Source organism: Sprattus sprattus (genome assembly GCF_963457725.1).
Source record: "Sprattus sprattus genome assembly, chromosome: 2".
Taxonomy (NCBI): Eukaryota; Metazoa; Chordata; class Actinopteri; order Clupeiformes; family Clupeidae; genus Sprattus; species Sprattus sprattus.
In genome coordinates this window covers 61,502,376-61,646,554 of record NC_137921.1, presented here as the reverse complement: position 1 = coordinate 61,646,554, position 144,179 = coordinate 61,502,376, and the positions used below count along the sequence as shown (strand labels likewise).

Below are 144,179 nucleotides of genomic sequence, written 5' to 3'. Positions count from 1 at the left end.
TCCACTGGTTGGGCAGTCTGTCTGCCTCATGGTAATTTGCATAGCATGCACACAAGATATGAGAGGGGAAAGTCTTAGCACAGGGGAGAAAGGAAGGAGCAGCTCCCAACCCAAGGGACAACAGATCCCTCCTAATTGCTTTGTTAGAGCCATTATTTGGACATGAAGTCCAACCAGGCGTTAAATCAGTTACAAATGAAAAGGTGACTGAGAGTGCACTGGCCTTCTGGGTCTGTAATCTCTGCTTGAAGAGAACAATTCTGATCGTTAACTGGCTCAGGGAATATGCAGCAGGTGATTCTGCAGTTGTGACAAAAATGGTTCCAGATTTCATAATTTAATTTGCCTTCTGATGCTCCTGCAGCTTTGTAAAGATGATGAAAAATGATTCCGAACAGAACGTATTCGTCTTTTACAAAGCATGCTCATCTTCTTTTTTTTTACAGAGGTGTCCATTTACCCACCTGATGTCAGACCAATCTGATGGGATCAGGAGGAATGGCAGAGGGGGCTCCTCGCAGACAAGTCAACATGAAACCGCAGAATGTCTCGTGATGATGACGGATGGACAGCCGTGTGTAGTGGCATCATCTCTCAGAAACGCAGACGGAAGGCCGTGGGGGGGAGGGCCGGGGTGGTGGCACCGTCCTTGGACACAGCCGGACACTCCATGTCTGTGGCTGCTGGGAAATGGAATCAAGACAAATGTTGTGGTGGCGGCGCCAGCACGTCACAGACAGGCCCGAGAGAGCGCCCGGGGAAGGAGAGCGAAGGCCTCGTCCGGCTCCCCGATGAAGATGGATGGAGACTGATGGAGACTGATTCGGGGGGGTCGCCAGTCGTCATCCTTCAAACGCCCACACAGAAGGGAGGACCACCAGGGTCTGAGGAACAGGTGTCCTTGGCTGAAGAGCTCAGTGGACAGGTGTGTGGGACTCTAGTGGGGGAAGACCTCCGCAGACTGATTAGGGACACAAAGACCAGGCGCACCGCCTGTATTTTTCATCTGCAGGTTCACGCCAGTGCCTTGATGGATCATCGCACCTGTAAATGTGAGGGATTTTGGTGGATCAATACGCCAGGACCTGAGAGCACTGGGGATACCAGAACCAGAGCCTTCTGGCTGCATGCTCCTCACGTCAGTGTGGGCACCTCAAAACCTAGGGATAGGCTAAAGAGGCTGGCGGCATAATCACACACAGTTCCAACCCTGAAATGGATCACCCATCTTGGGGTCAGGCTAGTAGAGGGAGAAAATACGAATGCTTTAGTAGTCACCCGTAGAAAATGACCACACTGCAGTACCTTTTTCACTACTGATTTTATCAGCGGATCGGCCTTCTCAGTCCTTTTTAATTCCCTTTCCCTCCACATCATTTAATAATGTAAGGTATACATTTGAGATGGCAGTAACAGCTGTTTTTAGCTGATGCTAATGTTTCAGTAGCTTCACTGTAACTTCCAGTGGTGGAGACACTTTTAAATGCATAGGTCCCAGCATGTTCTCAGAGATATGTATTATTAAACAGCCCAAATGTAACAACAGATTATTAAAAAAAGATTACCATAAACACTAGGCTCACAATGCAAATCATTTTACTAATGATGTTAGAAGAGAGTGCTGTTTCATCAGCGAAATTAAGATGCTAGAGAACAATTGAGGACTTCTCTTCACCAGCAGGCATCCCAATCCTCTCTGGACACAGGCAATTGGAAATGTGCTGAGTTGCATTATATAATGATAATGTCCGGAACTGCATGATCAATCAATATTTCAAATGAAATATAACGTGTCACATGTTCATTCGACAGCACGCTTGATATTGTAAGCTTGGTATTTAGACACGCCATAACACAGATTGATGCCAGTCATAAATGCGCTGAGGGACTTGATAGGCCTTGTCATTACTGCAGTGGCCATTATACAACACAGTGTGGAGGCACCGATGTGAAAATCTATATTTATAAATCTGTCTACTTTTGAATGTTCTACGGAAGGAGGCCCATCCTGTGTCAACAGCTGACAAATGTGACAAGAATAGTCATGTGCTATGCTATTAGTCATCTAAACACTGACGCTTCTTTCCAATAACACAGTCTAGTTAAAATGAACCAGTCTGACAGTTTGGATAAAAGAGATACCATGACAAAAAGCTTGATATGCATATGACATTTTTGTGAGCTGTATCCCTTGTTTCACCTTTCTTAAGGGAAGAAGCACACATTCACACATTCTTTTCATACATGTTATGAAAATGTTGCTATGGAATGTTTTGGAAAAAAATCGTAAAGTCTTTGGGATCACATATCAGGAATGAAACACAGAAATGTCACCTCACCCTCGCCTATTCACATCTGGAATAGTAAATAATTTATGCACATCCCAGTGTGTGGTCACACCTTCACGCAACTTTAATTCACTGCTGACCTGTTGGTCTTGCCTGTAAGACTAACTGTCCATTTGGTGGAATCCTTTAACCCAGGGGTTTTCAACTGGTTTTGTCCCAGGGACCACCATTCTGACTAGAAAGTAATTTGCGGCCCACTGATGTGCCTGCACACGCGTGAATGTTTGTCACCGCAGCTGCCACGCCCTCTCCACAGACATTCTGCCTATAACACTTAAATATGTGAAATTATCAGGGTACATCACTAGCCGCCGCCACGCCCCCTCCCCCCTGCACAGATATTCTGCCTATAACACGATATTTTCACGATATTCAAGAGTAATCTGGAAATGAGTTGAAATATCAAAGCAAATTTATAATAATAAAAAAATTCAATGGTGAACTGATCAACATAGGTTTATGTCGCGGACCCCCTGCAATGCCGCCACAGACCACCAGGGGGCCACGGACCCCCTGTTGAAAACCCCTGCTTTAACCAACTGGATTGAAGTGTTTTGTTCCCTGACATAGTCAACGTTACAGCTTTCTAGTGTAATTAGGTGTTTTGTGAGGTATTACAGTAAAGTAATTCATCATATCAATCTTCATATTTCCAGCAGTTCATTTAAAGCATCAGCATGCTGACTCCTCTGAAACAACTCTGAGTCACTCCTGTTGGAAGTGACGATGAAAACTGACCAAAATCACTATGCCAACCACTGGGTTAAAATGTTGAATACTAACATGATTAAACATGCTCATTATAGACATAATTAGAGACATCATTTATTAGATGCCACCTTCAGGCATGAATGCACTTATGTTGTGTTATGTAACTCTTTCTGCCTGAGATGGCAGTCACCATAGACACGGTTTGGTCGGCATTGTCACTTTAACCTGTCTTAATGTTATTGATGGGAATTTTAAGATAGAAATTAATTACAGGCTTCACTTGTTTCTGCATTGCGTGCTTTCTGGTACGTCATGTTCCACACTAGTGGTCCCGTCACTTGTCCCTCATGAGTTATTGACTCTTAACAATATTAGAGAGAAATACGACAGAGAAAATTGGTAGCGGGGAGACAGAGCGTGACAATCAAGATCCATTCCCTTTTACTGTGGCCTTGTTTACCAAGTAGCCTCTCTACAGTGCGGTGGGTCTCATGCCAGCGCGGTGAGAAATGGCACAAGAAGCCTTGTGAGGTCCATTGCTCTCCCTGCCCACATGCCCTGTAGAACAGAAGCATTGTTAAAGTGTCAAAAACTAAGCCTTGGCCTGGAGAGATTGTGTCTACATTCAGACCTTTTTTTTCCAGAGCTATGGAATCTCATATCACATAAATATGATTTAGGTGATAGTGTCCCAGATGCACTGGAAAAAAAAGACAGTTGAAATGGTCCGAGGAGGACTTTTTCCATGAAGACTGGAAAATACAGTATGCTTAAAATGCTACACAAGTGACATTTCCAGTAGGTATATAATCAAGGTAAAGGCCACATATGCTCCTCCACGACTACAGAGAGATTCCATCCACTCAGAACTAGATGAGCATCAGCTATTAGACTGAACTGAAGAGCTGGCTCTCTAAAAGATGCTAAGGAACATGCAGGCTTTCTATCTTTCTTTCTTTCTGATAAATTATGAGAATATGTACCATCCCTATACAATAATAAGTCCTGTCCACATAAGTATAGAACTGTAAGCTTTGTCTTTGCCTCAAAATTAATTAAACTGGACAATGTTTTGAGGCTATTTTTGAGAAAGGAAAAAAAAACCTGTCAAAAGGTAACCTGTACACTGAAGCTTGTGGCTTATAGTACCTGTACAATAGGAAGCTGCACTACAGTGTGATTATGGCAAGCATCTTTTATATCTTTCATTCAGTTGAATATTGAATATTTCCCATATTGTTAAAATAATTTTGCCACTCATTAAATGTGGATAGAATGTAAGATTTGAATGAGCTCAGAAGGAAAGGTCAGAGGAGACCTGAGCTGAGGCATGCTCTTCAAGTCAGAGCAAGACATGCTGGTAAAATACCACATGAGATTTCTTCACACGAGATTTGACGGCTGCAACAAACACTGTTTGACTCTGAGAGACCAATTCCATTGCCCACACTGAGAATGCTTGATATTTGCAATCCATACAAATAATATGATGGGTCAAAGATATCTTCGTTTTGATGGTTATGCCCCTCAAGGGTCAAGAGAATGACTGTATGATTTTTGTTGACAGAAGATAAATGTGTAGTTCACCAAAAAGAATACAAATGGCGAGTCAATAACGGAGGAAAGCAACAGATTAGTATTCTCTTTAACACTTAGCTAAGGTGCTAAGCCAGACACCAAACACTAATGGATTTCATTTTGTCACTCATTGGCAGTGGATGTGGCACAGTTAATTTCCAAATGGTAATTTTTATTAACGACTGAAAGGGGCAAGTTAATCTTTTGACACCAGACGCATTTAGCATTGCTGAAACGCATAGGTGTCCTTTGCATGGCAAACACAATTATTCTTCTGAAATTGAGAGAGAATACAGATGAATGAAAAATGATTAATACATCCAAAGCTTAAGGAGTATTTATTTTCAGTTCTGGTGCTCGGTTAGTTTTTGGTAATTACTTTCCTCTCTTTTGACAGCCAAAGTAGATGTCATTAACAATAGCATATATATAAGCATTGCATAAGTTAACTCGTTGTAGGATTGTAGCCATTTCTAGTTCCGTGCTAGTTGACCATCAGGTCAGTCATAATAACTGTTCCGCTTTGACGGTGTTCACAGAGATGTCTTAGATGAGGGATAGTCTGTGTTCTCAGGAGGATGACACAGGCTGGGTTCCATGTCCCTGTCTCCCTCAAGAACTCAACATACTGCCTCAAAGTTAGACACCTTGGTCCAGTCTTGTGGAGGGAGTGGGGTTGGACAAGTGTGCACTTAAGGCTGAGCTAATACTCTGCCTTTGCATATCACCAAAACATCACTTAACATTTCACCTCAACACTTCAACTCCTCAATGTTATTAGGGGTGACACATATTACCTACTAAAGTAAATGGGAGCAGGAAAATGGCCTGTAAATCTTGACAAGCACCTCTTTACGGAAACATGCTGATGAGCCTTAAACTAAGGCCCAAATAGTATGACTCACTCAAGAATCTGGATGGTAATCAACCAAAGTGCTTATAAATGTTGCTGATATTATCAACCATAAAATATTATGATAGGAAATCCATTCTTTCATGCTGATTGGCTTTGAAGTCTATCCAGGGTGTTCATGTTTGCTCTGACATTACGCGCTTATTATGAGCTGCGATACAATTTTCAGTCTTGATCAATCAAGCTAAAATGATAATTATAAACAGATGGTTGTGTTAGTACACTGTGTTGCACTGCCCTTCATTGCTCAGGGATTTTTTAAAGCGATCTTGTAACCACATGAGATATTGAGCATAAACTAAAAAATGGCAATTAGGTTTGGTGCTTTCCATTTCTTGTCCTGAGACCTATTCAAATCCCCCAATAACTATCCTGATTACAGAAACATTATGTGATATTAAGCCAATGCAAAAATAATCACATAAAATAGATTAAAAGTCTTTTATAGATAGTGATCCCTGAAATGTAAAATTATTGAACCCCTTCCAAGCGCTCAGAATATTGCACACTAAGGTGGCACTAGGATGTATTTGTTGGTCATCCTGCCCTGACAACCGTATTTAGTTTTTCTTTCATCATAATTAATTATAGTTCATAATTGAGACCCAGAGTTCGAGGGTTTTACTAGAAGTGCTGCCAAAGTATCATTATATATATAATTAGTATTCACAGAAAACACATAAAATCCAGAGACGAGGTCAGAATCTTAAACAGGCACGGTCAAAGGGCCTAGATCAAACACAGAATAACAGATGACCAGCTCTACTCATAAACAATACCTCACCATGAAGCAGACCCCACAGCTAATTGGCAAACAGTCTGAAGGTGTTAGTATTCAAGTGATGCTGGCCAGGACTGGACTGGACATCGCTGAGAGGTCTGGCCACGAATGGAGTGGACACCGCTGGTTGTGGGAGCATTGATTGTGTGTAACAAAAGGGCCCAGGAAATTAAGATGCTGGCTGTACTGATACGCAGGTCCATTTTAGGGTCTCAAGTCACATTTTCCAAATAAATATATATTTATAAATATATATAAATATAAAATATATGTTTTGCTTTAGGCCTATAAGTCCTCTGTCAGCACTGCTATACTGTACTGATTGAGGTCCACTGGTATGCACGTATGTCCACTAATCTCTATATCAAAGGTCACACTTATAAGGAGTGCTGTGCCAAATTAGAGGTATTGATTGAGCTTCATGGACCAGTTATTAAGATTACAGCACTGATAACCCCCATGCTGGGCTCCTCGTGGATACTATTTCAGAAAAGACAGGAGATACAGATTCCCGAATCCATTCAATCCCACAGATATTGGATTACTAACCAAATGTTTATGTTCAAATGTGTATCCTGTCCTTGTGATGGCACCACGATGCATGTTTACAACTAATCTTCCTAATGGGAAAAAAGGATAGATCTGTCTACATGTATATCTGTCTTGCCTTCTCATTATCAAAGTATCATGCCATATCAGATATACAAGTTCAATACAAAACAAAGAAAGTTGTTCTTTTTTTCCCAACGTGACTCCAAAGATCCTCAACGCACATTCTTCAAAACAATTGAAATTCTTGACATTTTTTGATGGCTTGACAACCAGCATTTCCAGAGCACCCCAAGATTCTGATGGGATTTCCCCCCACCTTTGTCTGAACTGTTTGGCATCCTGACAGAGATGCTCCCCGGGACCCTGCTGTCACTGTGATTCTCTGAAGCTTGTCCGCAGAGATTCTAGTACAAAGACAGCATGTGGTGCATCCATCTACTTATTCTAAAAAAAAAAAACAAGAAAAAACCCCACAACAGCCAGGGCTCTGTGCCTTACAAGAATAAGATACACACGCAGGTATTCCCACACCTCTATTTCAGAAGATAAGTGCACAATATCCCAGCAGAGTCACAAAATCGTCCAAGCTTTGCTCAGGAAGACTGCCCATTTGCCTTGCTGGAACTTTACTCTCTTCTCATCTTGAGTGTTAGATGCATACGTGTGTTTCAATTTCTGCGGCCATCACCAGCTCTGGCAGGCCGCTGGCAGGACCGGCTCGGGAGAGTTAGTGGGAGATTGTGTGAGGGCAGGATAGATATCTCCACCGGCACTGCGGCAGGCGGCCCTGATGTCAGCGCCGTTGATCTCCCCAGGTAATGCTGGAGTGTCAGAATTTAGACAGGAAAGAAAAATAAAGAGGCTGAATAAATGTGACCATGGAAAGCTGTCAGCGGTTCTGATTACACCAGGGAGGTGTACAAGGTTCACAACTAACATCAGTAATGGCAGTTTGTCATATTTACTTCACAATTTGGCTAAACTGCTACACTCTGTCAGCTTCATTATAAAAACTGTAGACAGGTAAAACATTTTACTTTGTACTCTGCCAGCTGCACAAAATTGCAGCAGTATACAGTTAAAGAACAGTACATGAACATCTGAAAATTAGTTTTAGAGACCAAAATTGCTATATATAGCCCTGTTGAGCAAAAGCTGTAGCACAAATACATTAGTTTATATCATGTGTTGTTGCACGTCTGAACAACAAAACAGAATACTAAATCAAGAGGATTACTCACACGTATTTTGAGGATACAGCCTTTAATGATTTAAGACTCACACAGTAGAGTTTGTCTTTGTCTCTGGATTGAGTCCTTTGAGGTCTGAGGGAGGAAGATTGAACAGCTGTGGGGAGCAGACAGCCACATGCTGAGAGAAAGATGAGGGAATCCAACATCTCAAAAGTGATCCAAGGCCACCTGAGTGAGCAAGGGGTCATCTATATCTGTAGATATTTATTTTTCTGCTTCCAAGTCTGACCAAGAGGTAGTGTCTCTGCATTCACAAACAGGGGTTGTGGGTGTCCTTATTCTTGAAGAACATGTTTCATTTGATATGCTCTTCTGACAAGTACAGTAGGTGATGAAAAGGATTGCATATGTTAAGAGGCATGGGACAAAACAGTACATACTTGTCCACTTCAGGCTTGTCTAATGGCAGATTAATAAGACTTGGGAGGCAGCATCTGGCTATGGGTGAAGACATACTGTAGCTAAGTGACGTCACCTGGGCCTCAGCTGGAGGTCAGACGACGGTTCCTAACACATCATTTAACAAAACACAATTCATTTGATGCACAAATGGCTTGTCCTTCTTCCATCTTGAACTCAAGATCAATGACACAAAAGTCATCTGCTTTATCAAGTACGCTAAACAACCATGGCTGTCTGTCTCCTGTCTGTGCTTCTGAGTACGTTTATGCCTCTGAGAGAGGGAATGAGATTGTATAGCATGGATCATCTTGTATTTGTTCAAAGCCATACATCTCTCTTTTGTTATTTAAAAATACATCACCTTGGGTCACCAATTGGATATTGGAGCATATTTGACATCGAAAATGGATGCTCTCATACCTTCATTTTAGTGGTTCAAGATGAAGATTTGCATGGATGCATGTATGTATGTGGTTCATGAATTATGTCTGTGTGGTTGTTTCTTCTGTGTGTATGTGTTTTTGAGCGTATATAGCTACACAGAAAAATCTGTGTAATCTACACTGCTCCCTCACACACAGTAATTGGCCCACTGTGTTTAGTAATTGGCCTTCTGTGGTGAATACGCTGAAGCAGGTCAGACAGACTGTTTCCACCTTGTAACCTGAATGTAAAGGCACTTCTCTGCACACAGCTCTCCGCACTGCGGTCAGCGATCCCCAGCAGGCCTGTGGAGGGGAGAGAGATGTGGTGGAAGTGACAAGAAATAAACCCAGAAGGTCACGCAGTCTCCCCCACAGGAGTGGCCCCTCCGCTGTCTGCCCGTCTGCGTGCTGTCTGATGTCCTCCGCTTGATACGCCGGTGCACAATTACAGCCACAAAGGAATTACTCGGCTCTCGAGGAGCACAGCCCACCCCCCCCCACCCCCCCCACCCCCACCCCCTCCACCAGACACCTGATCTGAATCCAATTATTCCAGATGTCTGTGGGTGCCTATGTCCTATTTGTGTGACTGTGTGTATATTGAGTGGTACGCTTGTGTGTGTGTGTGTGTGTGTGTGTAAGTTGGTGGGTAGTAGTACAGACCTCTGGCCTCCATTCTCAGTTCATCTCTGTCTTGTGGAGAACATGGCAAACTGTGCTCCATTCAGACATCTCAGACTTTTAAGCCTTGCACACCTGCAGTTCAAAGAGCAACTTTTTCACTTTGTCCAATGTCCATGTCACCCATATGTAAATATACACAGGTGTTGAAGAAATATATTAGTAAACCAGAAAACTGCTAACCAGTGCTCAATATCAGTTCTACAGACAGGACACCATCAACCCTGTGCCAGAAGATCGACTTTAGTCATGTTGTGCTTGTGTAGACCAGAAGTTAAAAGAACATGGTGCATCAGCAGCAAGAGGGGGTGTCTTGAAAACTCTGAATTGTAACAGCACAGAGGCAGATAAATCATATCATGACACTATTATATTCTTAAACTTGTGAATATGTCATGACATTTTAAACAAAACATTTTGTTTTGCTAAATGACATTTTTGCTGGGTGCGACAGTAAGGGAGTCCTTGTTTGGGCCTTGTGGTGTCTTACATGGAAAACACTACCCAGAAAACATCTTGCCTGACAGGATGAAAAATGAGGAGGAAAAAAGTCAAATGTTTATTTTAGTGATATAGGAGTTCCATTCATTTCACTCAGTCCTTTGGAGAACTTGATGTATGTATTACCATCATAACTCTTTCTGACAGCAAATACTAGTGTCTTACAACACCCGCCTCATATTTCTGCATTTTATGCTGAAATTCATCCAGGAAAAATGGCCAGCACCATAGACGTTCCATTAGAACCTTTGCATGCTGTGCTAGTGGACTTCATAAAGAAGGAAATAGAATAAATTTCCCCTTTTCATAGCGGGGGGAGGGGCATTGAATAATACTCATCAGAAAATCCACCACCTCTGCTTTCTGTAGTGCGTGATCATAAACATATCTCTGCGAAGATACATTTTTCACCCGGCCCTCATCACCAAGATTTATTTGATGCTGGTAAAATGAAGAGGAGATGCCTGATCATTTGTACATTACGGCAACCACGTCCCAGTGCACAGAACAAATGGAAGTGGCAGCAGGTAAATGTATTCACAGCTGGCCTTCTTGCTGGCTCATATTGGAACCTGCGTAAGGGAAGAAAAAAAAGGCCTTTTCTATTTCTCCTCGGCTAGGAAGTGCACTAAGTGATAGATTGCTTCCCATCTCAATGCAAGGTGGCATACATTACCATTCATCCTGTCTTTAAAAACATCTTTTGTTATTTCCATGAATGTAATCAAACAAGGAACCAGCCAATTGGGTTTCTTTCTACACTTGCCATATCTCTGCCCCCGTAGCCTAGGGCCCTGGTTAGGCATCAACCCCACAGACCTCATCGGTGACCTTTATGGAGGCTCCACAACCATATGTTTGTCTTTCACACCATCTGGTGACAAACAGCACTGAACCATCAGTGAGGAGAGAATGACGATGGAGGAAAATGAAATGACACTGTTCACTTGTCACTAGCACCTCTTCTGTGATGGCATCAGTTTGAGTTGGGTCTGGGAAACATCTTATTTGCTTAGGAGCATACGTCAGACTGCAGTTGATGTCGGCTGAGAGGATAAACACGCTCACTAATGTTTTACAAATGTGTCGATCAACAACAGAGGTACATTTTCGAACTGTTCATGTTTGAAAAGAGAGAATTCATTTTCCATCCTGCAAGCCATCCAGGTGACAGGTGCACTGCCTCAGGTGTTGGTCCTGATGAAACACTTGTCAGATGTTCATGTTGACAGAAATGAGATTCCTGTAAATAGGGGAGTCATGTTCTATCACAGCATCACATGTCTGCCCCCCTACTTCCTCCATCTGTTAACATGTTCTTCCCTTCACTTGCATAAGGTGCCTCTTCTGGGGTCATGATATCGTCAAACTCCTGCCTGTCCGGAGGGAGGGGGAGGGCAAGGAGGACTCTGTGTGTCTCACAGGAGAAAGAGCTGCTGAAGCCATTTCTAATGTTCCTCTGTGAATCTGGGTCTCACAGGGGAAAGAGCTGCTGAAGCCATTTCTAATGTTCCTCTGTGAATCTGGGTCTCACAGGGGAAAGAGCTGCTGAGGCCATTTCTTCTTCTTCTGGTCTTTAAGCCTTGATGACATTTTCAAATGGACTGACATTTCAAATATTTGCAGTGCTCAGCAAGGCCCCAGCTGGTGGAGGTGAACCGTGGGGTTTCCCCTCGCCGAAGCCAGGCAAGTCATGTATGTCCATTTAATCAGCAGCAGAGAAATGAGATCAAGCGCTCACCGCTCCTGGACCTTTAGAGTATATGCACTACTAAGTGTCCACAAGAGCACACATACGCCTCCACATTTCACGGCAAAGAGGATACTTCTTCAAGAGCTGGGAGCTCAAGAAAGAGAGAAAGAGAGAAAGAGTGGGTGGGACAGACACACAAAATGGAAATCAAGAATTTCAGAGGATTGGAGCTAGTCTTCCGAGGTGTGCCTCACAGACCTTTCCACTGAGACGCCTTTCCATATTAGTTAAATTGAGGTCATTCAGGGACCAGGTAGTGAAACTATATAAAAGTTTGTATGAAAAAAGGCAGCCATATTTTTCCACAATGTGGTTTCAATGTGTCACCTGTCCACAGATGAACAAAAAATGCTGAATTAAATATAGCATTTTAAAGTCACAAAGCACTTGACACACAGGTCTTACTTAAAAACTGAAACTAGGGCAACATACAGTCCACCTGTCACATTCGATCTCTCACTTTAAAACACCTTATTATTTGTTATATCTATATTTTTCTTCTGCAAGCCCTTCTCATCTTTTTCCAGCCTTGACATCTCAGACAGCTTAGTTTTGCTTTCATTCCAGTTAATGACAGGAAAGACCATTAAAGCCTGCCACTCATCTGCACATATCATTCAGCTGAAGGACAAGCCTGCGTTACCTTATTTCCTTTACATGATTTACAGTTCTATAGCCAGATCTTTTAGAGTGAATTTGTGCAAAAGTGAAGTGATTCCAGACTGATGTCTCGGGGATGGGAGTTTACTCTTAGATGAGAATGACAGATAATGGACGTAGAGAAGACTAACATGCTAATGGCTTGGCTTTTAGTAATGCTTGATATTGAAATCAGCACACCAGGCTGTGTTTAATAATGAGGAAAAGAAGCACTGAAACTGACTTTTTGAGGGTTTCAGTGACAGAACCTTCTCAAGACTCATTTAGAATGTCACCCCATCATTTCTCAACACATTGATAAAAGCTTATTGTGATCAAAATATAAGTTAACTAACAAATGCTTCTCACAACTATGGAATAACATATATACATAGACATATGTACTATAGTTACATACCTTACTAAACATTACATTGTGTCTATATCTCTGTAAAGTGCTAACATGAAAAACAGGCAGCCCCATCAAGCGAGATGAAACTGAACAAAGAAATGTACTGAATGTCCCTGAAGGAGGTCAGGTCAGTTGATGCAGAAGGGTCCAATCAAAATGAAATGAATGGTGGACATATCAGAGCTGACTCTTCTGTCTCTACCTTTCTGAAGCCTTCAGGTCTCATTAAACATACCACAGATTAATTCTGGCCACCGTTTCCCTGGAGACAGTTCCCTTGGTAGAGTATTAATCAATTCAGCCAATGAGTAGTCAGGGATCCTGTGCTTTCTCTAGAGTATGTATGTATGACACTCTAAGTTGGACAGAGGGGTGGTCCAGGGAACACTGTGGGAGTGTTATGGCTAGAATAAGTGGTCTTTCTGCCATACCCGTGTGAATGGGTTGAAAATGTTTCAAGATGAACACTTCATCTTGTTGTAGAGTTTGGTAAAGCCAGCCCCATATGCCTAATGAAGTGACAGTCTTCAATGATCATAGACAATGGAGCCTCAGTACTTGGTTTAGTCAATGTTTCAAGTGTATTTCACAGGGCTCTTTTCAAGCCACAATTCAGATGTCAAAAAATTTAGAATATATAAATAAACAAACTAAACTGAAGGACAGTGGACAGAAGTGGCAGTGGAATCTAATCAGATCAGAGGCAGTGGACAACTTAAAGAGAGAAAAAGCAAGACACTCTGAAGAGTTGGACACCCATTACACCAGTAGCGTAGCCTACAATATAAATAGGCTTCAAAAGCAAGAGAATGAGATGCATCCACTGCAAGGAAGGAGGCAGTCAGGCATCTCATTATGCAGATAACTGAGAGAATATTCTATACTAAGGTGGATAGCATAGGAACATGATTCAAAGCCACCCACAAACACGTACGCACACACACACACACACACACACACACACACACACACACACACACACACACACACACACACACACACACACACACACACACACACACACACACACACACACACACACACACACAAATTACTTTCCCTTTCTGTCTCCCATGCACTGTAGTTCGAACAGCAGTATACCAATAAAACTATGTAATTTCTTTGCGTGCTTTTCAAAACTAACGCAGAAATTGGCACCTTGTTATGAGCAGAGACACGCTGGAATTATGGATGCAGATGGATCAGATGATGGAAATGAGTCTTAGCAGCAGGCAGCCACAGCAGGGCACACCTGGTCAAGGGGAAGAGTGCAGTTAAACACATGCCTCCATCGGAGCTGGCCCTGCTCGCAATATTTAAATGGCCTTAATGGGAAGGTTTAAAGAGTGTGACAGCATTAGCTCCTCTTTCAGGAGCTCTGAACCACACACACACACACACACACACCTACACACACACACACACACACACACACACACACACACACACACACACACACACACACACACACACACACACACACACACACACACACACACACACACACACACACACAAACCCCTACAGCTCCACATAGGAACATAGGATTTTGATTAAAATATATACTGTAAATAAATGTAATGAAAGAAAAATCAAAGTCCTCAGGCTGTGCTTTGGCGTGACACACAGTTATAATATTTCGAGGCTCTCTGCGCAGTTTATTTAGCTACCAAATGAGGCATAGACAGCACCACCTGATTACAATGGAAAAGGACACGAGGCGTGATGGTGTGGTGTCTGGGCACACCAGCCCTCCAGCATCTGATTCTTTCACATGTTAATTAAATACTGGCCATAAAGAATGGCAGCATGCAAAAGATCACTTAAAAAGCCCAGGACACAAAAATCAGCTTTTCCTCCATGCGATACTATGGGGAAGGTATGAGTCTGTCGTCCATTAGTAGAGACATTATATTCTGAGGACATTTTTCCCTGGTGAAAGCGAATTGGGTGGCCAGACAGCTGGAGAAACAGCCAGCCCAAGGGGCCGTATAGAATGGCAACTTCCTTGTGTTTTAAAAAGAGATTAAATGTATATTAAACAACAACAACCTGAACCGCTTTATCCATAATGATCACACACATCTGTTCTTGATATCGTCAGGGGCGGACCGGACGAACGGGCAAACCGGGCAGTTGCCCAGGGCCTCGGCCACCAGGGGGGCCTCGTCGTATTTCTGATTTTTTTTTTTTTTTGCTAATTAAAATAAATCACTTGTCATTGCAAAATAATGACAATTCATAATAAGCATGAAAAACGATTATTTTCTTTTCAGCATCAGCTTAAAATGTAGCTTAATTCCATCATTATTCCAGGTCACGTGACTTTTCTGTCACTGACAATTTTTCGTGTGGTGACGTGTGTGGTTGCATGTAGCGCTTTTTAAGTGGCAGCGAGAAAAGAAACAGGAGAGGGCAGGATGAGAAGTTCAGGGAGAAATTACCTAAGGTAACACACAATTTCCAATCAAGGAATTAGTCCGTTGAAGTGGAAGAAATATCTGATAATGTGTCGAGTTCATCTGATAAGTGCGGCTAAGCCAAGTTAAGCGATTGCTAGCAGCAGCAGCAGACAAACAGCTTGTAGTGACACCAACTACTAGCTCTGCTTCTACAAACGGTGAGCCATCATGTACCACAGCTGCCTATATCAGAGACACTGTCACACCCCCACTGACGACACGCATGATACTGCCATGGTCATGAACACAGCTCAAGCACAGCTGGCTGATAACGACAGCAGTGATGTCAACAATGTGAGTAACATCAATGGTGGTGATACAGTGATTAGTGAAGACCCCTATGGCGTGACAAATTAACAGATAGAGAGAGAATTGAAATGGTTAAAGCAGGACACATTTGGAAGTTTCAGTTGAAAACATTCAGAAACAGAACTATAAAGCATTAATCAAATATAACAAGTAACATTGTTTTGATTAAGTAATACAAAAGTTACACGTCTAAAACACTGCACTGAAAACCTCATAATTCAAATAATTTACAACTGTTTAATTGTTAAAGTCATATACTCACAATAAATGTCAGTTCCACATAACATTAAAACGATTTTTTGGGGGGGGGGGGGCTCAACATTGTTCTTTGCCCAGGGCCTCCAATTTGCTAGAACCGCCCCTGGATATCGTAGTTTATAATTGATTCTTTGTCACCTCCTTGAAAACCAAATGAACACAGTAATGCATCATCATGCTCTTGTGGGTGTGAACTAATTCTGTGTCCAGTGAAATTACTCCTCCATCTTATTTTCTGCAATGTTCTTCTTGGCACCAGCTCAGCTGGCAACTACCACGGCAGCTCAAGCATGCAGCCTCACTGCAAGACTAAATAATTGTTTGTCACCCCCTTCCCAGTGAAGTATGGTAAATCCTCAGTTACCTAGGTTGTTGTTGACATGGAGGCATGATATGGATTATATGATGGACTAGCATACCCATTAAATGATTCCAAGCTCATCCAAGCCGATCACCTTTCCTGTACATGTGAAATGATAGATCTCTATAATAAGTCAGAGGGAGACTTAATATTTATTTTCTATAATATGCATTTCCCATTGTTATTCATCAGATAGATATGATCAATATCTAATATCAATATCTCAATGACAAATTGATATACCACTTGAAATATATCCGATTGCATTTATTTACTAAAGTGTTGTCCGGCAGCGAGTGGTGTACCATCCAAACTCTCCATTTTGAAAAAGCCTGTTGTGAAGACGTTAGTATAGGTTTCTTACAGTGCCTCCTTGTCTGGTCACAGTATGTTCAAAACATGTGTTTGGTGTTTAATATTGACAACTCTGTGGGTCACTATGTGTGGATGGCCAGCAAAGAGTGGTCTCTCCAGCAATCAGATCGCTTTAGGCTGACTGCTGGAGAAACCATTGCTGAATGACCAAGACCTCTGATTTTGTGTGAGAAGAGAGAATCAAAAGCAAGCTGATAAATTCAGTTATCTCCCTCTGGAACGAAATACCGTTTTCTGATTGGCTAATGGGGTGTACAATAAGTTCGTATAGATGGACACCTTGGACGTAGTCCCAGTAGAAAAGTTAAATCGCCGTTCCATATCAATGCTCTTGAATGGTTACCATTGACAACCAACGTAACGTTTATTTTTTGACAGCTAGGATAATTCGGACAAAGATGGCGGCGTGTTGGGAGAAGTTAGTGGGAAATGTTTTATGTGAATTAAGCTATCTACACGACTTTTTATAAGTCTAAATTGACTTGGTTAGTTGTTTATGTGCTCCACGAATGTTGCAGAGTATTGTAAGTCTTAACTGAAAGTCTCGAATATTATTTGTAGGCGGCTGCTAACGTGTAGACGAAAAACCCATTCAAACAGATAGTAGCTCACATGGCTAACTCGCCGGCTCGATTGTGAGCTTTCGACCAAAATTACCAAACTTGACCTCCCTGTTGCTCTGTCCAACTTCACCATCAACGGAAACGTGGAGTTCAACTTTAAATAGTAAAACCTTATGAACAACACCTTTGTCCGTATGTCCGTTTACAGAGGAGAGCTCATGAGTGTCACTTTGCAGCAATGCCCGGGGAAACTAAAGGTCATATGATAAGACCAGTTCCACGCACTACTTTCTCTAACGGGAGCACTAGGCTTCAAATCAAGAATTCATCAGGTTATTATGCATATTAAGTTTCCTAAAGATAAAGGAAATTCTAAATAATAATAATAATAATAATAAAAAAAAATGTGGATGTTGTAAAAGGGAGATAAGCGGGATAACGGCCTCCGAGCTGTACAGTTCTACAAAGATAATGGACTTCGCGGAGCAACACCCCTCCGCTACGCGTCGTGGAGTTCTTTGCCCCGCAGCGTCCATTATCTTTGTAGAACTGTACAGCTCGTCGGCTGTTATCCCTTACATATGCACCAGGATCAAACATATTAGCATACTGCACATGCGCAAATATACACCCAGGCATGCATGAAAGACTTACAGGGGATAAACACGGAGAGCGCCAGCATTCAAAGTATTGGTTGTACAACCGTTTAGGGGGTACACAGTGTCCTCATAATGTCACTATTATAAGAGGTAACAGAACGAAGAAGCTAAAAAATTATGGCATTAGTTTATATTATGGGTGAATAGGCTGGCAATACAATATGCATATACGTAGTTGATTCTTCAAAATGATCTTTCTCTTGGATGACTGTCACAGCCAACTGTTAAAATAATCTGTTACCCTTAGCTAGAACAACTACCTAGTGGTTTAGTGCTGTAAATATGCAAAACCAGAAACTCATCCTGAAAACTGCCACAATGTGTTTACATGATTTGCATTCCAAACCTGTGTATGCAGTTAGCTTGGAGACCACAAAGAGAGGTCTGCTTACCTTCAGGCTATTTTACTCTCCTTAGTCTCATTGGTGTCCCTATAGTTGTTGCTCAGTTGTTGTTATTAAGAGACCTGGAAGCTTGTGCTAGACGAGGTTGCTCTAGCGGCTAGCCAAAGGTTTGAAATCAAATCTCTCTGCTCCCTCTGGCTACTCTGCCCAGCCCAGCCATGCGCCTACAGAGAAGAATAGAAAGATGAAAACCCACAGATTGCAGCTTTAAAAGAATGGTGAAGCCCAGACCAAAATGGCTCATTCCTATATTGCCCATTCTTTTTATTTTAGAATTCATGACAACAAATAAACTGATCCAAAGGCTTATGATGATTCTAAGAGGCTGATCTAGAGAGGTGAAGGCAAGGGAAGGCAAGAGAGATGGAAGACACACAAAGAGGCTCATGAAAGTCAGATGCACAGCTCCAGCCCTGTCCATTTGTCTGCTGACTCAGCTGCAGTCTGCAGAGCAGCGACGTGCGATTGGACGGATATTTGCCCCTCCGTGTGATTGGGCTGATATGTGCCCCTCCGCGTGATTGAGAGACCACAGGCGAGGGGCTGCTGAGGAGAGGGGCAGTGTCAGTGACATGGATCATCACCCCCCCTGCTGCACTCATCCCCGTCACACCAAAATGATGGTTTGCATTTTTCACAGATTTCAAAGATGTTTGAGACACGGCTTCTGCAAATGTGCTTATCTGAACGCACAGACAATTAAATCAGCCCAATCAATGATTCTTCTACATGGGGATGTGGCTCATTATTAAATGTTGTTTGTTGTTAAATGTTGGGAGTGATACTGCACTTGTAGATCATTACAACAAAAGGAACAAGATGTTCTTTGATGTTGTTCCTTAAAAAGTAGCAATGATAATTTTCATCTAAATAAAGACCTTACCGACAGATTACTCACAGATATGTGAAATGCATTAGGACTAGAAGCATTGAAATCCCAAACATTATGCAGACACTGCATATGTTTCTCTACTTACTGTCAACCAAGTTTTAACTAAGGTTGTTGATTGAGTCGTTGAAAGATTACAGTCAACACTGGAAACAGAAGGTGCCTCCATAGCAGAACTGTGGCGTGGACAGGTGTAAAATGTACTCGCTAAATCAGCAGTGTTGAGAGACACTGATGCATAATGCATGAATAATGGAGGATTGCATTAATTCAGATCTGTTGGGGCAAATTACACCCTTTGTACATGCTGATCAAAACTGACAGATATTGTCTTAGGAACGGAGCAGTGGCGTTCTCATTGATGCATGCTATATTTCTCTGAGTGATAAAGCAGGCAGATCACACATCACCAATGCAACAGAACGGATGTGAACAGGTTGCTTTTGGGGCCATGGTCACTTCCGTTCTTCACTATCAGTCTGGACAGCCTGGACTTACCAATTATTACTTCTGCCATAGTGAGCCTTTTACAGGCACTTTTGAGTGGGCTATTATTTCACAGTTTTACAATTGGTCAGTTACTGACTATTACCTGTCTGTTTTCTGTAATTGGAGACATTCCACTACCACTCTACTCATCCAGTAAGGCCTTGGAGCTGGGATAATCGTCAGAGGTGAGTACACTGTGTCTTTGCAGTGCTAAAGAGAGTGTACCTGTTCCTTTTTTTCAAGTATGTTTCATCCTGTGACCTGTCTGGCAGTCTGAGGCAAGGGTTAGCGTGACAGAAAAATGAATTGTGTTCAAGACAGAGGAGGTCAGCAGCACCTCAGCGTTTGGTGTCAGCTCAGATGTGGGAAGACTCTCCTTTTTGGGTAATGCCAACAGAATCCAGACAGATTAAGGCTGCTTAGTGTCATAGCCAAGCTTTCCGTGAGGAAGAACAGACAAACACGTAATTATAGGTCTCCTAAATCCCTAAAAGCCCTTCCACCAGCTGATCCAAGCCGTAGAAACTGATCACACCAGAGGTGCTTGGTCATTAGATGTGGATTGGGACAGCGTGACATTAACAGCGAGGCAATCCCAGGCCACTGTTTTCCTTTACGGTGGCGTTTATGCGGAGGGGCATTTATTTTGAGGCCTGATGTGGTGGAGAACGATCCATCACAGGCTGCAGTTAATAAAATTACAACTCACACCGACTCACACTTCTGTCTGATTCATCACCTGCCGGTAGCACATTCCCCTCTCATGTCATCAGTCTTACCCACAGAGCAGCAAAAAAAAAGAAAAAAAAAAAATACGCCAGTCTGGAGACACAGACTTTGGGGAAATCAACGGGAAATGGGTCATGGGATTTTGATTAGCAAACAGTTTGCGGTCAGCTGGGAAGCACCCAACCCCTCTGGTGACAGTGGGTGACAGTTGGAGATGTATGTCTGTCTCTCCGCCACGTGTACTGTGCTCCTGGTGGCTGAGACTGGGGTGGAGGCTTGGGGGTGCAGCTCGGTCCTCTGGTGTAGCTGCGTCCGGGGGCCAGCCTGTGGGCGTGGCAGGCCCCGACAGCTGCAGCAGCCTGGGGGTGACCTCCAGGAGGGAGCAGCACATCTGTAACGTCTGACAGGCCAATAAGAGGCTGAAGGACCATTATCATCAGCAGCAGCAGCGGGGGTGGGGGAGGGGGAGGGGGAGCCAGGCAGGACCCAGCAGGACTCCCACCCGCAGTCACTCCTCAGGTAAATTGAAGTCTATCTCGCCAAAATTGCCTGCGCCGCCACTCTCCACTTCTGCCCAACTTCAAACAGAGGAGCTTCTGCAATTGATGTTAATGACTTTAATGACATTTAATGATGCCGTTCTCTAAATCCCTAGTGATTCTCATAGCAAACCAGCTCTGCTCAGCTTTAAAAGGGATACATTTAAAATAATTAAGAGAGAGGATTGCTTTATGGATTTGTGTGGAGGTATTACAGAGTGTAACAATTATGGGTGTATTTTAGTCTTGTCAGAGGTAAAGGAATACAGAGAGTGGCTTTCAGAAACATTTTGGAGGAAACATTTCAGTCTTTTTCAGAGTTTAAACATGAAGGTGCTCTCTTCAAACTCTAAATACATCTGTATGGAAGCCGGTAAAGCCATGGATATTTTTTCTCTGTTAAGAACTGTTTATGGTTCAAAGGAGATATGTCCAAAGAAGCACATTCTTTACTATTACTACTGTGCACACCTTTAAGTACCTGAATGAATGACCTGTCCCAGAGTAAAGACTTGTACAATTCAGTTGCATCTTTTCGAGTAGCACCAAGGTGTGAAGGACCAGTGCACTTGAGAAAGCACTAGCAAAAGCATAGCCTTGCCTTCTCACAGATTGGCCAGCCATATATCAAGCTCGTATCTGAGAAACTCCAAACGACTATTTTAACAAAAAGTGAAACAAGACATAATCATAAAGGGTAAAATGCACATTTTGACATACCATCTGGCTATTTTCACAAGTACATTTTTTTTTCGGGTTGGTCAAAAGTTTACAGAAGCATTGTTGTAGTGTAGTATCTTCATGTGGACTAAAAATAATATAAATATAGCATTCATGAAAATAATAAACCCATTCTTGAGGTGTTACAACAACAGCCATGAGATCTTTTGAAACATTATTTTTAGATTCGGATGCAGTTCTAAAAATGCAGACTTAAGCTAATGTGACAGATGGAGAATTTCACAAAATGAGACCTCACTCTAATATTTTCCTTGTTACAGTGACTGTTGAGCTTTTTATGGCTGGCTGTCTGCAGTTCTATAATAACAGACAACTGAGAGACAGCTTGCGCCTTTTCCTTTGCAGTGGAGTGTCTTTGTGTTCTGGATGTTGGCATCATACCCTGCTGACAGCGGGCAGGCTCTTGCATGGATCTGTCAGAGGCTGCACTGGGGACCCATATCATCCCAGCACTCTCCCATCCAGCTGCAATTCACAAACAGCTGCTGCTAGGAGCTCAGATGAGAGCCATCCTGTGCCTTAAAGCCACCAATCACACATCACTGGCATATTTAAACTCGACTGACTGATCCAAAAAAAGAAAATTTAAACAAAATACAATGAATGAGAATGATTTAACCTTCTTGAAAGACGACTGTACATTTCCAGAATACCAAGCTGCACACAACTCCCGACACCAGATACACCAACACACGCTCATGATTCCAGTTCTCTCAATTTCAGCTGCAAACAGTTGAAAATCATTGGGGATTGGAGCAATTCTGTCATTTCTGAGCATTGACCACCCCACAGCTGCTTGCAGTGGCCATGCTCAGTCGAACATGGACTCATACTGCAGTGAGAAACACATTTAGCTGAATGTTCTTCAAATGCCTGGGAGGCTTTAATGTGTTTATCAAATGTATCAGCCCGCAGTTAAGAGTGTGTCATCTCCCCGTGCTCTAGACCCAGGAGAAAAGTGCTCACCTACTGTCATTATGGGGAGACATTAGCAATGGAATGGATATAAGTGGAGGAAGTGGAGAGGAGAGACGCAGCCGGCGCCGCCTGCCTGCTCTACTTACAGATTCATTACTGGGAGAGTCTTTCGTTTTCTGATGGCAAGGAAGGATTGATTGTGCTTCGTGCATTTTCGCATTAACACATTTTCCAAAACATAGATTTGATTCTCTCTGAGAGTTCGAGTGCAGCTATCCCAAGATATTAGCACATTATAGAAGCACATCATCCAGTCCAATTGTTTCACAATCTGTGCAGAATTGGATTCACACAAAGTGTATTTACAGTCTTGGGGTGGGATGGGTGGAACAGCAGTGTCCTGCTGAATGTGTTTGAATGGAGAGTAATCCCACACCCCAGAGGGAGGGTGGCTGGATGAGATGCAGACACAGCCAATCAATATGAAAAAGGTGAATAAATAGATTTCCGATATAAACATTCCCACTGTAGCTCTGCTATTGACCTGGCCTGTGTAATTTAAGGTGTTGAACACAGAAATGCACTCTGCCAGGTAGCGGAGGCATCATTTAATCATATTCCAGATGCTCCTCCATCCTCCCGGCGTTCTTCAGAAACACTGTAATCTCAGGATTGGGGGGGAAGTGTTGTCATCTTCCTTCACCGAAGATTTGTTTTGTCATTCACCATGGGTGAGACGGTTTTAAGCACTGTTTGTAGTTAGCAGGGCTCTCCACAATACGCCAGCATCAGCACTGCACTGCAGTGATACTATTCCTACTTGTTTTTACACACTGAATTTGTGAGTCTGAACACACATACGTCCTGTATTTCTCTGTGAATTGTAGCTTGACAATCCTAGAAATGAGACAGCAGTGTGGTAGTGTGCATCAATGGCAAAGCTATTAGGTCTGAAGCTCATTGTGGAGCGCCTTGCAGTAGATGGTGGAGATGAGGGGATTGTTTGAATTTTAATTCAGATAAATTGGTTCCAGTGGTGCTCACAAGTGAGCAGCCTTGATTTGAGTGCCATGAGGGTATGAAATATTCACAATGCAAGGAAATGCTCGACGGTGCCCAGCTAATCCAGGCTAATAATTGTTGCTAGGAAATCATGTTTATCCTGCAGAGAATAGTCTACCCCGCATTACAAGCAGAATTGTAATTCTCCTTGAATTAAATTAAGTCAAAACCTCATTTTAGGCTTTTAAGCATTCCCATTGTGAACACAAGCATGAAAAATCAATTTTATCATTACAGTCAGACAGAGCTTTGATGTAAACAAATAAAGCTGACGCAAATGTTTTACAGCAGCACGGCTCCAATGGCAATTACTTAGCAAGGAGTGAAAAAAGAATATAATTGGGGGATTGTTGTCTATGCCTCAGTCAAAACAATGCTTATAACAGAGTCATACAGGTGTTATAAACATATGATCCAACCTGTGTCTTTTGTATGTAATAAAGGACTGAGAATGACAATAAACCGGTTCCATCAATATAGTATTAAGCACTGGTCACCAATACAATCAGGCCTAAATAAACAACATTTTCACCTCCCACAGGCGGTCTTGTGGTACATGGCGGGATGGTTGTTTACCAGCGACGAGGGGATGGGAGGACAGCCGAGGGGAGGGCCCTGGGGTGGGGTGGGGGCAGTGATTTACTCCTGTGGGGGTGCAAGGGTGGCAAGGACTGTAATTAGAGGGGGGAGACATTTATCTGGTGTCTGGAGAGGCTGTCCCTGCAAGGGCTGGAGGCGGACAGGGCTGGAGGTGCTCTTCCCCTCTGAACGGCGGATGATTTAGAGAGCAACACTTTGGCCATGGACAGGACAGAATGCTACAGAAGACCTGTGTGGTGTGGGTGTACTGAAACATGTCATTCTTACCTAGTGTACCCCCAAATGAGACCAGTGCCACTTGGACAACAATAAACACGCCAACAACCAAAACTTAGTCACCTTTTCTGATTTTATAGCACTCTATCTGACATTCATAATGCTTTATGTCCGAAAACAGTTACAGGTTTTGATCTTCACTTAGACTGTCTGACAGTGATGGCTTAGTGACTGGTTTTGATGGCATTTCTCTAAAAGAACGTGATCATTGCTCACCAAAATGCAGTTGGGTGTGTATTATTAGATTGGCATACGGAACCATAGGCACATTTATTTCTTCGGTTCCGCTCAGGCTTGTCTCCTGTTGGGCTATTTGTAATTTGATTTAGATGTGTTCAGGGCCACTTGTCTATACGGCAGAGAAGCAGTCTGGCAGTGCGTTTGAGCCGAGTGCCTGAAATGCCTCATCAGAGGGGGACGAGAGAAATGAAGGGAAGCATTCAGTGCGACGGCCGGACTCTCAGGGCCATTTGCCCGGTGATGGACACACATGCTGGGGTAACCTTGACCTTTCCTGTGACATGTTCTAATTTTGTCTGAGAGGTAATTGGGGGGATGATGGATGCCCTGCTCTTTTATTATGTTGATTCATCCACTGAATCTGAAACGGTCTGCCAGGGAATCTTTTTATAATGCTCCATCACCAGCTTTGAATAGAAACTATCCTCTTAAATGGCTTTAATTGATGCTTAGCGTGGACATAAATTATGGACTCACAACGTCAATTTGTTGGAGGTCTCCCCACTGGATATAACATGGAAAGTTCTACCTCCAATCCAAAGTGTTGATGTGACTCCTGTCCACCTTCACAAAAGTTCAAGTTCAGTTTAGCCATTTTGAACGAAGCCTGTAGTGCTGTGGGCAGATCAATGCGCCCTTTCTCGTTCACATTACGGCGTTGGTGCACTATTTTAAGGTGACTCATGCGCAGGGGCTGGAACATGAAGGCTGTCCTGCACGACTATGAGCTCCAGACCGGTGATTAGCTTTGCAGCCACTGTGACAGATACTGCTGAGAGAAGAGAATCTTAGTGGGTTTGAATGTGAGATTATTCTGGGCTCCAGAGAAGTGACAGCTGTCTGGGGGCCTGGAGGCTTGGGGCTGGTCTTGTCAAATGTCACAGCGACACATTGGTCCTGCCATGACCTGGGCCTCTGGCATCTGGCTCAGTGGTCAGGTGGCCGTGCATCTCCTCAAGGCCTGACTTTATGAAAAACAGCTGAATCCACTTATTTTTGCATATATTCTCCCCATCTCTCTCTCTATCTCTGTCATTGTGTGTGTGTGTGTTTGTGTGTCTTGGATTGATTCACTGTATTCAGGACAGACAGGCTGGTGACCCTCTGCATGAACTGTCAGAGGTAGAGAGAAAACACTGCCAACATAGGTCAGAGGGCGGCTTCATCTCGTGTCAGAGAGCTCTGCACTGTGGGGGCGGCAGGGGTTCAAATCAGCCCATTATTTTATGCACCACCATGCCTACGGACTCACCCAGGCGAGAGAGGGCTTCTCCTCAGCCAGACCTCTCCCTCTGCTGAGGCTGCTGAGGTGGCTGAGTAATGGGCCCTATGGAGGAGTGGTGTGTCTGCATGGCCACACTGAAGGACTCCCACACCCGTACTTAGCGCTGCGCATGTACACGGAAGGGAGTGCTGGGCTCCCAGATGTAATTGTGCGAAGAGAATACCCCATCATTAGCGGAAACGCGGCTGAACGCATTTCTACATGTCAGCATGGTAGGGGGAAAACAGACAGCTGACTGTCAGAGGGAGAGCTGAGATGCTTTGTCATGTCTGCATTATAATAAGCTAGAGAACTCCCCGGAGAGAACCCAGTCACCACCACGCACGTGGCAAACTTGTGTCGTCCCCTCACAGAGCCGTGCTGTGTGGCTGTCATCATGCAGAAATGCAACTTGCTTCCACAGTTTCAATGATTCTCACTGTTGAGTAAGATTCAAAGGAGCTTCAAATCTTGCTTCTCAACTTGCATCCTTTCCCCAGATATCTAATTACAGCAGTTTTGGTCGACATATGGCATTTTCTGAAATTCCCCCTCTTTCATTAATTAGCCATGGTTACCACAGCAACCTTCTTGCCTCATCCGTATGCAGATTTGTTGAGCTGCAGAAGAGCTTGGCTGTCACAGAGGATGAACAACATCTTGCTGGGGTTGTTTTGAGAAAACTTAGTCGAGGAAGTTTGACAATTACCATCTCCTGCTTTGCCTGCCCTTGGGGCTAAGGCAGACAATTGTAGCAGAGACTGTTTTGCAAAGTTTTCAGTTAATGTCTCAGTCAGTGTCTGTCTAGGATTTTGTCATCCCTCTAAATTATTCTGTTTTATTGAAGCTTCAAAGACCAGTTAAGCTCCTCAACAGACAACTAAACCTGCAAGGCATGCCATCACTCAGAAAGGGTTGCTATACTATTCTTGATCCATTTCCTCGCATACGATGATGAATACTGTATATAAAAGGTAGCTTATGTAAGTAGACAAGTTTAGTCTGATGTGATGTCCTCAGAGATGTCCAAAGTTTATATCTTATGTGACCTTGGAGTTTCGAGGGCACATGCCAGGTGATTTAGCTAGTGTCTGTGCACATAAGACAAGGAGAAATATCGGTCTTCTTCAGTCAGAAATATTTCATGCGCCTAGAATCATACAAGGACACGAAACAAAGAAGTACTATATCTGATTTTTTTTCCCCCCTTTCCTTGGGCTCCAAAGACGAATGAGTCTCTTTGATGTATCTTTTAAATTCAGATTCTGCATCACCTTTGATCATTTGATGAAGGTTGCAATGGGCCCACATTGTGCTGTCTGCTGTGCTCACTAAGTAATGGGTGTTGGTGTAATTCTGTGGGGAAGATTAAACTGGTGTTAGCATCTGAGCCCTTTAGGTTTTTTGACAAGAGTATTTTCTGGAAAATGTGGAGAGTTACCGAATCATTGCGTGTTTCAGAGGGTAATACTTCTTTTGATATTAAAAATGATTCAGTTCTCAGGCAATCATTTCAGCAAAAAAAATTGTAGTTCTCTTTACACTGACTTTCCATAGGCACATTTTTATCGTTTTTAGAGCTGACCCTTACATTTCAGAAAGATTGTACACTGGAGTTGATATCTGCTCTGTCAAATGATATATTAAAAGTGTGCTTTATGACGTCTGATGGAATTAGGTTGGAGCAAGAGCGGTTGCCCAGGCTGGCATTTTTTTGGAGCACATAAAAAGTTTTCACTGCTTTTACATTACAGTATGAATAATTGAAGTCAGCACACTTCATGGAGCTCGTTAGTCTGTGCCAAATAGACCATCAACGGGCCCTGCTCCAACGTCCCGAACATCTCACTTCCTCGTGATTCCACATGCCTCCTATCATAAATATTACACACCTCAGCTGCCAGGCTGTCGAAAGAGCACTTTTACTTTCAACTCTGAGGCCATGAGATCAGCACTGCCCACAGGCCTGTGCAACTCCCCCCTGGCAAACTTGGTTTTATAATGAAGAGTTTATGGAAGTCTCTCAAGCCAAAGGCCTGGTCGGTCACTGTGGGGATCCTTGGTAGGAGAGTCTGTGTGTCTGTGGTTTGGAATCTCTGATGACTGTTTCAAAGGCAACACCTTTTACAGCATCAACGTCCTTTCCAGCTAGGCTAAGGGTCAGCATCAAGATGCCGGTCAACTCCAGCTAGTGGCACTTAGAGTTGATGGTGTGAGGCTGGCTGCCTAGGCAATCCCATCCCTAAGGCAATCAACTTTGCACCAGATGGACTGCAGTAAATGCTGCCTCTTTCATCACTTTAATCAGACACGGAATGCTTCATGGCCAGGTTGTTTGCGCGCGCGTGCACACACACACACACACACACACACACATACACACACACACACACACACACACACACTCTCTTACCAAAAGCTAGTGTAGTTCTCCTATCTTTAATCCTAGGCACAGATAACCAAGCCCTCAGAGTGTTTACAAGTATAATGAGTTTTGGCATGAGTTACTTGCTATTTCAGTCTTGCCAGTGCCATTTATGTTGTTCATCATTTCAGTGATCACCAATATGTTGATACTGTCCCTGTCACACTGAAACAGTAATTCTTCGAGTGATGAACACTGAATCAACAAATTACATTGATTAAGCAAGCACACACTACATCGCGGATGAATGTGAACCGTGAACAGTGAAATCTCTGTATGTGATTAACAGACAAATTGTTACGCATTTTCAGTTTTACTCAAAACACTATGTGTTATAATACTAGATTTTTCAGTTATAGGTGGTAACATGAAAACTTTCCCCCACCCTTTCTTAAATCTGGATTTATAGAAACGGGCTGTCTTGGCCAGACTGCCTTTCTGCACAGCTAAACATTACAGCAAATGCAACTTTAAATGCTGAGGCTAAAATGGCTTTTATCCCATCCACATCTCACACTCTGTAATGAATCATGGTCTGAAAGAGTGTGCTTATTGTTCGCATCCTTTGAAATATTTCCATTGGGGTCCGCAACTCTTATTTATTCCTGTAGCATTGTCAGTGTTGAATGGTGGTTGTAGAGAAAAAAGGCTCCTTCAAGCAGAACAAAGACCCACATTAATCATTCAGAAAGGGCCCCAGCTGTCCCCAGGGACTCAACTGGACTCAATGCAAAACCTCTTCGAGAAATATTGCATAGAAAGTTTACCAAAGGTCATGGCGAGAAATGAATGTGATGGAAGAAATCTACGTTCTCAAAGAAGAGTTGAGACTGATTTCTCTGCCGTCCTTTGTGATGCACACTGCAAAATAAAGGTATTGAGAGACGGGCCCAGAACCCATTCACCATGACCCCTTGAAAACTATTTTGGCCACCAGATCCCAATGCTGACTGATGGAATGCCCTCCTCCTCAGAGGTGCAAACGTTAGTGGGAGGTCTCCAGATTGAAGGCCATTGCTGAGCTGAGAGATGGCTCTCATAAGCACCCATTAAAGACCCTTCACTTGAGGGCTCCTGGAGAGGGTTTTGATGCTGGCAATCAAAGCTCTCACTCATAATGGGCCTCTTGACGGCTAAGTAGCTCACTGTGCTGTAATTAAGGAATCAGAAGAAATTATGTGCTAGAGTCAAACATTTCCAAAGGTCATAATTATAAAAAACCTTCATCACTTTTGGTAATGTAATGTCGCCTAAGACTTCTTACATGTGTATGTTTATATATATTATTAAGTAAAGTGCATCATTTGATGGGGCAGTAAGGTGTTTTGGGCTAAACTACTGTGCTAACTAGCTAACAAACATCCAAACACCAACAATAGGCCAGCTGTCATTGATAAATACTTGCTATGTTACTAAGTGGCGTTTTGCGGTTATATCGGGTGTTCAGAGCTGTTCAGACATTTTTGTGAGAGTTTGTGCCTGAACCACAGAACAACAGAGTGAATAGCCTGGTCAGCTAGTGGGACGGACAGGAAGGCTATGTTTTTCTCCCTTCAACATGACTGTGACATCAAACTGAATTTAAGTGTGTTGTAAAATCTACAAACATACCCAGTAAAAAATATATATTGTTGCTTTTATTGTCTATGTTATCAGAATATTCCTCTTCATGGACGACCTTTACATTTAAAAAGAGAGACTATTCCACAGTTTCAAATAGCACACAGATATGTTTTAGTACATTTGAATATGAAAGGGGCACTCTTCTTCTGTTTACGCTGAGTCTGATTATGCTGAGGGGTAAAATAACGCATGCAGAATATTTATTTGAGAAGCTTTCTGTGAACATTCTGGGGTGACAGAGGTTTGACAACTTCATTTGATGTGGATGATTACATTGTTAAAAACCACATTAAAAAACTGCCAATTTATGACAGTGAGATTAGTTTTCAAAGAAACCCATGGAAACTTTTTTCTGAGTGACTCTCTGAAGTCAGTGCTATGCCTCTCTAGAAAATGTCAGTGCACCTTCTGAAATGGTTTGCTTACAGACAGAGAGTGCTAGGCATATTCTCTGTTTGCGCTCTGTGTATTTGACATTAACTGTAATTTATTGTATTTTATTAGATTTCACAAATACACTTTATAATATCTTTAATATGATACCAATAGTATGATTATTTATTTGCTTTTTATGTTTTTTGGTAGTGCTGGTTTGTCTTTTTAGTTTGTGTGTGTTAGTGTGTGTGTTAGTGTGTGTGTGTGTGTGGTGTGTGTGTGTGTGTGTGTGTGTGTGTGTGTGTGTGTCTCTGTGTGTGTGTGTGTGTGTGTGTGTGTGTGTGTGTGTCTCTGTGTTTCTGTGTGTGTGTGTGTGTGTGTGTGTGCATGTGTGTGCATGAATGTACGCCTGTTTGTATTTGCATCTCTGTGTTTCTGTGTGCGTATGTTTGTCTGTCTGTGTGGATGACAGTAAGACAAACATCATTAAAGACGTCCGAGCCATTGCCTTTTGCTAAAAAATATGTCAGTCTGGGCTCTTTTCATTCTCCTTCCTCTGTCGGTTAACATTGCTGGAGTGGAGAACTCTAATGGAATTGGTATTTAACGATGTTCCATGTTTTTATTGCGGTAATTAATTAGACTGCTGTGATGTCCAGAGTTCCCCCCATGGTACCACCCACTCCCTGAATGTCTCACGCAGGCTGAGCACAGAGCACAGGGGCCGTGGTGTTGGTGCCCCCTTCAGATCCTCAGCAGCACTCCGAAGGTTGCTCTGACAATTAGACCAGTGTACCATTTCCCATAAACGAAGGACGATGAGTCGGCACTCCATCCAATCCACTCCTTCCATTCCAAGAGCACATTTGCATATTTCACTGCTAATTCTCTAGGACGATTAAATAAACACTGTGCTGTCCTGTTGGCTCATTCCTAGAGGTCTCTCAGACACCCATGACCAAATCTTCAGCTCAAGTTGCCACTACATTTCATACAGCTCTACCCTTGACTCCAGTCTCTATAAACTTGATCTGTTTTATGAGTGTGAGGAGTGTGTTGTTTGATTCATGCATGCCCAAGGAGTTTACCAGACTATGTGGTCCTGAATACTCATTAGAAAGACCAAATGTGAGACTGTCAGATGTATAATTCTTTGAAGTGATGATGAACATAATTGTGTCTTTTCTCTCTCTTTTGAACTGACCAAATAAAACAAACGTTATCTTGTATTGTATACAAATATGTATCTGATGGCCCTTGGCACAGTCTGGTGTGTTATTCCATGAACTGTTGAGCTACATATACTGCATATTGATGTGGTAGCTCTCTGTTGTTCTGAATTTACATGTGCAACACAGCAGCGAGAGGAGATGGTCACCTCTGAAAGCACAAGCATCCATCCTTTGTAAATAATTGACACTGTATGCGCTGCGCCAAGGCAACTGGAAATAAACATGGCAAACGAGTGGTTCTCATGGTGAAAACGACCTTGCTTTATGGCTTAAGTGCTTCCTGCTCTTCTCGTCTGATCTGCCAATCCTATCGATCATTCTAATGGTGTGGCACAAAGCCAGCCCAATCAAGCCCAATTATTTTCACTCTCATTAGTGAGTGACAGCATTACAGCTACATCTCTGATTGGACAAGGTCAAGTCACATGTCAGGGAACTTTGAGCAACTCAAATGAGACACTGTGTGGTTGTGCAGCATGTGTGGGTGGATCTGATCTTTGATTGACACCATGTACTATGTTTTTGAGATTTGTATGAACACTTCCCTTCTGTATGCTGCCGGGTGAGCCTCGAGTATAATTCACACTATTTGTACTCTTGCCTCTGGTTACTTTGCATTTTATTACAGCAGCTCAACATTAAAACAATCTCACAGAAGTAGGGCAGGAAAAAGCACCCATTACCCATATTTACATAAAAAACAACAAGATGCTACACCCTTTCTTTTAATTGCGTTTATTTTCCATATCAAGTCAAATGTTGATTCAGCGTATCTTCCAATTGACTTTGAAAACTTCTCCATTCTAAGTTGGAAGAACCAATTAAAGAGAATCATTCACTGCGGTTACATGTATCCAAATTTCTGGCTTTATCCGATTTAAATCGAAGATCCATTTCATGTAACCACGGATATTCACATTTTTGAGCTCTGACTTAACTCCGATTTACGCCCCAAGATAAGTCGATCGGAGTTGGTTGTTTATCGGAGACCGCGCGCATGTAACTACTGAAATCAGAGACTCAACGTCTTTGCACATGCTTGAGATCCCGTCCATAGACATACATGCATCATTTATGTCTATGATATGATAATCGCTGCTAGACGCTCACTGTTCTTGTGCTCGCACATCTCATTCACTTTGAAATACCGAAACGAAATCTAAATGATCAAGACCATGCACCATTTGCTCTGCCCCCATGTGCTGCATATCAGAAATGGCTACAGAAAAGTTTTTTCTCAACCAGAGACATGTATATGTCTATGGTCTCAACTGTTCATACTAATGGCACGTTTTTTTTATGAATATCCTGCATACTGTCTCACAAGCTTATTCTTGTTGATTATGAACAAACATAACACAAGAGGCCCAAATAGATATGAGCACCTTTACAACCCCTCCTTAAACACGAATTAGGACGTTCAGATGGCCGCAAATTCATGAAGAGAATACTATCCCATTTTCATAGGAAACTTCACCTGCATACAGCAATCAGGGCATATGTATCAAACGCGATAAAAGATATTGCTCAGGGGCCGTATTCACAAAGCCTTTTATCTTACCACTAGGAGTGCTCCTAACTCGCGCTAAAACCTTTTACGTAGGAGTAATTTCTTAAAAGTGATTCACAACGGCTCTGAGACCTACTCATACTAAGGATAATACCAACTCCTAAGCTTAAGATAAAACCACCGTTGCTATGGATGACGTCGACTCTCATGCACAAGTTTAGAAGGGGTGAGGACGGTGATTGGTTGTTGACAGGCTCTCTCATTAAAAACTCATTCGTGACGTCCCTCTAACAATCCCACTATATCAACTGAAAATAAGAGAATAACCTAGGCTTCACATTAAGTCATATTAAATAGTTATGGACAGTGCAGTTAGCAGAATGCACACGCATGATGACAAGTTTGTGCATCCAACGGGAATGACACTTTGCACGTTAAGAGAAATAAAAAACGATCAATATAAAATATGGCAATTGCATGTAATCAAGGCAGTAATAACTAAAGCACCCAGCAAACTGTAAGGCTATTATATTTCCAGCCCTTGACCACTTCAAATATCAGCACACACGGCCCTTCAAGCGAAACGAACGTGAAACGTATAGCGAAAGCCTACTGGTCCCAGGACCAATAGCCACCGTCACCCCAGCGGCATCCAGCTGGTAAGTTCTTAAAAAACTGCTGCAGACCGCTCTCCGTTGAAATGCACGAGTCGAAAACGTCCTCATCTTTTGATGGGGCAATTATTGTAATGTGTGGACATTCCTGCGATCGCCATGGAATTTACTTTGATCTTGTGTAATTGGCGATTGTCCAAAGGGCAAAGGCAACTGGATAAACTGTTGGATGATGTGGGGTCTACAGTGCGTTGATAGTTTGATGAATTAAACGGCTGACTGATTCCCAGTGTCGTCATTTGCGTTTTCCGCGAAGCCAAATAGGCTATATCTATGTTTCCAAACATTTCACTTCGGGACACATCGTTGTTTAAAGGCGTCATTGCATCCCGCGCTAATTCTACGACAATATTAATACCTTCACGGTTTAAGCAATGTCTTTTATCAATTCCAAGTCGGCTGCAGCCATCTTACGATTTTTTGTGAATAGGTCTTAGTGACTTAGGAGTCCTCATGAGGAGTTTTAAGCTGTCCTAGACTTAAGTGCTACTTTTAGGGATAAAATATTTTGTGAATTGCTCTTAGTAAAAAAAATTAGGAGTCCTACATTTAAGACTGACACGCCCATTATTTTTAGGAGTTTCTCCTAAATTCGCCACTTATGACCTACTTTTAGCCCTAAGATTCTTTGTGAATACGGCCCCTGATCTATTTCCATTCCATACTGAATATTCTGGTTAGGTCAAAGGTTTGTTTCGACATACTGTGATATTTCAGGTGATAGTTATGTGGTAGCCTATACCAATGTGTTGACATTAGAAAAACGTTGGCTGCGACTGTTTTGGACAGAACGCGCTAATTCACTAAACAAATATTTTCATATTACTTTTCCACCACTTGTTAGTCATGTCATTCATATCGATGTGAATCAATCAATCAATACTAATACAACTTTAACTGTGATGTGTTTTTGTTTCATTTTGCAACTTATTTACTGTGTAATCAACGGTGCCCGCTTGTAAACATTCCACATTTGATTTGAACAGATGCTGCCAATGATTCGAATTTTTCACTGCCATGTACTTTGCGATAATAGCAGTTGCCCCCCCATGGATAGCAAACTCCGACACGTAAACGTACTGACTGAGACAAGAGGCAGCCTCACACCCAGCACGCAGAGGTGACACACCCTCACATGAGAAGGGGGGGGGGGGGGGCACGCCTGTGATGAAGGTGACTGCCGTCAATCCTCAGACAGAAGAAGAGAGCATAAATTCCTGAAAAGGCAGAGACCATTCAGTCACAGGTCAATGCCTGCAGACACAGAGAGACAACTGTCTGCTTGAATGACTGCCAGCCAATCCCTCTTTTTAACTCCTGGACACGTGCGATGAATCACTGCACTTTCTTCAGACTTGTTGGTATAGCTATAGCCTCACTATTTTTATAATACAAATAATGATTACATGATGGTACATTTCAGTCATGATTCAAGTCAGTAGAACACAATTTAATGGGAAGGAAAATGTATAATGATCAACTGATGAATCATCAGAGATGATTAGTGTTACATTTTTGATGAGGATGGAAAGATAAATACAACAGTACCTTCTTCAACACTGCTGCCGTAACTATAGTAACCGTGAGGTTTTGTCCCCAAGTATTTGGACATGGAAAATATGTCATAGTTCCTCCCCCTCGGTCTCACCATTCTCTTCTTTACTGGTAGGGGTAGAGATTACACTAAATATTTGATAGCCAATATGCATTTTAAATTCAAAGCAATCCTTTACATGGTCAGTGGCTGCTGTATGAAGATAAATGAAACAAATACCTTGTGAAGAAGGATTTTGTGCATTAGCATTCTGGTAACAGCAATTTCATATAGCGTGTAAATGTGCATCAGTGTTTGTGTGTGTGTGGTGTGTGTGTGTGTGTGTGTGTGTGTGTGTGTGTGTGTGTGTGTGCGTGTGTTTGTGTGTGTGTGTGTGTGTGTGTGTGTGTGTGTGTGTGTGTTTCCCACTGCTTCAGCATCAGCATTTCTTGCACTATAATCAAGCTTTCAGCAACTACAGGAATGGAGGAGAGTGTTGGAACATTTCAACTGCTGAAGGAACAAGAGGAATGAACTTCATTAAAACCCTGAGTTGTTCCGCGGGTGGATTACTGGGTAAGTGCTCAGCGGTGCCTGCAGTGGCTTGCGAGGAGGCCGGGCAGCAGATTGGGATTGTGTCAACGGCCTTAATTACCTCGGGGTCCCAGTCCAAAAACTTGGCTCTCTGTGTCCTCTCTTCTCCCTTTTAAAGGCTCATTTGTGGTCGAAAATCAATGCTTGCTATTGTAATACTATGAAGGCAAACTGTGGTGCAACAGAGTTTGACAAAGTTTATCTTTTTTTTCAAACCATTAAGCTTCCAATTAAAAATGTGGAAAGAATTCTTGTGAAATATCGGTGTTATTGATACGGGTGTAATGATTTAAAAACTCTTGCCCGAGTTTTGTTCCATTCAGAAGCACAATATATCTTTTTGGGTGAAACTGGCTGCGTTGGCCTCCTTCGCTTGGGCCTGATTGTCACTGTGCTCACCCCTGGAGATTACAGTATCATTGCCCACTCCTGCTAAGTAATACTGGCCAAAGCAAAACAGATGTGCGTGTCAAGGCACTATCTCCTCGCAGCAAGCATGTGACGGGGACTCTTGTCTCTTGGGGAGGAAACAGCCGCAATTTTGAGAAAGTCAAATGATTCATCTCGGCCCCCCTGTGCTATTTGTCTGTGTCACCGTTTTTGCGATGCACCCCAAACACTTTGCCTAGCCCCCCAACTTCCCTGTCGCCTGGCTTATAAAGCCAAATCAATCAAGCTTCCCCATGCAGGAAAGTGCAGAAATAAAGAGACAATGAAGTGGAATGAGGGAAAGCAGGATTGATGGCATTAGAGGGATTTGGGACAGGCTATGAGGAATATCATGTGCAGTGAATGTGCGAACAAACTCCACTGAATACCGAACATGCAGAGCTGTTGGGTGAGCTCACGTTTGTGAACAAGCATTCAATAGTATTGTAGCATTGGGTAAGTGTATTTCGAACCATTAGCTTTTTCATTTCCCTCCCCCAACACATCATGCACGGCAATCTCAGCGCTGTCATACGGGCTCAGTATCTCTGGGAGCCTTGAGTGAAATGAAACACTAAATCCTGTTTGGTGTCCATACATGTATTTTTCACCATTGAGGAACTTCTCTGTTTTTGTTTTTCTGTCTGAATGTAAGCACGTTAAACTGACATTATCAAGCATCCATGACAGGAGAAAGCAGCATAAAACTGAATGAATGCCTTGAGCCTGCACAAAATAAATGGCAACTTTCTTTCAATTCCACTTAAAACCCTTGAGAAATGCTTTCATGTTGATGAACACTTCAGGAAATAGTATGTCATACAAAGTGAGCAAAAAACGTTCTTTTAACCCATTTTTCTGTGCCAAGATATTAATTTCGGAAACGGATGGTATGTAGGTAATCTACGAAGTGACAGGACCTTCAAGCAGCATCTGTTCTACAGTCTTTTACTGTGCTGCGTTGAGCCCATTCACCACAAATGAAAATGAAAGGGCATCCAACTTCAAGGGCATTATCCCTTTTTTCAGAAGCGGAACAGCATATCACTGATCAGAATATGCAAGTGCTTTCTTGGCCAGCTTTGTCAACGATCACAGCAGTCCTTGAACATCATTTGATAGACTTGGACATCTGTGACATTGTCACAAGAATGGCTGGCAAGGAACATTTTTTATTGTCCAAAGGGTGGAAGGGGATGTTTTTTGGCTTTTGTACAGATTTCTCATTTGTAAAGGAAACACTTACTGTTGATCAACATCTGTTGTTAAGTTCATTTTCTAAATGGCTTGAAGCTGATCACAAGTTTATGGACTCATGCATTTCATTGTCATCTCCTCCAAGTGTGAGGAGACTTGAGGAAAAAGGATTCTTTTCAACCCCGGATGCTCTGCTCTGATGTTCAAGATCAAACTTCTCTCTCGCCTCAGGTTATTTCATTTAGCTCTGGAACGAAGCACAGAAATTACTTTCAGTGGTTGCTTTCATCATTTTGTGGGTTTTCGCTCCATCATACTAACATACTAACCGTAAAGTGAGCAAAGAAGACGTTTTTGTTTAACCACACTGTGTAGTTCATGCAAATTCTTGTGCATCTTAGCGGCAGAGGTAGCAGTGAATCAATTGCAGAGTCCATTTAAAATGGATCGACCCTGACTAATCCCAGTTCAATTCAGACAGGGGCTGACTTCATTAGACTGGGCTAACGAACCTTTGCCAGCAGGTCTCCGTCAATTTGGCATCGGTCTGAGGGTTCAGACCTTACAGAGAGGGCAATCCACACTTTGAAATTAGGCAACTGTCTAATCTAGTCTCCTTTATTTCCACTGGATTTGGAAGGAGGTCTTCAGAAAGGTGTGTTGGAGGACCTGAAGCCATGGCTTGGTGCCCACCTTAACCTACTTCACAGTTTAGCCATAAAGGAAATCATCTACACACCAAAATATAGTGGATATCTTATTTTACCACCCATAACTTTATGAAACATTTCCTGATGGGGTGTCTGTTAAACTCTTGCATATGAAGGATCTCCTCCAAAGGTAATCCCTAGCTGGATAGGAAGTGTATACTGTAACTTTTTCCTGGTAAGCACATAAGCTCACTATCCGTACCCAATTTGAAAAGTATTGTAAGTACAGTTATACTCTCTGACGAAAAGACTGAAGACCAATTTACTTCAAAAGAGCTAATCAGCATTCATTGTTGGTTGTCTTGGGTCAGACGTATTCTATTCTTTGCAGTTATTTGTGAAGGCTTTCAACGGCATGAAACAAACACATTCAATTCTCAGTGTCTTTGAAAGATAAAAGAATTGTGGAGCAAGGAAAAGATCCTCCTGGGTCTGGTCAGTTTGTACTTCCAGGTGTGGATTCAGTGGAGTACTTTAATTAAAGTCAGTGAATGGCACTACACAGGTTCAGCCTTTGGGGACTAATTGTTTCACCAATAAAATTACAGACACACAACATCTTAAAATGGTAAAAGTAGGTTCTTAAAGGCACCCAGTGCAACTTTATGTAAACATTCAATGAAACATAAACATTCAATTTCTAGTCTTTTTTACACGTAGTTAGTTTCAATAACTCCATACCATTACATATCGTCATTCAAGGAGCAAAGATGAGACGTCATTGTGTGGTGAGAACTGATAGAAAATCGTAAACAACAACAATCGCCGGGGGGGAGAGGCCATTTTTCCATTGACTGGAAGCCTGCTGTATGTATTGTAGGTTACAAAAATTAAAGAAAATGGCGGCGATTGTTGTTGTTATCGATTTTCTATCAGTTCTCACCACACAACGACGTCTCATCTTTGCTCCTTGAATGTCGATATGGAATGGTATGGAGTTATTGAAACTTACTACGTTTAAAAAAGACTAGAAATTGAATGTTTATTTTTAAGCCTCGAAAGTTGCACTGGGTGCCTTTAAAATGGTAAAAGTAGGTTCTTAAGGTCTTAGTAGGTTTCATACAGAATTGATTATTAATTGATGATTTGGTGGATATCTGAATGTTAGAGAGACAAAGTGATAAAGAAAAAGATGGGAGAGGAGGAAAGCTAAAAGAGCAGAGGAACAGAATGAAAAAGAAAAACCAGAGATTACAGAAGTGAAGGCAGCACTGAAATACATCCACTCTATTAGCAGACAGCCCACTATTGTTCAATTATTTATAGTTTATATAATCAACTGATGTGTATGCTTTAAATAGCATTCAAATTTGTATGGCTTGCACATCGCTTAGCTGCAGCCAGCAAAAAACACTGAGCTGTTAACTTTCTATTCATCAGCATCTCTCATCTCAAAGTCAGCGTGTCAGAGTGTACAAAGTCGACTTCTAAAAACATAATATTGGAGGGAGCCTAAGTCAAGTCTGCTCATCTTAAAATAGGTCAGTCCAACTCATGGCTTTTAGGCAGAGCGACTCCTCTCCCACGCCCACCTGCTGTATGAGGCAGGATTCAGAACAGAGGCTTCGTCTCCATCCGCACGCTTTGATCCTACTGGAGCACCTCCCAGGGGGGCGGGGGTGGGGGGGTTTGGGGGGTGGGGGGTGTATGATGCAGCTCCAGATGCTCATATTATCGCCTCCTCGGCTGATGCAGTGGGAGCTGAGGTGTTGGCCCTCTCTCACCTTTGTCTCTGGTGAGAACCACACACACACAGGGCCGGAAATGCCACACTCACCGGCTGCGAGGGTGGGGATGGATCGTCGAGCGTGGGGTTTGAAAGTTTGGCATAGGACTAATCTCAGTGTTGCTACATCAGTCCAATGACACCCTAGCATCTTCATCCTCTAGCGCCCCCCCCACCCCAACATCTTCCCAGCCAAACACCCTCATTACCTGCTTGATGAAGACGTGGGGCTGAGTCCAGCTGGAGAGCGCAGGATGCTGGGAAGCGGCCATCCGTCTCCGGGAGGACTCTCGGCGGGCGCCCCCCCTCCGAGGGCCATTAGGGCTGGGGGGATCGATGTGACCGGCTGGGGTGGAGTCCATCCGTCATGTCAGGCTTGCAGCCCCGTGTCTCTCTCTCCTGGAGGCCGGCCCCTAACCCCAGACTGACCCCTCCCTGGTCATATCATTCCACCTTCCCCCTGGCCCAGATTCACACACTCATTAAGGCAGACTAGGTGTGCTGCAACTCTAACTAGCTACAAGTACGTGGCCACCTGCCAGCTAACAGCACTTTTGTCTTGTCGGTGTTACTGTATATGGAGAGAGAAAAGGGCTACTGAGATGCCTTGAGAATGATCTTGGTATCAGATTAGATATCGATCGGCGATTCTCCTACAAAAGAGAATTAGCAGACACATCTGTGACATTTCTGATAGTGATTGGAGTCATGACACAGAATATAAAGTGTGATTGGGAAAGGAAATACTTGAAGTGCACCGACAGTCAATTTGCCTTCACCAGTTCAGTCTGTGTTAATTGGCCAGTCCAGACGGAAGAGGCCGCTGACCGGCATGAGTGGAAGGACAAGCTCTTTGTTGTCCAGTCTTTTCAGCATAAAATGACAGGCCTATTTTCTCAACCCTGGTTAAAGGCCACTTCGAGTTTTCAGGAAGAAAGTCAGATTGTTTCTTTTCTCTCTGGGCACTTGCGTCAGATTCATAGTGACATTTGCAGATAAGCCTCTTAGTGATTGACTGACAGCAGGAAAATGGCCAGAGTGGGATTTACGGAAGGAATCAATCAGTAAATGAACCACCTGGAACTGCCAAACAAATCATCTCCGACTAACACTTGGCACCAAAGAAGTTTGCCATTGACCTTCATTGCAGCTTGCATGTTTCCACATGTCACCGAATTACAAAGAGTGTTACTCTCAGTAGAGCTTCTGAATGAGCAGAGGCTGTGCAGGAACACACATGCTCTCATAAGGAGGTCCACACACCCTTTCAGTTCAGCTCATATCAGACCCCCGCCAGGGAGCGCCTTTTCAAATGCAAATCATAAACAGCAGCAAAAGATTTACGATAACAATTACAATTTCCATTTTTACACCATGAAAGGGGATTTTCACTTCAATACCATTTTATTGTCTTTAAAATAGATTTCTAGAGATGTGGAGGCGTGGTGATGCTGACGTTGGAAATGCGACTCCTGCAGCTGAATGAAAGGCAGTATTGAACGCTGCGCCAAATGCGGTCTCTCCGTGGCGCCGTTGTGTAATTCTGTCACAGTCAATCACAGACACCAACACAGGGACGCACATGCGAGGCAGCTCAGAGCTTGTCCCTGAGAATAACAGTCTTAACTCTGCAGACAGAAATATGCTTGGGATGAGAAGGAGAGAGAGAAAGAGACAGAGAGAGAGAGAGATAAATTGCGACAAATCACTCTAACAGCTCATCCTGGCTGAATCCTCCCTCTCTACACAGAAGCGAATCATTTCAATATTTCTCACTCTCGCGCTTTCCCTCTTTGAAGTGTAATCACGCCTTGTCTGTGTGTAATTTATGACTGCAGTTGAATCTGCCAGACCACTGTCGGCCTGCAAGGGAAAACACACACTGCCATCATACACTCTTTTAGCAAACTTGGTGAAATTTATAGTTTAAGGGTAAGAGGCAGCAGGTATTCTCTCTGGTGAGGATCTGAGCACGCATTTCCCAAGATGCAGAGGGAAAAGTAGAATGACAGGTCATTATACAATACCAGCAGTAATGCTTAAATATGTTTTTCCATCCTAAACATGGAAACTTAGAAGCCCTTTAAAGCAAACCTAATGTGAACTCTAACCAGGTTTTGTTGATGTTTGCTCCTATACAGATGCTCTCTGATGCAATGCCATCACAGTCTTGAGATCCCTAGACTGTTTCTAGAAAATTCATTCAGGTGGGAGATGGACATCTAGGTACCCTCCACTGAGTCAAGCCAAACCACTACAGAAATAAGCATGTATGGTTTCAGTCTGATGAAGTGAGCATCAACACACATGTCCATCAGCACACCACCACCACTACCACCCGCTACTTCTGACCCACCGGATCAGAAATGTTGTGACACCAAACATTTCGGCTGAGTGGAAGAAAAGTTATTTTAAATATTCACTTGAGGCGATTAATAATACATTATAAACTCAGCTAAACTCTCGGGCCTCCACCAGGGCCAATGAACAGGGCTGTGGGAGACGGCAGGGTGGCAGGTTGGGAATAACAGAGGCAGAAGCTGGGGGAAATTCACATGTGAGCTGAGGTGTCTCCTGAGGAGCCCATTACCCAAGTTCCCAGCCCACAGGGCTAGAGGCACATAATGCATTTAAAGCCCATTCCTCATCACTCAACAGCCATGTCCTGGCAGACGAGGCCACTCAGACACGTTGTACGCTGCTGAGGGACGTCTCCGGCGCTCAAAGGCAAGAGTGCGCAAGCTTTCGCAGTTAGCCGCCATGGAACATCCAGTGAAGAGCAGCCCTGCCCTCCACAGAGATTAGTTACAGAGAAAATAATATAGAATGAATTCTTCTTCTGTGCATCACTGTTGTCTCTTCTTTTCGAACTGCCTTATAATTGAAGTATATGTGCCACAAGATATATGATGAAATTAAACAAAAAGCGTTAGCAATACTGAAATCGTTCTTGCCATTTAGCAGCTTCACTCACAACCATGCATGACGAGGGGAATAAGAGTACAGGTCATTTTTTACTCCTAGTTTACCAGCGCCATCATGTGGTATCTACAGAGTATTACATCTCCAGTTACACAATAGGAGCCTCAGTCAATATGAAGTGAATAGAAGTGAATTTAAACAGAAAAAACACAAATAATTTTTACACAAATAATTGTATTAATATAGTTTATTTTTAATAGACATATTTTGAATTGAAAAAAAAACACATTATCATTTAAAAGGACAAAGTTTCATGGAGCAACTAAAACACAGGTCACAAAAGATGCTACAGTTAGTCAATTATGTGTCGCCATACAAATAAATTACAAGTAACCCATGCAATTATATCTACATATTTTTTAGATGTTGTGAAACTGTATGTAGAGCTTGTTCAATGTACACAGTCAGGCATATCCTTTTAAAATCAGTATTTCATTGAAAAGTAAATCAACTCAAAATCACTGAACTGTGTACCTACGAGAGGATAAAAAGAGCATGAAAAGAAAAAAAAACTAGGTTTGTTATGTACATGGTCTTGTTAAATATAAATTGTCAAACCATGTTGTTATGATTAACTTTAAACTGCACAGTTTATCTTATGTAATAAAGCCTTTGCTTGTCACTGACTGGCTCTTGAGTAGACAGTATGTGAATTAACTCGTCATACAAATGTACATAATGGCTCCTGTCTGTTTTTCTGAAAATAGATTTGAAGGGTTTAAAGAAATAAGGCTGTTCCAAAGAGTTGGTAGTATCTGACAAAGGCAACAACAACTCTTTTTGATGAGTCATGATATGTTTGTCCTTATGCGTCACCAATTACGCACAATATGCTGCACAGGTTTATCAGGTTAGGCAGCAATCGTACCATTTAACCACTAAATGACCCTAAAGAATGTGTTATAGCCACTTACCTAGCCTAAAGAAGGTCATAGACAAAGACAATGTGCTTCTTAATACAAATGGCATATAGTACTGTACACTGGCAGAGCTATAAAAAAGTGCTTTCAGTTGAAAAACAATAACTATTTCGAGATTGTTTCTTCTCTCAATACCTCCTGACACGACACTACAACAGATGCTTCTAGGCCATCAACGCCATTTTGTGTCGTGGTCCAAAAGGGTGTTTTTTTCCATTGAAGCAATCATTCATTCTAATAACATATTACTTCATATTACTATTTCATCATAGTGTTTTTTCTCTTTCTCCTTGGTATCCCAATCTAAACATCTCACTGAAAATGGTCACATTTGGCTTCTTCAAGTGTCACAAAACTATAAGAAAAGACTGCAGGAGTATTAGAAGCCCTTTCTAGTATTTGTTGGCGTCGTCATATGCCGTCATGTCTAAGTCAAAGAAGTCTTCTAGCTTCCACTGAAGGGTCTCAAAGGTGGGCCTCTCAGCAGGGAGGTCCTTCCAGCACTCTTCCATGATCTCATACATGACTTTAGGGCAGTGTGGTGGGCAGGACATGCGGTAGCCCGTCGGCAGTTTCTGAACCACCTGGTAGTTGGTCATTGCTGAAAGACAGAACAGGTAGATTATTAACATGCCTTTACAGACCTTTACAGATCTTCCCTGGGACTTTTCCAGAGATTCAGGAAAACACCATCGGAACATCAATGGAATGTTTCAACATAATTCACTGCTTACTTACAATAGTATGTTAAGGAGAAACCACTGAGTGATTGAGCTATTTTAACATGATACATATAAAGGCTGTGGAAGAAGCCACTTACATGATTCAGAATCGTATGTCGACTGTGCTTCCAGACAAAGAGAGGTAACCAGGCAATAATGGTTGTTTAACACTTAGGTGTTTACTCAGAGCTTGTGAACATAGTCACCCAAAGGATAAAACAGTTAACAGTTCAAAAGAAGACAGTAAATCAGGAGTCTTACTTGGATATGGCATTTGACCAAAGGTCATAATTTCATACAGCAAGATGCCAAAGGACCACACGTCAGACTTGATAGTGAACTTGTTGTCATTGATGGCTTCAGGTGCGGTCCATTTCACAGGGAACTTAGTGCCCTCCTTGGCTTCATATACATTCTCATCCTGAAAGAAAAGAAGTTCAAGAAAATCAGTCTCATCGTGTACCTAGATGTAAATAATAATAATATATATGACTGGAGACAACCATGATAAAATGTGAGCTGACAGTGTCTAAGAACGAGTACAGGATGAATAGAAGTTTACATTTCTGAATCAACCCATGTTTAGAAAGGCTTGATTCCTAGAGGTTTTAGAGGAAAATTCTTATGCTTGGTTCAGACTAGACAATTCCAGCCTGATTTTGATACTATTTAGATATAGCTGACAGATTCCCAGCAACGGGCCCGAAGGTTGGGAAAGACGCAGTGCCGAACGCGTCTTGTAGTGTGACATAATCGAAGAACAGCAATTTGGTGTCTGGGACGTCCCATGGCGAAAAAGTCTGGCATTTGAGAATTGCTTCAGAATGTCCTTCGACATGTTATGAAGTTAACCGACAGGCAGAGTGCCTTCTGCAAACATGGCAGCAAAGAGACCAAGCTGTTGGTGCTGGATGAACGACATGGGGTCCACAATCGTTTCTTCTTTTCTAAAAAGAACACTACTAGCATATCACATACCGCCTCTGACGCTGTGAATGAAACATTTTTGACCTGCCTCTGATGACACGTGACGAAAATGATGATTGGTCGAGGTCAAATTTGTAGTGTTTCCAGCATCTCGATCAAGACGCAGCAAGAATTCCTGGCACTATGATAGCCTAATCTGCCATGGTGAACTGTAAACATCATCATGAATGACTATGAGTCTGAACCTGGCATAAGAGGACGACAACAAAACTGGAGTAAACGCTCACCATGAAGACTCGCGCCAGGCCAAAGTCAGCCACTTTGCAAATGTTATTCTCCCCAACTAGAACGTTTCTGGCAGCCAGATCTCTGTGGATGTAGTTCTGGAGTTCAAGGTAGGCCATTCCAGCAGCCACTTGAGCCGCCATCTCAATCTGATCAGAAATCCGCAGTTTTTTACCACCATCCTCTGTGAGAAAAAGGTGATGGGAGTAAAAAAGGTCAATAAAATACACCAGGAAGAATGGGATTGTGTAAACAATAAATGCTTTAGACACTGTGCCAAAGATGGTGGATATTAATGGGAATGATTTTAGGGCCATAAAAAAGGAATTTCCTAAGAGCACAGAAAATGGTGACCATTAGTCTGACCAACAATGACACAGTATATATCCTATACACTTTACCATGATTTTAAAAGAATAAGGCACGGGCATTCTTAACAAATACACACACACAGAAAAAAGAGAGTTATTTAGAATTTAAATACATATATTTAAAAGGCAAATCTTTCATTACTCTATGTAAGCAGAATGATTACTAGACTCATGTTTAATCAACACTATTCCATCCATGTGAGAATGGTGCACCCGTATACCTCATAACAACAAACTTTGAACATGAACTTCCACCCACACAACCCTCAACATAAATATTAAAAGGTTCCATTACAACCTTGGGATGATCTGCCATCCAGGCGGCATCGTTTAATATCCATGGACGTAATCAAGTCTTCCCTTCACTGCCCTCCCATGTCATAAAGACAGATAGTGCTATCCGGTATCTACACAACCCTGCATGACGGTCTTTAGACAAACGTTCTAATTCAGTTTGCTTCTGTTAGACCTTGATCCCTTTGCTCTTTTCCTCTCCATAGCAATGAGCGAAGGTGAACTTCCTCATGTTCTTCACACAGAGTTCTATGACAAGAAAACACAAGTGCTAATGAGAATGGAGGTTTTGACTTTAGTGATGGGAAAATATGAGTGATTTCACAACCAGTGGAAGTATTAGATTATCGAAAAACCACTAATTCATCCGTCCATCCATTCATTTGCTCATCATCTTTAACATTCTTGCCATGGGGAATCGAATTGGACATTAATCAATGATGAAGCTATGAGTTACAGCTTTTTTGTTCCTGAATGGCCTATTATGTAAGAATTTGTAAAGATTCTCATGTAATTTGATTCCATTTTTTTTCATGATTTTGGGTGAAATGAAATTCGCCCCAGACCTCTCTCATAGAATCTCATGTTAAAGGCACAATATGCAACAATTATGCTTCAGGATTAGGGTTAGGATAAGCAGTTTAACCTTAAAATAACAGCTTAAAAAAAATGTGGGCGCTACAATGACTTTTAATATGGAGAATTGCGTCCGTGCCAATTGCATAGCAGGGTTGATAGGCATATAACTGCCTTCTGTAGTTTTGCCTGCCGATGCCCGCCGACCTGACTTTGATTACCTTCTGCTGATCTAGTAAGTAGCTTATTTGCCGTCTTGCTTAGTCTTGTGTTGCGCATGATTGATGTTTGACTGTGTAAGGACAGTCGTGGAGTAATTAGTTTGTCATAATGTCAAAGTCAGCACATTTCAAGAGATTTCGTTAGTTTTAGCTGCTAGCATACCTTTAGCGAATAGCTATTAATCCTTAATGCACCTTTAAATCATTTTTTTTTCACAAAACAGGGCTCAGTCTCAATGCATTCTTAATGGCTTTCGGGAGGGCTCGCCCCACTGTGCTTTCATCATACGTAACTGCATGTAAGGACGTCTTACGGCTTTGATCAAGTCACATTCTGTCAAGATGGCTAACTTTCAGTGCAGCAACTCGATTTGCTCTTCAAACGAACCTCCTTTTAGTCGGCATACTAATGAAGATTAATTGACAACAAAACAATTTGGACGTATTAAGGAATTCCTACATCTGAGGATTTTCCAAGAATTGGTACGAAAGAAAATCATGGCTAGCAGTCTGTATTTCTATACCACTGTCACTTTTCATAGGTTTCACAGTGTGAATGTTAGCTACTTGCACTAACACAGAGGTTTTTTTTATATGTGGTGACTTATTTTGCTTTTGTAAGCCAATCCTTTCAAGATCAGTCAATACATATTGTTGGCAATGACTAATATGTTGCCCCCTTATTTTTGTTTTTACTGGACATATCATGTGTCCAGATAAGATATTTTACATCAAACAATATTTGAGTAATGTGAATAATAAATAAGTGGGATAATTCATTGTGGAGCCACATCATTTTAGCTTATCTCCTGGATGCAACTTTCTTAAAGGATTTCAACCTGCATAGACATCTATATGTATATGTCTGTAACTATAGCTTCTGTACTCTATGTAGCTAGAGGGGACATCTTTCTGTTGTGTGCTGCCATCTAGTGGACAAAAAGATATTGTTGTATGAGTTAATAAGCTAACACCAAATTGATACAGTTGTCTTGCTTAAGGTACCTACTGAATGGGTCGTCTTAATGATAATCAAAAGAATTGCCCAGAATTGCCGCCACTGTTATGGACACAACACAGATCACAAACTGGACTAGAGTGTAGAGTCTAAATCCTAACTTGAAAAATGATGTATAGTGAGAGTATAAAATACTGACACAAAGCAGTGTGTTAATGAGTATATTCTAAATTATAAAGGGCATCACCTTTCACCTAGGATAAAGGCCAGTCAAGGTAGCCATCTTAGCATCAAACGCCCTCAGAACCATGTCTTGTATGTGCACCTTGACAATTGTATTAATAAGACTAATTTGATACGTCTGTTTAATTTGAAATGAAATGTAATGTGTGTTCTAAAAACAAATCCAGTTTCTCTTATACTTATTTAATTCTTTAAAAAAAAAAATCTATTGGGCGATATTTATCCTTCCAACTCCTGCACTCAGGCGGTGGCCTGTGACTGTATGATGGGTGTGGCCCATACGATGTGGCCTTACTCTGCAGGTATTCCAACAGGCTCCCGTTCTTCATCAGCTCAGTGATGATGTAGATGGGCTCCTCCATAGTGCAAACCGCATACAGCTGGATCAGCTTGGGGTGCCGCAGCTTCTTCATGATCTGGGCCTCGCCCAGGAAATCCTTAGGCTCCATGGTACCTGTAGGAATGGCCGTGAATTGAATGCCGGTTTGTCTTGCACAACTACCTGAGGTACACTTTGCTCAACACACCAGTTTCACCGGAGTTTACCCTGTTTAAGAGTCTTGACGGCAACTGGTGTGGTGTCATTCCAGACTCCCTCGTGCACTTCCCCAAACTGCCCGGCGCCCAGTTTGCGTAGGAGCTGCACTGAGGAGCGGTCAATCTCCCAATGGTCCGCAGTGTTGTAGGACAGGCCGTGTGTCTGGGGAGCCTCCAGCTAAGCAGGAGCAACACATCAGGGTATTAGAATGAAGTAAGGTTCATCCTCCAGGAAGGCCTTATACTGTATGGAGTGTTGGATGGCCTAGTGGATAATCATCAAGGCTTTTGCAATTTTATCTTCACAATAACTTTCACTTTGGCTTCAAATTCATCATAGGCATCAACATGGATAAAGTGGAATCTTCAAACAAGGCAATAAAATAAGAGGCTATCACTGCCGTCTCACCTTTTTACATGATTGTATGAGACGCACACACAGGCCATCTTCTTGCTTTGCGTAGTGCTCCACCAGCTGCTTCAGAGTGCCAAAGTTACGGTTTCGAGACACAAAGTAGTCTCCAGCGTCTGTTGTTCGAATTTTGTAGTGCTTCACTTTTCCTTTATCCAGGACTGTGGAGGGTGGGATTATAAAGATGGCTCAATTTCATTACATTAAACATATTTTGCATCCAAGCTTTTGTGGTTTGCCTTGTTGATTCGTTTAGTTCATTGCAAATTAAAAAACAGACAGAAAGAATACACACAACCCCTGTGCTCAACTGACCATATGTGCCAAAGAAGGCATGTGTCATAGAACTTGCAAATTACACAGCAGAAAACCTGGTTGCTTTTTATAGTTAGAAAAGTTTCATAATTCAAATGCAATGCAAATGTGTTTCCTGATTCACAATATGTCATGCGGTTCAAAAATGTAAAAAAATATATATATATTATTTTTATTTACAGACTAACGAATGTTCATTCACAAACTGCTCTCCATTTGCAAACATCCCTGCATCTATTTGTGGATTTTTGAGACTTGATAGATTTATTTCCAAAAGGACATTTTTCTGCAGCCTATCAGATGTATCTTACAATTTAAGTCAATAACATGAACATACATTGATTGGTATGAGTGAATATGAGCACAATGTGTTACATCTGGGCAGTGTCAAGTGATGCGAAATACTACACCATAATGGACATTTTTCAAAGTGACATGTAAGTCCAAATCAATCGCAGAGATTCCCAAAGATGGACATTTAATCATCTAACCACTTTTGTCTTATGTAAATAGTCATTGATGCCAGCTATTTAGTGTTTGATTTAAAGGTGGTCTAGTTACACCAAAATCAGATGGAACAGGGGATCCCCCTCATGATGGAATGGAATATTGCTTTTTAAAACCAGGCTGTTCTGTTGTAAAATAAAAATGTTTAAAAGTCTTTATGTCTAACTTGTTTTATTTGACTGTGTAAACTACCTGTAATTTAACTAATTAGCATGTAAATTGAGCTGGTTGGAGAAGGTGTGAATTTCAACATAACTCAATAGTTTTACAGGGGTGTGTGGTTCCAAATAAGCCTATGTCAGAGATGACAACATTTACCCTGAAGATAAACTTGCTCAGGCATTATCAGCTGTTTTATCTGAGAACATGAGCTTAGCTTTATAACCCCACACCTTTGAGCTCTACAGAGCATATTGCATTAGTACAGTTCTGGAACGAGGAAGCAGGGATTTTGCACCCAAGTGAGCAGTTCCCCTAGGTCACAAGGAAGTTAAACTGTAATTCCAAATGAATTTAGTCAGTGAGTTGAAATCAGCTAAAAATTGATCCTGAAATAGTAATAAGCTACATTCTGCACACAAAATGCAAATGTGTCCTTATGTATTACCAACAGAAGGCTAAAAATGTGTTTCCTCACCTGAAAGAGAATACTCTCCGCTCTGGCTCTCACAGTGCCTGATAAGGAAGGCTCCATGTTCATTGCCTTCTGCCTGCAGCAATTTCTCTGCATCCACCCTTTTTGTGTCTGCAAAGAACCATCTGCAAATTCACAAGGAATATCGTGAGAATCTTGTGTAACGGACTGGAGTTCATGAATACACATCCCATTTTTGTCTTATAGGTGAAATTACACTGAACAATATTGAGAAATACTTTACTGTCCATCCGTAACAGTTCCTGCATTGTCGAATGTGAGAGTTTACAAAAGTGCCTCAGAAGTTGTGTTGATGTTTTTTTGGTTTGTCTACCTCTAGTATGAGCAAGGTGATGTTCTTGTTTAATTTCAGGAAATTTGCTTGAGGAAATATTTGAAAAGAAGAAGATAACGTATACAGAACTGGTAGTGGAAGCAAGGCAGCAAAGTTGTCAAGGAACAAGGTTGCTAAGCATACACAAGATATGCATTTGAGGCTTTGTTGCTAAATCACCCACAAGGTTGGTAAGCACACACAAGATAAGCATTTGAAGCTTTGTAGCTTAATCACCCACAACTTCTGTTGGATTTTGGTTTTCAAGGATGGTCAGTCAAGCAGTTGCCTGAGGCTGCTGAAAAAGAGTGCCAGTGATTATGGCTAAGGCCCTCTCAGACTAATGAAGTAACCCGAACTAAAACTGAGCTCCATGACATCTTGTCGATGTCTGTGTTGAGGTGAATCTGTTGTTGTCTCTGGTAGTGGCATGTGTTCTAACTCGTGGTATGGGGTGGTTCTGGGATGCTAGACACCACTGCTGAACCTTCCGGAGGTGTTGAGGACCTAATTGAATGAATGACTGATAAAGGGAGGTGCCTGAAAACTCCAGTGAAGTGCTCACAGACAGCTTTGCTGTTGTATCCTGCTGCTCAGGTTCTATGGTTTGGCAGACATGTTGTTGTGAAGGAGGGCTTTTACAGATCCTGGGTGCAACATGTGGCAGGTGTTGTGGCGGTGACAAGCCAGTTTTGCGTTGCTGTTGCATCCTGTTGCTCAGGATCTATGGTTGGGCAGTTGTTATATTGGTTAGGTCCGGTTGGTGCGTATAAGTCCTTCCCTGTGACAGTGAGAGGACTGGCCGAAGTATAAAGTCCCCAACCAATAGCACAAGGTTTTTAACATATTTTTCTGTGTATTACTAAAATTACAGTTGATTAAGCCGGATACAATGAGCAACCCCCTACCTTCTCATGGGTAAGATGAATAGCATTAAACACCAAAAGTAGTGACTGTGAAAAGTACATATTTGAGTTTAGGATCCTGCAAAATGCATAAATAACACTTCAGGGCAAGGTACATACACAAAGGGGAGCTCAAACAGGAATAACTGGAGAAGTCATGATGAATGAGTAAGGGTGGTTTGACTGGGTCAGACATCTACTGTACTTCAGTGTCCGTCTGAGGAAAACCACCCGTGATTCACCCAGCTGTATGTGGGAATGATCTGAGGCTTCATTTAGTTTCAGCATTCTAAACAAGTTGCCACTTAGCAAGCAGGTGAACGTAGGATGAGCATGAGGGTTAGAAACAGGAAACTCAACATTTCCGGATCGTTTTCCAGACTATTTTGTTTGTAGTAAACACATTTGGATCATTTATATCCGCAACGTCTGTACTGTTGCTCTTTCAATGATAGTTATGGTATGGCCACTGAAGTTTTTTTTGGAACAGTGTTGAGATATTTCCTGACGACAGTCTGAAATTATACAGACTACATATGATTAATGCACTTGCCAGTTACCAGCTTATTAGGCATGTTATGTAGGCTTCAGAACCTGGGACCGAGTAGTCATTGTCCTGACAAACACTCCTTAGAACTTCTCTTTCAACTATGGTATAAAGTTGTGCATTATGGACATTCACAAAGCGCTTTGAAACAAACTGGTTGTCTGGTTGCATACCACCTGTAAATGTGTATTCTCAAAGACGTGGCTTCAACTAAGCACCCTTCCCATATTTATTGCACTGAGTAATTCAAGCTAATGATTAACAAGAGAAAAGCATTTCCTTCTTGGTGGGAATGATTAACTGTGGTTTGACCCGGTGTTAAAACATCTATAAAGCACTTGTTCTTTTGCAGTATCGTAGAACCTCACCACAAGATATGATAAGCGGAACCGTGACACTGTAAAGAACTGCACATACACCACTCACACTTTATCAGAAGGAAATTCTTCAACATACGTATATGTTTCAACATTTGAGGTTATGCTTCAATACAAAGACCCAGTCTTTGTGGACACATTCTATTTATGCCCAAGTCGTTTACCCAAGTCAAGAACAACATTCAGGAATTCCGTCTGAAATTTGCTTACTTTGTTACACACAAAACACATAATGTGTTGCCTATCTCTGCATATTTGATGTAGCTTAGCCTGTGGCTTAGAATGTATTTATTTTTGGACTATAATTTCATACTCCAAGGTAGTCCACCACAATGCCTGAAGGTTAGGTTAACAGGTGTCAAACCAGGTGTGGGCTATGAGGGGAATGGCCATATCACATTAAGGCTGCAGTAGTTTTTGTTTTCAAAACATAAAAATACTTTTGGACTTGTGAACTATGATTTATCTCTGAAGGAATGATTAATAAGAAGTTCTCCCCAACATTAATATATGATTTGCACACTCTATTCTCTATTAGTCTTTTGTATGCATGTCCAGACCCTTATTCAAATTAATCAGCATACAAAGGAAACAGGAACAATTGTCAACTAGCTATTATGCCTCAGTTATGTAATTATTGTGGCTAAAGCCATTTCAGTTTTCAAACTCTAACAAATTACTTCACATGGAAAGGAAACTACGTGAAAATACATTTAAGACTACAGATAATAAAAAGGCCGATCGTTCTTACGGTTCTGCGTCAAGACTTTCAACTGCAGCCACATAGTTTGCAGGAATGTAACCCTTCTTGTTTGCCGAGACACCGGTAAGAGCCCTCGCATACCACCATTCGCCAGCGCTTTTATCCAATGCTTCCAGTTTATCCCCAGCATTAAAACTTAGGTCGTCCTCGGTTCGGGCAGTGTAGTCGTAGAGAGCAATATAGACATATCCTGGCTTTTCTTGAGGAATGGGTGGCTGTTGGCGTAGGGAAATGTCCACAACCCCCGGATTTGAAATTACCACATCTTTATCAGCATTTTCCTTCCCATGTCCATGGCTCTTGGACAACCGGCCCTTTAGACATGGTCCGAACACAGTTTGAAAACATTCCATGCATCGTTCTTTCGCGGTCATGGCGAAAATCGTCCAACAGTTTAGTTTAAAGAACAGAATAAAACTGACTAAGATACAAGCGGCTATACCACTGCGTTAATCAGCTTGCTCTTCTCACATATTCGTAAGTTAAATTCCAGGTAAGAGATCCAGGATACACGAAATGCTAGTCCATTCAGAAAACACTTGGTGGGACATCCTACAGACCGGCATGCCTAAAACTGAAATACACCCGGACGATGTTTATAGTTATCGGAAGCGCACCATTTCACTGACACTGAGTTTCCTGGTTTTTTTCTTTTTCACCTTCGATCCTCGACGTCGGGGAATTTAAGAGCATACGTTCAACCCACGGAAATAGCGTACACCAGATTCACCTGTTGCAGTATTGCAGCGCCACTGCCAGACCAGATTTTTTTGGGCTATGTGTGGAGCATAGAGGCCTTTAACCCTGAAGTTGCCAAAGTTGTGGTTACGTTAGTTTAGGCGTCTACTGTAAAATAATTACATTTCCATTACGCATTTTGTAGCCTTTGATTTTGACTTGGCTGTTTGGATCGGCTATGATTAGACATTGACCACTATTCACAATGAAATGGTTTTGTTATAAAATGTATCTGCACCTTCCTCCAATAACAATGTAGGCGATTTCCACAGTGGAGTCTTCTGTAGCGGTAGGACTAGGAGTCTTTGTGACAGGTGCTATTTGTGTTCAGGCTCTGTTTTTATGGAACAGATTTCGTGCCACCTTAAATTGCAAACACAATTTTGGGATTAGAGGAAGAATAATCGCCACAGTGTATTGTTTTACGAACCCCAGTACAATGAACTTTTATTGTTATTGTTTTTCCACTGTGTGATGTGAAGAGAACGTGCTACAATGAAAAGCAAAACATTTATTTCATTGATCTAGTACTGTTCGACTACCATCTCTAAAAGCCATGAGAAGGGGTTACTTTACACAAACTTTAATGATGAAAGAGTACCATATCACTCCAAAATGGAAAAGGCTTCTTTGCTTTTCTTATTACTGCTCATTAAAAAAAAAAATATGATATATGTTGATCCACCCCAAAACCTAAAATAGTGAAATTTGGATTCTACAACCGGGCCAGCATCTGTCTTATAACATGTCTCTGGGAATAATGATCAGAAAGTCACCATATTTGGACTGCATTTCCACAGGCAGTTGATGCATACAATAGTCAGATTATTATAATAGTCTGATCATTTTGAAACTACACACCCTTAAACATACATTGAATATAGATGGAAATGGAAAAGTTCATTAAAAATATAAAATATATCCTTGTGCCGGTGTTTATGAAAACAAATAAGAAAAGAATAGCCCCTAAAAGAAACCCTGTGCCACCAGCACTGCATAGTGCGACATGGAATAGGCCCTACTGTTCATGTGTTCATAGATGGGCCCCTACTGTTCATGTATTCAGAGATGGGGCCCTACTGTACACCTGTTCAGAGATGGGGCCCTACTGTACACGTGTTCAGCGATGGGGCCCTACTGTACATGTGTTCAGCGATGGGGCCCTACTGTACATGTGTTCAGAGATGGGGCCCTACTGTACACGTGTTAAGAGATGGGGCCCTACTGTGTTCAGAGATGGGGCCCTACTGTACATGTGTTCAGAGATGGGGCCCTACTGTGTTCAGAGATGGGGCCCTACTGTTCATGTGTTCAGAGATGGGGCCCTACTGTACATGTGTTCAGAGATGGGGCCCTACTGTACATGTGTTCAGAGATGGGGCCCTACTGTGTTCAGAGATGGGGCCCTACTGTACACGTGTTCAGAGATGGAAACATATCTTAACTCAAAAACTATATACATTTAATTAATCATGTTGCACAAACATGTGTGGTGAAATAAAAACACTTTAGAAATAGCAACCAGAAATATACAAATTCCCTCAAAAGGGTGGGTTTATTGCCTGGCAGTCTCTTGGTTGGAGCTTCAACTGTGTGGCAATTGATCAAGCACTGGTGCAAACAATTAACTTTGAGGGCAAAAGTAAAGGGCGGAGTTGTTGGTCTCATACCAAAGAAAGGAGCTCTCACAAAATGGCTGATGACCAGGCATGTGAAACAGAATATGTGGATGCAATGAAAAGACTTTGCAGCAGAGAACTGAGTTTCTGAAATCAGAGAGGAGAAAGTGTGCAGTTACTTTTGCATGAAAACACCTGTGTCAAAATACAAGTCCGAACAAAATCAGATGGACTCGAAGGCCAGGGGGTTTCTAGCTATTGTAAAGATTCAAGTCCGCTTGGGACTTTTTTTTTTTAAAGAGAGATTTGCATTGGTAAATTGAGGAAGTATGTCTTCCTAGATATTAAGATGACATGCATGACATTATCCCTATATAGTCCATATGTATGTGATTTCTTCAGGTTTGGTTTGGGAATACTATTTCTTGTTCATATCAAGAAAGCAATGATTTACCTCGAGTTTTCTTAAATAGCCAAATAGCTTGGGTTAAATAGCCAAATGGTTTTTTTTTTTTTTTTTTACATCTGGAGCTTTTCATCTGGATGCAAAAGTCAACTTTGTGCACTTGATTACAAGCCACTCTTTCGGATGCTGCAGGTCAAGTTCCATCCAGTTACATGGTCTGTATGTTGTTTTGCTATAAACATCTCAGTTTAGTCTTGTCTGTTGTTTTGCTATAAACACATCAGTTTCCAGGGGATAACAATCAGAGCTAGAATTAAAATATTTGGAGATCTAGCCCAGAGTGATTGGACCTAACAACGCCCCCACTTGGAAGTACTTTTTAGGAGACTTCTAGCAGTTTGAAGCCAAATAATTGATCCATGGAGAATGTGGTGTCTTACCAGTTGGCTGCTGTGCCACCTGCATTGTTCTATGATGATGGCAGGATGAGAAAAACCTCCAAAGTTGTCCTAAAAACTGGAGCCACAAATGAACACCCTTTACCTAATGTAACAGGACCATTAGCATTCGTTATAGATAGTATGGCAGTACTTCAGAGCCTGAATGAACATGGATTTCAAACTTTCTACTGGTTCTGAAAAAAATTCTTCCCTGCTATGGAGAAGGTTAATTGTGTTCCCATGTTTTTTATCGGTATACGACTGTCCAGACAAGAGAGACAAAGATGTGAAGCAACCAGGGATGGACTGCCACAACAACATCTAGGAACTACAAAGTGCCAAACTATAGGAGATTTCTGTCAAGTAGTGGTAACAAAGCTATGCTTTTTGTATTTGTTTGCAATTACATCACAATCTCAGGACCATAGACTCAATGAATACCAGAAAGTTGTCTTGGCTGAAGGTTCTGAAAAAGCTGAAGAGACAAAAAGTATTCACAAAGACAAAGGGAAGGCAAGGCAACTTTATTTATACAGTGGGGAAAATAAGTATTTGAACCCCTGCCGACTTCGCAAGTTTGGCCACTTGCAATGGAATGTGTGATCTAGAATTGTAATGGTAGGTGTATTTTAACAGTGAGAAACAGAATATCAACCAAAAAATCCAGAAAAATGCATTTTATAACATTTATTTGCATTTGATGCAAAAAATAAGTATTTGAACCCCCAAGCAAACAGCAAGAATTCTGGCTCCCAATGGCCAGTTATGTGCCCAAAAAGCACACAGATTAGTCCTCATTAGGTCTAACAAGGTACACCTGATCTCAACTGGTGACCTGTATAAAAGAAACCTGTCCAAAGAATTATACTTCACACCTTCAACCTCACCACCATGGGCAAGACCAAAGAGCTGTCCAAGGACGTCAGAGATAAGATTGTAGACCTGCACAAGGCTGGAATGGGCTACAAAACCACCGGCAAGCAGCTTGGTGAGAAGCAGATAACTATTGGTGCGATTATTCATAAATGGAAGCAACACCAAACAACTGTCACCCGCTCTAGGTCTGGGGCTCCATGCAAGATATCCACTCGTGCGGAATCAGTGATCATTCGAAAGGTGCAGAATAACCCCAGAACTACACAGGGGGAGCTTGTGAATGATCTCAAGGCAGCTGGGACCAGAGTCACCAAGAAAACCATTGGCAACACACCACGCCGTCATTTTTTGAAGTACTGCAGCACTCGCATGGTCCCCCTGCTCAAGGAAGCGCATGTACAGGGCCATCTGAAGTTTACCATTGCACACTTGAATGATTCTAGGGAGGATTGGGAGACAGAATGTGGTCAGATGATACCAAAATCAAGCTCTTTGGCATCAACTCGACTTGCCGTGTTTGACAGGGGGGGGAATGCTGAATATGACCCCAAGAGTACATCATACCCACCATCAAGCATGGAGGTAGAAACATTATGCTTTGGGGCTGTTTCTCTGCCAAGGGTACAGGACGACTCCACCGCATCAAGGGGACTATGGATGGGGCCATGTAACGTGAAATATTGGGCTTGAAGCTCATTCGATCATTCCCTCCCATTGAAAACACAACCTTAAAGATTTGGAGAGGATCTGGAAAGAGGAGTGGACCAAAATCCCTCCTGAGATGTTTGTAAACCTGGTGACCAACTACAAGAAACATCTGACGTCTGTGCTTGCCAATAAGGGTTATTCCACCAAGTACTAAGTCATTTTTGTCAGTCAGTTTTGGGGGTTCAAATACTTATTTTTTGCTTCAAATGCAAATAAAGTCATAAATGTTATAAAATGCATTTTTCTGGATTTTTTTGTTGATATTCTGTTTCTCACTGTTAATATACACCTACCATTACAATTATAGATCACACATTTCTTTGCAAGTGGCCAAACTTGTGAAATCGCAAGGGGTTCAAATACTTATTTTCCCCACTGTATATAGCACATTTCATGCACATGTGCAACTCAATGTGCTTGACATATACAATAACAGAAACTTTTTTAGAAAGTGGAAAGCTTACCTGATCTGAGCAGCATATCATGAGAGTAGTGCTAAATAGGAATAGAAATTTTAAGAACAGAAAAAAACAACTGCTGTCACAAAACTTGAGAGGCATTTGAGAGTTGACTGGCTTAAGACACTTTGGTTTGAGTGGAAACCTAGAGGATTTATTGCCTGTGGCCAGATGGTACATTCTAATTCTGCATGGCCAAAAGAAAAACAAGAAAAGCAAACAGTGTTCCATTCTAGACGAGTATATACTAGCTTCCACTTCTGACATGCCTGCCCCTCATCTACCCCTGACAAAAGATGCAGCACTTACGGAGAGTGTACCAAACACAGGTGCCACAGCCACCATCATCATCAAAAGAAATTGCTTTGGAGTCGTGTGGGAAGGGCTGCAGGTTGGCACAAGGAATGATGGAGCCTTTTGGACACACTTGTAATGCAAGGACAAACAGTGTAGTCAGAGACACGGGTATCCTTGCATTGCAGCTGGCTTGCCATGGATTGAGTTCTCTGCTTGTGACCCATAGACCCATTCCAGATGAAGACACACTTGCATCCTAAATCGTTGGCAAATACCTTTCTGTCAAAACAGATCTGTCTGTGGCCAGTATTTACATACATACAGTAATGAAAGTATGTCTTGTGTCTTTCTCTAATCCAAGTATAGGGCCCTACTGTACTTGTCTCCTCTTATCACGTGTAAAGGGCCCTACTGTATTTGTGTCCTCTTATGACAAGTTTAGGGCCCTACGTAAACTGTATTAGTGTCCTTCTCTTATGACATATATAGGGCCCTGCTGTATTTGTGTCCTTCTCTTATGACATGTATAGGGCCCTATTGCACTTGTGTCCTTCTCTTATCCAAGTATAGGGCCCCATTGTACTTGTGTCCTTCTCCTATCACGTGTATAGTGCCCTATTACACTTTTCACTGTGGGTTCTGGTGTCACTGGATGTCTATTAGGGGCTAGTGACACCAAGGGGTTACTTAATAATAATACGATTTGCTTTTATGAGAAGAAAACAGTCTTTAGTACTTGCAAATTACATTTTGTGGTGATCGTTGTCCTTTTGCTTTATTACAGGAATATACATAGATAGTTTTTTTTATTTGTAATCGTCTATTGAATATCTGCTTATATTTGATGTATGTTTAAGGGCATGTGTTTTTTTTTTATTATATATATTCCGAGATATTGGTCTTGATTCACTGGATGCATGTGTAGCAGGGTTGAGTACTTCCCTGAATCTCCCCGCTGCTGGGTCACGTCTTTCTTTTTGAGTTTCTATATTTATTTTTGTATTCCCCCCCTCCCCTGGTTTTGTAGGGAGCCGGAGGTGTGGCGTGGGTTTCAGGACCTTAAAAATTGACTTTTTAGCCCTCCCTCTGTATCTTTTTAACAGATTAGCGAGGGAGCATCCATGTTTATAGCAATATACTAGTTACATCGTTAAATTGCTCCACACACATAACACAGAGAGAGAGAGAAAGAGAGAGAGAGAGAGAGAGAGAGAGAGAGAGAGAGAAAGGGAGAGCAAAAACTCAAAATCAACACTCTGTGGACATGTCCAAATGTACCGGATTTCTAATCATTATTCCCAGAGATGCAACTTTTAACTGTTTAATCTAAATACCATAACCATATTTTCTTGTCAATCTTAGCAAATTGTCACGGTCCTCTAACAGTCCATTCAATGTTTGGAGGTAAAAAAAACTCCGGTGTTTGTACATTCCTGACTGGTAAACAAACAGAGTGGGTCGGACCTATAGCTATAAACAACCCCATCTATTCAACGTGGAAAGGCGGGCTCTCATTTGATTGGCTGTTGAGCTCAAATAGCAACAACCTTTCGTACAATTGCATTGTTTTTAAGTCTATCCTTCCGCCTCGCAAAATCAGAAATCAAATCTCAACATCACCTCTATACCATTTCTTACGGTATTATTACCCGGAAGTTTGGGACAAAAAGTAGCTTAATGATTGTCATTGATGAGTATTTTGCTATTCACGTTTGTCTGATTTCATTGTTAGAATTGGTTTGAGTCACCTTGTAGACAATAAATACGTTTTTTTTGGTATTTTGTTGTTCCCTACCAACACCCAGTGTTTTGTAACATAAGGCTGCCCCACGTGTTGCCTAAGTGACACATGCAGTGGAGGCTTCCCCGTCCATCAGCTAACGTTAGCTACCATAACTAGCGGTGCAGTTTTTGGTCATCAGTGACACTAGTCGCCACACAAAAGCGCACAAAGCGCACAACTTCGGGGTAGGCTAGTCTTAGCTTCCCGTCTCCCGTCATTATGAGCGAATATTTCTCTCTTTCAGACTGTGATGTGATTGGTTTCGATTTGGACCATACTCTATGTCGGTACCATTTGAAGGAGACCTCCAGGGTGAGTTTAAACATGAATAGCAAAGGATACTCTTCTGGGAGACGCATGATTCTCTATTTGAACGGGAACGAGTTACTCCCTATTTAACGTGCAGTTAGAATAACTCCATATTTTAGCTTTATTCGTAGAGACGTGCGCGGCCAAATTAGTTCAGTGCAAGCATTCTGTGTACATCCTTATTTTGTCAAATAAGCATTTGCATAGGCATTACAGATTCAGCTACCTGCATACATAGCCTATTGGGTCACTGGTCGCTGCAATAGCAAAGGTTGCCGTAGCTTAGGTTTTCGGATACTTTCTTAGGTGATGCTATGTGACATGGTTCAGACGCGCAGCAGCTTAGTTTATTTTGTTATATGACTGCATGACTTTCATAGTATCCTCACCTCATTTTGCCGCAATATGAATCAGATGTATTGCGCTACATTGTAAACCCGATAGATACATAGCATTGATTGTATGACTTGACACAGCATGATGCTTTATGTAACTGAATGACGCTCAATGACCGTTTATCCTTGATGGCGTTGAACGTAGCCCATGCCATAGGCTACGTGAACGTTTCATTAAGCATACTGATCGGTTATTATCTGTCAACCTACATATTTTTATCCTGTTGCAGCTGATCTATGAAAGCTTTGCCAGGTATTTGGTGGAGCATAAAGGATATGACAAAGATCTTTTGACCCTCAGTCCTGCAACCTGGGATTTTTGGTGAGTAGGCTTTGACCCCCATATGATCTCAAATACCGAATAGCCTATATGAGAGCATGGGTAATGCTAAACATGTATTGACTAAGACGACGATGCACAGAGACAGCGTCACCAGTCAGGAATTTAAAATGAGTCTGTCGTGACTTCGCAGAACCTGAAGTCGTGGTTAAGATCAGGTGGATCAGAAAATGTCTTTGGCATCATCTTGAAATAATTACCCATCATTACCCAATCAGTTTATATCCCCTAAAGATGCCCACCCCCTTTTAGACAGTTATTTCTTTCCCAAACCAGTTCATTTTGTGATGATTATTTTCACAGTTTCAAGGGTTTAGTGTTGGACCTCGAAGATGGAAACCTTGTCAAATTGGCTGATGATGGAACTGTTTTAAGGTATGTTTGTTCTAATGAGGCTGAACATACTTACCTGTGATTGTTTGGGAGATGCGGACTGATTACTTTTCTGTCAGTTTGTAATTGTTTTGCTGTCATCATTGTTGACATTTGGCACTGTTATTTGGTACTTTACTTCTCAGGTCACTTCTGAGAAAACACTACTTACATAACACCATAAAAAAAAAAACAGAGATGTTGTATTTTGTCAAAAATAATTAAAACATCCCCAGTTGAGTACCAATGGCCAATGAGATGTATTTGAATACATTTCTCTGATTAGACAGAGATAACCTGACATCAGACAGGTCAGTGAGGCTGAGCTAATCCAGCATGGCAGCTTGTTTTTGAATTAGTGTTCAGTATTCATTTGATGAGAGGACCTTTGACTTTTTCAATGTTTTTTTTCTCCAAGTTTTCAAAATGTTCACCACTTTCACGAGTGTTGTTAAAAGGAATGCTTAGAATGTGGGAGAATAACACTTGAATAGGTGATATTTAGAAATATACAGCTGTAGTTGATATTATATGCAAAATATGAGAGACAGATATGTTTTCTTTGCATTAGAGATGGAATGTGGTTCCTTTATTTGATTCTCTTTTCTTTCTTTTTTTTTACAATGAAGGGCAACCCATGGGTCACATGACCTTAGTGCCGAAGAGCTACTGAAGCACTATGGTCCAAAGAGGGAATGGAAGCATTTTAATAGCCTTAATACCTCGTACACACGATCTGGTACAGTATACTCGTTTTTGTAGTGTGCTTGATACAGTTATGGACCATTTAGAAGAGGCTGACAAAATATGTTTTTTTTAGGGTTAAAATAGTTTAAAAAAAAGTACTTTCCCCTCTTTCTCCAGCAAAATACTATTTCTATGACAACTACTTCGACCTCCCTGGAGCACTTCTCTGTGCAAGAGTTGTGGATATGTTGCACAAGGTAAAATTCAAGAATGTAACCATACCAACACATATTTACTCTTTAAAAAGGCAATTTTTTAATACAATTTGTCAGATTTTGTATTATTTATTGGCATTCAATGAATTATGGAAACTTCTCATCGTTTGCAGCGTGGTAATGAGGTGACCTCTGACTTTTGGAAAGACATGATCGCCTCTATTGATCACAACTACAACACATCAGCATTTAGAGGTGAGTTAGCACGTTTTATATTTCCAGTGAAAAGTTGATTTTGGGTGCCCGGTTCTGTGAGGGAGAGCATCAGAACATGGTGCATACAGATGCCTGAGGGGACATGAAAGGACCATGCTTAGCCACGGTAACTATGGTATCAATAGGTTGGTGAGTGGATCAGGGTTGTCTAGGTGATGGACATTAGAAGTGTCTATGAAGTCATGTGATGATTTATGGTGAGAAGAAGGAGACAGTGATCAGTTTGGGAACTAAAACACTTTTTTATTTCGGTCAGTATGATGTACATAATGTGATCTTTGAGATACAAAACAAATGTTGCATTAACAGACCTGTGCTTGGTTTTGACTTATTTCTTCATTTTGTCATGTTACATGTCTAGTTACAAGTTTACAAAATTTCTGCCATTTAGAAGTGATCTTTTCTATTGTACATGTCAAGATTGGTGTGTCTCACACTAAAGCCAGAAAACTGCAATGAACAGGATTTAAACACATTTTAAACAATATATATAGATGGAAAATCTTTGCATTATCTTAAAAGCGTACTTAACATAGCTACTTTTTTCGAAAGGGTCTTATGGAATTTTATGTTTCTTAGTTTCTTCAGCAAACCATATAATATGATGTAAGGGGTTTCAATGGGTAAAACAGTACACCCTTCAAAAGTACTCATTATTATGCAAAATAACCTGCACTTAGTGATGGTGAATGCAATTTTTTTTTTGAGAAACTGCTCTTTGATGTTAAAGTTTGAGGTTTTGTTCAGTGTCTGTATCACGTTGCGGCAACCAAGAAACCAGAGAATGAGCAGTGAACATTGTCGGCAGCAAAGACGCCATTGGATTCCTCATCAGGAACCTGCATGTAGACCGTGTCGTGAGGGTGCAACTCAAGGACAGCACTTCCAGACATTTGATCCAGGAAACCCTTATTATACTCATCATAAGTGAAAACCACTGGCTGACCATTTTTGTAAAGTGCAACCAAGAGATTTGCCCCATTGACATGCATGTGGTAAGCAAAGTAATAGAGTCCAGGGACTTGGCAAGTAAAGATTCCAGAGCCAGGATCATAATGTTGCTCACCATTGTACAAAACGGTCTCAAAGGGAATGGGGGCACCTGCTTGTGGATAAGCCCTTGTCAGAACAGCCGAAAAGGCAGACATGGGAGCCTTCACCAACTCATGAGCATGAGGAATCATCTCATGGGATTTGATTGGCATGCTCTTCTCATGATGGTAAACGAGCTCACCTGGTTTACCAGGGGCTCCTGGGGGCCCAGCTGGACCTGGGAGACCATCATGACCTCTGGAACCAGGTTGGCCGGGTGGCCCTTGAGGGCCAGACATTCCTTTAGCCACAACACCTGCAGGGCCAGGAGCGCCTGGGGGACCTGGATGTCCTTTAAGGCCTGGAATACCGGATGGGCCTTGTGGCCCGACTGCTCCTTTTACCCCTGGGAAACCCCCTTCTCCCCTCTCTCCTCTAGCTCCAGGAAGCCCTGGATGCCCCTTCACTCCTGCTGGCCCCTTAATACCTCCGATACCGGGTGCACCAGTATAACCTTGCTCACCCTTTTGGCCCATATGTCCCATATGACCTGTTGGGCCTTGTGGTCCAGCATTACCTGGAATACCTGGCTTTCCTGTTAAACCTTGATGTCCCTGATCACCCTTATGGCCCTTTGGCCCTTGAGGTCCCAAGCCTCCAAAATCACCTTTAAGACCCTGAGCACCTGCCTCTCCCTGAAATCCCCTAGCACCCTGAGGACCAGCTTGACCCATAGGACCAATAGCTCCTGGGGCACCTGTGAATCCTGTTGGGCCTGGCTCACCTTTCTGTCCTGTAGTACCTGGGGAACCTGGTCCACCTCTTGCTCCTGGAATTCCTGATGCTCCTGGCTTGCCAACACCTGGCATACCTGGCTGTCCGGGCTGTCCGGCAGGTCCCTGTGGACCTGGTCCACCGGTAGGGCCATGCATACCTGGGTTACCATTAGCTCCAGATTTACCTGGAGCACCAATCCCAGGAGCGCCAGTGTGGCCTTTTAGACCTGGTAGACCAGGTGTTCCTGGAATACCATCTCTACCTGGACCACCTGACTTTCCAGGTTCGCCAGGAAATCCAGTTAAACCGGGTGCCCCCACTCCAGATTTTCCAGGTGGACCGACAGGACCCATGTGTCCCTTTGGACCTTGGGCACCTGGAAAACCTGGAATGCCCACGCCTTTCTCGCCCTTTGGACCTGGCATTCCTGGAATACCAGGTGCACCACCAGGCCCTGTATGTCCCTTTGGTCCCACTGGCCCTGTATGTCCTACAGGTCCTGGTTTTCCAACAGCAGAGAGTCCAGAGGGTCCAGGGGATCCGTTGCTACCTGGTGCCCCTCTTGGGCCCATAGGACCTACAGGACCAGTATGTCCCTTTGCCCCGGGAATACCATTGGCACCAGGTTTCCCAGGGGAGCCTGGGGTACCAGGCTTGCCAGCTGCAGAGTAGCCGGGAGCTCCAGGTTGTCCAGGTTGACCCTTTGGTCCAGGATGTCCAACACCGCTTTTTCCAGGTGGTCCAGAGGGTCCAGGTTCACCTTGTGGTCCAGGTTCTCCAGGGCTACCTGGAATTCCTGGCTCACCTGGAATAGCTGAAAAAATAAAGGTAAAGATTAGAATGTGAAGTAGTGCTGGCAGTATGGATACAAATTTGACAGTTTTATTGAGCTTTGAAAAATGAGCCAAATTACTTATGACCTACTTTTTATGTGATTTCGCAAACCATTTGTTATGACATTTGTGTTAAGTACGAGCAATGATCTGCTGCTCTCTATGCATAAAATATATGTTTGAACTGACTTAACCTTTTTTTTCATCAGTTATAGTGGAAATTCCCTTTGAGGTTAGATGGAAGAGTCTTCTATTTTTGTGTACTGGTATTGATGTCCATGACTTTCATGCATCAGTTGGTTGGATAAATTGATCATTCCATTGTCTGCTCTGCTAGTTACCAGTCATCTCTGAACTATGACCATAGTAAGTAATGGTACCTTTGTTGAATACTTTGCTAATTTTGATAAGTGTGTAAATCAGGGTTGCATTGATTACCTGTATATAATTTACATTTACTTGTCCGAGCACATTACATAACTAGCCCAGGGCAGACTTTTTTGAAAACCCGAATCCATGCAAATGTAAGTTGCAACAACAGATGCCCAAGCGGATTGCAAAAGAATATTGTGGGAAAGTCAAAGGATAAATCAGGATCACTGACTTAAGATTTCCTGTGGCATGAAGTCTAGTTGTCCTTCTCCTCTATGGCACTGTCTCTGCTCATTTCCATTCCTGGGTTAAGGTCATTACGTAACCTTGTGTGACCTCAACTGTGTTTTGGAGCATGTGAAGGCCAAGTATGACATATGGCACATCAGCTTGCTACTCAAATGTAAAACAGAGCTACTTCCCCAATATGCATTGTTAAAATGATACCAGAATGGAATTGTTCACTTTTAATTATGTTAGCAGTTAATCAAATTTGTGAATTGTTCCCTTGTTTTCCCCTCATATATCAATGCAAATTGATGCAACATATATTATGTTTGTTTTCTGCATTCTACCATAAAAGCACTCAACAGTTTGGAATAATGTGTAGCAATTGTGGAGTTTGGTACACCCAGCTATGTCCCTTTTGTTTTAGAATAGCAATTGCACAACCTGGCCTACTATTTGAGAGCTTAAATCAGCAGGTTGCTAAAACCCACCATAGCAGAGTTGGTTGCCAGCGGTGCTTCCCCAACTGTAGCTCATGGAACTGACCAGCAATGACATTGGCAATGTTTCAATTTTTTTGTATTTTGACATTGTGCTATCCTTGTTTATTTTTAAAGACGTAACAACAATGATTACAATGATCAAAACAATATTAACAATTTGAATATAATAATTAATAAAGTTTAAGTTATTAAGTAATAAAGTAATTTACTATACTTCCTGTAAAATATATTGAAAGTCATCCTGAAAATGTTTGCCTGAGCAAGTCTTGGCCTTAGGTTTTTTTGTAATTTACTTTAAGATTTTGTCTTAACTGTTGTGGCATAATTTAACACCACAAAAGTGTTTTGTTTTGGGTGTGCCCAGCATGACGTGGGAACATCTGGTTTGGAGAATTTTCAAGACAGAGCCTTAGCTGACCCTGGCAAAGACCTGTTTATGTGTTGGCATATGTCACCCGTGAAAACCACATGAGAGGACTTTCATGGAGAATAAAGTTAACTTCCAGCCTTTTTTTACATTAATTGCACCTTAGTTGACTAAATGTTTAGTTTCATGCTGTTTTCGGAGCCACAGCTGTTAAACAGAGACAAAATGTCCATTGATTACAGTGTGTGCAGCATACAGACAGAGAATCTGTGAAGGGTTATGGAAGTGTTATAAGTTTCTTTCCTGTACTCTCTCTGACCCATAGCTGAGAGGCTGTGGGAAAGGACCAGAGCAGAAAAGTGTACTCACAGGCCATCGTGAACTCAGTGAGTCCAGCATTAAATAGTCAAATTGTTGTCTCAGAATCGTCAGAAAAATCGGCATGACTCTTTAGAGTAGATTACGATGTTAAAAACATAATGTATACTTGTTTAAATATGTATAGATTGAAGTTCAAATGTATTGTATCAAATTGTGGCTGGTGGTATGATAGTGACATGGTTAGACTTTTGGTTGGGTTGGTTGAACCTGTTTTATTTCACCTGTGGAAATGTGCTTGTTCCCTTTCAAATAATGTCCAGAGCAATGACCAGTTTCATGTATGGGTTTTAAACACTTAATGTTAGGGATTTCAGAATGGTCATTTCCACCTGAAGTATTCATCTTACAAGTTATTTCTATGAATCTCTTTGTGAACTATTGAAATCTTGCTGGTTAATGTAAGGCCATAAGCAAGTTCACATTCGTAAGAAAGGAGATGATATGCTAAGTGCAACATTGCTCAGTCAACTTATCCAGTGTTGCGTTCTTAGTAAACCTCATCCGAGTTGAAACCATGAAATGATCTCTTTTGCCAACGTTCTTTTTCTGCTTCTTCTGTCACAACTGAATTTAATTTGAACTTCATTTTAAACAATAATTTTATTTGTTTTTATTTACTTAAATGATGATCTATCAAATAGCACAGACAAAATGTCAGGTAGTCTAATGTCAACTATATATTTGATCTAAATATCAACTGTACCTGACATTGCACACTCCCACACTCTTCTGCCTTTTTGGCTTTGAAGAAGTAAAGTAAAAATAAAAACATTCTAGAATGACTTATTGTCTCCACTGAAATAAGAAAGAGCGCAGTCCAATCCATTTGAATAGTAAAGCATGCAGACGTACTGTGGGTCTTGACTTGAGGTGCAGGGTGGTGCTTCTTCACTTGGTAGTGGTATCTTTCTGGTGTGGCCTCGGCCCAGGCTACCGCCAGAAGTAGAACGCATATCAGTCGGAGGTCCATCTTCTGAAGCTAAACCTGTAAGATAGAATACAGCCAGTTCAGACTGGTGAACATCTCGTAGTGCAACGGCATGATTGGGATTGTGAGCGGAGTTAGATTTTTCAGTCTAGAAAGACTTGATTTTCTCAGTTTAGTCAGCAGTCTCCTGCACTGATGAAAACACATCACAAAGCATAGGAACAGACACAGGATAACATCTTACTCCGTGTGACAATCAGCCAACATAGTAACGCTTCCAGCACTTCCACTAATGAACCCAAGTATGCATGCTTTTACAGACTTGATGGACAGAACTGATCTGTTTGAAGGCCAGACACACTCAACCAGCACAGAGACTCTTCCCAGCACAAACTGGCATATAGGTTCTCATGGCTAAGGTCACAAACAGATAGAAACATCATAGAAAAAGTGACACCTACCAGAAGGTTTGGGCTCCAAAAAGCGGAGGGGTAAGACTCGGGATGCTGCTGTCCCGGGCTGCACAATAAATCCTCAGGTGTTCACAGTCTGTCTGTGGAGCTGCTGCTACTGTTTTGGAGTGAAGTTAGGCGGGTATTTATATGGAATCGGCCTTCAGCATCACCCAGCATCTACCTAGTACCGAGGCACCGCCCTCCTGTGATGTCAGCTGTAATGAGGGGTATGTTGTCCCTCGTGGAGCCATGCTACATTGAGGATGGTTTGCCTGCTGTTATGATAATGAATAAAGGGAGTCCAAGGGGCAAAAACCCGAGAGAGAAGGAAAGTGAACTTAATCTGAATAATGCTGCAAAATGGTCGTTTTCAATGGTTTGAGACTTTCTTTGGAAAAAGTAAAAGTTCAGTTGTTAGTAGTTATTATCCAAGGCAAGAGCATGCGTCAGCAGAGGACAATTGCCGAAATATACGTGTGAAATGTGTTTGAAATAAGTTTCTAGAAATGTAACTTATTTAGAATTCTGTTTTATTACACAAAAAGTTTTTGGAGGTTTGTAGTCCATGTGAAGACACACATTTGCCAAATATCTAGATGTTTCACTTCAACCATTTAGAAGCTTGCAAACTTTTATATCAACATTTTCAATATTTTTTATTAATTGTATCTGGAAGATATTATGGTATGTACAAAACTCCCTATGTTATAAACTCTTGTATTAAAGTTGTTATTTAAGTCAAGTATGATGGTGAGACTATTTATGTGCAGTACTGCAAAAAGAACAGCAGGGGGAAGAGTGGAGGTCTTTTTTTTATTCTCGTGGGAACCAGTTTCCACGGTTGCTATTGTGGTCTTACTGTAAGTTATTTTCAGCATCTTAAAACCAGTACTTAGTGCCAGAACACTTTCAGTAGGTGGGATCAGTGAGCCTCTAGTTATTATCCAAAGCCACCTGAATCAAATGGGTCCTCTTCTGTGTTTGCCTTTGCTATACTGCTAGTAAATAATGTAATGCCATCGTTGAGCTGACATACTTATGTAAACGCCCAGATATATTATAAGAGTATAATATGAGGATGTAATGCTCTCTAAAATAGCAAACCAACAATTTTGCTCCATTAACCTTGTCCACTGCTTGTCGGATTTATTTGTTTTGGTGTTTGGTATCTGCGGGTGTTTGAGGGTTTTATGAGTAGTAGTTACAGACTGGTTGCCAGAAATACGTTTGTGGTTTCTCTGATGTTAATCCTACTACTTTGATATTTCTACAGGGAAGGGATGTATCGTTTTGCTCTTATCATGTCCCTTCCAAAGGCTGAGGTGTACTGAGTATTGCTACTCCTGAGTGGATTGCAGACATCAAGTCACCTCTTCATATATTACATTTGACACATGGATCATCAATTTTGTTAGGCTTGATTATTTTGTGTTGTGAAATAATTTATATTTCAGACGAGTGCTATTTACTCTTTCTGTTCCTTTTCAGCCAATCAGAAGAAGAGGAACAATTTCTGTCTCCAACTGTGCTTTTTGATTTTGCAGCATTAGTGATTTGGCATGTGTTGCTATGGTTCCGGTGAGCCTTAATCGGTATCCTGAACATATTATTTGAAAACCTCTCAGCTTTATAGCCAAAAGCCAAGAGAACCACGGCCATCCTGAGGGAACTCCTTTAAAGCCAAATGACAGAGTTACATGGCCTGAAGCAGACACTTAACAGCATTGTAGACGCCAATCAATGCATCTTATAGATATTCTCGCTTGCAGCGTATGTGACCACATGGTGGCAACTTGTTTACTGATTCCGCTGGATTTGCATCCTGTCACAGCAAATGCACTCCCATCTAAAAATAAGCTTCCTTTCTGTTTGTGAGTGTGCCTGGCGCTGCGTCCCAAGTGCTTGAGAGATTCTGTGGATTTGAGTTTGATTTAGGATGTCTCATGATTTTCTCATATCTGCCCCTTAGTTGTGTAGAGCAAATCAAGAGCTTGGTGCATTCATTGTTCATAACATGCAGGGACCACATGTTAAACACCTGACGCAAGCTTAATAAAACATAACTGTTCTGGTCAGCAGGCCGTCTTTTTATAGATACCATCAGTATTTTCATGCTTATGATTTTAGATTGGTTGTTGATTTATTTAGTTTGAGATGAGGTTTTTGGTAACTGTCTTTGCAGTTGTTGCAGTTGTTGCAAACTATTTTTATGAGCCATTTCTGCAATTTAATTGTCTCTTGTAATGTGTGTATTTGGAGTTGTGTTTGCTTTGAATTCAGGAAATAGAAAGAAATTTTATTTTTATGTCAACTTTTTCAGTTACTCTAGATATATTTTGAACATTAGGTGAACTTGTTTGGTAAACTGTCTTTCTCACCCCATATGTCATTTATACAAGCAATTATATTAATATACTTGACTGTGTTGTGTTCCTATGGTAGCCTATGGTATCTTTGTTAGTCAGCTCTGGAGAAAAGTGTAGTAGATTAGTGGTTAAAACAAGCGGGGCCTCTTTCATATACTGTACTGTAGACTGGGCTTGGTAGTGACATGACACAGTACTTGATAGATGTTCCAGACTCTCATTACTTCTGCTTCACTAATGCAGTCTCAGTAATACAGTAATATGTGCCTCTGTGCTCCATGGAAGTGTTGTAATGCAGAACCTGGTCATAATCAGAGGGTGCCAGAGCACCCTTCAGACGTGTTTAATTCAATTCAATTCAATTTTATTTGTATAGCGCCATAACAATACAATTGCCTCTCGGCGCTTAACAGAGCCCAGAGCCTGAACACCCTTGGTGCATGCACAACGGCAACAGGGGCAAGGAAAAACTCCCTGTTAGGCAGGAAGAAACCTTAAGCAGAACCACGGCACATATCTGCTTGAGGTCGGCCGGGTGGAGACAGGAAGGTGGGACGGGGGGAAGGGGGGAAGGGGAAGGGTTGTGTGGCAGAAGGGGAAAGGAAGCAACAGGGGCAATACACAGCCAGCATTTGGTCACTGGACATATGTATACATACATCTGGTGGTGAATACATGATACAGACAAGACCAGATTACTGTGCCAATAGGGTTACTGTTACAGGGGTAAGGGATGTAGGGACAGAGAAACATTTCGGTGGAGGCAATAATGTATATTGTATATAAATGCTAGCATAGGCTATTGGGTAGAGTAGGTGTACGGCAATGCAGTGGCGGTGGGTGCGGTTGGCCGAGGGTTTCTCTAGGTAGACCAGGTAGAGAGACTACGTGCAGAGTGGTGGGGGTGGGGAGCGATAGTTCCACTTCCATCAGCGATTGGAACACGCCTGGCTCCGGGGAGGCAGTGGACCTTGCAGGGGCCGCTTGTTGAAGGGGGGGTGTGGACATCTCGGACCATGGAGCTGCCGATGACCAGAGTGGTGGTCGTCACATCCAGCGGGAGAAGTCGTCGAGGGGATGATGACTGTGTTAAGGGCCCAGGATGGGGAGCAGGGCGGCGTGGGCGATGCTGGCGTTGCTCTGGAGCCGGTCTGCAGGGGCGTTTCGGGGCGGGCTGAGGAGGGGAGTGATCAGGCCCAGGAGGCTCCTCCTGATCCATCTAACAAACAGGAAATGACGAATCAGTCTGCAGGTCTGTCAGTCGGGAATCAGCACAAACAAACACACAGATGAATCATTTCACCAACCAGGGACATGTCACCTGTGTGTCGGTTTGCCTGTTGCATATTGCGGTACTTAGATATGTTTAGTTTTTCTGGCATTGAGCATTTACTTTTTTGTTGTGATCTGTTTGCCGGGGCCGTACATGCATCCACTCGGCAAACAGGAAACACATTTGATGTTGCGGTACTAAATGCAAGTAATATTTTAATTTGTGTTCGGATACGTCAAAGGCTGTGCCCTATCTTGGTTTAGACTTTTTCACCAAAGCTCCCGGTCACATGATGTGGCACAACTTGTAGGGGAGAAAAACCTAATTGAAGGTTGAGGTGACGGATTTAGCCACAAAGATTGCATCTATACATAGTTTATTTTTTTCTGTGTGGAAGTTGAATGGGATACAGATTCAATGTTTTTAATAAACTAAATGGGCCACTAAGAGGCACTTTCAGTTTATGAATGGAAGGATTGACGGTGACCCACCGGGATGAGTTAAGGTTCAATTACAGGCAACCGAAGACAAACGTCTGGAAATCACCACTGGAAGTTTAACCATCATAAGGCGTACCAAACTGGTAGTGAAGAGCCAGAACTGCACCCAAATTTGCTTTACTAGAACCTATAAATACCAGTATATTTAAACGGAGACAGTGAAGAGTTTAAGGCGATTGTTTTGAAGTCGTCAAAGCTCAGTTTTGTTTTGCGCTTTCGGTCAGATTAGTTTAGAATTTGAGTTCCTCTTTGGAGAAGATCTGTTTGGTCATTTTGCTCTTTGTTTACTCAAGACTGTATTGGGCTAAAAACAATTAACATTAGCCTTTCATAAACTCTGTTTACTTTATTGCCTTATGTGTTTTGCACCTTTAGGGCACAGTTAGTTATCTATTTTAGTCTGTTTTAGTCTATTTTAGTCTGTTAGATTTGTCCCTTTCCCCTCTCTCCCTTAGGCTGATACATTATTCTATATCAAGCTATATAAGCCCAATAGTTATGTTTAAGGATAGGAGCAGGGAAACTGTATCCATTTTGGCCATGCTCAGCAGTAAATCTGTGATCATGGCTGACTGACCTCGAGCTTTATTTCATCCTGTCTGTGTCAAGATTTCATATTGAGAGTCATTTCAGGGTCCAGCCAGAGCCAGAAGATTTATCTTGTTTATACACTTCCCTCGTTAATGGGCACCTTACCAAGTTCAGAGTTTTAGGAAGGAGGTTCTGCCCACAAGCAGAGAGGTTGCCTGTGCTTTGGAGGGCACGCTTTGGAGAAGCACCACTTACAGCTGGGTCCTCAGTCAGCCTAAGGGCTGACCAGAGTGTTCTGGGCTTTCCTGCTTGGTGACCCAAAGTATACGCCTTTGTAGGTGGTGTCAGGGTTGGTGGTGACTAGGGAGCTAGGTGTCGCATGCCAAAGCCACTGTCTTGGACATTACTGCGATGCTTTTCTTAGCATTGTTGTTGTTTCTTTGTATGGATTGCTTTTTTTAAACCAAATTGTCACCCTCTCAAAGTGATTAATGTGGACAAAGGAGTCGGGTGAACATTCACACGTCATTAAGAGTAAAGGCATGAAAAGAGCTCTATCTATCCTGTACAGAAAAGCAGTAGAAATGTGGCAACATTTCTTCCCGTCAGGCTGTTTGTAAGAGGTCAAGATTGTTTCTGTTTTCATTGGTGACATTTTTAAAAGAATCTTTTTTTTTCCCCTGTGGGTAGTTGTTTGGATATCGCCTTCTTTCACGCCTGTTGATGTAGAGCCATATCACGGCCTCTTGTGCTTCTTGCTATGAGTCGTTGAGCCCTTCAGTCAGCCATTTGGGCCTTTAGCGATGTATGAATTTAATATAATTTGCTGCAAAGCAGTTTGTGTACAAGTGGTGTAATTTAATACCGTGTAGCGCAACGGACAGGAACTTAGTTTTTCTAATTTAAAATGTAGGTAAACAATGTTGCCTTTGGTTTAAAAGTTTTTGTTAGAAGTGAATGTAGGTTGTTTTCTCTTTCAGTAATTTCAAATGATTTGTGTCCACTGCTTTCATTTTCAGCATGGCATTTGTGTAAAATTGACCAAATAAAAAAATCCTTAATTTGTACCACTGTGAGGGTTATTTTAACATTGGATCCATTTCAGCAATTAATACTCCTTTCACAAATGTAGTGTTTTATGATCCCAGTATCAGTCTTCAGACTTCTCTAATCAGCCATTTCCTGTAAAGTATCTTGGATTTAACGTCTTCAGACTTTGCGCAAGATTTTTCTGTATGGCTGTTTTCTGAAGAGTGAGTTTGTCTGTGTCTGTGTCTGTGTCTGTGTCTGTGTGTGTGTGTGTGTGTGTGAGCGTGTGCACTGAAGAGAGTGGGAGAGCCAGAGACAATGAGAGAACGTGTAGGAGGGAAGACATGGATTTTCTGGCCTACGTGTTCATTTTTGACAGTGCGACTCCAGAGTTGTGAAAATTTAAAGATAGTGTAGCGATCTCCTTGTTTCCCTAAATAGAGGCCTCCTGTGTCCAAGTGCCATCGCTGGACATTATTTATGGCTTTGAGCTGTTGGCTGTTTGAGCTGCCATTGTGTTTGTAGGTAATTAGCAAACAATGCGTGGAATCAACCCTTTTATTTATTCTTCTCCACGTCCTCAGCAGCCAAAAGTCAGTCGTAAGACGAGGACCATATACTACGTCTCACATTTCAGATGGGGTGTGGCAGCACTAGGTGGCTGTCATCTTACGTTTGGCACAAAGAAGACAAACTGCAGACATGCGTCTCAGCCTTTGAATGACAGTCATACTTTCACGGAGAGATGCACCGATTGCAATTTTCTGGGCCGATTACGATACGATTACGTCTGACCTGACGATTTTGATTTTGGCCGATTCTGATATTTTTTCCGACATAAACTTGGTTTGGTTGGAAATCTTCATCCTCCACTGAGCAGTCAGGCACACAACTATTTGTTTTGATAGTGTATTAACTTGTTATTGTCTTTAATGTATTTGTTGAAGGATGCTCAGGGTCAAAGGCAATTAGGTTGTTCTCAAGCGTATCGTCTTTCTCTCTCTGATAAACCGCTGGACATAAAACAAACGTATCGTCTTTCTCTCTCTGATAAACCGCTGGACATAAAAAATGGGCTAGTTTGCTGGCAACTAGCAATAAACACAAACACTAACTGGAAACTTAAACTGGACGGGGCCTAAAATCCACAGATGAACACTAGTGATACAATTGAAATGTCATGTCATATATTTCACTGTGCTTTAATATGTCACATGAACTCTTCTTTCCAAGGTAGGAAGCTAGTTAGACCCTACTCCTTCTTGAATTTGGGCAGGTTCAGCAGAATGATGGTGTTTTAAGTGTCTGATTAATGTGTTTACATTATTGAATTGTTATTATACGCCTTACAGATGTCACAAATTGTGAGCTTTGTGTCTTTCATGCAGATAGCATGTTGTGTGTCTGTGTGTGTTTGTGTGTGTGTGTGTGTGTGTGTGTGTGTGTGTGTGTGTGTGTGTGTGTGTGTGTGTGTGTGTGGTTGTGACGACATTGTCTGTGCCACTGTGACGATGAAAACGGAATAGGCTATAACTGAGACTGATCGGTTAGTAACCAGTCATGGCTGATCGAGCTGAAATACAGCAAATAGCTCTGCGCATCCCTATTCTCAAGACGTAGCCTGTTGTATTCCTTCACGGCCAACCTTTCTGCTGTCATAAATAAACTGGTTAATTCAACTTTGATGTTAATTGACAGAACAGCCCCACTTGTTCTAACCTACAAGGATATGATCTCTTTGCCTTTGAATTTGAATTAGATTTGTTTGCTTGCAAGCCCAAATTCCCATAAGATGAGTCATGCCTAAAACAGAAGCAGTTTCTGGTGGTGCCCTGATTGCTTTCATTACCACACGCACCGGTGCTGGGTTTGGACTCCAAAGCAAAACATATGATGGTCAAAAGGAAACGCATATAAAGAATAACAGTTTGACTGCAAAGCCCAAACACAGACCTTGATTGTAAGGTTTTTGAGGCTGACAAGTTGTGTCCTCTGTCGGACTATGGAAGTGCACAGTGTTGACATTAAAAGGGTCACAGACTCCCCAATTATGAAGGCTTCAATTATCGCTCTACAAATAAAGCAATGGCCATCTGCTCAGAGGAAGCTGTGTCTAACCCATCTTGGAGTTACTCAGGCTCCGAAACAGGCCACAGACACAGGCTCTTTTATCCTAAGTATCCATCCTCCCAACTTAATAATTACAGTGTGACTTCATAGTCAGTGGTTGTTGCCATTTCAGGATTTTAGTAGAAGATGCACATGGAATTGCTGAGTCAAGCGCTTTTCCTTTCGAGTGCTATTTCAATGTGTTTATGTACTGGTAGTTATTTTAAGAGATGTCCTGTTCAAGATTGTAAATGAACTAGCGTTTAACATCATCGTAACATCAACGGTTGTTTTTCACATCCTTTCGTCAAGTTTAGAAAACTGACATCTGGCTGTTTGTGGAGTATTAACCTGTCTTGGCTTCTCAAATATACATACTTTAAAAGATGAGAACAAGAGGGGCAATACAATATCTACAGGACTTTGACAGGGTCACGGATGGTAACAGTAACAGAGTCGTTTTCTTTGCAATGTTTTCATTTTATAGTAATTTTTACAGATGGGGGGAGATGAAAAGAAGGGCTTTACAGCGTGTCAGCAGCCTTGCCACTGGGTGGATTGAGTTTGTCACTGGCACTGTTACACTGCATTAGGATCTGTTTAATGTGTTTGCTTTCAACGTTTTACTGCGATGGTAAAAACATCTTAATTCTGTCATCAAATCTGCCACATCTCCCCATGCAATCTCAAGTGCATCTTCCAGTTTCTGTTCCTGTATTCACAGTTGAGAAGATGCTGTGAGGGTTTTTGGATGGGTTGTTTTCCATGCAAAGATTGGATTTAATCCTGATGTGAACCAATTAAAACAGATTTAGAAGTGCAGCATGTGTGTTGTATTCAACAAGATGCATTTTCAGTTCATCGTTCTCCTGATTTTAGCTTATTCCATTCAATTAGAAACCATAGGAGTGTACAAATGTCCGACCTCAAAGCCCATGTGGAAGCGCCACACATAATTATGGCATTCTTTGTTTACGTCCTCATTTTCTATTTCTATCTACCTTCTGAGGCATTCCATGTGGCAGAAGAGGGGTCAAGATGGTGGAATCACTGCCTCCCCTTGAATGGAACTGCTGCCACTGAAATTAAGCAATTCTGCAGTGTTTATCTACACATGAGCAAACACTTGCTTCTTGGTTTTGCATTTACATTGATATCAATTTGTGTAATTGTGAGGTTACAGGTCTTGTTCATTGAGGCTGTAATGCCCTTCTTTTTTATTGGTCTACAGGTCTACAGTGTGAGAAAGGTGGTTGGGCGGTACAACTTCATCTATTGCAAAAGGGATTTGATACAGATTGTCGATAAGGAAAAACACATGTTGTAAGATCACTACTATGTTAAGAGGGATTACTGTATGTACACAACATTACAAGATCAACAGTGAGTCATGCTGTTAAACCCAAGACAAATCATACCATGACAAGGCTTCCCTTTAGTTTCTGGTGTGTTTTACCACCAATGAACTGCCATATTTCATCACATCAGTATTGATTTTAGAATCTTAACTTACTCTTATCTTTGGACTTTCAAATATCACCTCAGCAAAGTCTAATGTAAGCTGTTGTTGTCACATTTTGGTTTAATTCTCCGGGTTGAAGCATTTGCTTGCTTTCATCATTGGCTCAGGTGCTGGTTATATCGGAAACTGAAGGTTGTTTCTCCGGAAGTGGAGTTAGTTGATGGAAAGAGTACAGTGTATGCCAAGTAGCCTCACTGGATACGGCAGCATATTTACAGAAAGAAGACTAGAATTGTTAGACTTTGAATCAAAACAACTCTTTTGTTGCCATCAATCTGAAAGCAGGTGGACAATCAAATATCAACGTAGGCCTGAAGACTTGAACTGTGACAAGTGTTAAGATCAGATTATTTGCTATGAAATAGTACTTCCCTATACAAACTTTGTATGTATATTATTGTCTACACAAACTTTTCATGATTTGTTTCATTTTCTAACACATGTAGTGTTTCATTGCAAGTCTTTCTGACACGTGTGCTTACATTTATGAATGGTGTAAGCACCACATTGGCTGTGTTGGTATGGAAACTGTCTCCATGTTTTAAAATCCTTGCTTGTGTGTTAAACATGCTTAGTGAAGTCATTCAGGGCTGGTGCTTTTACCAGACAAACTGTGGAAAAATTAGGATGGTGGCAGTTTCACTGTCTGTGTTTCCAGTGTATCTACAGTGGGGCCCAGACCACAGTGGGAGGAGTGGGTTTGCTTAGGGTTTGTTCCAGCCATGTTGCAAAAGTGATGTTTGACAGGTGGATTTCTCAAAGCAACTTGGTCTATCCGTAGACCATGTTGCTATTGTGTAAGGGTTGTGTACTCTTGTCAATTCACTTCCAAAGCCGTTGAGATCATTTTGCTCTTACAGAGAATCTAGTGGATTTTCCTTGCTTAAGATAGTTAGAGATACTTTTCCCTTCTCTTTTTTTATGTAAATGCACAGAACAGACACAAAATGTACACATCCTTGGGAAAGAGCCTCTCTCGGAGACAGGAAGGGAACCATTTGGGCCAGTGCGTCAGATCATGACATACCAGTACAAATGCACTTTTCAAAGCTTTTTGGTGCATTTGTGTCATTTTAGGACGACGCATCAGTCCATTCATAGCCAGTGTCCATGCTAAACAGCCTAATTCTTTTCTGGGTGGGAATGTACACAGTTGTTTCTCAGGATGTAAATAGTGTGATAACTGTGTTTGTGCTTTGGTCTGTGTTGGGTTTGCCTCTGAGATAAGTGCTGACGTCTTGTTTTTCTTTCTAATGGCTATAGTCTCGGCTTAACTCACTCTTCAAAGCCAAATCGACCAGCAAGGCCTTTCAAGGTTAGGCAGTAGGTTGCCATACACATAAACAAGTGTTTTCTAAGTTTATTTTGGGAGGTATTTGTTTGCGAGGAGGGAGAGGTCCATGTGTTGTTTTAGTCCTGCAACTACTGTTTGTGTTCATATCAACATGGTATGTTTTTGCCATTTCTGACCATTGATGGGGTGATTCTCCCATGATTCCCCCAGTCTGAAAATGAAGGCTGATGATCTGTTAATGAGTTGGGCCTCTTTCGTCTATTGCTGTTGTGAAGTTTGGCCAGAGATGAAGGGGCTTAGGCTGAAACCCGCCTTTTAAAGTCTCTCCCTGTTTTCTTCAATGGCAGTATGTGCCTAAGCTTGGTGTTTTATTTGCTTTAAGATTTAAATAGCACGGCCCTCGATTATTGTTGATCTGGGTGTTTTTACTGAATTGTTTGTGAGAGTGGCTTATTTCAGAAATCTGATACCAGTGCACAGATCATTATTTTCTAGTCCAGGATTCAGCGTAGTCAGTTCCCAGAAGCGTGTTGCTGTAATGACACATCTATGTGCTCAGCAGGTTGTAATTTGAGTGAAAGTGTCTAGCGCAGAAGACTGCCTTTGTGATGTTCCATTCTGGACGTTCCATAATGTCATTACTTTTGTTCTCGCTAGCTTAAATGGTTTGCTGCTTTCGTCACCTATCTTACTAACTTTTAAAATAGTATACTACCGTAAATCCTCAAATTGTGGCCGGGGCTTTTATTTACTTAAGCTGCACAGCACACCGGTCTTTATTTGGGGCGGGCTTGTATTAGGGGCAGGCCTTTATTTCTTACTTATCTTCTGTTATAGAATTGTATTATTTAAATCGAATAATGGGCATAATTACAGTAGGCTTTATATCATTTATTGCATATGCGTTGAACTCTTCCTGCACATCGCGTAGCACTTTATGTGCAGTGTCAACGTAACAATAAACATCGAAGTTATGGTCTCATTTCAGTCACGGAGGAAAAGATTTCCAAAGCTTAATTTTGAAAAATCTTTTTTCTAGACACTGCATCATGGTCATCCAAAAATCCATTCGACGTAACCTAACTTTCTTTCTACCTCCACCTGCTAGTCGTGCTCTGGTCTTTTTTGGCTGCCTTCAGTTCATTATTTTGCTTCTTCCAGTATTGAATTCGTCTCGGGTCAATGTCAAACTGCTTTGCTGCTTTTTCTCCCGAATGTTCTTCAACATACACGGTCTCTTTGAATTTATTATCAAAGTTTCGCCTTAGTGCCATAGTCTTCTGCTGTATGATCCCTTCTGGAAAAAGTAACCTAGCCAACTAAAACGTTCCAAATAAACAACAGTAGGCGATACGTGCATTTAGGCTTATAAATATCAAATTGCCAGACACACCAAACAGCCCATGAAATTAGCCAACAACATTGAACATGAGGAGAAGTTGTATGCATTCAATTGTGATGTCTACTTTATGCCGATGGACTGATGCTGGTAGGCTACAGTAAAATAGGCTCCTTTATTTTACCCCCGGCCTGTATTCGGGGCCCGGTCTTTATTCATCCGTATCGACCACGTCCCCGGCTCCTATCTGAAGCCTGACTCTAATTGAATCCCGGTCTTTATTTGAGGATTTACGATATGTCAACATTTAACTTTTAGAATAACTTCATACCAGTGCAATTACACAAATCTCTGTAGAAAAAGAAGTATGGAGGCCGTACCAACATCTCGTCATCTAGGAAGGGATGGCTTGCTGTTTGCTCATGGTGTGATCTGTCTGAATCTCTCCAGTCGGGAAGTCAAATGTCATCAGGGGCAATGTACTGTCTTAGATATTTAAACACTGACCAACGGAAAACCAATGTTCAATCTTCGGATCACTGGAAACCAGTTTTCAACGTTCTAAATTACAACATTGTCCGTCTTTTTTCCCAGCTCTTGTTTAAATCCTCTGATGGTTTACTTATTGTTTGCCATATTGCTCATAATCACACTTTTTTTCACAACATAGATTTTTTTTACCATTTTGAAGTCTGGCTCCTAAACTTGGCATGGACTAGTGGGAGTAGTTGCACCATTGTCTTCATATTCATTCTCAGCTGCATTATAAAGGCATTATGGGGGATCACTGTGAGCTTTATCTCAAGTGCACCAGTTGGAGATTAGGAGTACTAGGCCTCAGGGAGATTCTAGACCCACCCAGGCATGTTGATGCCTAGCTTGGGTTTTTGTAATGACAGATTGAAGTCCACACGTTTCCCTCAGAGGGGGCATGACTGTGCAACTGGCGTCAGCGTCTCCCTCCTTCACCTCACTTGGATATCCCAGAAACCGCTCTCGCATTTCTTCATTGCCACGCATTCTTCTTTTCTCATTTGGTCAATGCCTATATTTGCTTTGCTTTTTCTGTCACTAGAGGTTACCATTTCAACTGGTGTAGAAAACAAATCTACATTTAGTAAATTGTGGTAAGGCACACACGGAAATACTTAACCATCCAGATTCCAATGAATTTAGTGCTTTGCCAGTGATAACTTCATTAGTGTTTTGCCTGTGATAACTTCATTAGTGTTTTGCCAGTGATAACTTCATTGGTGTTATGCCAGTGATAAATTCATTGGTGTTTAGCCAGTGATAACTTCATTAGTGTTTTGCCAGTGATGACTTCATTGGTGTTTTGCCTGTGATAACTTCATTGGTGTTTTGCCTGTGATAACTTCATTAGTGTTTTGCCTGTGATAACTTCATCCGTGAAGGAAATTTACTTCATGAGTATGATGAAGAGAACATTCTTTTTCCAGTCAACGCAAGGGCTTTTCATGGTTGAATTGTCCAATTTAGTTTGGAAAACTGCTCTTTGCCACGTTCACTAAAGGCGAGAGAGAGAGAGAGAGAGAGAGAGAGAGAGAGAGCATGAGAGTGAGCGCATGAGAGCATGAGTGGTTGGGGAAGAAAAGGGTTTGATGCCAATAATGTGATGCTGAATCACCAAACGCGGCCATTCACATGGCTGGCCACTCCAGTGGATTGTAATCTGTCTGACCCGGCACAGCGAGGCAGGCAGGGAGTTAGTGGTCACCCGGTGGAGGTGTGGGCTTCTCCGCATGTGCCGAGCGTCTGCCGTGGAGCTCATCCTCAGGAAGAGACCAGAGTTGGGAGTGAAGTTTTAGAGAAGGCAGACTGTCACATGACTTTGGGCATGACTGTAGCAGCGCAGGGAGCGAAGAGGAAAAAAAGGATTTGCTTCAGAGCGAATCTTATACTTATCGCCACCATGGCCACAAATGAAGGCTCTTCCTGTCATCTGCCATACACAACAGGGGGCACATGCCCTGGGGCTGCACTCTGTGGTACTTTTGGTACATTTGGCAAGAATTGAAAGATTGAGTAGGTTTCCCATGGTAAAAATAGGTAGGGTGAGGTAATGTGTGAAGGTTAAGTGAGGTAAGGTATCTTTACAACAACATGCAAGATTATAGCTTTCTGTGTGAGGAAATATGCTTCTTTGACTGTTGGCTAAGAATGCACTAGTTGTGCACGCTGAATGAATACATGGGACTTACTTGGCATATATGATGTATGACTCGACTTGACTTGATATGTGTTGACATGGACAATGTATTTTTTACTGAACTCAGTCCAGTGACTGGCAGCTCTCTCTCTTTACCTTAGAGACAGTCCGTGATCTTCAGTGTCATGATAGTATAGTAATACTGAAGCACTTCTATTACAAGACTTCAGTTCTGATTTTGGGAATGATAAAAGGCAGTTAGCTCTTTCGTAGCCCTGCCTGCGGTTGGAAATGGCTCTGCTCTGGATTGTAATTTGCACTTTGATAGACTAATGATATCTCACATCCCGTGCTTGTGCTCTTTGAAAATGGGATTGTTGTGAGTCTATATTAAACTAGTATCTCTCTCTCTCTCTCTCTCTCTCTCTCTCTCTCTCTCTCTCTCTCTCTCTCTCTCTCTCTCTCTCTCTCTCTCTCTCTCTCTGTCTCCATAAAATATGGGACTGATGGAGAAAGTTCCCTTTGGCATGAGACAGTCTCCTACACATCCTTTTGTGTCTGCTGTGGGTCTCCACATTGTACAGAAAGAGACGAGAACATTTGGGTGTGTGACCTGTTCTGTGTCTCAGACACAAGTATCACAACATTCTCTTAACTGACAGAGTTACCTACAGAATATTTCTAGACTTTTTTGCAATGGCTACATTTCTTCTGTCAGAATTTCTGTCTGTTGAAGCCAAGAAGCTGTCAAATATTTATAATAATATTATGATGTAGTGGGCTTTCTCTACTTGTCGTATTTTAAGAGTGTGGAGGGAGCATGTCTCTTACGCAGGTGAAATTGCTTTGATGTTCAGTAGGACATTCTTGGACAAACTATTCTTCTGTGAGAATGGTCTGAAATAACTTCCTGTAAATGCTTTTCCACTTTCTAAAACCATGAGCGTTTACCAATTGTGGGTGGTCAAGGGAAATTGCCTCTGTGCTTAAAAAAAAAGTCCAAATTTTGTTTTTGTAAAGCTGGACATTTTGTAGGCTTTGATTCTCACGGAACAGCCAGCTCAGTTAGCAGGGCAGGATAAGATCTCCTGCAGAACGGTGTCCACCCAAGGGCCACAGACTCTCATGCTCCCTCTCGCTCTCTCTCCCTCTATCTCCCTCTCTCTCTCTCCTCCCTCCCTCCCTCCCTCCCTCTCTCTCTCTCTCTGCTTGTGTATGTCCCTAATTTCTTGCCATCTCTTTTGTCAGAGAGGATGTTTATCTCCGGAGAAAATTACCTTTGAGCATCACACAGTATGACACATTGCAGAAATGACCCCAAGTCACCCACACAACTTGCAAGAACTTTAATTACTTAAGTTAATTACGTATTGAAGATTTTGATTTGGCAAAAAATTGCAACATTTGGTAAATTGCAGATCATATTGCTTTGTTGGAATTGCTATTGCATTAGCTTGTGGTAGCTGGTATGTGTGTGTGATGAAGAGGGTAAAGGAATAAAGGGAGGAGAGAGGGAGGCCGAAATAGACATGGGGCAGAGTGAGCGAATGATTCTTTGGAGAGATACTGTAAACATCCAACAGCACCACCTGCTGGATCTGCTGTGCCTGTTTGGATTATGAGCAGAGAAACTATCAAACACCCATGCATTAAGTCTCATAATCAACGGTCGTTTGCTATGCTGTTGTCCATTCCAGGGGATTTCTAATCACGGAATGCAATGGTACTCAGCCTAGAATGATGATCGTTTTTATGTTACAATAGTTATTAATATCACTGTAAATGGGATGTCTGGTCAGGTCACTCCTGAAATCCACAATGCACATCTCTTCTTGACTTTCTGCAGTTTGCTGGTAGGATGAACAGATCTGTAGATGACCTTACGGACATCCAGGCCTCCACAACGTACTGCGTCATGACACTCTTTTGGTGCATTGATCATAACTCTTTGTTGATTTCTGCTCTGCTTTCAAAACATCATCCCTGAGGTGCCAATGGCCAACAGGAGAACCTGATAACCTGATAACCTGGTGCACTTTGAACCACTTGAAGCTCTACACATGAAGATGCAATTTGCCTTAAGTAATGCACCCATCTATCTCCCATTATTGTTCTAAAAAGCTCTACCATTATTACTGTTACATCCTTTCAGGTTTTGTGAAACTACAGTCTTGCATGATCTCCAGTGGGAGAACCACATGTCAAGAAAACTGGTCAGAGGGTACATCTGACAGCGACAGGCAGAGATCCACTTACCACATCATATACTCATTTGGTTCTACATTACCTAGCCATGTCTACATAGCCAGGAATCTTCACTTCTGCCATCTTTGTCTGGTTCAGAGCAGCAACATCTCATGAGGGGGAATGCTAAGCTCTCAGCATGGAGTCAGCGGATAGCAACATTGGCTGCGTCACTGCGTGATCTCTGTGATGTCACCATGTTTGATCTGTGTGATGTCACCATGTGTGATCTCTGTGATGTCACCATGTGCGATCTCTGTGATGTCACCATGTGCGATCTGTGTGACACGTGACCATGCAGAAGGGCAGGGGAAGCTCACGCATCACACCCTACAATTGATCTTTTACAACAAACCTCCTCCTGGAAGATGCTTTTATTCCCTCACGAGAAAAAGCTCACGTTTCCTCCCCAAGCATTTCCCATAACTGGACGGACACTCGTATAACGCGCACAGCTGTTTATCTCTTCGTAGTAATCTCCGCTACCTTTGCTTGATTGCATTTGTAAAGTACAAATCAGTTTTGTTTTCTTCGAGACATATCTGTTCACTAACTACATACAGCATATATGATTCAAATCCTGACCAAGAGCAACCGGTTCCAATACATACTGCATACGCCAGAGTAAAAGATGAAACTGTCACATTTAGCACCATAGATCCTTTCAAGTTCAAGTTCAAGTGTTTTATTTGTCACATACAATAAATTAAAGTAAAATCTCAAAGGGTCTACTCTCCACACTGTGCAAAAATAGGGTGAAGAGGCTGGCATTGGGTGGTGTGTCATCCCTCATATTGTTTTTTGCCCTCGAGTCCACCCTCTTGTGGTAGATATAATTTACGCTGAGTAGGGCGGTCTGATAGTTCCCCTCGGCTGGGCGCACTACCCTCTGAAGGTTGGCCTGGTCTTGGGCGGTACAGCTTTCGTACCAGACGGAGATGCATCCTGTGAGGACGCTCTCCACAGCTGAGGAGTAGATATAATTTACGCTGAGTAGGGACGCTCTGATAGTCCGCTCGGCTGAGCGCACTACCCTCTGAAGGTTGGCCTGGTCTTGGGCGGTACAGCTTCCGTACCAGACGGAGATGCATCCTGTGAGGACGCTCTCCACAGCTGAGGAGTAGAAGGAGGGGAGACCTTGAATTTCCTAAGCTTTCGGAGGAAGTGCAGCTGCTGCCTTGATGACTTTGACACGTGTTGTGTGTGGAGGGTCCAGGTTAGGTCTTCAGTGAGGTGCACCCCCAGGTACTTAAAACTAGGGACCCTCTCCCCAGGCTCCCCGCTGATGGTGAGGCGGGTGTACCCGCTGTCCTGCATCCGCCGGAAGTCCACCACCATTTCCTTTGTCTTGATATTTAGGGCCAAATTGTTGGACTGACACCACAGTGCCAGGTCTGCCACTTGGTTCTGGTAGGGCTGCTCGTTGTTATCGGAGATTAGACCCAACACCACGGTGTTGTCGGCAAATTTAATGATGGAGGTTGAGCTTCCGGAGGCTGTGCAGTCATAGGTGTAGATCAGAGGAGGTTCTTCCATTGAGGAAACGGAGGAAGAACCTCCCCAAACTTTTTGAGAATGTATTTTTGAAATTGAACTAACTAAACTCCTTTAAAAATGCAGTTTGATATCAGTATTTAATACTATGCATATTATAATTTGTTTCCCTGAGTTAAAATAACATTAGCACCCCCTATCGTAACAAGAAATTACTGCACGGAGGACGTCCTCCCTTTGGCTCCCATTGAAATCAATGGAATCTGTCTCTGATACTGGCGGTTCTTGGGGCTCATTGACTTACATTGCCAAGGGGAGGAAAGACCTCCCTAGCGTCTGAATCTGCGCCGACATCGCTTAACCAATAAACAACGGATTTGGCGTTGGAGGGAGGGGATTCGACATTAATACCAAAAGAAGTTTCCCTCTTCAACCATTCTGCAGAAGGATATCGATAACATGTCACCCTTAAAGATTGTTGTAGAAAGATTGCAAATAAAGAGGACGTGCAATGGAGAACGAAGATATTGTTCATGTTTTATTGAACAAACCGTTTCATTCATTGAGCTACAGAGAGAAGGTTAGTATCAAAACAACGGGGAAACCTCTTCCAAAAATCCAAGTCACTAAACCCAATGGTAAAACCGCTGCCGTATAATGCTAACTGGTAGGCGAAATACTTATAGCTCACTGGTACCATAAAAAACAATCGGCTGTACTGTTTTGTTTAAATCGTTCATACGCCTATTGTTAGTCTGACTGTTCACGTTCAGCTGAAATTCTGAATGGAAATTGTAAATGAATGTTTCAGAACGCGATGTGTTTCGTATTGTAATTAGCCTACTTGTAATTTGGGCATTGGCCTCATACAAGGCTACTTTGAGTGATAGCTGTAATAATCTGGCATTATCTGATTAATGTTAATAGTTCTGAAATAATGTTCTCTTACTTGTTGCCTTTGTTACTTGTTGTTTAATATTGTGGAAAGGATGTTAGTGAATGATTCAGAGCATGATGCATTTTAAATGGCATCACTTTTGGTCTTGTGTCTTCATTTTTTTAAAACAATTTCAGCTGAAAATAAAATTAGTCAAATAATAACCTTAATAGCTTTAGTAATTAAGGGGGAAAATAGGCCAAATGGTAAGCCCAAAATTTAGAATTTAGTAGGCCTGATTTGACTTATTGGCTTTGCATCCTTTCATCTGGCCTTGTCTAGTCCAAAGACATGCTGCCCACCAGCTTTTTAAGTACAATGGTGCCACACTGGTGGCTTTGTATCAATTGTATCCCTGCCTGCTATTTTGTAGTACTGTAGGCCACAAAAACACCCTGAAACAACTTGTATCTCACATACTTATGCCACCAACGGAATAAGCAGGCCAATGGCAACCAGGCGCACAGTTCTTCCTCCCTCACTTTAAAAACCACTAGCCGCCACTGGTGTAGATGTTATACAGCAACGGGCTCAGAACGCACCCCTGGGGGGAACCTATGTTGAGGGTCAGCGGCCCAGAGGTTACACCTCCCTCTACGGTCCCAGTTGCACATTTGGGTGTTGATCCCCAGCGACCTCATCTTGTCGATCATGGCGGAGGGGGACTATGGTATTGAAAGATGAACTGTAATCAAAGAACAGCATTCTCACATAGTCGTCCCCACCCCCCACCATCCAGATGAGTAAGAGTGGTGTTTAGCAGGTTGGAGATGGCATCGTCTCTGCTTCTGTTTGCTTTGTATGCAAACTGGAGGGGGTCGAACGAGTTTGGCAGGGAGGTGCAGATGTAATTTTTCACCAGCCTTTCGAAACATTTCATCACTGCAGATGTCATGGCCACTGGACGGTTATCGTTCAAACATGATGGTTTACTATTTTTGGGCACCGGTACAATGATTGACTTTTTAAAGCAAGATGGGACGACAGCTTGGGCCAGGGATGTAGTAAAGATCATGGTGTACACTGGAGCTAGTTGGTACTACTAGCTTTCATCTTTACAATAGTTATTTACCTGAGCCTCCAGGCTTTGAATGGGTGAATAGTTAGTTCATGTTTTGCACAATACTAAGCACAGCCATAAACTTAGTAAAATATTACAATTAAGTTGATCCTTTTAAACTGAAATGGGAGTGATAAGTGATTAGGCTGAGGTAGAAAAACAAACTGTATCAACAAAAATGTATATCCTAATGGTTTAATTGTGCTTCAAACCAAAAAAACAATCGTGTCTGTGTTTTTTGTTTTAAATTGAAGCCTGATGTTTGCATGATCATGTGGGAGATCAACAGCATGGAGGTATTGTATTTCATAAGGTCAGATGCAGTACCCAGAATTATCCAGAAGAGGGCAGCATTTCTGCCTGTACTCTGGCGGATGTCACACATGTTAGAGAAAATCTTGTATTCTCTGCGTGATGGTTTAGGGCTTGGAAAATACACCAGCACGAAGTTTTGTTTTAACAAGGTAGAGCTTTACTTGATAAATTGCAGCACAAATACAGTTGAGTTAACAAGACCAATTTCATCAAGTCAACACAAAAGGAGATCTCCGGAGTTCTGCTCTGATGTGAAAGTACAGTTCTTATAGTGTCTCTTTTCTGATGTCATTGATGGGCCCCTCAAATCAAATAGGTCATTGGATCATGGGTTCGCTACCCTAATGTATCAATTAGATTACATTAGACATAAATGTGTCATAGGTGGTGTTAAACATGCCCATGTGACCATGTTATCTCCCTAGGGGCCTACAATGTATCATAAGTCCCATCCTCTTCTGTCCTAGGCAACCATCTTGTGTCCTGGACAGTTAAGCTACTGTTGCAGTGACCTGACCTTTCACTCTGAGGCCATGGTTTTTGAACAAGACATTTCAAAGATTGTACCTATTCTTCCTAATAAAACTATACTGAACTGAAATTATCTTACACACATGATTCCAGTGACCTTGACAGCTGTAGTCACCTGGGTCGCAGCCTAGGTGGAGGGACACAAGCAATGTGTGAATGAAGAGAAACATAAACACTTTATGTGATGGATAGGGTCAAGCAGATTTCCAGATGGTTTATATTTACAAACTGGTGTAAGTGATATTTGCAATTGAAAACAAGTGGTGATTGATCAACTGTTGAGAAATATCCAGACACATTTTAGCAAAAGAATTGTCTGTACATTTAAAAGACTACTATGTAGGGGACACTAAATGGGCACAATATGGATTTTTGACTGAATTAAAATAATGAAAAGCATGGAGTTCAGTTTTTCCTATAATTGTATTTGACAACTGGATCGGATATATTAGCACTGATCTTATATTAGTGCTGATTTAAAAATGAATCAATGGGAACAGTCACAGTTCATGAAGCATTTTGTACTGTAGTTCTGGAGTGCTGTTGTAGAATAGAATAGAATCCTTTATTGGCATTGTATCTGCATACTACTTTGGTGCAACGAGGGACAACATATAACACAACAATAGTACAAATAGCTAAAAAGAATGGAAAAAAAAAATATATATATGTTAAGAGTTCAATGAACGGTGGCATAGATTGCACGTACTTACAATAAATAGTTACATTTTGTTTATACACATATGAAAGGTGACTGAGATGGCATACAGTGCCTTGCATAAGTATTCACCCCCTTGGATGCTTTCCCTTTTATTGCTTTTATAAATCAAACATTGTCAATATAAGTTGGCTTTTTTGACTAAAAAAGTTCACAAAAAAGCCCTCTTCAATGTCAAAGTGAAAAAAAATTCTACACAGTAATATCAATTAAATTAAAATACGTAATGTAAAATAAGTGATTGCAAGTTTGCACCCCCTTTAAAGTGACTGACTTAATTCAACAGAGGTCCAGCCAATTGGTGCTAGAAGTCTCACAATTAGTGAAATGGGGATCAGTGTGCAGTGAATATGTCCCTTGGGCCAGATGTGTATGGTCTTTATGTAAGGTTTTGTCTTCCTCATGAGCGGTGTGTATGCCGGGATGAGGAGTAGTGAAAGGTGGTCTGACTGTCTTAAGTGGGGGAGGGGTGCTGCTCTGTAGGCATGCTTTAAGTTGGGTAGGCATGCATATTTTTTGTAATCAAATAATTGAAGATACTTGAGTAATGGTTGCAGCCCTAGTGTATAGTTGGAATAAAAACCTGCTTTTGTCGGGAATTACAGCCAATTGCTGGATCATTTTAACAGGCCTCTCATGCGGCGCACCATTGATGATGTTGTTTAAAAACACAAAAGTACTTTTTATCCGATTACTCGTCTAATTGATTAAATATTCGACAGAATACTCAAATTCAAAACAATTTGATAGTTGAGGCCCTAGATGCTGACAATACAGAATGTTCTGTGAGTTCAATTTGAATGTTCTGTCCCTCTGTCCGGAAGTGTACCATACAGACCACTGAGGCACCACTCTAGCTGTGCTGGGGTCCAGATGTAGGCTACAGCACCATCCTCAGACCCCTAGCTGTGCTAAGGTCCAGATGTAGGCTACATCACACCCCTCACACCCCTAGCTGTGCTGAGGTCCAGATGTAGGCTACAGCACCATCCTCAGACCCCTAGCTGTGCTAAGGTCCAGATGTAGGCTACATCACACCCCTCACACCCCTAGCTGTGCTGAGGTCTAGATGTAGGCTACCTCACACCCCTAGCTGTGCTGAGGTCCAGATGTAGGCTACCTCACACCCCTAGCTGTGCTGAGGTCCAGATGTAGGCTACATCACACCCCTAGCTGTGCTGAGGTCCAGATGTAGGCTACATCACACCCCTAGCTGTGCTGAGGTCCAGATGTAGGCTACATCACACCCCTAGCTGTGCTGAGGTCCAGATGTAGGCTACATCACACCCCTACCTGTGCTGAGGTCCAGATGTAGGCTACATCACACCCCTAGCTGTGCTGAGGTCCAGATGTAGGCTACAGGGATTGGCAGTTCGGTAGCATCTCCACTGTTATGATGTTATGTGAGCAGCCTTAGTAATTTGGCCTTAGTGGGGAAAAGAAACTATGTAGTACCTACCATGACCTACATTAACCCACACTGATCAGTATTGATCAATATGACAAACATGTTTCATAGAGAATAGACAAATAAGAGGGATGAAAAAAAACTGTTAAGTTGTTAACCGTTGTTAAGTGTGAGCATCAATTGAAAGTAATAGTGGAAAGTGTATTGTGCACTGTTTTGTTTCATGAATGCGTGCAGGGGAGTCAAACTTCAATCAGGACTAGGGTATTATTTCCAAGTCTTGCAGCAACTCTGTGTCCAGTTCACACTAGGCTAATTGTGAATGATCTCATGGTTGCTGTGTTATATGCATCAACCAAGGGGTTTTGCCTGGTGAAATGTATGAAAAATAGTGCTGCCAGTTTAACGCGTTATTAACGGTGTTAACGCAAACCCATTTTAATGCCGTCAATTTTTTTATCGCGCAGGTCATTTTATTATTATTTTTTTTAGATTAACGTTCTTTTTGGCCTCGCAAACTGTGTAGTAGGCTAACGTTACGGTTTGAGTGAATGGTGAGCGTGATACGGTGAAATGGATGATAAAAAGCTTCTGAATAGAAAGTTTACCTTTTAAAAGTTGTGTTGTGCAAAAGAAGTGAGCTTCACTGCTGACTGAAAATGTCAACAGGCAGCTGGCTGAAAGCACAGAAGTAGTAGGCTTACCTTTTATTGGTAACCTAACTGTTACAGTTCATTGTTTTTGAAATAAGAGGCCTGACTTCTATGTCGAAGCAAACTTGGAAAAAAGAAACTATTAAGCCATGGTTTAACTGCACTATAGGCTGAGTCCTTGTTTATCTGAAATGTGCACTTTATAATTACATTTTGTACCGCCCTGTTTGGCAATGTTGTTTATCAATAAAATAAAACATTGCATAAAGCAAGCCAATCGACTTTTCCATGATAAGAGCATTAAAATAAAATAAAAATTATGGAAAAAAATAATTGAAGGGACATTTTAGAATAGATAAAAAAAAATGTTTTTGAGTTAACTATAACAAATGCAATTAATCGCGATTAAATATTTTAATCGTTTGACAGCACTAATAAAAAATGAATACATTAATAACTGGCTAGTCAAAATGTCTGGTAATAATACTCATGCAAAACATTTGTGGACATGACAGAATCACTGTTATTGACAACTAGGGTGGACATTGGTACCCTTAGGGTTGAAGTGTGTTGACTCTACCACCAGAGGGTAGTGTTGGTAGAAAAATCATCTCACATTTCTGCCATGTGTGTTATGAGAAGGGTTCGCTTTTTAATGGAAGTTAAAGCTGAGGCCTTAGCCAGGTCAAAGCTTTGAAGAACATCATCAAGACATGTTAGAGACACTTTAATGATTGTTAGGCACAGTTAGGCACAACACAATTTTCCAACCGACTGAGCTTCAGTGCTGAGAAATGTACAGATTTGAGTGTGGTTTCAGCTGGGTCTGTACCCTTTAGTATTTCCTGACCACCATTTCACCCCACAAGCCACAGGCTTGTGCTGTAGAAGAGGATAGGAGTCTGTAGAAGAGGATAGGAGTCTGTAGAAGAGGATAGGAGTCTGTAGAAGAGGATAGGAGTCTGTTGTGACGCCCCCACTGTGGTGCGTTAGAACCTGTGCTGAGCCCCCAGGTGAGCCCCTGGTGGCCTCCTCTATGCTGTGTCTGTTTCGGGTGTGCTGCGTGCTCTCTGAAGCCTTTTCTCCCTCTTCTTATGAAAATAGCCGTGTCCCACTTCTCACATACGCTCCACATTCTTTCTCCCCATTGTAAACACTAACGCACTTCCTGTGCTGGCAGCTTAATGTCCTTTGAGGGGGGAGTATAGTTTTGCCTTTTTCATGTCTCACTTAATCTCTAATTAATTCCAAATGTTGACCTCAGACCTGCTTCACGGGCTGCTTAAGTCACCTGAGGTAATGTCAGCGACAGGCTTTGGGAAAACATCAAACACCTGCAATATCTAGACAGATGGGATTGTTTACTGAAATTGTGAACATTTAGTTTAACCTTTGTTTTTGGTTTTGTGAAAAAAATACTTTAATGCAACCATGTGTGTCAGTGAAGGCGATGATTGAAGTTCTTCCTCAGATTCCTTATTGGCCTCTTTTATCCCTCGTTAGCACTGATTTCGTAAAACTTAGCCTTTAAAGTATTTTTGTTTTTCTAAGCCAGCGTATGAACTGTGAATTGAAGCATCTTCTGCGTATTATATTCTAATGAAATCAGTGGGAGGATGAGTCATCACGCTTCTCACAGGGAACAGAACAGAATCCTGTGGAATGTGTTATTTGGATGGCGGTTGTTGGGAAATGATTGTAAAATGACTGAATCACTAACCACATTAACTGACTAACTTAACTGAAGGAAGCTGACCAGATATATGGTTATGATGACTAAATATACTGCAGCCATACCCATATCAATGGTTAAGCTATTACAGTGCAGCAAAGTACAAAAGTAAATACTCACTCCCTACTGAGTCCAGCATCTGGCCTACACTTCCACTGGCCAAACGTTATTTTAACGTTGGCGCCATGGTTATATCTACAGATAAATTACATCACAACTCTCTTTGTAATACCATGTAGAACAATGTATAAACTATTCATCGTATGGTACCTACTCTGTGTCTGTAATTTGTATTTACTGCTCATATGGTACCTACTCTGTATCTGTGGTTTGTATTTACTGCTCATATGGTACCTACTCTGTGTCTGTGTTTTGTATCTACTCCTCATATGGTACCTACTCTGTGTCTGTGATTTGTATCTACTCCTCAGATGGTACCTACTCTGTGTCTGTGTTTTGTATCTACTCCTCATATGGTACCTACTCTGTGTCTGTGATTTGTATCTACTCCTCAGATGGTACCTACTCTGTGTCTGTGATTTGTATTTACTCCTCATATGGTGTTCTGTGTCTGTGATTTGTATTTACTCCTCATATACTACTCTGTGTCTGTGATTTGTATTTACTCCTCATATACTACTCTGTGTCTGTGATTTTTACTTACTACTCAGATGGTACCTTCTCTGTGTCTGTGATTTGTATTTACTGCTCATATGGTACCTACTCCTACTATGGTACCAGCTCCTGATTGGATGGTTGTTAGCTAGCGTCTCAGTGGGCCAAGGAGGATCAAAGTTAAAGTATTTTGTCCTATGTGTGATGCATTTAGTCAACACAACCTCCGTACACATAAGGAGCAACATTAGAAAAAAACACTGACATTTGTAGTTAATCCTACTGTTTGTGTTTTTTTCCATCAGAGGATGCTGGGACGTACTTCCCCAGCGTGAAGCAGAACCCAGGCCGCTACCTGCAGCCCTGCTCAGACGCAGTCAAGGCCTGGCTGCGCAGGATGAAGGACGCCGGCAAGGTGCTGCTCCTCATCACCAGCTCCCACAGCGACTACTGCAGACTGATCTGTGAGCACATCCTGGGGTGAGTCACCTCCAGCACACTCCACTTCCTCCTCCGCCCTATCAACTCATCAACCCTTGGCAGTTGCGTAACGCTCTCTCTCGCACATACACACACACTCACACATACAAACACACACGCACACACACTCACACATACAAACACAAACGCACACACACACACACACACACACACTCACACACTCACACATACAAACACACAAGCACACACACACTCACTCGCACATGTAAACACACACACACACTCACTCACACATATAAACACACTCACACACTCACCTCCCACCCGCAGCCCACTCATCCCATCAGCACTACCAGTGTAAGCGGTTGCTATTGGGGCTCTGTCCTTTGTCTGTGGCTGTGGTGGTGCTGGCTGTGGTCGGCAGCCTGTTATTAGAGCCCGTTCCCTCTTACAGCCTTGGCCAGGCTCTTAAGCAGATGTCTCACAGAGACATGTGTGCTAGTTTATCAGAGCTCCAGCCCCACAGAAGCTCTGTTATATTAAAATGGCCCCAGTCCAGAGTGGTAGTGTGTCCAGCAACCACCTGGCCAGAGGGTCCGCAGCTTGTGTTATGACAGTGTGGGGGGGACTGAGCATTGTGTGGAAGGGGGGGAGCTGCTCAGTGGTGGGGGGTTTGGAAGGGGAAAGGCGTTCATTCTGGACGCCCGCCGGGTCTCTGGGGATTCCTGTGGCACAAGTTTTCCCCTCAGTAATTTCCTGTCAAATAACCAGGCATGGCCGCTCGCTCGCTGCTCTCCCAGAAGCCCCTGCTGCCACAGCTGCTCCTGCTGTCCCTGGTGTCCTAGTGACCTTTCACCTCTGAACATGTGCCACCTCTGCCACGCAGGTTGGTCGCTGTACCAGAGCATAGGGCCGTATTGATAAGAGCAGGTTAACAAGACCTGGAGACATAGATTTATGTCACAATAAGCTTGGGGGGGCGGGGGGGAACAGGCCTATCAGGCAGGGTCCTGTCCATCAGAAGAACTGTGAATAAGAGGGCTTTGTTCAGTGGCATACGTTGGCCTGTATATGAACCTTTCTGTTGAGTGCTGTAGCTTAAGCACTGCACCACCACCACCACCACCACCACTACCACCACCACCCTTCCTCCCCTGAGGCCTCCTCTAAGCCCATACCAGCAGGCATATCCACCCCTGACCATCTGGAGGAAAGCGTTCAGTCACTCAGCTGGGTCCTGAATCTGTCAGTGAGGCACTGTTTTCCTGTGGCCTGTCAAAGTACATGCCTCCTGGGAGAGGCCACACGTTCTTAGGCCTCTGAGATCTGGGAGCCCTGGGCTTGTATGCACCAGCTACGATGTGCCGCACAACCAGACTGCAACTACCTCCTAGCTTCCTGTCACCTTTGCTGCCCTACTTTCTGACCTCCTTATGACAGGAGAATGTGCTCACGCATCTGCCGAGGATGTGTAGAGCAGTGTGCCATCATCATCAAAGATGGAGTTTTTATTACCCATTCGGAGTTATTACTTTGGCTTCTTCTTTTTCTTCATCCTCACTTTCTTCCCCCTTTTTTTTCCTCTTCTCATTTCTTCTATATTGGCTTGTCTAATCTAGTTAGTAATAGCTAATATCAAATCCTGTCCAGACAATTGTTGCAGGAATTGTTTTGGAAATTCCCAAGCAGTCATATTTCACTTAATCTGGCATTTGTTAATTGAAACCTGATTTCCCTCCATGTGGCTTTCCCATCTGTGTGATAAAGGGGTTTATGGTCTCCTTCTCATGACCTGACTTGGTTTCAGCTCCATCTGTCCACGTAAGCCTGCAGTGGAATGCCTGCAGTCTTTTCCCTTGAAATAAGTAGCTAAGTCAGGGAGCAGAGAGGGGCAAACACAGCCCGCGCTACATCCATGAGGCAGCTCTTCTTGAAGAAAAGCCCCAGAGACAGGATGCTTCTTCTGGGGGCATTTGGACGGAGAACTTTAAAACAATATCCCCACTAACCCTCGAAGGACTCTGCATGCAGTCTCCCTCCCTCTCAATTATGTTTAGTTTAGACGCATTCCAGCTCTTATTTTTTTTTATTCCACACACTGTGTTCCACAGAGTCATATTTACATGAAAGGCAATGTTTTATTCCGTCCAAACGGCTCACACTGGCCAAAGTGTGACCTCAGGCTTAGCTATGTTGAATATTTTTCTACTGTGACTTTTTCAGGAAAGACTTTGAGGAGCTGTTTGATGTCATAATCACCAATGCCTTGAAGCCCGGCTTCTTCTCGCTGGTGCCTCAGCAGAGGCCTTTCAGAACACTGGGTGAGTAATAGAGTGGCCAGTGTACTGACACTTACAACAATACAATTATACATATTGCTGAATATATCATGTGATGTTACCACAGTATGTGGACTATATATACATGTTGTGCGTCGTAGGCTGACTAAAAGTACATGTGAATCCTCTTAGTGCTCTTGTGTGTTGTGGTTGGAGGGCCAGAAATCATTTTGAATTGGATGAAATCTTTAGAATGAATTTGTCTTTGTAAATGCCTTTTTTCTCCTAACTGACTAGCTTGGCGGTTGTTAGTCAATGTGATTCAAATAGTGCACCTCTTGCAAAGGACCAGGACTCTCCAAACTGGTCTTGCCTAGCTACAGGTCATGCTGCCATACTGTGGCCTATTTTCCCAAACTGCAGACCTTGTGAGAGGGATTACTGCACACTTTCCCTTTCTTAGCCCTCTGAACTCCCTGAGCTGATTTTGGAAGGTTCTGGTAGGACTGCGTCCCAGAATTTCCTGTTTGAGAAGAAACATGCTGACTAAACTGTTATTCTTCAGATAGTATCCCAGGCTCAAATATCCTAATCAGTAAGTGGGCTTGGCCCTTGCCGTATTTTTCTTGCATCGGGTTTAATTGCAGCGTGAGCACAGCGTGTTTTTCTTCCCATCTCTATAATGCCACGCTGTGTCCCACAGGCTCCTTGCAGATGTTTGAAATGAGAACTTATGATTGTACCCATTGTATCTGAGGCTCAGCGCTCCTATTCAGATTTGTACCTCGAGGCGAACTCTGGGGTTGGCTGAGCCCCGTCTCAGCTGGTGTTCCTCTGCTGCACTCGTATCAGTCTGTCATTCTTGGTCGCTCCCCATCTGGATCAGTTTCCTGAGCGAGATCATGTGGAAGGGGATGAGGCTGAAATTGAGCAAGTCGGCAGACTAGAAACTCCCCCCCCTTCATTGTCAGAGCCCCGCCACGCAGGCACAACTGGCCACCGTGTGGTGGTGGTCTGAGCCCCGCCACGCAGGCACAACTGGCCACCGTGTCTGGTGGTCTGCTCCTCTGTCATCTCAGGCCAGCTCGTTACTGCCTCGTGTCACTCCCCAACTGACCCTCTGCTGCAGATATGCGGTACTTCTCTCTGAAGCACCTTTTCTCTGTGGCTCAAATTGGATAAGGAATTTGAATGTTGCTGTGAGCTCTGTTGAATAATATGATTGATGAGATGAGAGTTTAAGGGGGTGTTTGGCAATACCACTGGAGCATTTTTTTTTTTTTTTTTTTTTTAAGAAACTCAGTATTTTCAGTTGCCAGAGTTGGGTTGGGTTTTTGTTGGGTCGCTTTATCGGTTTTTGAGTTTCATGATTTTTGTGAGTTGTTGGTTTCTGTGCTTTATATGTTTGATACAGGCCTATATCTTACCTTAAAGATTGATAACTGAGTGCTACTTTCCTGAAGTCATGTTTCTATCCCAGTATCAGATGTCAAGAACAGTGTAGATATTTCTTCTCTTGTTGACAGTTTGGCTGTAAAGCTGAATGGTTCAGAACTGAGCTACAGACAGGGCTAGCTCACTCTGCTCTAGTTAGCTCAATAATAATGTAGACAGGGCTAGCTCACTCTGCTCTAGTTAACTCAATAATAATGTAGACAGGGCTAGCTCACTCTGTTCTAGTTAACTCAATAATAATGTAGACAGGGCTAGCTCACTCTGCTCTATTTAACTGAATAACAATGTAGACAGGGCTAGCTCACTCTCTTCTAGTTAACTCAATAATAATGTAGACAGGGCTAGCTCACTCTGCTCTAGTTAACTCAATAATGAAGAGACAGGGCTAGCTCACTCTGCTCTAGTTAACTCAATAATAATGCAGACAGGGCTAGCTCACTCTGCTCTAGCTAACTCAATAATGTAGAGACAGGGCTAGCTCACTCTGCTCTAGTTAACTCAATAATGTAGACAGGGCTAGCTCACTCTGCTCTTGTTAACTCAATAATAATGCAGACAGGGCTAGCTCACTCTGCTCTAGTTAACTCAATAATGTAGAGACAGGGCTAGCTCACTCTGCTCTAGTTAACTCAATAATGCAGGCAGGGCTAGCTCACTCTGCTCTAGTTAACTCAATAATAATGTAGAGACAGGGCTATCTCACTCTGCTCTAGTGAACTCAATAATAATGTAGAGACAGGGCTAGCTCACTCTGCTCTATAGTTAACTCAATAATGCAGGCAGGGGTAGCTCACTCTGCTCTAGTAAACTCAATAATAATGTAGACAGGGCTAGCTCACTCTGCTCTAGTTAACTCAATAATGTAGAGACAGGGCTAGCTCACTCTGCTCTAGTTAACTCAATAATGCAGGCAGGGGTAGCTCACTCTGCTCTAGTTAACTCAATAATGCAGGCAGGGCTAGCTCACTCTGCTCTAGTTAACTCAATAATAATGTAGAGACAGGGCTACCTCACTCTGCTCTAGTAAACTCAATAATAATGTAGAGACAGGGCTAGCTCACTCTGCTCTAGTAAACTCAATAATAATGTAGAGACAGGGCTAGCTCACTCTGCTCTAGTAAACTAATAATGCAGGCAGGGCTAGCTCACTCTGCTGTAATAGACTAGTGAATAATAATGCGAAGATAGAATATCTAGCTGGGATGGTTGGGGAAGATGAATTGGCAACACGTTACAATATATAAGATTCTGAATGTTTGCCACTATTACTTGGAATGACATCAATGCAGGAGAAGCCATTGATTTTGATGTGACGTCAATTTGGGTATCTTGGGTCTCTAAGAATCTTCGACTTGTCTGAACTAATGAGAGACTAGTGGATCAACTTTGTGAAGCCACTGTCCTACTGTGCGCCCGGTTGCAAGAGTAAAGCCTTGTCCTGTGATTGATCACCATAGCTGTTTGAGACTACGTCTCTGTGGTAGAGAAAATGAACCTCAGTGTTTAATAGAGCATCCTTGATGCATGGTATATTAGTGGGATCTAAAAAGCTGGAAGCAAGAAAATATTTACTCAAATCCAACTTTTTTCCCATCATGTTGAAACGTGGTTGGGTTTATAAATTGTGGACATCATTGAATCTCATTGGAAGTCCAAGCCACAGTGGTCTGAGTCTCTGGTTTCATGAATAGTCATGTATTCAAGCATTTCATTTGGCAACAGACACATCATCATGGAAAAGCCTTGAGGCTCACATTACTTCATTAGTGCCAGCTTCGCCGGTGTGGCCACAAGTGCCCATAGCTGCCAGAGGTGCCAGCGACCATGAAATGTGTCAGCACCACTACCAGACAGTAGCAAGCTAGGGAAACGCCAGACACAACTCCGCACTTCATTCAGAGCTTCAACGGATTCAGCATCTCAGAAAAAGAGCTACAATGGAGTGTATTTATCTTCTTGATCATGATAGAAAATACTGAATATTGAATACACAAAACTTCACACCATTTGAGCTTAGAAATAGCGGGGCAACAAACGATCTGCCCTACATTAGATTAGCACTGTCTACAGTTTTGGAATTCGGCAGTAAACATTTGCTCTAAGCCACTCTTATGAGGAAATCTCTTGTGCCACAGTGTGTCTCATTCCATTCTAACTTGAGATTCTGTGTGTGTGTGTGTGTGTCTCTGTGTGTGTGTGTGCTCTTGTATGTTCATCTGTGTTGGATCATATGTATTTACATGTGTCTTTTGCCCTCTGCCACAGTGTTTACAGACTGTTAAACTTTTAAAAGAATGTAAGCTTTTCTGCCGTCCAAGAACGGATATAATTTGCAATAAGTTGGATGGGGTCGTTCCTCCCAAAGCTGTTAGTATGTTGCACCAAACAGCAGTTCGCCTCCCATTTCTTTCCAAAATGTGGACCTCCTCCAAAAACAAGATAGGACATACACAGACTAGTTGTGTAACCATCCACAGATTTGTTTGACTCATAAGTTCAGTCTTGTTGCCTTTGAGACGAGTAAAGACAGATACACAGACTTGACACATACTTGAAGACAATGCCTGTTTTGTTAATATTCATTGAATTCATTAAATTCCAGATGCAGTTAGTACAAAAAGGACTGTAGATATGGCTATACTCTGCATGAAACTAAAAGTAAAGTGAAATGGATTAAATGGAGTCAGTGGGATGGTCTTAGTGGCTTGATTAAATGTGTGCCTTGTAATTAATTAAATGAAGTGCAAGTTACATGACGTTACATTTGGAAAGCCGTTTGGTTTATTTTCAAATGGAGCTTTCTGGGGCCTCCCAGAGGTTTCTAGAGCATGAGTAATGATCTGGGAGCTACGGCCGTTCAGTTCCTCTCTCTCTTATCTTGGCTGAGAGCCATCCGAGACTACAAGTAGAGTATTTTGTGTGATTACTCACAAAAAGTGTTGAAGCTCCTGCCAAACCTATTTTGTCGGCTGCTATTTTTTCTTGCCATACTTCTTTTGCTTTTAGATATTTTTTTGTGAACATGAGGTTTAGGAAAGTTTCAGAAAAGTGCTATCAAGTGTTAAGGCTTCCATGAGGTAGCCATCAGAGTTAACAGATGATGTAGAACCAGTATGCTAGTCTGAAGGCCTTGGAGTTGAATGGAAAGTTTGTGTGTAGTAGTGTGTGTGTGTGTGTGTGTGTGTGTGTGTGTGTGTGTGTGTGTGTGTGTGTGTGTGTGTGTGTGTGTGTGTGTGAGTGTGTGAGATATCTCTTGGGTTATTAGTCATGCTGAAACAGAGCAGCGAAGTGAAATCACTCTCAGACTTCAGACCCTAGAAGAGTGAGTGGATGAAGTCTGGCCCCAGGAGGTAAGGGCGGGGGGAGTCCATAGGAAAGGGCAGAGCTGCGATTGGTCTGTTTCTAATCAACCGCTTCTGCTGTGCCGAACTCCTCTGATGGAATGGCTGCCATAATACTTACCAGCAGTTACGCAGGAATCCACTCCGAGTGGGAAACCCAAGCCCTATGGCTTTCTGCGGGAGAACTCAGTAAGGCGAGTGATGGGCAACAGTAGCCCTTATATTGCAATGACTGCTTCACTCTCTGTATTTTTTGGTCCTATCAATCACATTTTTACAGTATGCTCACTTAGCCACCACATTTTCCAGGTTACAGCTTTTTAGTAATCATCCAGACAAGCTCTGAAATATTGCTTCTACTTTGTTCTAGCTCACATGCAAGTCTATTCTCTAAACATTTGGAAGAAATATGAAAATATTCCCTGGCGTTATAGCTTAAATAATGACATTATGTTGAGCCATTTCAGTGGAAAACATACCCTATGGAATACGTTTTCAAATCTTTCAAACCCAAACACATTCATTTACAATTATGCCATGTGAACAAGCCATTGCTGTCAAAAATGTGGACCTCAAATGAATAAGAGTTTATTTGGTGAACTAAAGTAGATATAATGGTACAGACACTATTTTTCCACACAAGGTTATTTCCCCAGACCATGATGTCCATGTTAGGATTAAACAAGACCCACTCTGACACAACTTCACTGTTTGTTTATAAAATATCTTGCACGAGACACATGGAGAAAAAATGGTCAAGAACACAATAGTTGCGATGGATGCAGTGTTGTAGGCTATTTGTCTCTTAGCCCCAAATCAATCTACACAGGCTGACAGAGGAGACATTGCATGTCACTGTAGCTGCTAACGGCATAGAGCCTGCAATCTCCCATAACTGCCCTTAAGCAATCAATTATGAAACATTGGCCCTAAGTCAAAATGGAGATTTGTTCAAATCGTGCAACAATTGTGCAGTCAGTGACAAGTTACTTCCTACGTCTTCATTGTAACTGTTAACACTTATAAACTGGGTAATATTAACACATTATGGGTTTATACAATCACTACTTCCGCTCTCATTTTTGGCCAACCTTCCCTGATACAGCTTTGCAATGGATGGGCCTTGGTTGTTGTCTTAGCATGGGATGTTGCTACTGGATAAATGCAGTTCACATAGGGGGAGGAACATGTGAGATTAGAGGGCAGAGAACCGTGGAGGGCAGTGGTGCCCCGCTGGGGAAAGCGATTGGTTGCTCAGGAAGGTCTGTGGTCGACCGCAGAGGAGGAAGAATCAGTAGTTGCCTTGCATCCTAAACCGACCTACAGCTGGAGTGGTAGTTCACCATATCAGCCCCACATGACCTGGCCAAAGACTGCGTGCACAGAGACATGCTGAGGGGTCTGAACAAGGAGTGCAGAGGTATCCTCTTTAGGTGTGATTCAGATACACACTGTGATTGCAGTCTGTGTCCATTTACTGTACACCTTCATTTAACATGCCGTTGGAATCAAGATAAAGATTGTCTGGATTTCGAGTGTTGCAGCATGAGTTTGAATCAGTGCATGGTTGGATCAGTCACCTCCAGAGTAGGTAGGTCCCGGGTAGCTGTGAACGTGATCGATACAGTGAGTTTGCAGAATGCCATTGTTAGTGTATGGCCTGATGTGGATGGAGTACGAGACACAGGGCAGGGCAGATGGTGTGTTATCGAGGTGCTGGCAGCAGAAGGTTTGTCATGATGGTCATGCCTTGACTCTCAATTGATTTGGTCTCAAAAAGACTGTGTTATGGGGGGCGCGGTGGCGCAAGTCGATAAAGCCCCCCACTTACGGGCTACATTGCCCGAGGGGACACAGGTTCAAGTCTGGCCTGATGTCATTTCCCAATCCTCTCCCCACCTCTTCTCTGCTTTGCTTCCTGTCATATCTTCAACTGTCCTATCCAAATAAAGGCATAAAAAAATTGGAGTGAAATAATTCATCCAATATTCTGAGTGTTCACACATGTGAGTGCTGTCACAACAAATATTTTATAATGTAAAGGATGTAGAGCAAGCCACACTTTTAATGTTCTAATGAATATGACCTCAGTGCAAGAAAACCTCAGAACAGCACATTTGATTTCACTAAACTACAAACCCAGGATTGGATGCATGCCTTGTCATCTTGGAATTGTAAATGATTCAGTGTAACTAAAAAGAATACTAATACTATTACAGTGGTTATTTGTCTATTTCAACAACTGTTTTAGTCCAGTTTGAGCACTAGTGAGTTGTAATGTAATACAGCTCTTCTGGTCGAGTGAACTCAGAGTGTAGGGAGCTGTAATACTGTTCAGTGACTGTGAGACGTGTTTCTGTGTCCAGTGAATGATTTTGAGGACAGTGAGGGTCTGCCATCGCTGGACAAGCCGGGCTGGTACTCGCAAGGCAACTGGCCACATCTCCATGAACTGGTCAGAACCATGACAGGAAAGCAGGATCCTAAGGTAAGAAAGGTGTGTGTGTGTGTGTGTGTGTGTGTGTGTGTGCGTGTGCGTGTGTGGTTGTGTGTGTGTGTGCACGCGTGGGGTTGTGAGTGAGTGAGTGAGTGTGTGTGCTTTTCTATGCTCACAGCAACGTCTTTGGTTGATCTACCTGATGATAAGTTCACATATTATTGTGTCATTTTGTGCCAATCCCCATTATTTACACAAGCGAACCAGGCCGTGAACATTCCTGCTACACTATCAAACCCAAACCATATGTGAATTCCAAGCACCTCAACCCAGCTGTCAGGGAGCACGTCAAGCTGAGCTTTGAGCCTGACTCTCACTCGCGCCCTTGGCACAGGAACAGAGTGCGAAGCGCCGTTAATCAAACAGAACACAAGTTCTCACCGGCATGCAGGCACGCCGCGCACCGCAGCGGACACCTGCAGGGGCTGGCACACGTGAAAGATGACGCTCCCGCCTTGTGCCAGCGGGTCTGCCAACAGGGCTGGGTCCTGACGGAGCCTCCAGGCTACCAGCACACAAGGCAGAGCTCTGTTTGAAAAAGACGACTCCACCCCTGACTTAAAAAAAAAAAAAAAAAAAAAACGAGAGAAAAAAAACCACACAGGCGAGTGCACCTAGGGACGCCGATCGTCCACATCCTCTGCTTTTCCACCGCGCGGCCCCGCCATGGGTGGCTGAATGCTCCCAGTGTTCTTGGGGGGCCACACGGACGGCGCTCCCACTCGGAATGCAGTGTCAACCTGCCACTTGAGGGGGGCCTCTGAGGTGACCTGTGTCTGTAATGTTTTGGGTTCACTCCACTTTCACCTGACGGGACTTATTGCAGCCCTGCTGAATGGGCACCATTCACACTGGCTTATAGGCCTTAGAGTGCAGACTGTGACTCGGACCCTCCCTCCCTCCTTCCCTCCCCCCAGGACACAATGTCACATTCACGTGCCTAGCCCTATTTCAGAGGATGCAATTGGTCATCAGTCTTTTGTAGCATTACTCTAAAATTCTTGGTTAGGGCTGGGAGATATGGATGAAAAATCATATCTAGTCTGTAGCCTACACATGGGCTACAATTCTGAAAATCACTCACTTTGGCTGTAAGGCTCAATTGCTATGCTATTGTCTTAAAGGATACCTAGTTGAAAGTTCCCCCGCAAAAAGTCAGGATGAAATCAAATGTTTTGCATTACATTTGCATTGGCTATGCATTAATAGTTCTCATGTATGGGTATGAGTGAGGTGAGCCGTGTTGTCTGCACTAAGAATAGCCTATCTATGTGTTCAGAGCAAGCAGAAAAAAGGCTGAGCTTGTAAAAACTCGTTGAGGGAGGGCCACCTCTGATTCCTTTCTCACGGGCAAAGGAGGTAGCCATTGCTAACAACACAGGAAGGCCCATGATGATGAGGGGGTCCTGAGGGCGGTCAGGTCTGGCCCTGGTGGCAGCTCTGTGACCACCCTTTATGTCCAGGGGAATATCCTGTTTTTGGCACGTTCCTGCCGGAAGGAAATATTACAAATAAAAAAATGTAATAAAAAAGCTGGAACATGACAAAGGTTTTGCTATACATTGATCATCCTGATCAGTATGTCTCAACCATCTTTAACTTTTTACGTTAAAAAATAAATCATTTCATGTGTGTTTATTGTTTAAAACTTTGATTTGTGATTGCCTCTTCTGACAGGGCTCTAATGGTGATATTTGATTTGTGATTGCCTCTTCTGACAGGGCTCTAATGGTGATATTTGATTTGTGATTGCCTCTTCTGACAGGGCTCTAATGGTGATATTTGATTTGTGATTGCCTCTTCTGACAGGGCTCTAATGGTGATATTTGATTTGTGTGTGCCTCTCCTGATATTTTGTACTGTCAAATCGCACCTCAATCACCCTCGGGAATCTTATGGAAAAAATGTGTTCTGTATTAAGGCCTAGCCTATATTAAAATTAGACCAATACTTTTATATTGCAAACGGACTGCGATTGCATAACAATCCTCTTTTTTCATTGGAGTGCTCAAATGGCTTGGGAACACAACAAGTGCTAAAAGATTTGGATCGCCTCTAAACCGGCCAGTGGAGTGATCCTCTCACAATCCATGCGCCAAAGTCAATTGTCAGATCGAGTTAAACTCAAAGATAACCTGCTCAGAGCTATTTTTAAAAATAGAAATGGAAATAAATATATTTACTGTTTACTCCCTTTATTGACAAGGGTCCAAAGCAGACTTAAGGTGTATAAATATAAATACTGAATAACATTTACTACCCTGGTAACATGGCGGCTGTCAGTGGCCATTACAGCGAAATATAGAACTACCCTCGCGCAGGGTCTAGACTCTAGTCTAAAGGGACCTCTGCAGACTCACAGGGGGTTGCTCAGAGTGTGTGAGAGAGGAGAGATGCAAACATTGGCTTGGCTTTACAGACAAAACAAGTTATGTAAAATATCAAATAATATTAATATAGACGGTGTTGTCTCATCCCATATCTCGTTTATAACATTATATATTTTATAAAAAAATATATCAATGTACCTTAAAAAATACACATGAATGAAATTCATTCTGAGATAATGTATGTGTCCATATTTGGAGGGAAGAGCTCTTTTAACTAACTGTCAAAAGGGATACAAACTAAGGCACACATAACCCAAATGCATACATCAAAATTTCCTTTCTACCTTTTGTAATTTGTTGCTGTGTCCTCTAGAAAAACTCTCCTGCTGCTCTAAGGATATTGGGGAACAGGTCAGCACATGGTCGCCCTGCTTGAAATAAACGCTCTGTGATGGATCTGTTTGGTTTTAATGTCGACACGTGTGCTTCCACACCATCCTATCTTTTTACTGTTCCATATTGGGCTTTATTTATGCCTTCCTGTCGGGCCAGTATTACCATCAGAGGCTGACATCCTTTGTAAATCACTGTGTGAAATGGTTTAATGAACCAGATTGGGCTCCGTAGGCCGTCCATCCCAGTGGCCTGAGTGGAATTGAAGAGAGGTTTTAATACAGGCACATTAAAGGGGCCCATAAAGGACGCTCTATTCTGTGATGCCAGGGATGGAATTCCTCAGCCTGTAAATATTTATCATACTTTACCTGCCCCTTTGGCAGTAGCCATCTGAAGACTGATTGGTGAACACAGCCGTGCTGCAGCTCTGCCAGGCCCAGGGTTGAGGCTGTGGCCTGGGATGGGAACGGGAACGGGGGACGCCAGTAGGGACGGGCCTAGTTCTGGAAATGTCTGGAAACCCGAAACCTGAGCCCAGCTCAGAGGCGAGCGTCAGCGGTGTTTATTTACGCACGGCAAACGGCCGGCTTGTACACGCGGCCCACTATCCAAGGGGGTGATTTCCGGAGCTGCCCCAGCAGTCATCGGGGGTAATGCTGACCACCACCACCCCTCCTCCTCCCTCTCTCCCTCTCTCCCCTCCCCCACCTTTCCTCCAGCTCTGTGTCTGGAGTCTCTCCTGCCTCCCCCAACCCTGCATTCCACACTGTAGCTACGGAAAGGGCCTCTGAGTGCTCCTTAAGCACCAAAACGCTCTCACTGCCCCTCCACTGCCCCTCCAGCACACAGCCTGGGGTAATAGCCTTTACTCTCTCAATAAACTCTGCTTGAAGTGACCCCGCTGAGAAAGAATCACTCTTTGTCCAGTGCCATGACACTAACAGCCTTCATTTGTTTGACGACAAGCAGTGGTTTTTGGCAAACAGCTCGTCAGGTCTTAACACATTCTGTTTGTTACCCCCTGCATCCGCTGTTTTATGTCCTTGTTGATATTTGAGAGACACAATGTGCTCTATATTCATACAGAGCGGGCAGTGTTGTCTCCTTCCTCTTAATGACACATGTGAACAAGAGACCAGAAAGGGCTTTAAAATGAGTTAATGCTGTTTGTGCAGCCTGGCAGGCCTGAACTCCATAGTTTGGGTTTCTGTTTGTTCAACCCATGAGATGATGACGGTCATCAGTACAGCAGAGGAGTTTACAGTCACGTATCAGGTATCATCAGGTGTCAGACTGTCTTAGAGGTTAGTGCTATGCTGATTAATCAGTAGAGTAGTGTATTTAGTTGATATTGTGAATGGTCTCTTAGGATTTAGTGGGTTAAGTTGCAAATAGTGGTTCAGTTTTCTTTTTCAGACAGGGGCACAAAACCGTTTTCTCTGAACAAGCACATTTCGCCTCAGCTCTGTGCAACGTTCAAACTGACGCAGCTGAAGAAAACAATGACAGCATATGCCACATATAGTAAGTTCAGAAACGATTCAGAACCCGCTCACATTTTGTTTTGGTGGAGCGCTATGCTAAAATCGTTTAAAATCATTATTTGCCCCAATAAAATCTACACTTAATACCCCATAAAAACAAAGTGATTTTAGACCTTTTTGAAGCACTTTTGGCAGTGATTACAGTCTTGAGAGAGTTTTGAGCACCTGTGCCCAGCCGTGTGTTGGCTGTGTGATTAGACCGGGCACAAGGTTCACCTTCCAACAGGACACCTTTGGCCCAGTCTAAGGTCCTGAGCATCTGGAACAGGTTTTCATTTAGGAAACCACCCCGTCTCCCAGTCCCTGCTGCTGATAAACACCCCCAAAGCCTGATGCTGCTAGCCCCATGCTTCACTGTCGGGATGGTATAAGGCAGGTGATGAGCAGTGTCTGGTTTCCTCCATACATGATGCTTAGAGTTTAGGCTAATTGCTCAGCTTGGCCAGGTGGCTAGCTTTGGGAAGTTTTTCCGAACGTCTTCCATTTAAGAATATTTGAGGCCACTGTGCTCTTGGGAGCCTTCAGTGCAACAGGATATTTTTTTTTTGTAGCTTTCACCCGATCTGTGCCTCGACACATTCCTATCTATGAGCTCTGCAGGCAGTTCCTTCAACCTCATGGCTTGGTTCTTGCTCTGATAGGCACTGTCAGCTGTGAGATCAGATCATATATAGCCAGGAGTGTGCCTTTCCAAAGCAAGTCCAATCAGTTTAATTTACCACAGGCAAAAAAAGTCTAGAAACATGATCATGAGTCTGAATAGTTACCATAAGTCAGTGTGATATTATATATTATACTGTATAAGGGAAGGGATCAGTGTGATTTTATATATATATATATATATATATATATATATATATATATACAGTGGTGGCCAAAATTATTAGAACACTAGACATATTTAAGAGTTTTCAGTTGTTTTTGTTGAATTGGCCTTTAAAATACCTTAAAAACTAATTCAATATCTACACAGTCATCATTATGCTCTATAAACCATAGAATAGAGCCATCATTTTGAGATTTAGGTCATTTTCCGTACAAAAACAAGCTAGGCCTATTTCACTGTCAATGTCACACAATCATGTTCCTGCACAGAAGAAGCCAAATTACTTCTGTAATCATTGTCAGGTGTTATTGTGGTTACATTGATGGTGATGCAAGAGTCTTAGGACACACCTTGGCGATTCTTTTGAATGTACAAGGCCTATCCTGCTCATTAAGTGATTGGTAACATCAGTGTTTTGTCACTGAGGCCACACCACCAAATGGTATAGATCCAAAGCCTCTAGAAGCAGTCTTGAACCACATGTTGCTCTTTGAACATGGCTAAGGTGAAGAAGGAGCTAATGAGTGAGCAACGGGTTTGAATAAAGGCTTTTTTTGATGCTGGCTGGAGTTACTGCCCCATAGCCAAGGACTTGAGATGCAGTCCAAGCACTGTAAAGTACACTTTAGACCACCATGGCACCAGAACCGAAAGGGGAGAGGTTTCAAAAAGAAACTTTCAGACACACAAGTGAAGCATCTCAAAATTCTCAGTCTTCAGGACAGAAGAAAGACTTCACAAGAACTGTGTGACTAGATCAACATCACAATGACTAATGGTGCATTAGTGTCTTCAACAACTGTCCGTCGGAAACTGGGAGAAGAAGGACTTTTTGGCAGAATAGCAGCAAAGAAACATTACTGAAAGAGAACAATTGAGTGTAACGCCTGAAATTTGCAAAATAACACAAGAAATGGACAAAGAAAGATTGGTTTAAGTGTTGTGTACTGATGAGTCCAGGTTTGAATAGTTTGGCAACAAGCAAAGCGTGTATGTTCCACGAAGTGAGGGGGAGAGATATAAAAATTAGTATCTCTTGCCAACAGTTAAACAAGGAGCGGGTAGCATTATACTGTGGGGTGCAATTTAAGCCTCAGGAACAGGTGACTTTGGCTAAATTGATGGCATCACGGATACAAAAGTATAACACAACATTTTGGCGAGGCACAAAGTTCCTTCTTGGAAACGTCTTATTGGGCCTGGATTTATTTTCCAAGAGGACAATGACCCTAAACATTATTTTAACTATTGCCGAAACTACCGGCGACAAGGAATCTGCTAAAACATTGAAAATGATGGACCGGCCCTCTCAAAGTCCGGACTTCAAACCCATCAAGCAAATTCGGGGCAAGTTGGAAAATAAACTCGACAGATCTATTGTAAATTCCAAGGAAAGCCTTTGGCTTGAGTTGCAGAAGGCATGGGATAATATTAGTGTTGAAGTTCTCAAGAAATATATTGACTCTATGCCAGAGAGATGTGCTGCTGTAATTACTGCAAAAGGTGGACGTACCACATATTAAAGTTAAAAGTGGATAAAAACAGTAGGATTCACTTCATCTGATATTTGTTGTGCTCACCACAGCCATCTGCATGTTTCATGAACATTATGAAATTAAATCATGTTTTGGAGGCAAAAGAAAGGTAATTATTCTCAGATCTGTCAGGTGTTCTAATAATTTTGGCCACCACTGTATATATATATATATATATATATAAGGGAAGGGATATGAGTACGTTCTGAATGCACTGTACATGTCCTTTAGCCAAGAGACGTTAAACCTAAACTATGAGCAGCTCTGTCATCCGCTGATTCATTCTTGCCTCTATGTGTCGACTGTGCTCTGCCCTCCCACGTTGTGCAGGTGGTGTATTTTGGAGACAGCATGCGTTCGGACATGTTCCCCGCCAGCAGCTATGGGAAGTGGGAGACGGTGATGATCGTGGAGGAGATGGAGGGCGAGGGAGTCCCGTGCACCAACAAGGCCAAGAGCAGCGAGGCCCCCGCGGAGCCCCTGGAGAAGAAGGGAAAATATGAGGTGAGCGGACGGCCCTCACAAACAGCTGCTTCTGCTTAATGAGCACGCCCACCTGCCCCCTGTCTGAGTGTGGAGAGAGAGAGAGAGAGAGAGAGAGAGAGAGAGAGAGAGAGAGAGAGAGAGAGAGAGAGAGAGAGAGAGAGAGAGAGAGAGAGAGAGAGAGAGAGAGAGAGAGAGAGAGAGAGAGAGAGAGAGAGAGCCCCACCTCAGCCCTCTGGCAGCATGCCACAAAGCGCCCTCTGTGGAGCTCAGTTTCATCAGCCCCCACCTTCACTTCACACTTAGCCTATTCAGACACTCCCACTATCCACTACACACACACAGACTTGCACACCAACATACACACACACACACACACACACTCTCAAACTCCCCCTCTCTCCCTATTCCACACTGTCCACAGGGGACGGCCAGTAAGACACCCCTGAAAACATCTGTCAACTGCAAATCAGTTCCAGTTTCAGTAACTCTGCTTTCAAATGTCTCAGTTTGCAGACTGTTTAGTCATGTTGCAGCATGTTGATGAGAGTGCACTGGCAGCACTAGAAGGAGAGAAAGAGAGGATTAGAGGATTGAGTGAAAGTCTGAGGGCCATTTACGGAGAGGGGAGGGCTCTCTCTTGACACATGGCATGGAAGGAAACAATAAAAAAAGCTTGTAAAAATCAGGATGCAATGGCATTAGTCAACACTCATCGCATTCACTGACCAGGCCTTGAGTGTTTCCCCTGGGTCTGGGCGTTCAGTGGGGTCACTTCCATGAGACAGGGTATCAGGCTGCAGGATGTTTGTTAGCCATGAAAAAAAGGTGTGTGTGTGTGTGTGTGTGTGTGTGTGTGTGTGTGTGTGTGTGTGTGTGTGTGTGTGTGTGTGTGTGTGTGTGTGTGTGTGTGTGTGTGTGTGTGTGTGTGTGTGTGTGTGTGTGTGTGTGTGTGTGTGTGTGTGTGTGTGTGTGTGTGTGTGTGTGTGTGTGAGAGAGAGAGAATGAGTGTGGAAAGAGAGAGAATGAGTGTGTGTGTGTGTGTGTGTGAGAGAGAGAGAATGAGTGTGGAAAGAGAGAGAATGAGTGTGTGTGTGTGTGTGTGTGTGTGTGTGTGTGTGTGTGTGTGTGTGAGCGAGAGAGAGAGAGAATGAGTGTGTCTGTGTGAGAGAGAAAGAGAATGAGTGTTTGTGTGTGTGTGAGAGAGAGAGAGAGAAAGAGCTTGAGTGTGTGTGTGAGAGAATGAGTGTGTGTGTGTTTGTGTGTGTGAGAGAAAGAGAATGAGTGTGTGTGTGTGTGTGAGAGAGAGAGAGAGAAAGAGCATGAGTGTGTGTATGAGTGTGTGAGGGAGAGAAAGAGAATGTGTGTGTGTGTGTGTGTGTGTGTGTTTGTGTGTTGGAGGGAGTGTGGGGGGCTGGGGTAGTGGACCATGAGTCAGCAGGTTTGTTGGCGGGCGATGGAGGGAGCTGGCTGAGTAGTGACTGCTGCCAGAAGGAGTCTGCTGCTCTCCCACCACTGCACCTCTTGTCTGGATGTGACTGTGCCCAGTCCCCCTCTCTCTCTAACTGCCTCTCCCTCTCTCTCTCTCTTCATCTCCCAGCCTTTTTCCATTTTCTATCACTTCCTCAGTCTTTCTCTGTACGTGTAGGCGTTTATCCTTCTACCTCTCACTTCTTAATTTTTCACTTCCTCCCTCGTTTCTCTTTTGTCCTTGGCCTCACTCCTCTCCTGACGTCTCTCGTTGTCTCTCGCCGGCTCTCTCTCTCTCTTTAACTTCTCTCTCCCACACTCACTGTACTCTCCCCCCTTCTCCGCCGCCTCATTCTTGTGAAATAGTTCCAAGAAAAGTGTGGCAGCCACAAGAAATGGGGAGTGACTCAGCCAGGGGAGGGAATGTCCAGTCTTTCTCTCCGCCATTTACTGCAGTCATCAACATCTATCACCTCTGGAAAAAAAATATGCATCTGCGAGGCTCACCCTCACGTAATCCAGGGCCTCTGAGAGTTTGAATTCCTCTGAACTAGTGTAGACTTATTTTTTTCATCATCAGATGCTTTGGTTCTTGAGTATGTACTGGAAATTTCCACAGTAGTATGTAATTTGTGTGCCTTTGTAGTTTGTGCTTGGCTCAGGGGTCAGTGTTGTCATGTACTGGGGTTCAGAGGAACGCTCCTTTCCTGTAGGGAAAGTCCAGACAAAGGCCCAGTGTCAGATGAAGTTTGTTTCCACTAGGCAGGCGCAGGGGATCTGATCATCCAGTCTTGCTTTCATCTGACTTGAAGCACCTCTGAGATTTGCTCTTTATTAATGCCTCATAGCTCAAGGCTGGTCCTAGTGAGAGTCTGATGAGTGAAGGTCAACATAACGATAAGGCACGTTTGAAACTGTTTACATCTGTTTTGAATCAAATAGAGATAACATACCTCTAAAAAGCCGAAGGGTGACAGTGAAGTGTGAAGAAGTGAGTTTACTGTACAGTCCTTGGCTTGTTGTGTGTGCACATGAGTATGGCCCATTGATAACAGACATTAATTTGACGAGAGCCTCAACACAGCAATGTGTTTGTCACCACATTCCTTTGTTTAGTTTGCCTTTATGAATTGCCTGTGGCACAAAGAAATTAGTTTGTTATTGCTGAATGAAAAAGGGTTTGGTTCCTCTGTTCATTTGTATTGTTTTCCATGTGTTATTTTCGAAGGCCAAATGCCAACAATATTACTTCAGGCTGTAACCACCCATCCAAAGGCAGCATCAGGCTGAAATGCTGTCTCCAGATCTGTCATGACCAGCATGTGTGATGTTTTTTTTGTAGGATCAAGGCATGAAGGCTCCTTTGGATGTGTCTGAACAGTGGGGCTCGTATTTTGTGGACGTCCCCAAGCGCGCTGCTGGGGAGGAGGAGGAGGCGCTCAAGCTCACCTGGTGCACTCACAGCATCCACACCTTCAGCACCATGGCCATCCCCAGTGTCGAGGCCATTGCAGGTACGCTCTTGGATTGACCCAGAGTTCATCCATGCATTTAAAGCAGCATTATAGAGTGTTGGTCTAACGCTACCGAGCTAACTACATAAAAAACATGCAAAACCCTTGCACACATCATCGCGTACAGCCCAATTGGCACTGATAAAATCTTGCCAACATGCTAATTGGTGTCTTGGCGATATAGTTAGTGATGTCGTGCTGTCTAGGCTTTTCTCACATTTTTGTGGGGTGTTCTGTCCTGGATCACAGCACTACATAGTGTATCGCCTTGATGCCTTGTGGGAACGACAGGTGTGTTTATCTGTTCCTCACATGACCAAATACCAACAACATTTATTTGAAGATGATCCTAAAAGTAGTTGTAAAAACATACATCAAAAAGTGACAAACTGTTGCATAGTGTTGCTATAAAATGTGGAGAGTTGGTCGTCTGGATTATAGCCTCTATTTTCTTTTCATCACCAGTCTAAACAGTGCTTTTAAAATGGGTGCATTGGGACAAGTACTGAGGCTCCAAATGTCCGGACTTTTTGGTTTCTACAAAATGTTTCACACGCTGGTTTCACTTCAGTTCTGGTCTCATTTGGGGGATTTTGATTCTGATGTTTTTTTTTTCACTTCTCTAGATCTTCCTCTGGACTACAAATTCCCACGGTTCTCTCCAGACAAGCCCAGCACAACAGGCTACTACCCCCGACCCCCCGATTCCCTGCTGAAGTGGGCCCAGAGCCAGACCTGAGTCCCCCTCCGTCCACTGCCTGAGTCCTGGGGCTCTGAAGTCCACTTGCTGCCCCGCACTACGCTCCCCCATCTCTTGAGCACATAGATAGAAAACCATGTGAATGTACTGCCATAGTACAGCAAATAAACATGTCTGTGTTAAGTCTGTTTAGACATTATCTGTCATACTATTTGAAAAAAAACATGTTACCTGTTGATGTGTGTTGGAGTGTGTCTTAACTTTCTGGTAAACTGTCAAGTTAGTTTACCACCTTGCTGTATTTTGTTTCTGTTTTGAAAGGACTTGAAAATTTAAATGGCTTTCCAAATCTGTCTAAGACTTCCTTTGCCATACATAGCCATTGATTTCCGCAACACTATGCATTGGTTTGTGCACTTCAATTGACCACAATACATTTTACTTCATAAGCATATATCTCAGGCCATCATTCCAAACCTGGCTTTATTAGTAAATGCTCCTTTCTGATCAGCTTGTATTCTGATCAGCTTGTATTCTGGTCAGCTTGTATTCTGATCAGCTTATATTCTGATCAGCTTGTATTCTGGTCAGCTTGTATTTTGGTACTTGGTCTTTCATTGCAGGACTGTCACGTGTTGTATTCTGCTTCACATTTGTTGAAAGTACCCCATAATGTCTTAATAATCAATAAAAGACTGATTGTACTGACTCTGTGAACTCTTGCACACTATATTCTGTGGATGGGTGTTTGCCTTGGAGTTCCATTGTTGTATTCAATGCTCCATTCAAATACAAGTCTGCCATAATGGGAAATGTTACTGACTACAAATATATCACATGTGTCATTCATACATCTTAAAGTGAACTTAAAATAAGTTACACGTGGAAAAAAAAGTTGAAAAGCTTGTCTATGTACTGTATTGTTATAGTATGATGTTCTGTTGAGTGACTACTGTATTGTATATGTGTGGGATTAATATGTGCCATATTGTATGCAGAAGCAATGTCATCCATGCTTTAAGTGACCGCTGAATGAATTGAATGTTTTTCATTGTAAGGTTGAATGAAAGCTGGCTCTAGGTTGTGTTGTTGTATAAGTCCAAACAGTATTTGGCTGATAAGCACAGTTGAAGCCAAAATGAGATGAGCTTATTTGTTCAAAATGTTTTATATTTTGTATGTATCAAGTTGATTAGCCATTAGTTCCAGTTTAAATGGTGTAATCTTGCTCTTAAGGTTATGTTGTCCATAGAACTGTTTTAATACTTTTTGGCCTTGTGGTGTCTCCATCCATAGTTTGTATTCTATGCACATGCAGGGGCAGTGTGATTCACCTCATCTGTGGAATAAATAAATAATTACATAAACCTATACATTTTCCTTTCTGCGCGGCCGGGGTCCATCAAAGTGCATCAGACTAAAAAGTTAGCCTGGTGTAACATTTAGCAACTGTGGGGAAAAAATGGATAAGGCTTTTAGATTTAAAAATGTTCATTCATTAATAGGGATTAATCTTGCATTCATTTTGGGCAAATATTGAATATTGATAGGTTGATTGTTCAACATAGCTAATATCAAAGGTAGATCCTTACTTGGGTGCATTTATTTCAACCGATGGTAATCTTCCCTGCCACAGAAGAAGAAGCCAGCGATGGTGATCAATCAGGAGAGGAGTACACAGAGGAAGAGCATAGCTGCACAAAGTTGATCAACAACTTCTACTAGAGTATTTTAAAGAAGTCTTTCATTCTAAGATACCCAATTTGACGTCACATCGAAACAATTCATCCAAACCAATCATGGCTTGACATGTTCCTTGACTAACATCACACCAAATTATAGTGGCAAACATACAGAATCTTACATCGTTTAACGTAACGTGTCACTAGTTAATCTTCCCCAATCCTCCCACCTATATATTCTGTTTCCGCATGATAGTGTTCAGAAGAACCGGGCTGGCCTTATCTATCTCTGTCTGCGATCTGCACCTCTCAGCTGTCAGTTAGCCACGAGTGTCATAAACAAAGAGAGGTGATCTACACTCCTTGACAAGGACAACAACATGGCCTCAGGAAACTAGCCCTCGGTGATCAACCAAATATAAATATTAAACAAATACAATAAACACTATGTTATAAAGCACAGAAGTCAACAATTGGCATAAACTATCTAAACTCCTTGTTCATAACGAACCAAAACCAACTCCGTCACATCAAAGGTCTGCACTATAACATTCTATATGCTTCACCAACTCATTAGTGTGGGAAATGAGCTAGGACTGTTTGTATGAATGCTTCTCATCTCAGGGCCCTTCTGTGGTTTGGCACACTGCGCAACAGCTATTTCCTAAGAAACACACCTTCTGTAATCTGATTAAAGCATCACTGCTCTGTCAACCATATCCTGTTTTTCATGGTGAACTGACTGAACAAGCAGCAAGGAAGGCAGAGTTCTTAAAAAACATCAAATCTGCATAATGCTGATGGTACCTTTACTCATATAGACACCCACCTCAGTTTATGAGACTCTAATCGTACCTTTACTCACTCTAATCGTACCTTTACTCATATAGACACCCACCTCAGTTTATGAGACTCTAATCGTACCTTTACTCATATAGACACCCACCTCAGTTTATGAGACTCTATTTGTACCTTTACTCACTCTAATCGTACCTTTACTCATATAGACACCCACCTCAGTTTATGAGACTCTAATCGTACCTTTACTCATATAGACACCCACCTCAGTTTATGAGACTCTATTTGTACCTTTACTCACTCTAATCGTACCTTTACTCATATAGACACCCACCTCAGTTTATGAGACTCTAATCGTACCTTTACTCATATAGACACCCACCTCAGTTTATGAGACTCTATTTGTACCTTTACTCACTCTAATCGTACCTTTACTCATATAGACACCCACCTCAGTTTATGAGACTCTAATCGTACCTTTACTCATATAGACACCCACCTCAGTTTATGAGACTCTATTTGTACCTTTACTCACTCTAATCGTACCTTTACTCATATAGACACCCACCTCAGTTTATGAGACTCTAATCGTACCTTTACTCATATAGACACCCACCTCAGTTTATGAGACTCTAATCGTACCTTTACTCATATAGACACCCACCTCAGCTTATGAGACTCCAATGGCACACTAAGTCATTTAGACACCCACCTCAGCTTATGAGACTCCAATGGCACACTAAGTCATTTAGACACCCACCTCAGTTAAAGAGACTCTTATCGTAAATTACTCATATAGACACCCACGTCAGCTTATGAGACTGTAAAGGAAATGGTCCCAAAACATAGAGTAGATAGTAATAGGTGTCTACAGTGTTCTTCCGCACTGTGGATTGTAAAGACATGTCAAAATGAAAGCCAGAGGAAATGGTGTACAAATAATGCAAGTGCGACAATTATTAATGATGCTAATTTAAAGCAAATGCATACTTTTGTGGAGGGTTCAGAAAGCATAAAGGTACAGTATCTGTATGGTCGTCCTGTTGGGAGCCAAGTTTACTGGTACTAGAAAGTGTGAGCACATCACCCCAGTCCTAGCCTCTCTTCATTGGCTCCTTGTTCACTTTAGAATTCAGTTTAAGACCTTGCTGATTGCTTCCAAGGCTCATCATGGTCCTAGATCACAGACTGACTGGCTCTCAGCTCCAAGATGTCTTGGATCTAACAGTAAATATCTTGTGTATGAGCCTCATGTACTTACTCCATCTCTGTTTTGAAATCGAGGTTAAAGACACATTTTCATTCACTGGCCTTTATGGCCTATGGATCCTTCAGTCTGCTGTCTCTGTAATTGTTTGAAATTCTGTAATTTTTCCTTATTGTTTATTGTTGTCGTTGGTATGTTTCTCTTTGGGTGTCTGTGTTTTTTTTTTAATTATGATTTTACAGTTGTGTTACATGTGCTCTAGAAAAAAACTTTACTTAATGTATGAATAAGAGACTTCAAAAGTGTGATGATGACGACTATGATAATGATGACAACAGCTAAGATAAGGAAACATTATTTTAAGTGCTTTTATTTATATTTGTTAAGACTAGAAAAGGGTAGGTAGTAGTAGAATGGGTGGTTTAGAAGACTAACAGATATCAGCCTATTAACTTTGGACAAATAATATTTTAAATAATATTTCCTGAATGACCACAGTATGTTATTAATGTTAAGAATTCTAATTCTTAGGTTGAAAAAGACACTTCTTCGATGACGTTGCTCTCAGTCTCCTTTACTCCCCTCTCCCCCTTTCCCCGAATGCGCCTCCTTAAAAACCACGGATGGTGACGTTTCCAAGCCCACAGACCTCTCCTCTCACAGCGCTACAAGCTGGGCCGCCTCGGAGAAGTTACAATGTACCGATGGAAAAGGTAATGAATGCGGGGAATGGAATTTATCAATCAAACGCACGATGAGTCTAAAAACATACACGGACAACATGACGCCAGCGGATTAGGAAGGTAAGGATATATTTAAAGTATTACACGACAATTGAGGGTATTTGTGGTCGGGTTTCTGAAGAAGTTATTCTCTCAAAAAAATACAGTAATAGGTCTGCCCACTTTGAAAAAACTTTGTTGCGCGCATATTTTCTGTAGTCTGAGGAGTAATTTGGTTGCTTTTTGCATGAACCGTAGGTTACTAGATTATGCCCGAAATGAATTAATGATTGGTTGAACACATACCAGTTTTTATGTAATAACGCATTTGTTTGAGTCTCCAGAAGATCTTCAGTGACCATTTACCAGGGACTTTCTTAAGATTGTTTACATAAACGCAAACGCCTGGGGGTGGTTTGGTGTTAATGTGCGAGACCATAATTTCTATGCATGGAAGTAGAACATGTAGTAGAACACAGTTGTGGTTTCCACAGTATTCATTTCAGACCACAAACTTAGGTTTCTGTATGTGCCCTACTTTTCAAATAAATGTTTTTAATTCAAAGTGGATCAGATAGTGGCTTACCAGGTGCTACGTGTTCTCCTAACAGCATTTAATGAACAAACACATGAATAAACATGCTGTTTAATGATTTATTCTAGTGGTGCAGGTTTTGAAAAATGGCTCTTTGGCTGTGAAATCACTGTTCATGATCAAGTGCCTGGTAGGCCTAAAGAAGTATTTTTTTTCCATCTTGTCTTTGTGCTTAGAAAAAGACAAGCAGATCGAGACAAAACTTCATTTTCATCTGGTTTCTTTTAAAGCTCTAAATTAATCTGGCTTCCATGACTTTTCAAACACATGTGCATTGGGGTTCCTTACTCCAGAGCTTATGCAAGCTTCACTATATTCCAAGGCTGAGGTATTTCACTGTGTCCATCAGGAAGGAATGTGACAGGTCAAAGGTTAGGTGTTGCATTGCAATTCTTCACCTTATATGCTAGACAGGACATGTCAAAACAATCAATCTAAACCCATAACAATATACTATCAAAAATCATATTTTAATGTGTTCCTCGTGTAAGGAATCACCAAGTTGACAAAAAAGCAAATGCTAATTCAACAGTGTCCAGGCATCTTGTATATGACTGCCAAATGGTTTTCCATTGCCAGTGACGTGGGACTCTTTCACTAACATTTGGTTATAGACATTTAATCCATTACACATGTCTTTGTACTCACAAAACCCTGGCATTGACATTAACCTCAAATTCAATAATTTGAAGTCTCAAAATTAAGGTATGATATGTTTGTTTATATTTCTAAGCATTTCTACTATATCCAGCAGAGTACATATTGGTGGACTCCTATTCATAGATAAACTTTGTCATCAGGAAACGCTATAGTATTATGGAGACGTCTGAATAAAATGGGATTTTGGTTATGTGTTTGTTAACCACCAACAAAAATGAGTTTGTTGTTGTTTGATTATGAGTACAAGCCAGAAGTCAAATATCTTATTTTCTTAAATCCAACGTCAAAAAATGTAACATTTGCATGATTTTTTGTCATACATTTTTAGAACTACAGCTCAGCCAAAATAATCACTTGATCCCAAATGATCAGGAATACAACTGTATCCAATTACTCAAGGCATGCAGAGCCTTTGTGCGAGAAACTGGGGGAAATATGGCTTTGTGGGTTCTGAAAGAAAAATCCTCTTTTCTTCTCCTCTGTTCCCTCGCAGCTGAGAGTCTAGAAATGCCCCAGCGCTGCCCCTGATGTCATGATGAGAACCTATACCCGTGGGGCCCCCACAGTGTTCTTCATAAGTCTACTGTGTGCCAACCTCGTCCTAGCACTCGCAGAGATCGACTCCACTGGGGGCATCCCTTTCTTGGGGGGCAACTATGACGGGCATCCCATGCTGTTCTTCAGCCAGGCAGATGTGGAGGACCTCCAACGTGCCGCCGCGGAGACGCATCAGGGTATAGCCAGCCGGATCCGTGAGGCTGGGGAGGCCATGCTGGAGCACCCTGAGGAGTACCTGCCTCCCTGGAGTCCCGCAGACTTCAGCGCCAGGTGGAATGAGGTGTACGGGAATAACCTTGGAGTGCTGTCTATGTTCTGTCTGCTCTACCCTCACCGGGCTGGTGCCCTGGATTTAGTCACGGACTACATGGAGAGGATGGCAGCTCAACCCAGCTGGTGGGTACTGGTTGTCTTTTCTTAGCTGCTTTCAGATACAGACTCCAACATTTTGGGTTGTGTAATTGGTTCAGAGAAATGTACAGATTTGCATTTAATGAAACCTTATGTGCCTTAGGGATATCTAGGTTGAAATAATACCTGTCACAGGTATACAGTGTTTTTCTGCCCAGGTCACTTTAGGTTAGCATGTGTTTCCATCATCTACACTGAACAACATGGTTCCGCTAGACAGGATATCCCTTGTCTCTGTTAATGTCCAACCTGAGCAGCTTACTGAATGTTCGCTCCTGGGAATGAGACTGTAGTGGTGCTTTACATTGTGGACGTTTCCTCCGTCCATACATTTTTAAGTGACGGAGCAGTTGGAGAGCACTGTGGTCCAGTAGACCTGTGGTCCAGGAAATATGTTTTGCAGCTGTTTGCCTTCACTGCTGAACATGTCCGCATTCAGAGGAAATGAAATGGGCAGTAGAGAGCTGAATATCCTGTGGCTGTGTGAGGCGAAGACCTCTGCTTTAGAACAGGTTGCTGGCCGGAGCCAACAGAGTTTAGGAACAGATCTCAGGGCTTCATAGATATGAAACCAGTGCAGCAGGTTACATACATTCACATTCAACTGCTGTGAGTCTTTAAAGTGAATGTATTGTCTTATCACCACTCCACACCACTGTTTTATTACTTGATATTTGAAAACTGCATCTGTCCGAGATTGGAGTACAGTTTGTAGTTTTTTGTGCTGGAGGACAATGACTGGAAGAACTGTGTGGACTAAGATGCAGTGTAGTTGCTTAAAGCTTTGACCAAACCTAGCTGCCACAGGTGCTTATCTTCTCCCTTCAATACACAGTGCAGCCCAGAACAGTTAGTGAGAAGAGATGCCAGGCTTGTTGGAAGATTCCAGATGCACTTCTCTCACAAGCTGATTGTCGTAGCTACTGGCTATTAGCTCAGATAATCAATATTAGCTATAGCTGTTGGAATATAAAGACAGATAGCGTATTTTTTTAAAGGATCGTGTTAGTTACAGATAATAAATTAGATTACGGATCATTTAATTAGTAATTATCTGCTCTAGTCACCTGAGTTATGGTTAAAGTGAAATTATTTTATTTTTTTTGTTTAAATTTTCAATTTGCCTTTGCCCGCATATTGGATATAAGATGGACATTCCTAATGCATATTTCCAACAGTGGTGCTTTGAAGACTTTTGTTGTGGTTGGAAAAGTCTGCCATTCTACACCACGCTAAACATAACAGCGCATTTACACTTCCCGCTGTATTTCTGTCCTCAAAGATCAGTGCTCTGCCGCTGTTGAAAAATTGAAATCCACCAAGCATGTGTTTTCACACTCTAACAAGGCATAATATGAGGTTCTTTCCTTACACACACTTTCATTACTATCCCAGAACCTCTCAAGAAACCTTAAAAGTGGCTATAAAAAATTAGTTGTGGTGTTCTTGACCTTAAAATTATATTTTTTCAGTAAACCTCCAACTTGGAGGGCACACTAGGTTTGCTGGGTAAAACATAGGCCTTTGTAAGACTTGGATTTGTTAAATTATTTGCTTTTGGTCAATGTTTTCCTTTTTTATATGGCGTTCATAACCCCATGCCTTATGTTACTCTGAACCATCTTAATATTTATTTTCTTTTGGTTTGTCTGGACACCAAGGCTTGCATCAGTTTCATTGATATTTTCTTACATAATAACCCAAACTCGATGAAACTGTAGACAAAACAGTAAACAAAATAGTAATGAGCACAGGGTATTTGAACAATTTTTTGAAGAACCCATCAAATTGCTATTTGCTTTTTGACAATTACAATTTCAAAGCCATCCCCAACACAAGATGCCAACATCTTTCTTTTTCAGTGACATGCGTTTTCTTCCCCAGGTTGGTGAAAGACGCCCCGTGGGACGAGGTCCCCATGGCTCACTCCCTGGTGGGCTTCGCCACGGCCTACGACTTCCTCTATGAGTACCTGAGCAAGCGGCAGCAGGAGCGCTTCCTGCAGGTCATTGGCAATGCCTCTCGCTACATGTACGAGAAGTCCTATCACCGAGGCTGGGGCTTCCAGTACCTGCACAACCACCAGCCCACCAACTGTGTGGCTCTTCTAACGGGCAGTCTTGTCCTCATGACCCAGGGTGAGTGTCTGTGACGTTCAGATAGACTCAATGTTATTCACAATCATACTATGTCAATGCGCTCTGCTTAGGAAAGGAATTTCTAAAGCTATCCGTTGAGCAGGGAGTCTGGTTTCTTGCTGTGTTTTGATACACACACATATTTATAGAGAGACAGGTCTATAAAAGTTTTATTAGTGAATACTGAAGTGTGAATACTTGAAGTGTTACAAAGATGTTACAAAATAAGGTTGGTTGATACAAAACGTAATGGAGAATCTGCTTACCCCCATTTGAGCCCAAATATTACCTTTAAATTCTGAATGACAACGTCCCCAGCCCCAGTGCACATGCTTTGGGTAAAAAGTCTTAAGGGAAGCTTTGCCAGTCCCTCTCCCTTGAGGGAAGAAGCATTCCTGACTGGAATTTCAGTTCAGTCAGCCTGAGGTCATTCTCCATTGCTCCACTTAATCCCCCTTAATTGTTTCTCCAGTGGAGCAACTCTCCACATGATTCCATAACATTCAGCATGGACTTTCCGCCTTCATACTCTCCTTTCTGCGGCACCCAAAACCACTGGCTGGACTATCAGAAGACAATACAACCATCCAGTACACTCCATCTCCTTGATCCCTTAGAAAAACGTAATTGTGCTTGCTTAAACATCATTAATAGTCTGCTGCTTCAACCAGGGGCATGTAGGCTACAGTCTGGGGCAGCGTGTTGTTCCTAGCCGTCAGCAGCAGAAACAGCTTGCTTTGTTTACATGGAAAGGCTCCTTGAACAAAAGGGCAGAGTTGATGTAAAATAAATGACAACAGGCTCTTGGAGATTGCTGTGGTAACTGTGGTGAGGTTTCTTTTCCTCACAAACCGCTTTATGGCGGGGCACGCTGTGGTGCAAACAGACGTGGAATGCTGGGTCAAGAGGATAAAAAGCACTCACCTTCATTTACTTCCCATGTTGTTGAGAGAAATAGTTGCTTTGTCAAGGCAGGAAATGACTCGGCATTATGCAAAAGGTACAAAGCTGATGTTGCATTTTGAGGCTGGTGATTTCGCTGTGTCAGTTCAACTGCATTATTTGGTCTTGGCAATTGGTACTGATTAACATACAATAGTTGTTAGTCTCAGACAATAATTTCACTGCTGACAGACTGTGAGGGAAAGAAGAAAGAGAAGGAGGTGGTTGGAAAATGGGGCGAGAAGAGATGAAGCATAGGCCAGATAAGATCAGTGGATCAGAGGACTCTCGTAAGTGCATTCCAGACGCAGGTGTCTGCATGTTTGCACACAGATGTAGATTTAGATTTACGATGTTTGGTATTTTGTCTTCTATCTTGTGGTAATTTGTATACCTTGTCAGTTAAATTATTAATCACAAGAATATTCTTTTAAAACACTATATAGAAACTTCATAGAATAAATGCAACCGATATGAGGGAGACCTCCGCCCCTGCAGTATCCTCTGATGAAAAGAAAATAAGAAAAAAAAACGTTATGTAAGAGAGTTTCAAAGCTATTTCAGGCCTTATGTTGGCACATGCTGTTGGCTACTTTCCTCAAGAAAAAGCTTGAGAGCTTCCTAATCACTCCCAGGCTTACCGGCCCATTTCGACCCACTATGCACCCAAATAAATAACAGCGCCATTGACAGATATTCTTAGGTGGAATGCCTATGGACTGTTGGGATTCATCTTAATATTAAGTTCATTGTTTAGTCACAGGTATCTCAGGAACAGGGACAACCCTGTACGACCCATGGATTTGTTGGGAATAATTGTCCTAGTTTTGGACTCCAGATTCCCAGGTGTTGGAGGATCACCAGTGGTGAAGTCAGGGCTAATCCCTCAGCATGACAACAACATTATCCTGTCTTCTAGTGACTTGATAAACAAGAGAGCTCATTAGCTTCCAGCAGCATGAACCCAGTGACTCTGAATCCAAAGCATTAGTGTTTGCTGCCACAGTCCTGCTGGGTTACAGGGCCCTGAAAAGCTCCTTTGGTGTACACATCCAAAATGAAAATTCACACAGGGAAAGAATCCATTAACTGTGTGTATGCAGAAAGTGTTACTAAAGTATTTATTATTACAACTCAGTTAGAAATGAGAAGGCCTTTTTGTTTGCTAGAGGAATTTTGGAAGTGTTGGTTAGGGCACTACAATGTGGTGTTTCTGCATTTAGCAGTATTTAGAGTTTTTCTCAGTACCCTGACAGCATTACTTTTGATCATGAACTGCCACATGCCTGTGGATGAGCACTGCGTATTCTGAGTTTTAATGTAGATGCCATTTGTTGGTGAACTGTGGTAGGGAACAGTGGGAAGGAAAGCAGAGGATACCACAAGTTCCATGAACCTAGAGACAGATTGAAATTATAATTCAGTGTGGGAATAGTGCTTTGACTATTTGACTAAAGTTGACTAAACTCCAAGTTTCCTTAGAAAAGTATCATTCATTCACAAGCCACAGTCACTTTCCCCATCATAGTAATCTCTCTCTCTCTCTCTCTCTCTCTCTCTCTCTCTCTCTCTCTCTCTCTCTCTCTCTCTCTCTCTCTCTCTCCCTCTCCCTCTCTCTTTGGCATGTATGAAATTCTAAGACAGTAATACTGAGGACATTTGATTTAGTGACATTAGCGTACTTTCAATATGCATGGTATGTTTAACATACACATGATATGTACAGTCAATAAATACATAAATGACAATATAGCTTCCATTATTCCCCTCTCCATTATTCAAAACCCTTCTAGGAATCACTCATGCATACATAAATAGAAATAGAATAAATAGAAGAGTGTGAATGTAAACACGCTGTGGATGTTCCCTCCAGGTTATCTGCAGGAAGCGTACCTCTGGACCAAGCAAGTTCTGGACGTTATGGAGAAATCCATGGTGCTCCTTCAGGATGTGACTGACGGGTCGCTGTATGAAGGAGTGGCCTATGGGACTTACACCACTCGCTCCCTCTTCCAGTACATGTTCCTGGTCCAGCGCCACTTTGCCATCAGTCATTTTGACCATCCATGGCTTCACAAGCACTTTGCCTTCTTATACAGGACTCTACTGCCAGGTAAGGCTCCAGTGGCGCTCTGTACTTCCATGTGCTTCTAAAGTCATCTGTCATTTCCAGATAAGGCATTTAAGCATGGTCTCGATGGCTTATTTTATCGATTTATTATCTTTTTTATTAGCTTATCTAATAAAAAGCCAACTTTGCCTTAACTACAAATGTAAAACAATTGAAATATTTATGACATAATTTCCTAATAATCATTCTCACCACACTCTCACATCCACACACACAGTTACCAAGCTCATAAACACTTCGACTACGCACACATAACCAAGCCACACTTAACAACTAAGGGAAACTCTAAATGTCTGAACAAGACCCATAATCCTCAGAACCAGGAAATCACCAGCCTAACTCACCCCTTCAATAGACAGCCAGCCGTGTAACAGCTTTCGCTTGGAAATAACAGCTTTCGTTTGGAAGAGAGAGCTCTGTATCTCTCTCTCTCTCTTTCTCGATTTGTATAGATATATGGGAGATTTTGGCCTAAACCAGTGGTTCTTAACCTGGGTTCGATCTAACCCCAGGGGTTCGTTGAGTTCAGCAGGGGTCAAGACACACACAGAACAGCCCGGTTCACACTAGCAATGTCAGAAATCATATTTTATTTGTCAAATTACGAAGGGTTCGGCGAATGCACTGATGAAGCTTGCAGGGTTCAGTACCTCCAATAAGGATAAGAACCACTGGCCTAAACGGTTCTAATACACACTGAACTCCTCCTACTCCTACACTAGTCATTAATCTTTGAGTATACTGTACATGTTTTGCACAATAATATGTACGGTACATGTGTTGTGTGCATTTTGTGCTTGTATTAAATACCCAATCATTTTGCCATGCGCACAGGCAGGCCCATAAGGAAATAAACAGAATGCAATGTCCGTTATGGTGAAATCCACACATATTATGTGTTGTTACTATATTTGAAAAACATCATCATACGTTTTCATTTGGTATTTTGCGTTGTATGTGTTCATGTTTGCATCCAATTGGTTTCCATTTGTTTCCATGTGGGGGTGAGCTTATCAGATGTCATCTGCTTTTCACCACAGAAGTTTCATCAACACATTTGAACCATCTATAGATAATTTGGCTGTGTTACAAAATAACGGTGATGTTCTGTGTTTTAGTCCAGTAGAAAAGGCTGATAGAGAGAGAATGTGATAATTAAAATTCATAGAGGTGGATGTTTTAATACCTAACAATAACTTCAATTAAGTTATTAATAAATAATGTATTGAATGTCAAAGCAAGCAGAGTAACATAACCCAAACTTCATATGTTATATCATCGAATGCCTCACATCATGGTTTATCAACTAACGTCACTAACGTCACTCCGTCACCCTGCTTCCGTGCACCTCAGCTTCAGATTACATCTGTGTTCAAATGCAAACTGCAACTACATGTAAATCCTCTCATAACAAATGCAATATAATGAAAATGGTTTAGCCAAATGGTTGTAGGATAATGCTGTGTAATGCTCAATTTGACGTACGTAAACAGCTAACATTAAGCTAACATTTGGGGGAAGGGGTTAAGAATTTTCTGTAAACTACATATGTGGTATCATCAAATGCCTCACGTCATGTTGGTGCACCCAAAGTACACTGTAGTGGCACATAACTGGACATAACTCCATTGAAGTGACACATTTTAAACAATTTAATTGAATTGAAAGAGTTACTGTGTCCAGAGCTCCAGACCATTAAAAGCCACCACCAATAGTGTCTCTCTGCTTTCCTTGAGGACTTCTTCAATACTTGATCTGGCCACCCCAACAACCCCGGACCTCACTCATTTTCAAACCCTGGTTACAGCGTATCTCCTGGCTTCCCTTGTTGATTCTTTCAATACTTGATCGAGCCAGCTGACCATTTTAGCTAACAAACTTTACGTAAGTCAAATTTAGCCTACAATCGTCTCACTGTACCGTTTCCAGTATATTGTGTTTGTTATGAGTGGATTTACATCGAGTGGCAGTTTGGCATTGAAATACAGCTGTGTAACAATCTATCTGCTCCCAGCATGAGTCTGAATTTGGAGTACAAAGGGGCATGTGAATGACATCACAGACCCGAGCTTTTTGGCCCGGATACTTGATGTCCCTGGTACGACATAATAAATTCTCACATAAAACAACAGTAATGCCATACCATTGACTGATCTGATTACAAGGCTTAATGCAGTTATACTCGGTTGATATTTTCAGCCAGCCAGAAACCTGATGTCTTAGAGGAGCACTCACCACGTGTCCAGATTGAGATTCCACATGTGTGCAGCTTTTTTTGGTGACCTCTGGAAGTTATCAGGTGAAGTGGTCCTCCCATGACAGCACTGAGAGGCCCGCAGGAAGGTCAGGGGGAGGGCAGCCGTGGAGAAGGCCGACGGGTCAGGCCTGGGCATTTTACAGCACCCTGTTAACAGGAGCTGTGTTGTGCTTAGATTCAACAGCCTTCATGTATTCACCAGGGCCAGTGTGCATGATGCCTGGGCCCTGAATACGACTTTTTTTAACTAAACTATTTATTTTGGGCCCACGCCAATTAAAGGAGCAATATGAACTGAATTCCAAAATATTGGAGAGTGTTGATTTTCCCCTCCCCATCCTCCCCAGACTCGTAGCTCACATGGGTTGCCAGGTTAAGGACACTGAACCTACACAAACTAGCAAAAGAGGAGCTCAACATTAAACTTTGCAAGCAACACAGGTCCTACACTATAAGTAGATCAGCTAAAGTATATGTTTGCAGTGTTTCTATTGTTTCCAAATTATGAACCAGCTCAGATGTTTTTTGTTCACTCTGTCAGTGTTAGCTAGATGAATGGCAGACTAGGTAGTCTACGTTAGCCAAATCTAAGCCTGTTGTCCCAAAAACATGCCCACGCCTCCAAAAATAGGCTCCACACTCATTTGATTTGATTTGAAGACCAAACAACAGATTAAAAAAGGAAAAGCATATAACAAAGAAGAAATCAACATACAAACAACAGATAAAGGAAAAGGAAAAGACATATAACAAAGAAGAAATCAACATACAAACACAACACAAAAAAGGAAAAAAGGACTAAATAACCTAACCATCAACACACAAAAACAACAGATGACAAATAGGAAAAAGGATAAATGAGTAGATAAATATAAATTAGTAATACATACTAGTATCCAGTGCAAACAGCCATGAGGTGTTGCTTCACTTGGAGTTGGAGTTACTGCTTTCTGGGTCCCCATAATGAACAGATAATGTAAAAATCATTGCACATCTATTTCGGATAAGTAGCCTTCTGTTATTCCTTGTTGCAGCCTGAGGCAGAGCTCAGTTATGATGAGCTTGCACCAGTGTCAAGTGAAGCCAGTGAGGGCTGGTCAGGTGCCGCTGGTACACAAGGCAGAGGGCAGAGTGGATGCGCTAGACAGAGAGGAAGAAGAATGACAAAGAGGGGAGAGTGTCTAATGCTGGTGAAATTTGACAATATCCACTGGTTGGCACAATGTTGAATAAAACCCTTCTAAAATGGGCATATGGTTTCTTTTCGATAAGGCCGATGAATAGCTCGGGATGGGAATGAGTATCGTGTCTCTATTTGGACGTCAGTATTCGTTCAACGTATAGAGTAATCGCTTTCATAAAGTGACTCAGCCTTGCCGTTTCTGTCACAGGCTATTTTTCTGTCACGCTGGTTGTTGCCAAGGTAGGAGCAATACATTAGTGTGTGCTCACATGACTGCGTTAGCCAGCTCTACTTGGGATCACTTTACCAGCTGTGTGACTCAAATACTTGCTGCCTTGATAGCCCAGCTCCACACATACCACAGGGTATGTAAGCTAACCTTAGCAGAAGGTCAATGCTTACTGTTCAGGAGAAAATGAGCCAAGTCAACATCTATCTTAAAATCCGTCTGGGATCTAAGCTGTCTCCATATTGTGGTTGACAATCACTTTTCAAATCTAAAGTCAGCGTTATGTAAACACAATCCACTGGCAATGACACAAGTGAGTGACTGTAAAGTTAATCAGCCCCTAAGATCACTGTGAATGTAGGCCCTTCTGTGGCCATTTTTGTAGCACAGTCATGTTATAGGTTCTGATTCTGCACTAGCTAGCTCCTACTGAAAGCAGTGCCAAACCATTCAGTCATAGCGCATAGTTCTTTATAAGTTTACTTTAATTAATAAGTACTTTTTTAGCCTGGTAGATATTCACTTCAATGTACAAATGGTCTACTGTAGTGGCTAGCAAGCCAGCTAAATAACATAGTAGCCTACTGCACATGACGGAAACCACATGTTGACTGATGTGGAAAATGTAGCAATGATATTGTGCCTTTTCGGCTCTTCTGATGCCTCAGCACGTCTTGTTCTAGAAAGCCATTCACTCCCTTACCTGTATGTCACCTTTTTTTCTATTCTGCTTATGAGAACAAGATCTGTGGAGCTTAATATACAGCTACCCTTAAGACCAAACCATTTTGCAATATAATAGGGTGACATGTTTAGACTACATTGTAGCAGGAAGATAAATGAATTGACGGCAAACATATTCAAACCACTTTCAGAGAGAACACTTTCTGAAAGCATACATTTGTCTAAATATTCCACCAATCAATGACTAACATGTTTGAGTGTTAAATAGTTGAGTGTCACTCTCCCTTCTGCCTTGACATACTGAGTAATTTTCAGCACTTGGGTTTCTTCTTTTGATGTTGTTATCCTTGGCTTTTTAGTGATGGATTGTGATTAAATATTTACTAGCGGTTGCTAGGTTTTCAGATTCTTTCTGCCACCAAACTGCTTTCCATCTCCTCAGATCTTTAGAAGGAGCTAAATGAATGAGAACCATGTGTTTAATTTCTTTACACTGACGAAGCAATTTTTCACTCTGATTCAGTTCAAGAATATGTGTGTTCAATTATATGTCAGGACTAATTGCAGGACTAATTGCATTTGTGACAGGGAAATAACTTATGTCCCTGTTATGGCATAATTCCTGTGTTATGTGTTCAAAACAGACTGGATTGATAATGTAATGTGTCATTTTACTGGGGAAATGATTTTATTGTCTGTATCTTCTTAGTGACATGATGTACATATGATGCATTGAAGTTCAGAAGTTCATTTTAAGGTATGTTAATTTAATTTCAAGTTATACGATCTCCCATGGACCTTGCTCTCTCTTTTCTCATCAGGATTCCAGCGAAGTGTTGCCATTGCAGACTCCAATTACAACTGGTTCTATGGACCAGAAAGCCAGCTGGTGTTCCTAGACCGATACGTAATGCGAAATGGCAGTGGGAACTGGCTTGCAAACGTGATCCAAAAGAACCGTGTGCTGGAGGGGCCCGGGCAGGCAGGGAAAGGCCAGAGATGGTGCACACTGCACACAGAGTTCCTCTGGTAAGAGATTACCCAATCAAACTGTGGCATACCATTTGTTCTGTTCTTTTAACTCATAAAGTTATATCTGTGAATAATTATATCTATTTTATATTCTACAGGTATGATCCAAGACTAACAGCCACACCTCCTCCTGATTATGGAACATCTAGGCTTCACTACTTTGAGGACTGGGGAGTAGTCACGTATGGGAGTACCTTGTCGGCCGAACCCAACCATACCTTTCTCTCCTTCAAGTCAGGGAAGCTGGGAGGGCGTGCCATATATGACATTGTGCACAAGAACAAGTACAAAGAATGGATTAAGGGCTGGCGGAACTTCAATGCAGGGCATGAGCATCCTGACCAGAACTCCTTCACCTTTGCTCCAAACGGGGTACCATTCATCACAGAGGCCCTCTACGGTCCCAAGTACACTTTCCTCAATAACGCAGCCATGTTCTCCCCTGCTCCATCGGAGAGCTGCTTTTCCCCATGGGAAGGTCAGGTGACTGAGTCGTGCAACTCTAAGTGGCTGAAGTACAAGCACGGCCCAGCGGCGGACTGCCAGGGCAGGGTGGAGGCGGTCCTGGAGAGACAGGGGATGGTGTTCATCCGCGGAGAGGGCAAGTCTGCCTACAGTGAAGAGCTGAAGATACAGAGTTATCAGAGGAATCTCCTCCTGCTCCACCCTCAGCTGCTGATTCTGGTGGATTCTATCACCTTGGAAGCGGACAGCCCAACGAGGAGCATGAGCAGCTTCTTTCACAACACTGATCAACCTTTCAAAGACATCAACATGGAGGGCATTCATGGTGCCTTCATCAAACAAGATGAGGATGCCTACAAAATGTTTTGGATGGATGACACGGGCCATAGTGAACGAGGAGTCCTGGGATACAAGAGTTATCCACGTGGATACCCTTACGATGGCTCAAACTATGTGAATGTGACCGTGCCTCTGAGGAACTCCCACAACAGAGTGGCCTACATCTTTGTTGGACCAGGGGTGGAGGTGCAGAGCTTCAACATGAGAGGGGACGCACAACGACTTGACATTTATCTTACAACCAAGGAGCACACCTACACCATCTACCTTCTGACTGGCGATGGGGCAAGCAAGCCTCTATTTGCCATGGTCCTGGCCGACAACAAGAAGGTTGTGTTTGAGAAGTCGGCGGGAGTGCAGGAGAGCGAGCAGGAGGAAGTGGAGGAGTACGTGAACGTGGTGGAGGACAACCTTCAGCACGTCAAGCCCGTCTTTCAGCACCTGGAGAGGCAGATACTGGCTCGAGTTCTCAACACGGACAATTTCCGCAAGACCGCGGAGCGCCTCCTTCAGTTCTCTGACAAGAAGAAAACAGAGGAAGCTGTTGAGAAAATGTTTGCTTTGACCAAGAAACAGGGCAAAGGTAAGGTTGGCAAGAAAGGTAATCTTGGAGACAGACTTTCAGACAGCCTACCGGACATATTTGCTTTGATTGAGGGCAGTGAAAAGAAGGAGAGGCAGAGGACAATGAAGCGTGTGTATGAAGAGATCCCAGAGGAAGGGGATGGCGACTCTAAAGCTTTTGTGGATTACTCCGATATCCGCAAAGGCAAGAAGGCCGGCTTTATAAAGGGCCGGAAATACAAGGAAGTTCATATGCTGGCTACAGCCAGGAGCGAGGACCTGTCCAACACCACCTCATATATACGGATATTCCTCATTCTAAACATTGCCACTTTCATCCTGCTCCTGGCTCTGCTGTTGACACGTTTCCAGAGAGCCCAAAGCCTGCACACACAGAGGTGTTTCTACGGTGTCCTAATCATTGACAGTTTCGTTCTGCTTTGTTTGTACTCGTCTTGCTCTCAGGCCCAATGCTGACACCCACACATTGTGTGTCATGATGTTGTTAATTTAATCCACACTCAACACCTCTGCAGTTTACAGAACGTCAATATGTGTTGTACACCCAACCTGAGCCAACCTAGTGGGGGTGTCAAGGAAATGTTAATTCCAAATAGGAATTGATAGATTACCATGTTAAACCAGATCACCTTTGAGATTGTAAGCTTCTGTGGAGCTATCGAATGAAGTTTGTATGAACTCTGACATGACAACAGGACTTCCTGCCTCACATCAAAGATCCTCCAGGCTAGCCACTAACATGCAGAGATGTCATGTCATAACCTATGCAGAATGCTGAATGACACAGAATGGTCAATTTACTGTTTCTCAAGAATATATAAAAGTGTATATATGTCAAAGCAAGATATATTTTTCAAGTTATTTTATACTCTTTGTAATTAAAATACAGAAATATGACTTGCATTTTATTGTGTGGTCCTTTTTACCCATTTTACAGTACTGTTGTGTGATGCACGATAAGATTATGAAAACATCATAGAGAAGATACATATCTGCACCTCTCTTGAGTTGGTGATAGAGGCAGGATAGATCCACAGTCCCATGGGTGCAGGAATACCTACAGGCCCCCTCAATCGGGGGCGGAGCTGAAAACATTCATGGCTGAAACCCAGATAAGTTGTCACAAAGTCATAGGGGTTTTTGACGTGTACACACAATGTCAAGGCAGATCTGTAGATGGCGATTTCCCCCCAGTAAACGAACTTATGCTCCATTCATTTGTCGGTCCATTCAGAGAGACATAAATCAGATTTGGGGCTTTTGAGAACACATTTGGGGCTTGGGCCCCAGAAGCCACAATCCAAAGGTTGAAAATACATGACCTATGGTTACACACTTAAATTGAGAATGTATTGCCTTTTTGCAGAGTGAACCTTCAACCTCTTTGGACCCTTAGACTGGGCTTGCATGGCCTTGATCCATACAGATCCGTATGAGAATGACAGTGAAATAAACAAACATGACTGGTGATCACAAGGTTAGTCGGCTTAATGTGCATTTGAAATATAAGAAGAATCTGATGAAGACTTCTAAATATATCAGCGCTAACCTGCTGTTTATTTTAGTACACCTGAATGTCATTCTAAAAGGTGTCCTTGGTATTTTCACAGTGCCAAAATGGTGAATCATGATTTTTCAATAATGTAATTGCAAATATAATTCCATCAGGTAATTTGATGTTATTTGTTTCTGATGTCAGGAGACCTAGGTTATATAAGCCTATGGAAGAGGCTTCTGTATGACTTGGGAGATATGCATGCAATCATAATCTCCGAGTAGACACAAAAAACTCTGTCATGATGCCACTGACTTTTCGGTAAAACTAAAACTAAAACGATGCTGGCCAATGCTGCCACCAAATGGAGATTGTATGATAACTCATAACTCAGTCACACTCCTGCTTGAGAGTAAATGTAATGAAATCACTTGACAGTGCCACTTTGTGAAACAGCACCAGTGATTTAGGTTGTTAGTTTATTAATGATTTCTTAAACGTTTTACAAAACCAAGTGTATTTTTTTCAGTACTTAACAAATTCCAGAACGATACACACAAAATGCAATTAACCTTTTCACATCTCTTAATAAATGAAAGAAATCATTCAAAACTCGCTACACTCCATACACACTACTGTGACTATGTAGGCTGCCCTGTACAGTTTCAGTGTTGCACTGCACAGAGTATCATGACAAAACCATGTCACAGTAAACTGTAATATCTATAAACACAGTTTTCGAAAATACTATGGGCTACAGTTGCGTGGCAAGAAATCGTAATGAGTCATCCTATCCACAAGAGGGCGTTAGCTTAGTGTTCTACTCGTTAAGTTGACACAGCCGGTTTTCGTACACTCCTCCACTGTCATTTCATGATGGGGTCTCGGTTTGGACGCATGTTTAGAAATTTTAATATAGAAAATCGAGCTTTTCGTGAAATAGGGAAGGAAAAACCATTGGCTGCTCCTCGACACCCAGCACCAGAGAATACGTCTGAAATCGCTCAGGGTAGGTATGAATGTGAGTCACTATGAGGCAATCACTTGTGTAACCGTTTACTGGAATAGTGTAAATTAAGGAACTTTTAACGGTTAAGTTCACAGTTTTCCGACTGGCGATATAACTTTGGGTTGGGGACTCACCTAGAGCCTTCATTCCCTGTTTTGGAAAGTAAAATCAGGCTAGACGTTAGCTTTCTGACATTGAATTGTAGCTATAAGTAATTACGCCAGAACAATCTAACTAGCTTTACCCACAACAGCGTGACATAACGTTGGTTAACTTTACCACTTTTGCTAACGAAAACAGCGTTCAGTTCTTGCATATGAGCCAGTTATCTAAACAGTCTGTTACCCAAGCCAAATGATGTAAGATGGGTAGCAAGCGCCTTGGTCAGTCACATGTGTTCTCAAGGTACGCAGCAAGGTTAACTGACGTTCAGTCCATCCGGTCATTCGGGGCAACCTCATCTTGGTTTACTTGACAATCGTAGAGTTCAAATTATTCGTGTATGCCATCCTGTTAACGGTATTGTTTGAACATTCAGAAACTATCTGTTTTTGCTTTTAGAAGTCACACAGGAAATCCATAAGAAGAATGACCCATTACTGTCTTTATTGAAGACTGTCTACGTGGACTCAAAAGATCCGGCATCTCAGGTACACATGTCTCTCCCGGAGCCTTTGTTTTGCAGAGTGACCAGTGGGCAGTGATTTTTGAGCTGTCGTTTTTTGGATTGTTATTATATGTTGGCTGCAAATGATGGAACTCCTTACAGAACCTTTGATTTGCTAAATACATTACTGTATTTACTCATTACTGTTGCAGTCTTCTGCCTCTAGGCACTAAACATGGCCACAAACTTCACTGAAGTTAACTCTCTTCAAATTTAAGAGGTTTTCTGTCACTAAAGCACTCATTTAATCAGAATTTTCTATCAGAACATTGAAACAGAATGCATTGCCATACATTTTTTACGGTTTTATCCCCCTATGCCTAGCCACAGAACTAACAGTTTTACAACAATATGTTCTATTTGTCGCTGTATGTGTTCCTTCAGAGTTTGGCGCCACAGACGGAGAAAGAAGAGGAGGGTGAACGCAGGCAATTGAAGTTCAGCTTACCGGGTGACCCATATGGTATCTGTGACATCACAGATGTCCCCAAAGGAAAACTGTCCATTGTTGAAGCTCTTAATGCACTCAACAGCCACAAACGTGCACCTCAGACATGGACTCTGGAGAAAGTGGCCCAGGAGTACTCTTTAGACTTGAAGGATACTCGAGGGCTTCTGACCTTTTTTGTCCCTTTTGAAGTGAAAATACTACCACCAAAAGGGGGTGCTACCCAACAGATTAAAGACACTTAGGATCAAGGAGCGCCAACTGTATTTATTAGATGCTATGTCAAGGTTGTGAATGTGCATGGATATTAAGTGTTTATTTTGATATTCTGAAACACTGAGAACTTTATCATTTTTCTGCCTCAAAGTGGAGTACCACTATTTATTGATACATGAAATACTGTCTGTAATAATAATAATAATATGTGATATAAGTAAAAAGTATTTAGTTCATTAAGAGTGAAATGTTGTGTAGTAGTTGGAATGTAAAGATGCACAATACTTTGTATCAAAGCCTGTATGACCAGTTGTTGCTAATGAGTGTCATCCTCTGATCTACAGAAAATCTTTCAGTAAGTCTCTGTAATGGAATTATAAATACTTTGTTGGCCTTAATCACTGAACGGATGTGCTTAGTGGAGACGATAGATGTGCTAGTGTTACTCCTCTTGGCTTGATGCAGTAGTGTTTCTGAGCAGTAAGCCAATGTACACCAATGAGCACACGTCTGATATGCTGTTGGCCCTTCAGCAGCTCTGACCTGCCAAATCAGAGACTCTACAACGCCTCTAAAGGTTCCCTTTGATATCTGTCTCCAAGATGTTAGCACCATGATCCTTTAAGTCCTGTAAGTTGTGAGGTGGAGTCGCCATGGATCAGATTTGTTCTTAATCGCAACTCACAGATGCTCGATTGGATTGAAATTTGGGGGGCCAGGGCCACACTTTGTACTCTCGCATGTTTCTCAAAACTATTTGCCAACCATGAGTGCTGCAGGGCAGGGTGCGTAGTCCTATTGATAGAGGCTACAGTCATCAGGGAGTACCATTGCCATGAGTCTGGTATGCAGTGATGTTTAGGTAGTTGGAACATGTCAAAAGACATGCAGATATTGACACCAAATAAAACTTAATTTCAAGGAGCCGTTGTCATTTGACCTGCACCATATGTCTTATGCTTGAAGGATCTGTATGTGACAGGCCCATGGGCAAGTCTGTAAGTTATTGACATTTCCATCCCCTCCTTTGGTTTGTGCTTTGTAGCTAGCTTAAAGCTGAGGGGTGGACACAAATAAAGGGCATTGTGGTGACATTGCTCAGCTGTATGTTCTTTAACCCACTTACAGAACACCCAGTTTGTCACTAATAGTGCGCATGCATGTGACTCCAACTAAAACACCAGTTACTGAAATTCTTTCCCTCAGTTATGTGTAGCACTCCACACGAACTGGGATGTCCAAAATGTATACATTTGTCTGTAGACTTACATTTTACAAATGTTACTGTTGTTCCTAAATGTATTTAACTTAACCTCAGGCTAGGTGACCATCACAAAACTGTTAAATACAAGTATTGATCTGAAAAACATCAAACTATTAAAAATCTTTAAGGCTTCACACACTCACATTTATAGGCCTATGTTCGCCTTGCTCATGACATACCAGCACCCTAGTGAACAAATTGAGCGTTAAACATTCTCAAGTTTCACCAAATCTATCAAAAATAATATATATCTAGGATTATTGTAACAATTGCTGAGATAAACAGAATTTGAGTTTGCTCCATTTGGTTGCAGGATATTGAAGTTGGACTATTACCCATTTGGCCAAATTAAATTGCCATATCCTAAATTCCCACCTCCTGTGGCACTGCACAGTTACCAAGTTACTAAGGTTCTTTTACAACTTCATTATAGCGTACTATTGTCCAGGACCAACGGTGTGTAGAATGTGTAGGGCCAAGACTAGGAACACCATAGGTTCCCCCCCCCCCCTGCACACACTGAATGGACAGCTAGAGGATGGTGTTGAACAATTAGCAAAACTTGACAAAAAGGGTATTGGATTAGAATCACAAGCTGTATTTTTAATGTGTCTTGGCGAAGATAAGTGTCTAAATCTCACCACCTATTCACTGGTGTACCCCTGGGTTTGGAACTAGACCCCATCTCTCTTCTGTCTGCATGGGTATGTGGCTGGCTGATGCTCATCTGTAGGCCTACTTGTGTCCTTCCCTCTATGGATGAAGGATCATCACCTTCAGCTCAATCTTCCAAAGGTTGAGGTTGTCAATTCACTCTCATATTTGGAAGATCAGACCCCATCTTGCCCAAGTCCTTGTGCACGCCCTGGTCATTTCCATATTTGACTATCATATTGCCGGCATGCATGTGAGGTAAACCCTTTGCAGAGGATCCAGAATTCGACTGCATATCAGGTCTCTGATCAGCCAAACAGGAACAGTCGCCCTCTGCTGATTATTCCTCACTGCCTATCTGTAGCTGCTAAAATTAAATGGAAATCTTACCCTCTTTAATGTTATCTGACTAAATCTTAAATCTCAGAATATGTTTTGTAAGTAGCATTGGATAAAAGTGTCTGCCAAATACCTTAACTGTTGTAAACTTCATAGTCCTGCATTTAATTGGGCTTTCACGCATGCCCTTTTGACTTCATGTGCTATATCAACCAGACTTGATAATGGGCGGTGATGTCGTCCCCCCCCCAATACATCAACTTGGACACGATTGGTTAAAGAAACGTCAGTCAAAAGTAGATCGACCGCAGACTAATCTCGTCGACCCTCATGATATAATGGGCGTTGCTACCGGTGACGCAATCATTCACTAGCCTATGCTTTGAGGTAGGAACTTGTTGTTAAAAATCATAGGAAGATGTTTGGTGAGGAGAAATAACTGATTTTTCATTGAACGTGAAAACGTGTGTTGAACGCGAACGTAGACAGCTCAGCTCAGTTCTGTTCAATCGACAGTTATTATCTTTACTGCCTGATGGAAAATCGTCTTTAGAGAACACCTAAGCGGTGTGATTTTAAGCCCAGTCAATGTTTTACTGTTTCTTTGTCGGCGGAGACCTCCTCCTGCTAGCTAAACCGAGTTAAGGATGTAGGCTAACGTTAAATTAAAAAAGTGGATGTTATCTATCCAGCCACCGATAAACGACAGCTTTCTTGAGTGAGATGTCTTGTCGTGATCCTAACCTTATTACTGGATCATCGCTACAGTTATTGATGTGGGTTCCTTCACTTGATCAACATCGACATTTTCCTGTACGGCGGGCAGTGAATAAGGTTTGTCATTATTTCCTAACATAGGTTATTGGTTTTGTAGGCCTATTTTATAAACCTTAAGTCCATTCCGGCGCCGACTTGCCGAAAGCATTTAAGGTTGCATGGTTCAACCATCTGTCTGTCCCCAGTGTTAACCTAAAAATTCTTAGTTAAATAGAGTGGCATTACCAGTATGTGATGTATTTTAGCTCAATGGGTTAACTTAGTCCAACACTTCAATAAACGCTCAATTAAATGAATAGTTTGCCTATCTAGATTCATATTCTGAAAATAAAGCCTTGTTCAGACAGTAGGCTAATAAACGCAAAGGTTGCAGATATAAACAGACTTCCATGATCAATTTGGCTAGCAGTGATTTATTTGCCGGCGGATAACCCATGGTCAAATTAACGTTAGGAGTTGGAGTAGGAAGAGTATTGAAGGAACACAGATTTGGGTTAACATATTCTAAAACTAGATTGTTATTATAGCCTAATTCCGGATGGCAATTTTAGCTCCTTATTTCATATGGAATTTGTATTCAGATTGGCATAGCTTGCTGGATCCTCATTGGCCTTATATCATGATACGACCAGCTAATTATGTCACCATATCAAACTCTAAACAATCAAGTGGGAATTGTTGTGCTTCTAAAAGCTATTGTTGCAGTAGGATGATGAAATGATAGTTATTATACTTTCAGTGGGTGGGTTGACCCTTGCTGACAGATCAAAGCACATTTACATGTAATGCACTAGATTGAGCATATTTACATGGAATGCATTAGCCAGATGCCTAAATGTAGTCTTTAATGGACACAATGGACAACATATTTAGAGCTACTTAAATCCGATCTTAGATGCCTTGGCCTTGTTGCTAGGTTCAACAAGCACTCTGCATGCCATGCTGTCATTGATTCTACCCTTCTCTAGTTACTATGGTTTCTGCATTAAATAGTTGCATTTCCTATTTGGTAGTTCTTTGATTTGGGAGTGACATTAAAATGTGATTCCTAAGGGAAACACTCTAACCCTTAAAACGCCTGCTCAAAGAGATAAACGGCAATTACATGGTCATGGTAGTTAGACCAAGTTGTTAGCATACTTCAATCTAAAGAAATATTATTATTATTTGTAGTATTATTATTATGTATGTTCACCTTTGACACTCACCATTCAAGATTAAGGGAAAACTCAAGTAATTGTTAGTATTTGGATTAACTAAGGTATATGTCAAGCGTATTAATCTTTACTTTACACGTATACCTGTTTCATTGTGAAGATCAGAAGGCCAGGCCTCCTAGTGGTCCTCCTAGTGGTCCTCCTAGTAGGTCTCCTACTGGTCCAACGGGCTAGACCAGATACTGGTACAGAATTTGATCCATTTTTAAAATCTTTTCCCCCTTTCATTTGCACACTTGGGATGGCTTCTTGGGTCTATTTTAATAAAGTTTAAGACATTCACAACCAGGATTTTTTTTTAAATCAGAACCAGGTTGCCTTTGATTGTGCACAGACTTAGTTGCCTCTCTATGCATTGGCGATCCCTTACTTTTAAGTGCATGTTTGAAGATCAATGTTCATAGAAAATTAACACTAGTTATTTCGGCTTGTTAACTGACATAGTAATGACTAAAAAACTGACTTAATTTGAACTAAACACCATCTCTCTTCCCACTGTAGGAGAGACCATATATTTTTAAATGATACCTCCATATCAGACTGTAGGTGTAGTTGGACATCTGCTCAACAGCAGGTCTAAAATAATAGGCAATGGTTTGTTTGGACAAGCGATAAGATTTTTATTGCTGTCAGATGTCCCCAGATGAACATTTGCCTTCTCAATCATGCTGTACAGAAATGGCCCATTATATTAGGGATATATGTTCAGCCTGTGTGAGTGCAGATTGGTGGTTTAATGTGGTGAAACTAGTGATGCACCAAAAACAGAATGAGTAGCCGGATGTTTACTCGTCACATGAAGCAGGAAAAAATGTAGCCAGCCTGCTCTGTGCCTCATTACCTATTCAGAAACGTCTGTCGTTCCTTTTCTTATCAGCAACTTCAATATTGTGTCAAAAACGCTCTACCAATGGGTCAGCAATCACTAATGCTTTATGTTTGCATAAACTACAGCGTGGCGATTGTGAGCAGCCATCACTTCCTGCACAACAACACAACCACATGCACAAATCTGTGGCACAACACAAAATGAGCACTCAGCCCAATACAGATAGGTAGACAGTGATTACCCAGCAAGAAGTG

At 42.2% G+C, this 144,179-nt stretch overlaps 5 protein-coding genes across 5 annotated transcripts; 3 read left to right on the top strand and 2 right to left on the bottom strand.

Moving 5' to 3' along the window:
- Positions 1-44,410: 44,410 nt before the first annotated feature.
- frk (fyn-related Src family tyrosine kinase) lies at positions 44,411-54,320 on the bottom strand (the record flags this gene model as incomplete). The annotated part of the gene is made up of 8 exons (XM_080832318.1): positions 44,411-44,619; positions 45,002-45,161; positions 45,955-46,136; positions 48,911-49,069; positions 49,162-49,330; positions 49,562-49,725; positions 51,024-51,145; positions 53,935-54,320. The coding sequence occupies 8 exons, from the start codon at positions 54,318-54,320 to the stop codon at positions 44,411-44,413; spliced, it is 1,551 nt and encodes a 516-aa protein (XP_080688444.1).
- Positions 54,321-61,490: 7,170 nt separating this feature from the next.
- nt5dc1 (5'-nucleotidase domain containing 1) lies at positions 61,491-116,661 on the top strand (the record flags this gene model as incomplete). Its single annotated transcript, XM_080860438.1, has 12 exons — positions 61,491-61,583; positions 62,206-62,297; positions 62,619-62,690; positions 63,317-63,426; positions 63,552-63,631; positions 63,763-63,844; positions 95,887-96,061; positions 98,246-98,343; positions 105,464-105,585; positions 112,556-112,729; positions 115,521-115,692; positions 116,319-116,661. 12 exons carry the CDS (start codon positions 61,491-61,493, stop codon positions 116,429-116,431), a joined length of 1,383 nt encoding a protein of 460 aa, XP_080716564.1. The 3' UTR covers positions 116,432-116,661.
- Positions 64,621-69,328, bottom strand: col10a1b (collagen, type X, alpha 1b; the record flags this gene model as incomplete). Its single annotated transcript, XM_080832927.1, has 2 exons — positions 64,621-66,488; positions 69,211-69,328. The coding sequence occupies 2 exons, from the start codon at positions 69,326-69,328 to the stop codon at positions 64,621-64,623; spliced, it is 1,986 nt and encodes a 661-aa protein (XP_080689053.1).
- A 5,927-nt stretch (positions 116,662-122,588) lies between the features above and the next one.
- On the top strand, positions 122,589-135,517 carry dse (dermatan sulfate epimerase; the record flags this gene model as incomplete). The annotated part of the gene is made up of 5 exons (XM_080860644.1): positions 122,589-123,010; positions 124,910-125,163; positions 127,979-128,218; positions 133,411-133,618; positions 133,720-135,517. The coding sequence occupies 5 exons, from the start codon at positions 122,589-122,591 to the stop codon at positions 135,464-135,466; spliced, it is 2,871 nt and encodes a 956-aa protein (XP_080716770.1). The 3' UTR covers positions 135,467-135,517.
- A 1,841-nt stretch (positions 135,518-137,358) lies between these two features.
- ndufaf4 (NADH:ubiquinone oxidoreductase complex assembly factor 4) lies at positions 137,359-139,848 on the top strand. The gene is made up of 3 exons (XM_080831975.1): positions 137,359-137,514; positions 138,076-138,164; positions 138,566-139,848. The coding sequence occupies exons 1-3, from the start codon at positions 137,379-137,381 to the stop codon at positions 138,872-138,874; spliced, it is 534 nt and encodes a 177-aa protein (XP_080688101.1). The 5' UTR covers positions 137,359-137,378; the 3' UTR covers positions 138,875-139,848.
- The last annotated feature ends 4,331 nt before the right edge of the window (positions 139,849-144,179 follow it).

Bases quoted from the DNA above. Each gene is read 5' to 3' on its own strand.
- ndufaf4 (XM_080831975.1), top strand. From the start codon at position 137,379: ATGATGGGGTCTCGGTTTGGACGCATGTTTAGAAATTTTAATATAGAA. The intron at 137,515-138,075 runs GTAGGTATGAAT...TTTTGCTTTTAG, and splicing joins TACGTCTGAAATCGCTCAGG to AAGTCACACAGGAAATCCAT. The intron at 138,165-138,565 runs GTACACATGTCT...GTGTTCCTTCAG, and splicing joins CAAAAGATCCGGCATCTCAG to AGTTTGGCGCCACAGACGGA.